This window comes from Melospiza georgiana, chromosome 3, assembly GCF_028018845.1.
Source record: "Melospiza georgiana isolate bMelGeo1 chromosome 3, bMelGeo1.pri, whole genome shotgun sequence".
NCBI classification, from domain to species: Eukaryota; Metazoa; Chordata; class Aves; order Passeriformes; family Passerellidae; genus Melospiza; species Melospiza georgiana.
In genome coordinates this window covers 88020341-88144715 of record NC_080432.1, presented here as the reverse complement: position 1 = coordinate 88144715, position 124375 = coordinate 88020341, and the positions used below count along the sequence as shown (strand labels likewise).

General features: G+C 40.5%; 5 protein-coding genes across 9 annotated transcripts in view; 3 read left to right on the top strand and 2 right to left on the bottom strand.

Moving 5' to 3' along the window:
* Window positions 1-3278: 3278 nt before the first annotated feature.
* SMC6 (structural maintenance of chromosomes 6) lies at window positions 3279-40861 on the bottom strand. Of its 5 annotated transcripts, none has more exons than XM_058020111.1 (27): window positions 40802-40861; window positions 35231-35379; window positions 33240-33357; window positions 31211-31316; window positions 27552-27688; window positions 26927-26988; window positions 25988-26068; window positions 23074-23175; window positions 22766-22885; window positions 22583-22678; window positions 21280-21426; window positions 20832-20920; window positions 20146-20310; window positions 19281-19459; window positions 18009-18210; window positions 17780-17894; window positions 16288-16448; window positions 15153-15288; window positions 14122-14202; window positions 13323-13493; window positions 11093-11230; window positions 10216-10361; window positions 9430-9555; window positions 8658-8763; window positions 6722-6874; window positions 4939-5036; window positions 3279-3721 (listed from the first exon to the last, which is right to left on the bottom strand). In XM_058020111.1, the coding sequence occupies exons 2-27, from the start codon at window positions 35372-35374 to the stop codon at window positions 3613-3615; spliced, it is 3288 nt and encodes a 1095-aa protein (XP_057876094.1). In that variant the 5' UTR covers window positions 35375-35379; window positions 40802-40861; the 3' UTR covers window positions 3279-3612. The 5 variants fall into 5 exon arrangements, with proteins under 5 accessions (XP_057876094.1, XP_057876095.1, XP_057876096.1 ...); XM_058020112.1 differs by lacking the exon at window positions 40802-40861 and adding an exon at window positions 38951-40515; XM_058020113.1 differs by lacking the exon at window positions 40802-40861 and adding an exon at window positions 39322-40515.
* Window positions 40862-41197: 336 nt separating this feature from the next.
* Window positions 41198-62238, top strand: GEN1 (GEN1 Holliday junction 5' flap endonuclease). Its single transcript, XM_058021519.1, has 14 exons — window positions 41198-41268; window positions 44118-44315; window positions 46200-46386; window positions 47825-48001; window positions 50613-50723; window positions 51772-51845; window positions 52333-52424; window positions 53229-53379; window positions 53480-53516; window positions 53618-53698; window positions 54478-54608; window positions 57466-57527; window positions 58058-58201; window positions 58404-62238. Exons 2-14 carry the CDS (start codon window positions 44155-44157, stop codon window positions 59807-59809), a joined length of 2814 nt encoding a protein of 937 aa, XP_057877502.1. The 5' UTR covers window positions 41198-41268; window positions 44118-44154; the 3' UTR covers window positions 59810-62238.
* A 14796-nt stretch (window positions 62239-77034) lies between these two features.
* On the top strand, window positions 77035-77556 carry MSGN1 (mesogenin 1). The gene has a single exon (XM_058021429.1). The coding sequence runs from the start codon at window positions 77035-77037 to the stop codon at window positions 77554-77556; it is 522 nt and encodes a 173-aa protein (XP_057877412.1).
* An 8120-nt stretch (window positions 77557-85676) lies between these two features.
* Window positions 85677-96250, bottom strand: LOC131081073 (zona pellucida sperm-binding protein 2-like). The gene is made up of 19 exons (XM_058019931.1): window positions 96163-96250; window positions 94811-94938; window positions 93986-94129; window positions 93307-93390; window positions 92551-92718; window positions 92385-92481; window positions 92070-92293; window positions 91421-91574; window positions 91133-91341; window positions 90928-91045; window positions 90575-90780; window positions 89987-90104; window positions 89265-89434; window positions 88415-88488; window positions 88209-88336; window positions 87222-87411; window positions 86668-86809; window positions 86003-86099; window positions 85677-85696 (listed from the first exon to the last, which is right to left on the bottom strand). The coding sequence occupies exons 1-19, from the start codon at window positions 96248-96250 to the stop codon at window positions 85677-85679; spliced, it is 2559 nt and encodes an 852-aa protein (XP_057875914.1).
* Window positions 96251-115941: 19691 nt separating this feature from the next.
* KCNS3 (potassium voltage-gated channel modifier subfamily S member 3) overlaps window positions 115942-124375 on the top strand; it is a 20705-nt gene continuing 12271 nt past the window's right edge. The window contains exon 1 of the mRNA XM_058020750.1: window positions 115942-115986. The gene's annotated coding sequence lies outside the window, so the exon portion shown is untranslated. The remainder of the gene's footprint in view (window positions 115987-124375) is intronic.

Here is a 124375-nt window from a genome sequence, read left to right as displayed (position 1 = left end):
GATGTCTTTCTGGAGCCTTCTCTGGACTCAATAGATGAAAATCTCATTTGTCTCCATAGCAGAGGTTCTCCAGCCCTCTGAGCATCTTTGTGGCCTCCTCTGATCCTGCTCCAACAGGTCCATGCTCTTCCAGAGCTGAGGACCCCAGACCTGGGGGCAGTACTCCATGCAGGATGTCACAACAGCAGAGCAGTAGAATCACCTCCCTCAACCTGCTGGTTCCAGACAAGTTTTGCCAAGCATGCACTTCACATAGTCCTAAAGGTGTAAGTACCTTGAATTATGGAATTATAGAATTGTTCAGATGGGCAAGGACCTTCATAGATCTCTTTCCCAGCTCCCTGCTTGAAGGAGATGCAGGAGTCTATTCAATAGACTCCAAAAACTTCCAAGGACAGAGATTTCACAGCCTGCTTGTGTAACATGCTCAAATGCCTCTTACCTTCATCATGAACAATCCCTCCTGGTTTGCTCAGGCAGAACCTCCCCACTTCAATCCATGGCTGCTGTCTCTTGCAGCATGCACATTAACAAAGCCTGGTCCTGTTTGTCAGTAACCTCCTCACAGTGCCGGGAGTCTGCCCATTACCCTGGGCTGTCTGAAGTCTGCCAGGAGAGGCAAACGGCCTCAGGGCCTGAAGAAGAGCACAGAAAGCTCCCTTCAGCCCCAGCTGTATCTGTGTAGCAGTGGAAGCTTCCCCAGTTATGGATGACGGTGTAGAGCTTGCTCCCCTGCAGCTGCTGGATCCCTGAAGCTGTGCCAGAGGCCTCTGGACAGCGGGGTGTGCTGAGGGCACAGGTGGCTGTGCAGGTCACAGGGGTGCCTGATGCCTCTCTGAGAGGCTGGGACTGACAAAAAGTTATTTTGGAGAGGGTGTGCTATGCTTGAGGAGCTGTTGCCAGGTGGAGGGGCTTCAGGAGGAAGTGAACAGGCTATGTGGTGTTCCAGTGAACAAGCACCAGGTAAGTTATTTACAGAGAGGTCACAGTATCAAGACTCCCAGGAGTCTCAACCCTCCATTGTAGTGGAGAAGCAGGTGGACTCAGAACCCTGCAGGGTAATTAGTCAAGGGTGTTTTAGTCAAGGGTCTGCTCAAGATGAAGGCTGGCAGCAGGTCACTCCACATACTGGGAGGAGGTTCCTCCTCCTCCTCCTCCTGAAAACAAGTAGGACTGGAACCTTCTACAACAGGTATGAGGCTCTGGAACAAGGCTAGACAATGAGGTGGGCGAAGGTTCTATTGGGACAGAGGGGCCTCCTAAAGCAACACCTCCTGTAGCCTGCATCAAGACCTCCTCTGATAAGAGCAAAAGGGCAGCAGTAATAGCAAACTCCCTTTAAGAGGAGGGACGTGAGGGAGGGCCTGACATGCATACCAGACCCACCTTATGGCGAATTCTGCTGGCTCCCAGGGGCATGCATAAGAGAAATTACTGGAAAACTCTCCAGTCTAGTAAGGCCCTCTGATTACTATCCACTATTGGTCGTTCAAGCCAGCAATGACGAAAAAACAAAGGGAATTCCAAGGACAATCAAAAGAGACTTCAGGGCTTGAGTTGAAGGCTGAAGGATCAGGAGCACACATAGTTTCCATAATTGTTTTGGTAACAAGGAATAATATTGACAGGAATAGGCAGATCCACCAGGTCAACACATGGCTCCAAGGCTGGTGTAAGCAAAAAAACCTTTTTTTTTTACCATGGGACGATCTATTGAACACCTGCTCTACTGACACCTGATGAGATTTACCTATCTCAGCAGGGGAAAGAGCTCTAGCACAGGAACCAGCAGGGCTCATTGACAGAAATTTAAACCAGCTTGGAAGGAGGAAGGACAAAACCAGGTTTGCCAGTGGGGAGTGATGGAATGGAGGGGTTTCTCAGAGAAAACTAATGGGATCCCTCCACCTCCTTCAGGTTTGTTGGCTGCAAAGCACCACAGCTGAATGTAATGCACATAGCATGAGGAACAAGACCATCTCAAGCCTTTGGCCCAATCGCAGACATTTGGTATCACTGGCATACGTGGAACTGTGGGCGTAGTCCTGTGACTGGAGTGCCCTGTTGGATTGTTACAGGCTTTTCAGGAGGGATGGGCAGGGCAGTAGTGGCCGGGGTGGCACTGTAAGTCAGGGATGGAGCCCATAGTTGGAAATGGCACAGTTGCAAGCCTCTAAGAAAGAATCAAGGGACATACAAACAAACAAGGGTCAAGTTGCCAGAAGTCAGCTGGTGGGTCCCTTACAAATCAGCATTTTTTATGGATCCATGATTCTCTAAGGTGGATTTCCTACCTAGCTTCTATATTTTAAAGAAACCTACAAGTTTAATACCGTGCTGCGACTGAAAACAAATTACGCTACCAAGTCAAGTTAAAACTTACACTGTAATAAGGTTTTATTGAGGAACTGCTATTCAGTAAGAAAGTGCAGAAACTGCTGATTGTTGTTCTCTGAGTAGTCTCAATGGCTCCTGTAACCATGTAACATCAACAACAAAAAATCCCCCAAAACAACAAAAAAGAAATGCAGCTGAACTCTAAAAAGTGGGGTTTTTTTTGAAGAGTTGCCAAAAATTTCAAGTTCCTGGAGAAAAAAAAGAACAGGACAAGAAAAACAGGTTAATTTGAATGAGTTTGAAAAATCTGCTTCTTCTTTCTTCCTCTTATCCCCAGTAAATGCTTGCAATATCTAAACAAATCAAGTTTAAGTACTCTGGTCCCAGGGAAATGTGGAAGGGGAGAGAGGGCAGGCAGACCCAACAAAACACAGCTCTACAATGCTGTAGAAAAGTTAAAGTATTACTTCCCAAAATTCTTATTCTACTTCATTCCTATATATTGGAAAGACTTGTGTCTCTGTAATGTATTATAATAAAATTAATATTTGGAGATTTATTCTGTACCTGGAAACTCAAGAGTGTGTAAGAACCAGTTCACTGGAATTAAGAATCTAGGTTTATAAAGACACAGCTTGCTGGGTTTTAGAAGCTCATGTCCAAAGACACTCAAACCCATTAAGAAAGGAATGAGAGAACTATTTTCCCACCAAGATAATATACTACATATAAAATATTCCTTTTTCTCTTTATGAAAGTGTAAATTCTAATAGTTGCTCATATTCAGCTACTGTGGGTGGTTTCACTGGAAAATAACTGAAACATATTTTACTGCACATATTAACGCACATTTAAGAAATAAAGCATAGCTAGGAAGAAAACAGTATTTGTAACTTAATGCTGATTTTAAGTGTGTAGAGACACTAAAACATTACCACAAGTAACAGTTCAAACAGTTTATTAAAATATTATTTAGTTATACAAAATATATTTCAATATTTTCAGAAGAAAAATGAGAACAACAGATAAAAAATTCTACAACTGGTAGCTAAAAATATCAACAGAACATTCAAAATTTTCTCCTTATCCAAACTGTGCTTATTCTTCTTCTGTGTACACACAGTAATCCTTTAAAAAATAATTAATAACAATACAGAAATATCTTCCTGAGAGTATCTAACAATTTAACATCTTTTTCAGAATCAGGAAGCAATACTTTTACATATATTATTACACATTTGTCCTCAATATAATACCATATTCATAAAGAGATACTTATTGATCTTCATCTCTGTCATTCCTATTTTGGAAAGTCAGTGCTCTTTGGTCTCTTGGAGGGTCTGGCATACGGAGGATGTGAATATGGGGACTCGTAGGCAGAGAACTAAAAATAAAGGATGCATCATTTAAACAGTGTTTCTTCTCCAAGAATTTTAGTACTTCCATTTGATTCTTTAAATTACGTATTTTCCTTTAAATAACTCCATCTTTTTTCTTTGACAGTTTTAAAAAACAGTAACATAAGGTGAAGTTTAGGGTTCACTGAACTGATCCTGGGCCCGAGTTGAATAAAATCTTGAGGTAAAGACAAACACTCATTTCAATCATGTGATTTCTAACAATTAAGACTGCCTTAACTAGAGAAGAGGTTCTTTTACCAAAACCTCCAAATGAACAAATGAAATACAAGTAAGGATTTGCCTTACAGATACTGAAGTAGCACACACTATACACATGTAATCAATCCCAACATACCAAGAATGAGCTAATTTACTAAACATAAATTCACACAGGCTTTTCTACTGATTATTCTAAATGGATTTTTCCTGAAGTTGCCCCCATATTTTTCTTAAATTTAACATTTGCTGAACATGAAACACGGAACAATGTAAACAGTGAGTATACAAAAAAATCCTGTGTGTTTACTAGTTTCAGAAAATCTCCACAAAAGCATTTCCACTGAAATAACAACAGATACCACTACTCTGCTTTTTATATACTTTAGTGAGGGAAGACAATTAGCAATAAATCAACTTCTTTTTGAAGACTGCTTTAATTACCCTCCCAGGCTTCACTAGTTACACTGGGTTAATAGAGAGCAGCTGGCTGCACCAGGTTAAAGACATGACTGTCCCCTTAAACTGGGAATGGCTCTACCTTTACACAGAGGTTTTGAAAGAATTCTGAACCACTAGATGACAAATTTAAAAGATGGTGTAAGCTATGACTCTCTAGATCAGCAACATTAAAACCCAGAAAATGAAATCAACTCAAATGACAAACCCCTTTAAAGTAGTATAGCACTAACTGAAAAATTCCTTCTTTTGCTATTTTTGGGACAGGAGAGGGACATACAAAGCTAGGCTAAGAAGAGCCTGTTTGACAAAATAAAACATTTCTAAAAGTTGTTATTTCAGATAAACTGTTCCAAGTCCCATTGAATTACCATTATGTTAAAAAAACCCTTTAAATTCACAGAACTGCTTCAATTTTTATGTTCTACTGTGACAAACAGCGAAATTTCTTTCTCCTCACATTCAATTTTTTCAACTTTCACTCCTTGCAATTTTTCTATCCTGAGATAAACCACAAGAGTATTACCTCATGCTCAGGGGGGTGAACAAAATGAACTGTCGATAGGGCTGAAAATCAGCCCTCTCCAGAATCATGTCGATGGCAATTCTTCTGTTAACCATATCCTAAAGACAAAAGATTTGTCATGTAGTGGTACTGACAGTAAAAAATACATTAGAAAGCATGATTCTAGAAAACCTAGCAGAATTAATTGCTATACAGTCAAGGCTAGCTAAAGAAAATATTTAAGTAAGACTAATAAAAACTAAGAAAACCTGGAGAAACATTTGGGTAAAAATCTAAAAGCCTGGGAAATTCTTAGACTGTACTTTTTAGCATACATGGGCAATGGAAAGCTTCTATTAGAAACAACACACATTCATCTAATTACAGTGTTTTTCTATTATCTTTGATGTACATACATACTTTGATGTACTTCTTACTTTATTGGTATGCTGAGATGAACTGTACTTTAGCTGAATAATGTTTCCTGTAAAATCCTGCCTGAAAAATCACCTGAAAGGATTTAAGGGTCCCATGAAACCTATGATATTATGGAGCTTGTTTTTATTAGGATTATTATTGTTAATATCACTATTACTATTTTGAATGGAACCTCATGCATTAGGCTTAGTGAAAAGGATGCACAATAGGAAGCTGTTACTAGGAGGGACCAACCAAGCTCTACTGCTGTGCCCTGCTCCTCTTGGAAGCACAGGTCTCCCATGAAAACACACCATGGAGTCCTCAAGTGGTGGGCCTCTGTGACTACACCAAGACTACAGAACGTGTGGACAGTAAGGCTGCATTACTGGCATTGGGGTGGAAAGACAAATTGTTTGCAATAATTTATGGAATAGATGACATGCAAGCTCTTTGCAAGGCCTACAGTTCTGAGTATCCATCCTTTTCTGAAAAGATGGACAAACTTCTCCACAACTAACTTTTACAAGAGAACCTAAGATTTGAAAGTTGTCTGAAAAACGACTGTTTCACTACCTTAGATGCGTACTGTCCTTTTTAAAATTCTTTAATAGAAACTGCATTATCTTTGCTCCCTCTAAGTGATTCCTAGTAAATAAATGATTGATGAGGAAGGGACACTGAGACAAAATTAAATAAGGCAGTATCAAATCTTTGTCTCACAGAAGTAAATATTTTCTCACTCATACCACCCTGCATATTTAATAAATAGGAAATAAATCTTAAAAAAAAAGAAAGTAAATTTCAAAATGGGTTAGTGGTCTGCCCACAGAAGTTGTGCACAAAAATACGATTTATCAGTTTTACCAACATTAGTATTTATTGTTCATTATTCTGCATTCCAGCATCTTGCAAGATGCTCCTAGCTGAAGTATGAGTTTCTATAAAATGAGTAGCAACAGTGAACCCAATTGCTACATTTGCTCTGAAAAAAACCCACTCTGACCTCAAAATTGGCAGAAATCAAAGCACATGTCAAGACCAGAATGTCCCAGCAATCTGCAGAGTCAACCTCTGACAACACAGTACCAGCTGATTTATTATTTTTGTGCTGAACAATGGTTTGAGCACGTAAATTAACAGAAAGGCTCATATTTCTGGATACCAACTTCAGAAACACAATAAGCTTCAAAACTCATCAAACAAAGTATACAAGATCACTAACAAATTTTGTTTTGGGGGATTTTGATTTTGGTATGGGAGCTTTTTATAATTTGCAGTCAACCATAGTGGTTTTAAATTTAATCAAGTACAAGTAACAACCCAACTATTTTACTAATTTACACAAATCAGAATGGAAGATATAGTTTAAGTTTAAACTATATACCATGTAGACATCAAATTCATCCATGCATCTGAAAGGAGATTCAGAAATGTTCCACAGAGAAAGAATGAAACAAACTGTGGAGAAGGAACGTTCACCTCCTGATAAGGATCTCAGATCACTACGGGCAGCTCTTTCTTCCTCTCGAGGCTGAACCTTGAAATAAAAATAGTGGACCAGTTTTTAAATCTGAGATGAAGACATACTAACAGAACCATAATTTTAACAGCAAACACATTATACATGAACAGAGATCACTTGAAAACACTTTTCTGCATTTCACTGCAACTGCCATTCTAGAATGGGATGGCCCCTAACCATTTAGTAACACATTTCTAAGAACACTGCAATTTCTTCAATCACAGTCATACACACTGAACAGATTAAATGACTCTGCCAGAGTTTTGTTATTCAAATCTCTATTTCTAATAGCTGTTACACGGTGTTGAATAAATGTCAACAATAAATGTTTACATAAGAGTAGACTCCCATGGTTACCAGATACAATAAAAGAACAGGTAATTGATTTACAGAAGAATTTTAAATGAGGAAGGGATTCTTTACATGGAATACAGGAAACATTGTGAACAGCCATTTGGTTACATTGATTATGATGACATCTTGTGGTGCTCCTTCTCTAAGATGAAACTTGGGCATTTTCTTGCCCTGCTAACTGCATTGCCTTTAACAAGTTAAGCAGGCAAATAAGGATTCTTTTGAAGTGGAATCTTTTTTTGCAGGGAATTGTTTGCTTTTTGCAACTTATATTCCTTGACTAAATACAGATCTCTTTTGTGAGATATGTGACACATCAGCCATTGAAAAAATATATTCTGATAAAGCCAAGTAAAGACCTCATATTTTATGGACTGATTTTAGTTCTTCAGATACATGTGCTTCACCTGTCTCATTAGGACTGTGACATATATTTATGTTGTCACTGCACATTTTTCCCCTTAATCCCTAAGTCTGAAGTTTGCCACAGAAACAAAAGTAAATAAATCCATGATAGAACTTTTTGGGATGTATGTTAAAAGATACACAGAAAAAAACCCACCAAAGTTTACCTGCATTAAGTTGTTTAAATAACAACCAGAGCCATTAAGAACCACACAAATACTGCTGAACTTCCTATCAATGATCCAGGAATGAGTTATTTGGAAAGACTGGATGACAAATTTACATTTATTCCTTGTGATCTAGCAACCATTTAAAATAGCAAAGTTTTCTGTCCTTGCTTGTTTTCAATAACATCCTACTGTCACCAAATGGGACTAAAGAAACTTACTCAACACCTATTTGTTGTGATTAAGCAGACACTTCTTCACTGAGGCTTTTGGAAACTCCTCCAACGTGTGTCCCGCTCCACAGACAAAATCCAGCCATTTTTACATGCTTTTTCTGCTCAATCATTGTTACATAAGTTCTTTTACATACTATGCATGCTTTATATGCCCACTCTTAAATTTAACCTTTGCAATGACTGGTTTTGTTAGTTATATAACTTCATCAGCATTCTTGTCCTAAAACAATCATTGGTCATCTCTACTGAGGCCTACTGACTGCAATATTCAAACCAAGATGGGAAGGGTAGGGGATTTCCAAGCAGCATAACTGGTATGCATGACAATCTCCATAGTTTCCTAACCAGAACATAAAAGTCCAGCAATTTCTTGCTGCATATTTCAAGCACAACACTCCTAACATTTCTACACCTTATACTTCACAATTTTCTACTTGTAATCATAACTACCTCTTTTATATGATTAAATTGATTACTTGATCAGAATATGTATAACATTACAACTTCGTGTATCACCTTTTGCAAAGGGAAAAACAATTTATGCTATCATTTGCAATGCATTTCTAGTATCTGAGACTAAAATAGATAATAATTCATTATATATTATAGTAACTGAAGAAATATAAAATAACTTACTGTTATGGAAAGTGTCTCATTCTTGTGATCAAACATTATATGTCCAGAGCAACCTCGAACACGTAATAAATGCTCAAAGTGGAGTTTGCATCGCATAGAAAGGCTCCTTAAATCAAGAAAACAAACATTAGGGGAGCAAGTTTTTAAATACATGAAAAGCGATTTTCATGTACAACAGATTTTCATCAACAGTTCCACATCATTAAGTATTAAGCCCTCCTCCAATAACAGTATTCCCCCAAAAATCAACTGCACTCTCAAGCGGGCAACATTAGACATACTGGAGAGAATCCTTTTGAAGAAAGGAAACAACAAAAATCCTCATGGATAGGCACAAGATATTAAGGGACTGAAGCAAAAAAGAAGAGGTGTACACAGATTAATGGAGAAAAAGCTGTCGAATTATAGAATCTGAATCAAGAGTTTCAAAATTTTCAGCACAGAGCAGAGGCGAATCATTTGGCCTAAAATGAAATTATAGGAGCTCAGCACTAGTGATTATAATCAATAAAAATGACTGACAGCCCAGATTATTTCAAGTCCTAGTATGTTGTTAACATTTTACAGACCACAACCAGCATTCAAACAGAACTGCCTTGGATGAAGTCATCACAGTTGAGGTCTTTGGGATGAAACAAAATACAGGCTCCACTATCTCACTGCCCTTCCAGCTGTCAGTCCAGGCTGCCTCTAAACTCTCAGGCACAATAAGCTTGAAAGTGGTAGCAATTACAGGTTAAAAAGATTGCTGTGAACACTGTCTCAATCTCACCTTAAGAACTGCCGATACACTTTGAGCCTCTCGGCCATCACTTCATCCAGCACCCCAATAAATCTCCGTAAGTTCTTTACTTTATTGCTGGCATCCTCGTACCTTTCCTTTGCATGCTGAAACTGCCTGTTAGGAGCAAGGTTTGGAGCAATATGCATTACATTAAAACTGAGCAATTGTTTTAAATGCTGAAAATAATTTTGATAACCAAAATATTCAAATGAAAACATTCTTGTGAGAATTTATGTGAAAGCTAAATGCATGTGATAAGTAAGACACTGTTCACAAGGAAATGTAGACAAAAATTAAATCTTAATTCTATTTTGAATTCTTCTGAAAATAAATTCTTTCACCAGGGAGAATGAATGACTGGTTTCTCCACGGTCAAGAATATCTGAGGGGAGTGCTTCCTTGAAATACACTCAAGGAGCTTCCCAGCTTGTGCATTAGTTACTCAAACTACAATTATGCTTAATCCTCAATGCATCACAAAACAATGTGGCGAGTTAAATTCGTGTTGTTGTAACCGGGATACTTCAAAACATTAAGAGAGTGTCTGATTATTGGTAACATCATATATGTAGCACACATGCTGCTGAAAAACCACTGGAAGGTGTTTCAGGACTCTTAAGCCTGGGAGAATGAGTACAAAACGTTTCTACAGCTTCATAGATGGCTTGAGTAGTAAAAACACACATAAACACATAGTGAGTCAGTAAGAAAACTCTTCTTTCCCCTTTCTTTTCCATCCCACCTGAACTGTTTTAGACAGTAAAGATGACTTACTGGATTATTTCTTCTCTGTTTCCACGGTGACTGCTTTCTAAATTTATCTTCTCTCTCAAGCGATTCATTTCTGCATCAAGACTTTTAACAGTTCTGCTGACCCTGATGGGCTCTGAGAAGATTTGCCTTGCTTTTGCTGTTTTTTCCTGAAGGAATGTTTGAAACTCAAACAATTGTCACATTTTTCAAAAATCTGTTTACCCTTCCCGACAAGTATTTTATGCTACAAACTCCAAGCAAGAACAATATTTTTGTGTTCTTTCTGTTTTCATTACAGCAAACCCAGTTAACAATTTTATTGACAACATTTATACATGAGTAGTTATTTCAGTGCCAAGAACTGTATCCAAGATTTTTAATACAATCACAGTTATTTAACTAATGCAGACAAATAAGGAACCAAAATCACCATATTTAAATAGGGCAGTCTTCCAAAAGTCTTTATGGATGTGATTTCAGAGTTATTTAATAAGGCTCGATTAGGTAAGACCAGATATGGGGCCTGTACAAGGAAAACCCTACCACCCAAGAAACCAAAACAGTATTATTCAATTTAACTTAAGCCACAAATTTTAAGTAATTTTAATCTTCTTATTGCAAAACATGGAAGAAATGTTCCTAGATGGATGAACTCTTAATTTCTCTGTCAAGAGAGAACTGGTGTCCTATCAGAAAAAAAAAGGTCTCAATTCACTTACACAAAATTCCTTTACTTGCTTTAGACAGTCAGTGTAGGACATAGCTGAGAGAATACTCAGTGCAGCTGAGTATATTAATATGGTCTGCATGTTATACAAGTAGAATGATTTATGATTAAATATTAGAAGAATCATGACCATCTGACTTCAATAGCTAAAAAAAACCCCACCACACATACCTCTAATTCCTTTTCTTTGGAAACTAGTAAATTTTTGTGCTTATTTATGCAAGCCACGTGTTCTCTCTGTTTCTCCTCATAGTGCTGCAAATGGCGTTTACTGTTTTCCACTTCTGACTCAGCCTGGTTTAATTCAGCCTGTTTGGAACAAATCACGATGTGAGCTGTTTGGGGTAGATTCCTGAGAATCTCTCTAGCGTTTACTGACTTCTCAGAGGTTGTTCTAACTTATTTTGGTTTCAGTAACACTGCTTCTAGAGTCTCGGAGCTCTAACAGGAGCTTATGAGAAAGTCTATGTTCAATTCCGACAAGGAACAAATACATGCAATGATTTTAGGAATTATATCTTGAGGTGATGTTTTAATCTTTAAAAAAAGCTACGCTTTCTCCTAAAGCTCAAAAAAATGCATTTATTTTTTACACTACATTCTATCTGGAACTTCAGATGCCTGTGTGATATCAGTCAGAACTGCATTTCTGTGTGGAAATTCAGTATCCTGCTATAGCTGTAATACACAATCATAGACTCATAGCATAGTTAAGGCTGGAACCTTTGAGAACATTAAGTACAACCATCAACCCAAAACCCCCACCATACACACCACTAAACCACATCCTGCAGTACAACAGCATACACTTCCAGGGATAGTGATTCCACCACTTGTCTGGGCAGTTTGTTCCAATGGGTTACAACCCTTTCCATCAAATTTTTTCTCCTCATGTCTAAACTAAACCTCCCCTGGGGTGCAATGTGAAGCCATTTCCTCTCCTTCTGTCACTTGTTACCCAGGAGAAGAGACTGAGCCCCACCCCACTACAACCTCCTTTTAGGTGGTTGTAGAGACTGCTAAGGTCCCCCTTGAAGCTCCTTTTCTCCAGGCTAAACAGCCAAAGCTCCCTCAGCTGCTCCTCACAGGAACTGTGCTCCAGACCCTTCACCAGAAACCTCTAGTCTATGTATGTACTGATACCATTGAAGTGACATATCTTTCCAGAGAAGCAAAGAGGTATAAAGAATGACATAAATTAGGACACATTTTCTTCTTCATCCCTGTCAACTAGATGGCTTGTCTTAACAAAAATAAAAACACCAAACCAAACAGAAAAAAACCAAGAAACAACTCAAAACTCCCAGAACAATAAACAAGAAAACCAACCATCAACAACAATATGTTCTTACTTTTTTCCAATTATATCTTAAAACCAAAACTTGCTACATATCAACAGTTAATTAAAGAACTGTAGAACACTTAACAACACATCTGATTTTAAAACCTCTTCAAGAATTTCACCGCTTCCCTCAACTGCATTCAGTACTCTAAATAACAAGAAATGTTTTCATATTCTGAATAAATCTCTTCTCTTTCCATACAGAGTGGTTCTTTTAAAATAGATAATATTCCATATTAGATACATTAGAACTAACACATTTATCTATTGCTTTGCTGCCCTGTTTTCTTACTCTTTTTGTTTGCTCTTTTAATTTGGGCTGACTATACAGCAATTTACAGTTTAAATGAAACACATAAGAGATTGCCATAGTGATCTTTTAAGTTTTTTTTATTTCATCCTTCTACAAGTTTACAGTACTATAAATGTCCTGAATTCTTATTTCTGTTTCCTATTTTCAAACCGTAAGTTCTTTTTGCCAAAGTGAGATTGCCTTCCATTTGCCAATATCAAATTTTGCATGTCACCATTCTGCTATTTGTCTTAAGTCTTGGTATTTTTCTGCTATTTCCAGGTGCCTTCTGTAGTCTTGAATAATTGAAACTATATGCTGGTACCTTCTGTGATTATGTAACTTCATAAAATAACAACCAATTCATATAGAACTTCAAATGATATTTTGAGAAATTAATAGCTATGAACATTCTTAGCCAAGGTTTCTTAGAAACAAAACAAAAAATGTGATGCACGAGAAAGGAAAGTCAAGGAAACTGGTTTTCCTGCCTTTTTACTCCATGACTAAAGATACCTGGAAATGAACTCTCTTTAAACATAAAACACTACAGTTTCTACACATAACAATCATCATCACTTTTAAAATACTGCCAAGCTCATTTCCCAACATGTTCCAGATGGAATGCTCCATTTCCATCTTCTAGGTAGACCTTAAGTATAACAGGCAACAACAAGTTCTCTTCTCCTGCCTCACCTCTTCTTAACCTCATTCCCCTTGACGCACAAATAGAACAAATCAAAAATACAATATAAAATTATTGTTACCTTAATTGGGCCAGCAATTTCTTCCACTTGAAGAATTTTTTCTTTCACCTCTTCTAATTTTTTTTCAGCTGCTTGGAGATTATTTTTCAGTTCTTCCATTTCTCTGCTTTGTAGCTGCATGTCTTGTTTCACAGATTCTATCCTACCCTTATTTTCTTCAGCTTCTTCTTGCTGTCAAAAGGTATTAAAGTTAAGAATAATAAAAAGAGACACATTTGTAAACTACTGTACCAGATTTTTTTAACTATCACTATCAGGGTACAGTATTACATGAAGTTCTCTGTAACCCTAATAAGAATAGGAGCAGCTCAATGTAAGTGTCATTAAAGCCCAAAGGAAGAGACTTACAGACCTTGTAGGAGACCACTAAATCAAAGTGCAAAATAAAAGTGGAACTTCACATTTATGTGACTGAAAATTAAGAGGATTTTATTCGGAGTTGTGATGAAAAGACTGAAAAGAACAAGGTAACTTCCCTCTGGATCTGTGGCCAATATACATCCAATACACAATGCAATGCAGGAAGAGTAAGTGAATTGTTGTTGTCTCCTAGAAAATAACATCATTCCTAAATTATCATCATAAATACTTTCTGATTCAAAAAGAAAAATATTGCAAAACCTGGGGAAAAAAACTAAATCACCAAAAATAAATAAAATCCCTCCATTTACAGAAATGTTTAGAATTATGGCAAGCATTCCATTCCTCACAATCCAGCTTTGCTTATTTCAAAGTACTGCCAACATTAAAAGACATTATCCATATGCTAATGAGACATAATTGCATAATCTGTTCTTACTAATATATGGATGTCCGCTGACTGGTGCTCTTCCACATTTTCAAGATCTGCTATCTCTGCATTTGCTGTTTTTATTTTTGCCTGGGAAGAAAAAGAAAATACATGTTCTGAAGCTTAACTAAAGAGAAAAGTTCACATTTGTTTACTTAAGTCATCACAGGAAAGAGGATACTTTTATTTTTTAGCTTTGTTAGTGACTAACAAGATACACAACTCTTCACACCCACCTGTGGAATTCATTTTCATGAGATATAACTTGTTCTGAAAGTCATGTGCTTTAATTCATTAAGTTACCATATTTCCATAATATGACAATTTAATAAAATACACTTTATTTTTTCTCCAAGAATTTATCTTCAGCATTTCAGACTGCATGCTAGGGTTTTTTCTGCTGCTTCTTACTTATTATTTACTGAATATAAACTTATATCATATGTATTAGCTTACACTGCCTACCAGGAGCACCATAGGCCACCAAAAATATATATCCTACCTAGAAGTACTAGAGACCACAGAAAGGAGGCTGACAGCTGTAAAATAGTTTATAAAGAAATTAAAATGAAGAGAACTTAAAGAAGAAATATTCAGCATGTCAAGATTGGTTAAGAATATACCAGAAGAGCATGAAGATAAGATTCTGGGAATGAAGAAGCAAGGCACAACAGAAATAAAGGAGAGAAAAGCATTATATGATGCAAGTGTCTTTTCTGTGCAACAACTTACTACTAGTGTCAAAAATAGCAGTATAAATTTGTAAGATTTAGCACAAGGTGGGGAAAGATACCAAACAGAAACAACAGCATGTGTAACGATTGATGTGGCCTCTATCATTCTGTCCTCAATTGTAAGAGCATATAACAAAAAAAAAAAAAAAAAAAAAGAAAAAAAAAAGAAAGAAAGCAAACAAGAAAAGTAGAAAAGTAAGGAGAAAAATTAAAAACTATCTGGCACTCCAGACAGATTGCAGAAGTCAAAATGAAATAGGAAAAGACTGAGGAGCTTCTAAAAACTAACACTGTACCCATTTTTACCTGTAGCTGTTTTTGGTGTCGCCGATGACCATAGAGATGATCTTCATTCTGCCTGATCTCATTTTCAATGGAATGTAAGCGTTGCTGAGAGGCTGTCAACTGTGCCCGTTTGTTTTCAATTTCCTTATTCAAGTGACTTTATGAACAAAGTGATATTGAGATGTTACATACTACACAGATATTATATGTGACACACATATACAGAAATACACAAAAAAAAAATTAAATGCATTACAAGACAAAGGGTAAAAATGCACTTCTTTTTAACTAGCCTACATCATTCCCCCATAGCAAAATTGGTGATGGAATGCCTGTAACACTTTGAAAGTTAAAATAATTTCTGAGTGAAATTCATTATATATTGACATGAACAAACTACAAGTAACTGACACATTTAAAACTTCTGAGTTTATAAAAATGAATTTCAACATTCAATTCAGTTTATACTATCAGCTATTAATACTAAAATTGCCTAATATGTCTCTAATATAATCTGAGCCTCAAAATGAAAGTATTCTATTGTCACAAATTTCCTTGGTGACAGCAAGAGTTTGTAATCGTTGAAGTATATTTTGCTTTTTCAACTACCATTTTGAAAGCAATGAGAGAAAAAACCCCTAAAAATATAAAAGGTGAGGGAATTCTCAGAGATACCTACCATGAATGAAGTCAAAAGCCTGAGGAAACACAGGTGCAAAGTTTGAAACCAACAGGAGGATGTGTGCTAACAACTTTGGTTTGAATAGTCAGGCCTCCCTTGCAGTAAACTACAACATCTCTGTTCAAGTATTATATCTTTAAGAAACAGCCTTGACTCCATACTCTTTTTGACCAAGAATACAAAAGAAGGTAGCTGAATTTCCTGGAGTACTAAGCAAAGAAAATCCCTGCTTGGTGGGTAAGATCTATCTACATGCCACAAGCTGAAAGACAACTAAATACAATGCAGGTTTGTTCCTATCACAAAAAGGCACTGAAATGAAGAGATTTTCTAGAATTCTCAGAAAGGAAGTATAAATATCAGAAAGAAAATGGAGGAGATTAGAGAGTAGTGTACATGCAAATAGACAAATATGCAATTCCACTGTTCATACCAACAAGTGCACTTTCTACAAATGTGTTAAAAGATACTAACCTGATTTCTGCCTCAACATCTTGACTTAGGAACTTGGGTCTGACAAAACTGGAAGAGTAATAGCGTCGTTCAAATACTTGATCACCTTCAGCAGTGAAAGCTTCTCTACAGTTTCTCGGGGGCCGATTGCACTGCATTATCTCACGAGCCCTACGGCTATCCTGAAAAACAAAATGCCCTTATAACACCAGCAGAAATGCAACCATAATTAAAGAGAAGAGTTTAAAAGTTGTCCAGATGTTTTCACCCAGAAATAATTTCAATTCTTAATGAAAAGAAATACATTAATGAAAGAATGTGAATATTATCTATAACATCAAGAATCTACTTTTCTTAGTTGAGTAAAACATTCTCAAGAACCCACTAAGTTTAATTGGTCATTTATTTGTGAATTCTGTAATCTAATCAGTCCCTTATAATTTGCCTTGGGGGAAAAAATCCCTATCCAGAAGGTCACTATGCACAGATATATTCAACTATCAAAAGTAAAAAAACATAGAGGAAAGAAGCTTCTAAAGCAAGGGATAAAGGACATCAAACAAGATTTGATTAAAGTTCAGGGAAAGATGTTGGTAAAAAATCCCAACATTGACAGTGCCAGACTAAGTGCCATTTTTCAAGGCAACCATGTTATCTATTCCAATGTATTAATTTTTCCACAGGATACTTCTTTCAGATTCAGTTGAAATTACTCAGGTAGGGCTCAAAGGTAATAATGTTATGAAAATCACTGATTAGTTCAGGCAGAGGGGGAAGAAGAGTCCCAATATTCCTGCCATGACAAAAGCCTACAAAATTCAGCTGTTATATAACCCACTCAGTGACAGCCATGCTTGGTAAACAGTCAGCTCTGCCTCAGACAGAGCATGAACCCCCTCTCCCCAGTAAGAACGTCAGAGGATAAACTGGGACAAAAGATTTTGGAGAAAAATAAAATTCACAAAAAGTAAGGATCATTAGTTTTGCTTACTTAGAGAATATCCTGCCTTCTCTAAATAAAAATATACGCCTTATTTTTTTATTTGAATACTTTATCTGTAATCTTATCTGCAGGAGCTGGTACCTTCAGTACTAACAGAGTATCAAAAATCAATTAAGATCAGAAATCAGATAGTGCCAGAAAACTTAGCTACCAGCTTCAAGGTACAACTGGTAGGGGCAGCTTGGAAATTTTGCTAACTCCCAGACTACCCAAAAGCGGCACATCCTGAACCCACCAAGTAACAGAGAGACATGAGACAGAGCCAGCACTTATGAGGCTGACTACCCACACGTGGACTATTTAGACTGGGAAATTACACCACTTAGAGGCCCAGAAAGGTAGTGGCAAACAACCCAGAAACAAACAGGGAAAGTCCTGAAACACATGGGGCTCCAGAGAGGGGAGCAGAACTTCCTCGACCTCTTTTATTCATTACAGACACTACCAGTGAAGACACCACAAATGCTCCATGCTCTTTCTTTAAAGATCAACAGGGAGCATAAAGCTTACTTTAATCAGCAGGACTGTTTCTATACCCCTCATATCAATCAAACAATTGGCAACCACTGGATTTTCTATTTCCAATGCTGTCAGAACTGTTGGGAATTCTGGATGATGAACAGCTCTGAAGAAAAGAAAAAAAAACATTCATAAAACTCCCATGAGATTCTTAAAAAAAAAATACAAATAGTTCTTTTCAACCATCAAGGCTAAGAAATAAAATTTACAACATACTTACCTCTGACTAGTATCATAAATTTTATTTTGAAATTTATTTACAATTATCTGAGGTCTATGTCCACATGGATAATATTTTGACATCAGTGACTGAAGAGTTCTTTCATCGCTGTGATTATCACAGCAAAATGCCTGAAGAGAGCTTTTTAAACAGCATTCAATAGCCAAGATCAGTTCAGGATCTTTTGGATGAATCAAAGCACCTAAATAAACATAAGAAGCAAGGCTTTAGGTGCTGTGTTCCATGAGAAAATGTTCAGTAGAGCATTTTTACCACTCAAGGTTCTTGTTTTGTTGTATTTCAGGTTTTTAAACGAGTCTAAAATAAACCTTTTTTACAGGTAGAAAAAAAAATTAAGAAGTTGGCTAAAAGTTAAAAGACTCTACAACAGACCTACCTTTTTTTAAGTCTAAAATAAACTTTTCTTATAGGTAGAAAAAAAAATTTAAGAGGTTGACTAAAAGTTAAAAGACTCAACAAACATATAATTTCTCTGCCTAGAGACACCTACACATAGTTGGAGGCCTGTATTTTCTTCCATTAGGGTACCAATTTTCTGAAAGCTTAGCAGAAATATATCAAGGCAAAGACAGCTAATCAACAATTTATCGCTTTAAGGATGATGGCAGTGGAACAGCTATACTGCAAATTAAACAAACACCAAGATTTCCATTATATCACCTGCCTTCAGTGGCACATATTCTCTTACCCTGCAGTAAATGCCACGTACTTTACATCCAGAATATGCTGAAACCTTTCCTCCCATTCACAAACTGAAAATAACAGCCATTGTCAGAGCTGGACAGAAGACAAATAAAAGCCAGCTTTCCAAGAGAATCTCATTTGTGTCTGTCTGACCTGTTCCTTCCAAACATCTTACGTTTGAGAAACCCACAAGTCAGCCACTGGACATTTTGAACAAAATCTGTCCATGATCTGGACAGTGCTATCCACTGAGGAACAAGCAGGCAAAGCACAGTTCTCTGATGCCTTAAGGATGTGGGGGAGTTGGAGGGATGCATTGGAAGTTTACCATTGTAAAATATCTCAACAAAAATGGCTGGAAAATGAGGAAAGCCAGTAGATGTATGTGAGTGCATAACAGAAGCAAAAGATAATCTACCAGGGTAAAACCTTTAGTCCAGGAAGTACAGAAGAAAAAGATATATCTGAAGTTCCATAAAGAATAAAGATTTCTAAAAGACCACTACTTAGATTAGCAGCCATACAAAAATATCCCATGAGAAAGTATGTTTCAGAAATTGTTCTCACCTAAAGGTCCAAGAGGTTTCTTTCTAAATTGTCCTTGTTTATGGGCTACTTCAACTGCTTCAAGAAATGCTGGTACATATGGTCCAAATCTTTTCAAAGCATTTGTTTTACTGTCTTTCAGGTCTCTCAGCTGTTTCTGGTGGGCATCCAGTGCTTGCTGCACTTCACTGCTTTCTCTCCTAAGAAAACAGATTTTTTTTCAGTAGTTATAGAACCTAAATTGCACTAAAATAATTATAAAGCCTTGTTTTTCAATTGCTAATAGGATTGTGTATCAAGGTATCAGTAGCTCAATGTAAAGCTAGGTACACACATGCTGTAAGATTTTTATAGTTTCAAGAAACGTGAGAAAAAAAAAAGCAAGAGAGAAAAATACTACTTTGCAACAGTTCTACAATACTTTTTTATTTCTAACTAATTATAATTAATTTATTTTATTTCTAATTATCTTTTTCAATTTCACTGTCTTCAAAGATCTTCAACAAAACATAGAGTAAGCCTTGGTTGCAATAATTGATAAGAGCCATTTACATTAATACACCAGGTGCAATAAGGAACAATTCTCAAATCCTTTAGGACAATAAAAGTTCATCTTTTCAAATCAAAGCCAGAGTGCTTTGTTTTTTCTATCTTGGGTATGGGCTAAATTCGTATTTGAACCTCTTTGCCTCAAAGCCTCTGTGAATTGCCTTAGCTATAGAAGCAGCAATTACTCCTATGTGTATCTATTCTCTTATAACGTGAAAAATAAACTGGAGTCTAATACCTCAGGGATCACAGGTACATTAGAAGGGATACATAGAAGAAGGGATTCCCTCTAACTTGAAACAGAGGCAAACGATTACATTCAAAAAGCGTAACTTACCTGAGTCTAGAATGATCTTCCCTACACTTAGATATAGCCTGCTGAAACTGATCCAACTGCTGACCAATCATTACTTCTTCATCATGGAATGCCTTCAACTGTTCCCTTAAGTATGCAATTCTCCTCTCTCTTTCCAATTTCTCAGGCTCTGAAACCTGATTAGCACTAGAAAAGAACATAGGTCCATATTTTAAAACCATATCGATGATTTAAAAGTGACATGAATTTCATTATTTGTAGTGTAGAGATGATTTACTCATCAGTTACATTTAAGATTCTGTTAAGCTGCAAGATATACATAGCAATAATGCCAATTTTAATTTTTTTTTTAGATTTCTAATCACATGTAACTCCCCCCAGTTACATTCCTATTGCAATTGGTTTAAGACATATTGGTTTTGCACTATCATGGAAAGGTAAGGAATATCTATTATCACCAAAACCAAACCAAACCAAGACAACCCCAAAACAAACAAAAACGCCACTTTTGCGACCCAGTTGCCTCTTCTTTTGACCTTTTAGTCAAAATCTTGGTATGTAAAGGAGCAGGATCAGAAATATTCAGGTATTTAACTGGACCCTGCTAAAGACTAAATAAATATTTTCTATTGCTGCAGGTTTTCTCAGTAATCAGAAAAGCTTACTTCTTTTCCAACTATATCTTAATAAATATACACCATATTTACCAGCTTTTCAGTTCTTCAATTTGCTTATGGAGCTGTTCCCTGTCTTTTTCCAGACGTTTTAACTCCGTTTTGGAGCGATTATAAATGATCTATCAAGGAAACAGGATACAGTGGTTTATGAAATAGAAGAAATAATTTCTGAAAGAAGTACAGTTTTGAGTAAATACAGAACTGCAGCAAATCAGACAAACATAACTTGATTTTCAGAAATTACATCTATTTATTTATTTTGACCTAAGCTTAACACTGTTTAGTAACTATGTAAAGGCATAAACACCAGAGCTCCTGAACAGACACTATTTGCCAGTCAGGCAGGAAATTGCACCTGTTCTGAATTCACCATGGACTTAAGAAGCCAAGATACAGGTGTAGAATTAGAGATGGGCAGAGCATGGATAAGTTTATTGCTTTAAATTGGTATGAACTTTGAAAGCGTTTTTTTGCCTACCTCAGCTTCATTGACTGCTTTTCTTTTTGCCTGCACTTCAGCCTTCAAAGAAATACACTGAGGATGAAGGCCTTGTGCTTCTTCACTTACTGTTATCAATTTGTCTTGTATTGCTTTGTACTTTTTTTCTGCTTCATTCACTTTTTCCTTTGGTGAAAAAAACAACAAAAGTCATAATGGAACAAAATTTTCTTCAAAACATCTTAATGTTACAAGACAAATATCTCTCAAAAGAATCCATCAGACACATTTCAATTGTTTAAATTCTGTTGGGTTTCAAAAAAAAGAGCAAGACATTGCCACCATGGATACGCTAAGATGAAAACTCAAAAATGTTCATTCTTGGGAAATCAACAGGCTACCAAATCTGTGACAGAGATAGCAAACTTTTTTCCTATCTCAATGTTTACTCAACCACAGGACTTTTAATACAATAAGGTCAAGTACCATGACACCCAAAAAAATGAAACCAGTGTCTAGACAGTGTTCCTTCATTGCTACATAGACATGCTGACCAGAAACCAAAAAATGTGAAATTGTGAAACACGTACTTTTTAAAATAAAGGAAAAAAACCATAAAAAACCATAAAATATTTTTTTTTTTTTTAAAGGAAAATAAGTGCTAACAAGGACAGTTTGGAGGACTTTTAATAGACTGAGAAGTTCTGGGGCTGTTCAGCCTGGAGAAGTGGAGGTCGCATGAAGACCTCATAGCAGCCTTTTGGTATCTGAAGGGTGGCGAAGGAAGCTGGAGAGGGATTCTTCATTTTCTGTATTGATATGACAAGGAATAATGGGTTTGAACTGAAAGAAAATTATTTAGACAAAAATTTAGATTAGCTATATGGAATTAATTCTTTATTGAGGGGGTGATGAGGCAATGTCACAGGCTGCCCAGAGAAGCTGTGGATGCCCCATACCTGGCAGTGCTCAGTGCCAGGTGGGATGGGGCTTTGACCAGCCTGATCCATTGGAAGGTGTCCCTGCCCGTGGCAGGGGGGTTGGAACTGGATGATCTTCATGGTCTCTTCCCACGCAAACTATTCTATGATTATAGATTCAAAATAATGATGCCAGATTCTCTGCACAAAATGTGTTTCATATGCAAATCAGAATGTATGACAAAATTATTTTATCTTGCTACCTACAGAAGTCTTAAGAACCATCCCAAAACTTCCAGATGTCTCCTGAAATCATTGCTCTTTTCTAAAGCCAATGATACCCACGAAAACCTTCACAACAGATCTCTGACTTGGGGGGTGACTACAGCTAGAGTGCTATACGGTTTAGACCATACACCTACCTGGCATTCTTCAACCTTCTGAAGGAGCTCTGTATTTCCTTCTTCAGCTCTGACACCTTCTTTGAGCAGCTCTACTTCTTTTTCCATCTCACTCACCTAAAGAAGCCCATATTAGCATATGCACAGGAGACTGGGAATGAAGCACATTTCACATGAACAAACATATTTTAGCAAGACATTTACCACTGCCCACGCCATTTGATGTTTCAAATCTTTGAGACGAGTTTGCATGTCACTCACAAACGTGATGCTTTTGAAAGATTCCTTCTTTTCCAAATAAAGCTGCTTAAGTTCTTCAAGACGCTTAAAAAAGAAAATAGGGGTTCAATCATGACTGTGAAAAGCTGTGATATAACATGAAATTTTGGAAATATTTGGGTTTTTGAAATTTAATGTCACTGAGATCTAATAAAACCAAACTACGCAGTTTAACTCCTGTACTTCCTTCACTGCTCAGATCTGTCCTAATAATTACTTTAACTTTTACATACCTCTTCTCCTTGTTCTATCTGAACACGGGTATTTTTTTTAGTTTTTCCAATAAATGAATAATCTTCTTTCATTTGTTCCAGCTGAGTTGCCTTCATAAAAAACTAAAAAGGAATAAAAAGATGCAGATGTGAGATCAGCACCCTATCTAAGTGGACCTTCAATAATTATGACAGAATGACCAGTCATCCCAAGATCCCTGCATGCTTAATGATATCCAAAGTGAAAAAACTGGTCAGGTTGTGGTGGTACAACTTCCACCCCTCCTCAGGCCACAATGTGGTATTTGAAATGTTTGTTAGCCCCAGCCCTGATGAACAGAAGCTAGGATCAGCCCCTCCTGAGTTTATTAGAAACACTCTCTACTCTCAGGAACTTACACTGTCTGACAAGCTCCTCTTTCTAAATGAAGAGCCTTTGAAACTTGTTTTTCTTGCCTGACGAAAAACCCAAATAGAACAACATTTTTGTTATTGAATTGTCACAGAAAGTTACTGACTTGGATTGTGGTCAGGGTGAAAAATTACTATGACTAAAGCCCACCCTCTTGTGACCCTATGAACAAAGGTCACAAGTGAGACCCCCTGAGCTCTCCTGGACCACAGTGGGCTGTGGCAGCACCTCTCTCTGAGTGAGACACCACTGTGAGCCAGAGAGCCCTCACGTTTATAGCACCTCTCTCTGAGTGAGACACCACTGTGAGCCAGAGAACCCTCACGTTTATAGCACCTCTCTCTGAGTGAGACACCACTGTGAGCCAGAGAACCCTCACGTTTATAGCATCTCTCTCTGAGTGAGACACCACTGTGAGCCAGAGAACCCTCACGTTTACTTGGAGAACAGCTGCCAGAAGCTGACAGAGCCTGGGCTGATACCCCCACTCCTCAAGGATCAGTCTTCATCCTCTGAGAAGATCCAAAGGCATTTGACATGAGTACTTTCTCTGAGTTGCAGGGGAATCTTTCACAGGTATACAACTTGTACACAGTCTTTAGGTCTGCATATGTAGACATGTGCATCTGGTATAGCAACTGTATTATGAATGTTTTTTAAGATTCTGAAGTACTCAGATTAGTAAGAAAATTAGGCCTATGAGTGAGTTACCACTGTAGTATTGTAAACTCTCTAAGAATCATCTGTCAAATTGTTTAAAACAGGCTACTAATTAAGTACTGTCAAATTAATGCAGTGTCAAAACCTTTAGGCCTGAAGCATGGTCAAGTCCAGAGCTAGGTTTGGCAAGGGGATCCATTCTGAACCTTGGGACTTAATGGGAAGGTCTCCTTTACTCCTTTTTATCCATACCTTTTTCCCATTCCAACCTCCATATAGATAATTTATGTTGATTTTGGTTTTAGATTTAGTAATTTCAGGTTTTAGTCCAATTTTCCTCTTGTGCATCTATGTAAGTAGGAGAGTGAACCTTGCCAACAAACCTAGCCACACTTTCACTTTAATATTAAACCTGCTTTTGCTGATACCTGTGCCAGTGGTTCTGCAGGTGACTTAGAACACTCATTTCCCATAGGGCTACTTCTGAATAATGAACTAACTCAGCAGAGCCCTAAAATTTAAATTTATCCATCTCTTTAGAGAGAAGGATCTTCAAAAACATTGTTTGTGCAAGTGGATAATTGGTGCAATCAGATAGTGCACTGGCTCTGGTTGGGGTGGACTTAAATTTCTTTACAGGAACTATTATGGTGTTTTGTTTTAGATATGTGATCAAAAAAAAATACTGATTACACACTCATATGTTAGCTGTTGCACAGAAGCCTCCTTTTTCTCACTCTGCCCTCTCAGTGAATAGACCAGCTGGGTGTGCAAGAAGTTGGGGAGGTATACAAACAGGCAAATGATTCCAAGCAGCCAACAAGATCTGCCACCTCAGAAAATGTCATTGTGATGGTTTAGCCCCAGCCACTTACTCACTTTCCCCTGGGGTGTGAGAGGGAAGAGAATCAGAAAAGTATAAGCAAGAAACACATGGGATAAGACAAAAATAGTTCAAACCAGCAAAAGCTGCACATGCAAGCCAAGCAAAACAAGGAATTCCTTCACCATTTCCTGGGGCAGGCAGGTGTTCAGCCATCCCCAGGAAAACAGGGCTCCATCATGCCTAATGGTGACTTGGAAGACAAATGCATCATTCAAAACATCCCCCAATTCCCCATTCTTCCCCAAGCTCTGTATGCTCAGCATGATGCCACATGGTCTGGGATATCCCTTTTGTCAGCTGGGGCCATCTGTCCTGGTGTGACCCCTCCCAAAGCCTTGTGCACCCCCAGCCTCCTTGCTGGTGGGGTGGAAAAAGAAGAGGAAAAAGCCTTGACTGTGTAAGGCTTGCTCAGCAGTTACCCAAACAGCAACAAGGAATACCTCTCCCCATTATAAACTCACAAACCCACTAAGTAGCCCTGTACAAGCTGCCATGAAGAAAATTAATCCTAACCCAGCCCAAACCAGCACAGCCATGCTCAGTAATGAAAACAGGTAAGAGAGGGTTTAGGGGGAGTAGCCGTCTTTTGCTTGGGCACTGGCTGGGCCTCAGTCTACCAATAGGAGGTGGTGAATGATTCCCTTTGCATCTTTTATTTTGCTTCACTTTCTTTCTCTCTCTCTCTCCTTCCAGCTTTCACTTCAGTTATCACACAAATTTTATCTCATCCCTCTCTTTTTTTTTTTTTTTTTTTTTTTTTTTAATTTTACTCTTAATTTCCCATTCCCCCAGCCCAAGCTTGGGGGCAGCACAGAAGGGAAGTGAGCAAGTGGTTGTGTGTTATTTAGCTACCTACCTGAATTAGCCCAAAACAGGTGACTGAAATCGAGGAATTTGATTTTTTTTTTTTCCAAATGCTCTAAAAATTTGCAATTGGTATTTTAACGTTTTATGACTATGCTACATTTTTTTCTTACCTTGTACTTGTCCCCTTCATTTTTGGTCTGTAAAAACTGTTTACTCATCTCTTGGGTTAAAACAGACACAGGATTATCTACCTGCAAAAATAAATAATTTTCATTTTATTTTAATTACAAGTTACCATGTAACTGCAAATCCATGGAAGTGAGAACCCTGTTTTAGTCCTGCAGCTTATTACTAAGCTAATGTGGTAAAATCAAGCTTGCTAATCCTCTCACATCTTCAAAAAAACCCAAAACACAACAAACAAAACCAATAATAAACAGAAAATTAAAAATCCCAACTATATCTAATATAAAATAGAACCACAGCAAGGACAACTAAGGAACTGCTTCCAAGAGGATATGTGACTTCTATAAAAACAGTACCTGTAAGTTCCATTTATTTAACAAAATCAGCATTAGAAATTCTTGTTGTGTCAAAGTATGGCAATAAATGCAATTAATTGACTCATATATTCTTACAGATGTTGCCACAAAATAAAATCAATACATACTAACTGCAACTCCTATTATTTGAAATTCTCAGTTGAATATTTTAAACTTCATATGCACTACGTGATCTTTTATTAATCAATTAGGCAGAAAAATCACATTCAAATTTCTGAAACAGCTAGAACTGAAATAATCAGCAGAAAAAACCTCTCCAGATACAAAAGAAACCTACATATGTCAAGACTTTTATCAAGAGGACACATGACTCACAGCTCACAAATGACAGCAAATACTTATCTGTCTGGGACAGAATCCTATTCTGCATTGCATGAGGCATATATTTCAATTTTCCTTTGCTGATGAATTTGATCTTTAAATGATATGGAAGACGTGCAACTCTCTCCTTTAAGGAATAGTACATTTCTTTTTAATTGAAGAATTACAATATCACATACCAATGTCTTCCTAAATTGCACAGAATTTAAACACTACAACAACTACCTGTATATTAAAGTGATCCAGTATTCCTATGAGTTCCTCTTTCTTTGAAGAAATTATGGTCCCTAGTGGTAAAAAAAAGAAAGGAAAAATATCAGTAGGTACAATGCCCTGGAGTACTTTCTTCACTGTAGAGAATCTAAGAAATGAATTCCATCTCTTTGTCACACATACTTAGTCCTGAACTAGAAACATCAGGGTTTTTTTTAATTATTATTTTTTCAATACATTTTCATTTGCACAGAAAGACTTCTACTTGAAGTCCCTCTTTACCTCATAAACCCTCTTTGACAGAATTTAGATAAATCAGCAAATTCAGTAAAACTTCAAAAAAGACTAAAAACTATGTTCAGCCTCATCACACAAGCAGATTTTTGTGAAAACAAATACATAATGTTACATCTGACATACTAAATAATACATATCAATAAATACATAATTGCTTTTGACATGCTAAAATATTTTTAGTTTGGGATAAAAACAAGAAAAATGGACATTGTCATCATCCTTGAGTGGTTTTATGAACAGAGAAACAACGTCCTTTACTAACATCAAGGCATTCAAATCATCAAACATGAACAAGTTTAGAGAACTTCTAAGACTGAGAACAAAGCAAACTACCACTAACCAGATTTGCTTTTCAGTTTGCAAGTTCTGCTTCCATCCTGATTAATGTGCTGATTCACAGTAATAGAGGTACCATACAATTCTGGTTTAAAAGCATCTCTTCCTTGGTTTCGCAAAGTTATGGAAATATCTGCAGAGCTAAAAAAAATAACAAAAATAATTTTAAAACCCTGAAATTAATTTCAAATCTAAAAACAACAAAAAAAGTCAGAACATTTTAATTTTCCATACAAACTGTCATGTATACTACAGGTCACAACTGCAAGTCAGTCACAGTACCAGTCAGAAAAACATATATTTATTTGGTTTGACCCATAACACCATTAGAAGCATTGCTGGTTTAAAACTCAGGAGTAAAGTAAAGGGAAAGTAAAGGGAAAAGCAGTACCCAGCATTAAAATAAAAGTAAATTAAAGGGAAAAGTAAACTCACTCAAGCTGTCCCCTTTCCTCCACCCCCTTCCCACAGTGGAGGAAACAACAGCAGAGATTATAAAACGAAATCCCAATTTACTGCAAAATCTCAAAACCACAACAGTATTAGTAAGACTGTGCAAAATAGAGAGTGTTTCACCCACAGAAGGGTATTCAAGACTAAACAAAAATGCGTCCCCGAGACAGCACCAGGGATGGTTTCTCAGACAAAGGCAAAATGGCAACTGGCCTTGTGCTGGGCCGTGTAGTGTATGATAAATCAAAGATACTGTGTCAGGGATGCTCATGGCTTAACTTCCCCTTTCCCCAGCCTGAAAACAACAGGAAAACAGGGACAAGACAAAACCTGGTGGGATCTGACAGGGCTCTCAATCAGGTCAGAGGACGCTTTTCCTGGCCTAGACTGTGCATGAGCGGGACTGGAGTGCTCCGTGGTTCTGGCAGCAGTGGTGCTGCAGTGCTGCAGTCACGGTGGCTAGGGCTCCACACAGCTTGGCTGGGCTCTGCCCCGCGCTGCTGCTGTTCCCTCCCTTCTCTTTTTCTCTGAGTGGCATCTGGGCTTGTCGGCGCTGTCTTTCAGCACCAAACCAGAAAAGCCGTGGCTCGGAGGAAGGGGAAAAGGGCCCAGTCTTGGGGTGATTTCATGATGATGCTCTATTCCTGATTGTCTGCTTTATGCCCAGAAATGGCTGCTGTGGCTTTAAGGTGGGCCAGAGGAGGGGCACGAGCCTTTGGGGGGCTCCTGCACAGACTTCATGTTCAAGACTCGCTCCCCAGCATGCTGGGTGCTGCAGAGAGCAGCAGTTGCTCTGTTGCTTAGCTAACTCGACTTTTTAGTAGCTAAGCAGTAAGTTTCCTTTTTCCCCCGACCCCACCACCTTTCCCCTGGACAGCAGCTGCAATCCTTCTGCAGGTGGTTTTTTTTTTAGTTTTTCTTGAACTTTTTCAGCTTGGTTTTGGTCCAAGATCAGACACTTGCCAAGACCAGCAGTGGGGGCCACTCCAGCCAGCCTGAAACCTCAGGCAAAGATGGACCAGCAAGAGAAAGGACACCAAAATCCATCAGCTTCATCTGCTCTGAGGAGGGGACCAATGCCAGTCAATAGGCTCCATCTGTTTTGCCTAAGCCGCTGCGTGAATTTTTCCTCTTCCCTGAGACAAAAGCCAGCCACCATTTTGTCCCCCCTCTGCCATTGCAGCCAGTCTGTTTATTTCTTCCCCTGGCATTCTGAGGTTTTCTTGTTGTGGAGTGGGTGGGGAGGCAAGGTTCTGGAATTTCAATATCTAGCATTTGTTCATTTTTTTTTCATGCTGTGCAGGCACTTTGCTGGTTAATAAACGGGTTTTTTTACTTTCACTCGCTGGTATTCATTTTCCTATTGGCAAAAAGAATTACTGAAGCCATTCTCTTCAGAGAAGACACTCATTCCAGAGTGTTTTTTCCTAAATCTGTCCCTAAACCAAGACAGACTGCCAGTGGCAGAGATGGGCAAAGTCTGCTGGGCTGATCCTGACACCTACACGCCCCCTCCCTCGAACCTGGGGACAGCAGAAGCTTCTTCCAGCCCCGGCCTCCTCGTGCTGACAGCACAGCCCTGCCATGACATCGGTGGTATGGAATCAAACACCGCCACAAAGTCCAGCCCTCTGCTCCATAACCACGACACACTGCTGCCATACACTGACTGCTTGCACCTCCTATGCTTCACCTAAATAAAGAGCCAAAAGCAGTATTTGTGAGAGAAGATTTCTTCCATCTTCCCTCCTCATCTTGAGTACCCTCATTTTACATTGCAGAATCAAGCTGCTTTTTGGTAGTTCTCCTTTTTTCAAATTGGCTTCTGTATGAAACAGTTGTCTGGCTTCTACAGCCTAAGCAAAGTAATATACAGCAGAATGCTTAAGCCATTCTTCTAGAAAACATGAGATGTGATTTCAGTTCCAAATTCCTATTTCCCATTTCTCAAGTGAGTGCTGAAACATTAACTTAATACATACAAAGCAAGTACTACCAAAATTTTAGTCTTAAGCATCTCTGAAAAGACTGGGATATCTGACTCTGAATAAGAGCTTCACGTAAATGTAAACTCATAAGCCTCCTATCTTTTTATTGGTTTTTCTGAACACATTACCCCCAATCTCACAGCAGATATAAATCCACTTCTTACATGTTCAAATATCCAGCTGTAAGTCAAGGTCTTTACATTCACTCACATCACCAGAAAGACTGAAAAATAATTAACCTCACTGCTTGCAAAATAATGATAACTAGTCACCTATGAATTTTTCTAGTGGACTCCCATTTTTCTGTAGGATATTCAATGACAGAGTGGAAGTAATACACAAGAGCAGGGAATATAGAGAACACATCACTATGTTAGCTAGTTCAGTGTGCTAGCCTCAGGTAGGACAGAGGTAATTTTCTTGCCATTACTGTGAAGGGCAGAGCCCAGAGCCATGTGAGTGCTGTTGTTCTATACCTCACACATCATCCCTGGGGACACAGTTTCAGCTGGAAGAGGAGAACACAAAGTGGAACTGCTACCATTTTGTTCCTTTATTCCAGGGAAAGTGGATGGTCAGTGAAGCAGTGGAGTGGCTCCAGTCCTACAATGGGGTTGGTATGTCATTGTTTTTCTCATCTTGGGCTTGGGGAGGCAGTGTGGGTGCAGACATTTGTCCACCATTGTTTCTTTTTTTCACAACATGGGCACAAACACTTCCACTTGCCATTTTCTTCTTTGTCTCAGAAGATGCCTGACTTGGGCTGTGCTGCAGTCACTTTGCATCAGACTCAGTGAGTATTTTTGCTTGCAATCACCCTCTTTTATACACTGTTGTTATTAGTATTGTTACTGTTTGTTTTCCTTATCTCGTTGATAGCTTTATTCAATACATTTTTATTTCAACACGTAATCTCCACCTTTATCCCTCTCTCACTGGAGGAGACAGAGACCAACTGTTTGGAGTTTAATTTCCAGTTGGTTTCAAAATACAACATTCAGGAATAATGATATTCAAGTGGTAAAACTTCTGAAGTTTTTTGTTTTCAGGGTTTGGGGTTTTTGTGCGAGGGGAGTGTTGTTTAAATGTTATGCTTTTTATTCAAGTCTGATGGATCCCATAAGAAGATGCAGAAAATTATCATAAACAGAAAACTAGTAAGCTAACCTCAATGACAATCAGCAAACTACAAATGCAACTTTCAGATTAAAGTTTAACTTACGTCTCTCCTTTTTGAATAAACATTTTTAATGAGGAACCTCTGTTAGTTGCAGTGGCTTTTCCACCAAGTCCAACAATTAGTGCTGTTAATACAGAACTTTTTCCACCTGAAATTGAAGCATTGAACTTGTTTTAAAGAGAAGATATTGTAATTTCTACGCCACCCATATTACAGTTTTTGACTTGTTATATATTCATGCATTAGAAGTCCAAATTCTGTCCTTATTGAACATATAAAATAACAATAATGCTAGTAAATGCCGTTTTCAAGAGTCTCCCTAAAAAAATCCCAACATGCTGACCCAAACTTGTGTTACTTCTGTTTAGCAATTTGCATCCACCACGTCATAAGTCAGAAGGAAGGAACCTCCTCTTTCTTAAAAGCATACTGAAAAGACATACATTACAAAAGAAATCAAACACACATTACCATTTATCTAACTACCTGAAAGGTTTTAAGCTCTCTTTCAAAATTTATGTTTATTTTTAAATATTATTTCTCCAGAAGAAACAGGATTGTATCAATAGGTATCACTTCCTTTTCCTATAATAGTTTCTATGTCCTGGGTTAGCTGGGATAGAGCTCCTTTTCTGCCCAGTAGCTTGTACAGTGCCATGTTTTGGGTTCAGCATGACAATAATGCTGATAACATGCTCATGTTTTGGCTGTTGTTAAGTAGCAAAGTTGAGGACACTTCAAGGTCTCACACTCTGCCACTGAGGAGGTGCACAAGGAGGCAGGAGGGAGCCTGGCCAGGAGAAATGATCTGAACTGACCAAAGGATATTCCATACAATATCATTCCCAGTGCATAAACTGGGGAATGCTGCCCAGGAGCCACTGATTGCTGCTCACGGATGGGCTGGTTGTGAGCAACTGCATTACACATAACTTGTTTCTCTTGGGTTTTATTCCTCTCTTTCTTTCTGTTTGTCATTACAGTCATTACTGTATTTTATTTTATTTCAGTTATTAAGCTGTTCTTATTCCAAACCACATGTTTTACCTTTTTCCAATTCTCCTTCCTATCTCACTGGAGGACATGGGGAAGTGAGTGGCTGCATCATATTTAGTTGCTAAAAGGGATTAAATGACAACAGTCCTTTCTAGCACCCACTGTGGGGCTCAAAGGGTTGATATAACTGACCAGAGTATGTTAAAACAAATTTGCTCTAAGCATTCATGATATTAGCTTAATAGCTGCTGATCACAATGCTGATTTATTTGCTCTCAGAGCTGTTGTGCTGGCTCTCAGAGCTGCATTATGTAACACCTTTCTCACAGCAGGCACTCCCTGCTTTGGTGTTTATCACCCTTGGCGCCTGGGCTAAGGCAATAATTTTGAAGTACTGTGCAATGCTGGCTGATAAGATATGACACGGTAAATGACCTGATGTAATAAATGACAGGACGGACCCGCGGCCGCGGAACTCGCCGGCTCCGTGCGCTCGGCACCCTCACCCCGGGCTGCGGGAGCCACCCAGCGGCACAGGCTCACAATTGCACCTTCCGCCCTGCCGAGAGCCAGCCGGGAGAGGACACACCTCCTCCTCCTCCTTCTCCAGGCCAACCCCAACAGCTTTTCAAAACGCTGGACGTCCTCGGGAAGCAGCATGTTGCTGAATGTGCTTTAGGTCTAGTTTAGCATTATGCAACTATCAGCAGTACTTCAACCCCCATTACAACCACCGTGGTTCCTCCAAACTCAGCGATGGGCACTGCAGGTACTTGGACAATTATAGTGCATTTAATAATAAACATATAAGTACATTTAGTTCAAATAAAAATGTATGCATTATTTAGCTACTAAAATATTTATATTCACATTATCTTTTGCAAAAATCTCCAATTTTAAGACCTAATTCACCAGCCTTTAACTACTGGGATAGATCTGTGTGGTACCTCATTTCAAAAGTGAATCTTTGTCCACAACTAAAAGATGGCCAGAAATTCTTTTTCAAATAAAATCTACATCTTCTACAATATTAAGATGTGTTCTTTGAAAAAGATTCTATGCAATTAATACTTACTTCCATTGGTTCCAACAACAAAATTGAGATTTGATCCGAACTGAAAAGGCCCCAGATTTGAATGGCACATGAAGTTCTTCAGCTGGATACTTTCAATTATCCCAACCTCACCGTCAGACTAAAGAATGAACAATTAAAACTCAAGTTATATATGCATTTTAATGAGATTAAGTTTGTATATTTTAAAGACAATGAGAATTAAAATGACAGTATGATATAAAACATTGGTTGATACAAGCCACAAGGAAACAGAAGGGTTTCACGACACTGTGTAAAGTCACTTGCTATAGAGCAACTATTTATTAAAATAAAAAGCTATCAAAGCTGATCTCACACACAGTAACTTACAGTTCTCCCTATTACTAACTTAGCATCAATACAACATAAAATATTAAGGCAAAAGGTCCAAAATAGTTGGCTGACCAAGTTAAAGCATGTTATTAAGGGCATTGCCTAAATGTCTTGTAAATACTGACAGACTTGGGGCACCAACCACCTCTCTGGGAAGCTGTATTGGTTTTGGGTTGTGGTAGCAGGGACAGGAAGCTACAGGGGTGGCTTCTGTGAGAACCTGCCAGAAGCTTTCCCATGTCTGACAGAGCCATTGCCATTCCCCAGCCACCCCCAAGACAGACCCACTGCTGGCCAGGGCTGAGCTCATCAGCAACAGTGGAAGTGCCTCCAGGCTAAGAGCCAGGAAAGGAAAATTGCAATTACAGCAACTGCAGCCAGAGAAGAGAGGAGTGAGAACATGTGAGAGGAATGGCTCTGCAGACACCAAGGAGGGGCAGGAGGTCTTCCAGGCATCAGAGCAGAGATCCACCTGCAGCCCATGGAGAGCCCTGTGCTGGAGCAGGAGGATTCCCAAAGGAGGCTGTGACTCTATGGGAAGTCTACACTGGAGGAGGTTTGCTGGTAGGACTTGTGAGCCCATGGGAGACCCAGAGTGGAGCAGGCTGTTCCTGAGGGACTGCATCCTCTGGAAGGGGTCCACACTGGAGAATGAGTGTGAGTGCTCCCTCTGAAGAGGAATGAGTGGCAGAGACAACATGTAAAGAACTGACCAAAGCCCTGCCATTCCCTGTGCTGTTGGGCTGAGGGAAGAAGAAAATTGGGACTGAAGAAGAGCCAAGGAGGGAGGGTGTTTCAAGATTTGGGTTCATTTCTCATTATCTCTCAAATACTGATTTGATTGTAAATAAATTCATTTATTTTCCCCAGGCTGAGGCTGTTTTGCCCATGACAGTCTCTGGGGAGTGATCTCTCCCTGCCCTTATCTCAACCACAAGCATTTTGTTGTATTTTCTCTCCCCTGTCCAGGAAAGGAGGGCAGTGAAAGTGGTTTTGGCGCACACCTGGCACCCAGACAGGTTCAACCCTCCCAGAGAAGCCTGGTCCAGTGTCCTACCACTGGTAAACAGATGTTTCCTAATGTTCAATCAAAATACACAGGACAGTATTTGCAATCTCAAAAATATTTTTTTTTAAGTCTTCCATCAAGCTAAAGTTCAACTACTAAAAGAAAAGCAGAAAATAATAATATTCCCATTCTCGAGTTTCTTTTCCATCAAAATTTGCATTTCAAACACTAGATCTTTTTCAGATATCTGTAAGTGTGAGCAATGCAAAACAAACATATATTTGGCACTTCTTTTAGTAAATAAATAGTTTTCCAAATATTTTTTTCTGCGTTTACAACAACCATAAATGAAACATTCCATAGTTCTATCCAAATCCATTTCCTTCATTTACTTCACAACTGCAGTAGTATTCCTTCTATTAAATCAGAATATTGTTATGTTATGATTGACTCTTATAACTAGATGACCCAAAAGAAATAAGGTAAGAACAGCCTCATGCAGAAGTCCTCACCACAGACATATCCCTAGTTTCTTTTATCTTTGTTGTACTGATGCCTACATCCAAGACATTTATTTCAACAGGCACAGAACTTTTCTTGTATCTTCATCTCTATGACTTTTTGTACTTACCGCCTGTGAAAGGGCACCGCTACTAGCTGAGAACTCTAAAGTTTCTTCTTCATCAGACTCATCACTATGTATAGCTGTGTGTTCTTTTCTCTGCCTTTTCTGGGACCCAGGAGTTAGAACACTTTCTTCCTTTCTCTTACCCATGAGTACTGAAAAATTAAAGTAATGAAATATTATAGGTTTCAGTTTTCTAGGTGACAACATACCCACAGGTGATAACACAGAAATACCAAATTATTTACTTCAGTAAAACAAATATTAAAATCACAGCAAACACTGCAACAAATATTTTCCCAGAACTGAAACCTCAGTAATTTAAGGCTATGCTTGCTATGAAGGATTTGCATCAAAACAAAAGAAACACAGCTTCATTATTCTAATCAAGCTGAATAAATAAAATCAACCTCAAAGTAGAATAACAGGAAATTTAGATTCATAGCACTGTTCCTGAGCTGTTTCTTACACTACAAGGTAGTATAACATGATCACAGTAAACAAAATGCTCCTAATAAAGGGTAACTAACTATTCTCTCTATAAAGAGGACACATGTATAAATTTCCTCTATAAATCAATAAATAATGCACAGACTTCTAGCACTAATAGGACTGCTCTGAAACAAATCTTGCAAAAGTAACAAGCTTTACTAAAACATACAAAAATCTCAGATTTTCTGTAATCATATGCTTATGGCATTGTTTTTATTCCCTCAAAGTACATATTACATTGTTCATACCTACAGACCCAAAGACCTACACAAAATACAGAAGTTGACATACCTGCCCTAAGCAGAAGCAAGGTGCTATTTGCACAAATGCAACACACAATCTTTTTATTTGTCAGCAGTTAAGTCAGCTACGCTAAGTACCTAAAACAGGCCAAAACTAATACCAGCTGCACAATTTTCTGACATCAAAACTTTTCTGAAATGGATTATGTTCTCCTACTCAGCTTTGTTTGCTGGAATTTCATCTAGAGCTCCCCTGTAAGAAAGATGACAACCAACTCTAATGCTCAGCACCAGTTCGAGGAAAATTCTGAGGCAATAAATGTACTTAACATTCCCTCCTATAGAAAGATCACTGAATGACACATGGCCTAAGAATGAGCTGCTTATTTATAAAAACAAATTAATAAAAATACTGGTTTTGGTGTAGGAAAGAATGACCAGCATTAGAGACCTAGCATGCCCAAAGTTGGTAACACACTGGGGACTTGGAGGCCAGAAGACTTCTCATCATGAATACAGGTGATGACAACAAGCAAGCACTTCCTTGTCCCTCAGGACAGATGGGATAACCCAGGAGAGAAGTCATACAGGTCAGCCTGAGAGTCCCTACCACGATCTCCTGAGGGAGGTGGCACATTCTGTGAGAAAGCTGGGTGGGTCAGCACAGCAGGTCCAGCTGTGCAGCGCTCAGCCTCAGGATCCCCAGGGGCCCCCTTGTCAAAGCTCTCCCAGAGCTTCTCAGCAGTCTTGCTCCACATCCTCTCTGTTTTAAGATTAGTTACTTGGAGAATCTACAGAGAACTGAATTAAATAAAGACTGCTGAAGTACAACTTTAGTCACAAGAACTTGTATTACAATGGAGGGGAGCAGTCTTTCTTCCCTCCTCTCATTCTGTCTCATCCCTCTGAGTGCAAGCAGTTCTTTACACAACAAAATAATAAATCGCCTCAAGTCTTTGATTCTACCCAAAAGTAACGCAGGAAAGAACTTCTTTCTTTTAACATTAGTTAGGTGAGCTCCTAACCACCTCAGCATGAAGCTCTGTATTTGTGGGTCACTGTGGAGAACAAGTGGCTTCTCTGAGCAGTTTCCTTGTGTCAGCCTCATGTTCTGGTCAAACTATTGCCTGAATTCAACTGATGAGAGGTCTGAAAGCTTATACTACCATGTACCACAGAGAACAGCATTTATTGTAAGAGACACACAAGACATCAAAATTTTCTACATCATTAGAAAGACCTTCTAATTTCTAGTCTACATATTTGTTGGCTGCTTTATAAAATACAGTGCCTTATGATCCCCTCATTAATTTTTATGACACAGCATCTAAAAGATAAAGAAAAAAACAGTATCAATCCCTTTCCATTGTGTGGAATGAACAAAATTCAAAGCAAATGCAGAAATGCAATAAACTTGCCATCTGACACTCCTGCAATAGCTTTGTATGGTAGGGATTTCTTTATCAAATATTAGAAGAGCAAGAGAAGAAGGGAAGTCCTCACCTTTGTACTTTGAGGGAATAAAAACGATGCCATAAGCGTTTATAACTGATGATGATTATTATTACAATTATTGTTATAATGATGATGCCCACGAAGTATTTACAGCAAAACTATCATATCCACTTTATGTTATGTAGTTTAATACAACACACAAGGAAATCAAGGAGCAAATACACTTCATGATTCAGCTTACATACCTTTTGTTATGCTACTCTGGCTTTACTACAAAAACATGCCTTCATGCCAAATTACTGAGACCAGGAATCAGTCACTTGGAAGCTCTTGGCATCCATCACCCAAACATGAAGACATAAACATAAGCTTTAAATGTTTTAATTAATAACATCCAAACTAAAGATGAGGGCTATGAGTTCCATTGCTATACAATTTGAACATTTAAGGAAAAGAGAGTATAAGAGCGAAACACAGAAAAAAATAATCTCATGTAATTTAACTTTGATGAAAGCAAAAGCCAGAACCATCTGCACCTCAAAACTGTTAAAGAGCTAGTACTGAAAACAAAACTTAACTGGAACTACAAGCAAACTCAGCCCCAGAAATTATGACAAATATCAGTGGATGCAGAACCTTCCCTGAGTAGAAAAAACCCAAAAGGAGCAAGAAACTGACCGCAACCACAATGAACCCATTAATAAGATTTTACAAGAAACAAGGTTTTAAAAGGCACAGGAAGAAATAATCAACATTTTAAAAAATAAATAAACGGAAAATGACATGTTTGAATTTTTTCTTCATGTCATCTTGATATTTTTGACAAGAAAAGAATGTTTTTAACTTTAATTGCTCCCAAAACTCCTGCACCAAGGCACCCCTACATTAAGTTTTTAATTGGAAAAAATGTTGCTTTCAGTCTCTGCACTACTTAGCCTAACTTTAACAACAGTTTGGGAATAACTATTCAAGGCAAAGGAAAAGCAGCTGATCCAAGCTTTTTGAAGGTTATTAAAGTATGCAATGCTATACTGGAAACAAACTGGCAAAAAAAATACATCAATACATTTTAAAATATATAATATACTACTGAGAAGCCAACAAAGGACATTGTTAACAAATGTTAACAAAAGGATTTTTTAGTGGAACAAGTATCATACCTAAAATCTAAAGTATAAAATATACTTTAGTATATTACAATATAAAGTAAGAATATGTTAATGGAAACTTGTGATGACAAAGTCAAGTTAATAATTCAAACAAGAATCCAACAGTCATTCAGGAAGAGAAATCAAGAGTACTGATTCAATAAAAATAAACTTCACTATCATGGAATGTAAAGAGTATACAGTTAGGTATAAAAACTGGATCTATAATTGGGAGCAAATTGGGAGCAAGACAGCTTCAATTATAAAATCAAAGGATCACTCCAAATTACAACAAGCAATTGTTATGCATATAATGAAAGCACAAAAGTAAAATGCAAGCCCCAAATGCCCTCTATAAAATGACTGCTACATGTTAGAAAAGTACTTACCCTGTACACATCAAAGGATAAGAAGGCAGAGGCTGCATCCACTGATATTCACCCATGTTTCAACTTAATCAATGGCCTATCTTTCCAAAGTATTCACTGCTATGGAGTTCCACAACTGTTTCCCTTTTCCCTGCCTGGCTGCTCACAGCTTGGCTCATCCAGGGCTGGCACAACCAACCTGCTGTCACCAAACCCACACGAGTGCCTTTCCAGCAGCCCTCACTGGCCTGGTGTCCACCTAAGGTAGCAAAGTATCCCACGTGTCTTGTGGGACATCCACTTTAAACACTCTGGACACAGCTGTGTCCAGGCTAACCCTGCCTCCCACCCAGCTGGCAAAACAGAGGTAAAGCAAAGAAATCAGAACAGACCTACTGCAGGATGAACACAAGTTATGGTAAGGAGAGGAAGAAAACAGTTGAGGTCTTTAGCTGATGTATAGCACACTACATTTAACAGTCACAAAAATACCAATGAAATTACAAATTAATATCCAGGTCATAGAACCAGTGAGGGGGATGCTGAGGGGAGGAGGTTTCTAAGGGAATTTCAGTAACATTAACTTCGGGAGTGACAACTTGGTTTACAGCAGACAAACAGAAGTTAAAGGGAGGTATGACAGAGGGCTGAAGTCAGAAGCCCAGTCTCAAGACACAAGACTGGAGCACTCTACATTTCTGGGACTATCTGAGCTAGATGTTCTATGTTAGACTGTATGTCTGACGTTGACAACTCCTCTCCTAACACATTTGCAGCCAGTACATAAGAAGCCTATACCATCCCATCAAACACTGGAGAAGCACTGCCTGACCCAGAGGATGACAGAAAGGGTAAGGCTGGAAGTGAACATAGCGTTCATAGGTTCATAGTGTTCACAGGTTGAACATCTGGTCCAACCTCCCTGCTTAGGCAGGGTGCTCCCACAGCACATAGCACAGCATTGTGTCCGGGCAGTTTCTGAATATCTCCAGTAAGAAAGACTCCACAGCCTCTCCGGGAAATCTGTTCCAGCTTGTGTTCACCTGCACAGCAAAGATATTTCTCCTCGTGTTCGGGTGGAACATCCTGAACATCAGTTTCTGCCCGTTGCTTCCAGTCTTACTGCTCGGCACCACCAACGCGAGCCTGGTCCAGCCTCTTGACACCCTCCCTTTAAACATTTACGCAGACTGAGGTCCCCTTTCAGCAGTCTTTTCCCGAAGTTGAACAGGTCCAACTCCCTCAGCCTTCTCCTCATAAGAGAGATGTTTCAGTCCAATAATCATCTTTCACAGCCCTCCACTGGACCTCTACCTCTCTCTTGTGCTGAGGAGCCCAGAGCTGCACTGCGGCACACAGGGCAGCTCTGCCTCCTCTACGGACAGCGAAAACGAAAGCGGGGCACAAATCCCCTCAAGTCCACCATTACCTGTTGCTCTTCTCAACATGGCACGACCCGGAAGGCTCCCCCACCCCCCAGAAAAGAGACACGGGTCCCTTGGCGGCCGGAACGCCCGCCCGTGCGGCCGCCGCTCCTGCTCTCCGCCGTCGGAGATGGGCACCCGAGGGAGCGCTTACACCCGGCGGGCGCCCACGCTGGGCAGCGGGTGACAAACGCCAGCTCCGACCGCTAACGGGCCCCGCAGAGCGCCCTGCGCCAGGAGCGCGGCGCCAGGCCGGGGGCAGCGGAGGCAGCGGGAGGAGCGGCTGGCAGCGGTTGCCCCGCCTTGCGGCCGCCAGGCCGCCCTCCCTCCCAGCCGTCCAGAGAGCGCGGCGCGCCCGAACAGCGCCCGCCGGCATCTTCGCCCGGCATGGGTCGCCCGTCCCTCGTCTGCCCTCCCTCCGCCCCTCGCCCGCTCCGCGCCCCGTTACCTGGGACAGCTCCCGATGCCCACACGGCGGGGCGGACGGGGCGGGACGGGCCGGAGCGGGCGGAAGAGCCGCCTCCGCGAGTGCGGCGCCTGCGCGCTCCGTATCCCGCGGGGCGCGTTTCCGTGCGCGCGCCATTTTCGGGTGTGGGGGGCGGAGCGCCCGCCGCTCCGGAGCCGCTCCGAGCGGGCCCGGCGGGGCTCTCACGGGGCCGTCACGGGTTCGGGCGGTCCCGCTGCTCCCCGCGGAGGCGGGCCCGCTCCCGGGCCGAGGCCGGGCAGCCCGGGGCAGCTCGGGCACGCCTGTTCCTGTGGGCGCGGCGGGGCGGGAGTTTCAAACGCTGCGTGCGGGGAGCCCGCGCTCGGCTCGCCGGCAGCGCTCGGGGCTGTTTGTGCTCGTCCCGCCGCAAGGATCCGCCGGCGCTGAGGAGGAATCGGCAAATGCTGGAGCGCGCCGCTGCTATCCTTCGGGTGCGCAGGTTTATTGGCAAAGCTGGGCTGGGGTAACGCAGAGAGAGGGAAAGTTGTTATAAACGTCAGGGCTTTCGTGTTTCCTCTGCCGTGTCTTTCCTCCTTTTTAAAGGGTGAGACATAAAATATATGCTTAGCTGTCTTTGCAAGTTACCTTGGTCATGTGTGAAAGTATCTCTGTATGAATTGAATTTCAGCGCTAAATGCTTTCTGTGGTTATTTTTAAGTAACTGGCATTTTCTGGCAGTGTAAAAAAACTTAGTAGTCTTAAAGCACTATATACGGCATAAAAGCTTCATAAGTTTACCACATTCTGGCCTGAAGAGACATTGAGAAGGTTTTGTAGGTGAGTGGTTATTTTTACTGTTAACCATCTTCAGTGATTTCTAAGTATAAGCAAATAAATCAAGTTCGGTCTTGCTTCTCTGGAAGTTGCCATCTCTCTAGGGTCGGAGGCTCGTGATGAACGAAGCTGTTAAATAAAATCCGAGTAGACAGATCATTCATGTTAAGAGTAGTTGAGCTATTTGCACACTGAATTCAGATTTAAATATTTTATTAAATACACTCAAAAAAACCAAAGACTGCTACCAGTCTTGCAGGCTTTCATAACTCACTGTTAGATATATATTCAATGTGATGTGAAAAACTTAAGTCCTTAAATAGCTATACTTTATTACAATGAAAAAGTTGACTTTTTTCTTTAGTTTTCAATTTTTATGCTTTTTTATTATTATTTGTAATCTAGCCAGATGTAGGGTGTTTGCAGTGTATTTGTCTTTCCCATTAATTAAGTGCTATGTGACACTCCATAATAATATTTAGAAACTAACAGGTGTTTTTTTAAGAAATTGTATTGATGCAGACTAGCAGAAACCAAATTATAACACCAAAAAGACATCTCCCTTCTTTGTTAGGTGTTCTCTCACTGAAAGTGAATTATTGTGCTTGTCTTTTGGGAAGGTTTGGATACTTCCCCTGTGCATCAGAGAAACTGATTATCCTGGACTTCAAGAAATTGCACTTTGTAGCCGTATGCTTGATTTGTATTTTTAACTATTTTTTATGTGCTTGACATACAACAACAATAGCGATACTCTGTCTGCATGCAACTAAAATGAGGTTCAGTCACTGTAGTAGTTAAAGAAATGGATTAGAGGCCTGGATTCTGTTGAAATTAAATCTTAATATGACAACTTGGTTTAAAAACAACCTGGAATTGAATAGCTGCCTTGCTTTAAAACAGAATTAGAGTATGAAAGAATACACCCTCCAAAGGCAGGCTTGCTGTCCTGACAGACTCTGGTGTTAATTGTGAGACCACACAGTGGCTTAGCTCCTCATGTGTCTTAAGCAGATCTCTGAGCACTGCTAGGTCATCTAGTCTGATTTATTCAAAGGAGCATTTTAATTTATCTGATTGTACCGTAGTGTCAAAAGAAGAAAGAAATACAAAACATTCCACGTTGCATTTGATTTTTATATTCTAATATTTGGAGAGAAGAGAGAAAGTAAATAAACATGAGACAAACTTTGTACCATAAGACAGTGCAGGAATAAATTGGTATTGTGAGGGTGGAAAGCAGAGTATGTGCTCGAGGCCTTGTACAAAACTGGCAAGATGTGAAAACCAGAAGAATAATGAAAACAAGAAAATGAGTGTGGTAATGGGGTACCACGGAGAGTGCAGGTGTGTAAGTAAAGTTACATAAGACAAAGAGATACACCTCCTAGTGGGTGTATGTTTTCCACTGGTGTGCATTATAGGCAGTGCTAGTCCCGCAGTACCAAAGTTGGCACAGTGAAACACACTGGTGTGTTCCTGCAGTCACAGTGTTAGAAATGCCAGGACATTTGTTTGGAAGGCAAATTCAGAAGTCATCATGTTGCACTGAGAGCTTAGTACAAGTTGACCCAGTCCTTTTTAAGGGCTCTGTGATTGCCTGAAGTGATAAGTTTAGACTCTGTGCCCTAAGTAAGCGGTTCAGAAAAGTAACAATTTTCTGATGAACGTGGATATCCTGGCCAAGAAAGAGGTGCACCATCCTGAGCCAGGTGTGCATGTTGCACACAGCTATTCCCCAGGCATCCAGGGCCAGAATAAAGTACTGCCCCCTTAATACTGCATTGGAGGTCTCTTCACAAATTTCAGTCACTGCTGATTCCCTGCTCAGACAGGCTTCCATCAGCCCTGGATTGAAAGTAGGACAGTATGGCAGCTGGATGTTAAGAATGTCTGCAACCTGTGAGCAGCCACAGCAGCAATACCATCTTTTTTTCCTGAACTCCAACCTGAATTTCCTAAGCCAGAATCTCTGGGTGTTGACCCCTCTTGTATCATCTTGGAATGCAAGGAAAGTTTACATTCTGTTGTCATTGTAAATATTCCTTAAATAGCTTTAAGCTACTTCTATTTTAACAGATAATTTTAATGTGAATCCTACCTCAAATCAGGATGTAAGTTCCTTAAGAATTCTGTGGTTTGTTTTTTTAATAAAACTTGGATTGTGTTTGTGTAAGGGACACATAAGACTTGGAAATGAATAATTGTTTATTTTTTTTCTTTTCCCTGAGTTTGGTTTTATTTATGTTCAGCTTATTATTATATTTATTTATTATTCAGCTTATTCAGTAATGCAACTGTTCCATCCAAAGATGATAATAAACCATCTGTGAACTGGAGTCACTATACTTAGAAGATTTGGAAATGGACTTGGACTTGCCAGTGTTCTTGCCTCAAAAGAGTAGAACTTTTAGTGGCAAATATATTTATCTTCTGAACCTCACAGTCATAATGCTTCACTTCATGCCATATGCTGAAACTGTTTTATTTTCTTTGGTCTCCACAGTTAAAATCTACCTTCTGACAACAAGGAAGCGAAAACAATGGGAGTGACTTACCTGTGGCAAATCCTTGAGCCTGTGAGGCAGCCTGTCAACATAAGCAGTCTCAGAGGGAAAACACTTGCTGTTGATTTAAGTTTGTGGGTTTGTGAAGCACAGACTGTTAAAAAGATGGTTGGAGTAGTTACCAAGCCACATCTCAGGTATCCGTATAAATTATTTGAGCCAAATGTCTTCAAGCTGTATAATTTAAATATGGTACTTATTCAATAGAATTCTAAGAGTAGCTCTGATGTGACTGGTGTTGTGATTCAGTTATCACTTATGCTACATATGTAAAGGGTTTTAAGTTAGTTCTAAGTAGACCCCCCATGTTGAATTAAATATGTTTAAATCATTCTTCAGGCATTTGAACAAACTTAAGGAAAATGGATATATTTTTAATTTAAATGAGTTATCTAAGGAATGAGCATGTATAAGCATCTGTAACTTCAAAGCACTATTGTCTGCAAACAGTGCTAATAATAATGAAGACACACACAAATTTTCATAAGTGCTTGTTGTTAATTACCAGTGTAGAATACTGAGTTACTAGATGGTGTTATACACTCCTGTGACTTCTGTTGAATTCAGCACGATGTAAAATATCAGCATGATACAAAATCTCAGAATTTTCTGAGAATAATATCTTAAAATGTTTTATACTTACAGACTCAGATGGATAACTAACTATAAAACTGGCAGGATTACCAAAGTCATTACATTAGTCTGGTAGGATGTCCTGTGTGCAATGGAATGGAAGCATCAGTCCAGAGCTCCAAAGCAAGACAAGGAGTTGAACAGATTGCTACCAAAAAAATTATTTCAGACAGTTGAAAATATTATTTTTTGAGAAGTTTTATTTTCTAGTAACTTATTGTTTACATTGATTTTTTTATATCATTTGTGAAAATAGAACTAACCTCAAAAGACCAGCTTACTGGTTTTTGCTAGTAGTAAAATTAAATCTACAAAATTAAATCTAGTGTCATGGTCTCTCCATGTCTGTCAAAGAGATATAAATGTTTGATCTACTCCTTTTGAAAGATTGATAGTGGAATTACTGGTTAAAGCATATGCTGTTTGATATGACTGCTGTTAATTTTACTGTTACAGTCCAAGTATTTATTACTGCAGCCTTGTAAAACTCCACCCCTCAGTGGTGCTGGTTTGCATATGAAAAATTGGCTTTGTAATGGTATCTAGAAGTCTGTCCAATACTACAGCATTCAGTCACTTGGGGTGTACCTGTATTGATAGATCTGGGGTTAATATTTGATATAAAATAATCAATGTAAATATGTGTTTGGAGGCAGATTTTGGGCAGTGAATATATTTTTATTAAGCCTTTTAAGTTTGCTTACATCTTTACACCCAAAAAAACATCCTTTCTGTCCTTATATGGTATTTTCTTGGGAGTTTTGTAAAGCTGCTACAATTTCATAGTATGACAATTTCAGCCTGTTTTGCGGAGGAAAGAAGAAACCTCACAACTTTATAAAAGTTGTAAAGCTTGGTATGTTTATTACGGCGTCGGACACGTGGGGAGAATGCTCTCCTTAAAAGGCACTCGTACCTCTGAGGATTTCAGCTCTCCTTTTATCTCCCCTTCCAAATGCATATGCATACAGTTTCACAATAGGGTCATATATATTTATTCTGCGTGACATTTATCGCCAGTTCTTCTTTATCAAGAGAATTTGTAGGTCAGGGCAGATCGACCTTGTGGTCTTTCTGGTTTTTTCTCTCTGTCTCCTCACTATCTCTGTCCTGCAGTTTTTCCCTTCAGCTTTGGCCTCACAGACTTTTCACCTCTCCTAGACATTTTACCTAATTCAAAATGGATTTTTACTCTGTCTCAAGCCAAAGACAGGAATATAGATCAGAGGTTTGTTTAGATTGGGGTCGAGAGTATCATTAGAGGTAAAGGCAATGCTAGGATTTTTCCAGTGGTAGGGTCAGGAAAATATAAAAGAAATAAGGAAAATGTCTGAAGAAATCAGTCTTCACAAATAGTTCAGCTTATGGAACACTTTGCTTTATTGCAGAAACCTATTTTTTCGGTTCTCTTTCTTTACATCAATGGGAATTAAACTCGTGTTTGTCATGGAGGGAGAGGCCCCCAGGCTGAAAGCAGACACCATGAGCAAGAGGAATGAGATGCGCTATGGGCCTTCGAAGAAAGCTGGAGCTGTAAGAACAGGGAGATCTTTATTTACAGCCATGTTAAAAGAGGTGGGTAACTGAGTGTTGAAGTATTTTTAATGTGATAGACAGAATTCTTAACCAAATTAAATACAGGAGCTTGAAATAATTGATAGCTTTTGCTACAACCCACTCCTGAAAGCCAGGTAACTGAGGTTCTTGTTAAGAGATTGCTTCAGGGCAGATTAGGGTGGAATGGCACTGAATGACTGGTGTGTACATTTTTTACATCTGAGCCAGTTGTGTAAAGGAGGAAATTGGCAAGATTAAAAAAGGCATTATCCCACCTCACAGGATCTGGTTATTGTTGGCCTCACCCAGCTCAAAAACCAGCTTGTTGCTAAACAAAGGCTGGTTTATTGTTGGCATCCTCCCGTGGTGGGTGTGCACCCCCTGTGTCATCCTGCATCAGAGGTTTCACCATCACACACCCAAAAATTCTCCTGCTCTTTGGCTGGGGGTGCAAACATGGCCTCAGCAAAGCACCTGCTGCTTTTTCAAGTGACCAGTTGTTGAGTTATTAATATAATTATTATTAACAATAATAATTGAATTATTAATTAATAATAATTATTAATAATTATTAAATTAATTATTAATATTTCAGTGTCTCCCAGCTTTATACACAACAAATGTAAACAATGTTTTGAAGGAATGTGCACCTTTGAAGTCAGGCCTTTACAGCATCTGTTAAGTGTTATAGAAGACAAACAGTGTCAGAATAATTTTCTTATTGATATGTTCCTGTGCATGTTGTGCTGTTGTGATTGACAACCATAACAGGATTTATTGCAAAATTTAACTTTGCTGTTCTTTTACGGTGTTAGTATCCATACTTCTTCATATACTCCCACCCCCATTAACCATTTTTGTCTATTCAAAATTCTATGAAGTAGAATTTATGGGCGTTCAGGGCTTCACTGGACTGTACATACCAATTCATGTTTTGTTCTAAAATCCTAAAATAAAGTATTTTCTCTGAAATTTGTATGTATATATCGGTGTGTCTTGCACAGTGGTCTAGTCTTGGTAGGATGACAGCATTGTACTTTTCTGCTTGATACTCTTGGGAAGTTTGGCACCTGTTGGAAGATGTTTGTTCTGGCTCAGCATTACTGCTTGAGTAAACAGCATTACTTCTCAAAGATAAATACTCCTTTGATACTACTCTTCTGAAAACATCCTAAATATCTATTTAATAAAGTGTAAAGATTTTTGTGAAGGAGTGGCCATTAATCATGCTGTGTTCAAGTCCTCTAATTAATACTTCGCCCTTTGTAGATATCTACTATTTCACTGTTACAGGAAATTATTTTTTGCTGAAGTAGTGCTTTCATTGATGACGTGTTACATAAGCAGAACAACAGCAGCAGTTTTTAGAGGCACTTGTGTCTGAGAAAATGCATGCTAATAAGTGAATTTAATAGCTCAACTTTCAACCTCTTTCCTTTTGTGTTCCTTCTTTTAGTGTCTTGAACTGCTGGAGTGTTTAGGTGTCCCTTGGGTTCAAGCAGCTGGAGAGGCAGAGGCAATGTGTGCCTACCTAAATGCTAAAGGACTTGTTGATGGCTGCATTACCAATGATGGAGATGTTTTCTTGTATGGAGCTCAAACAGTTTATAGAAACTTTGCCATGAATGCTAAGGTAATGTAGCTCACCCTGTTCCCACCCTTTCTATAGACCCTTTACAAAAATGTAAATAGAAGGAAAGGACTTGAAAAAATATTTATATGTTATTAAACTTGCCTTGTAGTAGTTGGGTTTGTTTAAAATAGTGTATATAAGACAGGAACATTTTATTTGATTCACTGGTAATTGTTGTATTGGCTGTGAGAGGAAAACTACTGAGAACAGGGTAATATTACCTGTGTTTGTAGTACCCTGTGGTGTTTCGTATAAAGTTCAATTGCAATTTTTTTTCCTATTTCCTTCTTTATTGTGGAGAAGTTGAGCGAAGTAATTACTTCCCATAAATTTTACCCTTAAGTCACATGAGAGTGATCAGCCTCCTGGGTCTAATAAGTGTTCACATACTTGCATCTTACAGGATCATTTTATTATTAATATACTTGCAATTAATGCTGTTTGCCCCAATTGGATGTGAATAGTGTAGGGATTGTATATCTGTATGACAATCAATTTTTGTGATCGTTCAAAAACCAAATAATTTATGGCCTTAAACTGAAGTGTTCATTTGTTAAGAATACAATTTTCCAGAAATAGGGAAAGGCTGCTCCAGATTGCTGTAATTTATAATGTTCATCTGAAAGACTTGTTGAAAAAATACATTGGAGATATGAGAAAATCAATAGAACAAAAGAAGCGCACTACAAATAATTAACTCTGAAAAAATAATTAGGGTTGATGGAAGGTTATTTGCTTTGGTGACACCATGTTTGAGTTTTTCCTTGACATGGTTCTTCCATTCAGCTTCCTTGTCATTTATCACCAACAGTGAAGGAGGCAAGCTCAATCTTTCAGGTGTACTTAGGTGCATATATAGTTCAGCATAAAGAATAATTTGTGAATGTGCAGGGGCCACACTGTCAGGGGCAGCTGTTCCAGCAAAATGGATCACTTTGGTTTGTTGGCTTCTGGGGGGACTTTTTTGTCATGACTGAGGAAGGAGATAGCGGCCTATGTTTTAATTCATGTTAATCTTGATTCCATTTTGTATTCGAGTCCCTTTACCTTTCAAATATTCCTTTAGCTTATGCCTAATATGTTAGATAACATTTTTATTCTTTTCTTTTACTTAAGTAGTACATTGAAATGTTTACATGCATTTTAATATTTAGGATTACATGCATTCCTGAAACGACTTGGCACAGCCACTAGGATTTGATAATGTTAGTTTTGCCACATTTTTTCTACAGGGAAGAAACAATAAAAACACCTAGAGTCATAGAATATACTGAGTTGGAAGGGACCCATCAGGATCATTGAGTCCAACTCCTGTCTCTCTGCACAGGACAGCCCAAGAGTCACCATGTGCCTGAGAGCCTTGTCCAAACCCTTTCTGAACTCTGTCAGGTGTATCTTGGTGCTGTGACCACTTCCCTGGGGAGCCTGTTCCAGTGCCCAACCACGCTTTGGGTGAAACACATTTTCCTGATGCTTGACCCAAATCTCCCCTGACTCAGCTTCATGCTGCTTCTTCGAGTCCTGTCACTGTCACCAGAGTGAAAAGATCAGAGATCAGTGTCTGCCCCTCTCCTTCCCCTTGTGAGGATGTTGAAGGCTGCAGTGAGGTCTCTCCTCAGTGTCCTCCAGGCTGAACAGACCAAATTATTTCAGTCACTCCTACAGCTTCCCCTCAAGGCCTTTCACTATCTTTGTTGCCTCCTTTGGATTCTCTCTAATGAATTCTTAATGAATTTTTCATACTGTGGCATCCAAAACTGCCCCCAGCACAGGAGGTGAGGCTGCCCCAGTGCAGAGCAGAGCAGGACAATCCCCTCCCGTGCCCAGCTGGCCATGTTGTCCCTGGTGCCCCAGGACAGGGTTGGCCCTCCTGGCTGCCAGGGCACTGCTGGCTCGTGTTCTGCTTTGTATCAACCAGGACCCCCAGGTCCCTTTCCCCAGCACTGCTCTCCAGGCTCTCATTGCCCACTCTGTGCACACAGCCAGGGTTACCCCGTGCCAGGTGCAGAATCCAGCACCTCCCCTTGTGAAACTCCATAGGATTGGTGAATGCTCATCTCTCCAGTTTGTCTCTCTGCCCTTCTGGGAGTCAACAACTTCTCCCAATTTAGTGTTGTTGGTAAACTTGTTTAGTATTCCTTCCAGTCCTGAAATTGAGTTAACCCTTTTGGTATCAAGTTCAGGATGATAATGAAGATGTTGAGAAGTGGGCTGAGGATAAGACCCCTGTGGAACTGCTCTCGTAGAGGTTGCCAGTTTGATTTAGCCCTGTCCACTGTGGCTCTTTGTGCCTGACCGGTGAGGCAGGTGCTCACCCCTCGTGTAACATGGTTATCCAGCTGTGTGCTGAACCTCTTGGCTTATTTTAGTTTCTTTCAACAATTGATGCCCATACTTGAAGTTCCAGAACTGTAGTTGTTCATGTGGTATCCATGTACTACATTATAAATTTTAATGGCAATTTATTTTTTTTTCTATTTACCCTCTTATGGGGTAGAACCCTTTGCTCTGGATGTGCGTGAATAGGGGTGAGTAAGCATCCCAACTGAATGTGACTCAGGGCAGTTCCTTCCCTGTAACAGAAATAATATGTAATAAATTTCTCTTGCAGGATCCACATCTTGACAGTTACACAATGTCCTCTATTAAAGAGAAACTCGGTTGTGACAGAGAGTCTTTGATTGGGCTAGCAGTTCTTCTGGGCTGTGATTATCTTCCAAAGGTAAGGAATATAATTATTTTTTATTTGGTGCTTACACTGTCTTGAAAAACAAAATTTATCAAGGGAGATATGCATGCTGGGAAAGCTTATGCAATGCATGATTACTGAGATCCAGCAGAAGTGTAGGAAGTCACTGTAAATTCTATTTGTAAATTCTATTCTTTAGCCTTCTAAAAGGCTAAAGATATTCAAAATGGTTCATGAACATCAGTCGAAGAGTGTTTTGTCTTGTTCCAAACCTTTTCTATAATGGAGGGGAAGGCAGAAGTTTAGATGCTGATTACATTGAGGCAAGGTGTGAGAACTCCATTGTTTATGAGGATGCTTTGTAACAAGTTACATAAAAGTACATCCCTGGCAGAGGAGCTGTGGAAAATGAGAAGAAAGGGCTTCGTCTGTGCTCTTTGGAAGACTTAGTAGTGATGGTATTGAGCTGTAGTTATTAGTAAAAGCAGTTCTGGATGCAGTACACTCAATACAATCTTCAAAATCAGGTGTATTGGTTCTTTGCAAAAAAGGGTGAAGATGGAAAGAGCTGGAAAGCAATATGTGTGTGTTTTAATAAACTCATACAGTAGTTTGGGTCAGAAGGGACCTCTGAAGTTCACTTAATTCAATCCCCCTGCAGTGAGGGACATCTTCAATTAAAACAGGTCCTTCAGAGCCCCATTCCAACCTGACCCTGAATATTTCCAGAATGGAGCATCCACCACTTCCGTGGGAAACCTGTGCCAGTGTTCTCTGCTTCATTGTAACTTCTCTTTTTTTGAATTGAACTTCTTTTAGTTTATTATTGCTTTCTACTTCCTTTGCCTTGTTTTATCTCAGGTGCTGTTCAGCATAAGAACAGCTTGTGTGTTACACTGGCAATACAGCTGTAATCTGTCACCTTCTCTGCCCTTAAACTTGGTCAAAAATTTTTTTCTCAATTTATTTTCAACATCTGGAATCACTTGTTGTCATTCCTCTGCACTATGTAATAAAGATGTTTTTGTGAGAATATTAATATTTTGTTTGTAATTAAATAATATTTCATATTTCACTATAGGGGGTTCCAGGAGTTGGGAAGGAGCAAGCTTTAAAGTTAATTGAGACTCTGCAAAGTCAAAACTTATTGCAAAGGTAAAATGGAAATTTCCCTAAGTGTTTTTTATTCAAAGACTTAAGAGTATGTACTTCAACTCCAAGATAAAGTTTGTAGTACTTTAAGTTAGGGAGGATATTACCACATTCCATACCTTTTGTTTGCTAAAGGAATTGTTTTGCTAGGCAAGTCTCATATTTGTTTTAAACATGAGCTGGCTCCTAAATCTTGATATAGCAGGTATAAGTTGATACATTGGAGTGGAAGTTGTAGGGACTGATGAGACTTGCTGATTTTTAGTTGGGTTGTGGATTAGGATTTGAGATACCAAGTGCTTTCTATGTTATCATAATGTGTGTGTCACTGCTAGAAATCCAACATGAAATGCTGTAAAAGACCCCTGTTTCATAAGATGAAACACTGTCTCTTGGATAAATGCTTGACAAGTATAAAGAAATTATTTCTCAGTGGTTTAAGTGTGAAAGCCAAAAATATTTCTTGATCCTTTTAACATCATCCTTTCAGGTTTGAGCAGTGGAAGGAACAATTTCGGCATGATGATAATCCACCTTTGGTTGTTAAAAGGGTAATTCACTGTTCAGAGTGCCATCATCCAGGTCAGTGTGAAAAGTGCTGAGCTGTACTTTTAGCCTCATTGTTTACTTTTATTTTGGGATGATGGATTTTGTTTTACTGGGTTTTGGGGTATTTTCTGCTAGCATTAAAAGCGCTTTTCAGCTTCCATCTTCACGTTTTCGATATTGTGTATATGTGCCCTTATATAAACACTTTCAAGGCTTGGGACTAATTTTCTTCAAATGTGAAACTAGTTGAGAGCAGATGTAATGTTATCATAATGCTGTTGTGAGATACCAGATATTTGCCTTTTTAACATGATCAGTAAAGACAGCATGCTGTACTCTATATTGCCTAGCAAATATTTTTTTAGTTGCTTGAACTGGTCCTGCATCAAGAGGACCAAATCTCATCATTGATGAGGTATGTGGCAGTGTTTTTTCAAGAAGAAATTAATCCCAAGTACCCTGATTTTGGTATTATCTTTAATCAGTGAACTCATTCAAATCCATCATTTGGTGAAGAAGAAGCCTGATTCAAATATATTACTTATGTGTGTTTTACAGGTTATCACACATTCCTTCTGTAGTTTTTTGATAATAAGTTTCCAGCTTAAGAGCTGGAACTGTTGAGGGAAAAAGTCTTCAGAAAAATGGAAGCCTGCATGTCTTTTTCAGTTTTTACTATAGATTCATAAATGCAACTAATGCACTCAGATCTGCTTACAGCTGCCATTCACATCACATTCATACTTGTTCTGAGTGTTGTATTTGTAATACTGCCTTTATATGTTTGGAGATTTTGAGAACCCCTTTTCTCCTCACTTTGTGTGTCTGTTGCTATAGGATCTCACAAGGAACATGAGCACAATGGATGTAAATTCTGTGCAAGTGTGAGATGCTGCAAACCCAGTGACTCCAAACACTGCTGCCCCTGTGCATGGCATCAGTGGGAGCGAGTGAAACAAGCAAATGCGTTGGAGGACAGTATCAGAAAGTAGGAATGGCCTGAAAATTTAACTGCTTTTCCCTGCATTTAGATGCATCATTTTTTTCTATTTTTCCTCAGTTCCTAACACATTTGTTTTTACCTCCAGAAAAGCCATGAGCTGTGAGGGCTTTCCATTTTCTGAGGTAACAAACAAGCCTGCTTAATATCAATTGCCTTAATCAATTAGTTTAAATTTCAGCTTTTTGTCCTCTCTTAAACTGTTTCTTTTATGTTTTATCTCAAGGTTATCCAAGAGTTTCTTGTAAACAAGAATAAATTGATCAAGATCATGGAATGTCGAAGGCCAAATTTATTGTCCTTTCAGGTATGTAACAAAATATTGAATATTCAGCTTTTTAGTCTTTTATTTATTCCTAAGTAAGTGATCATAGTGATCTTCATTGGTAATTTTACTTGAAATAAGAATTAAAGAATCTTGCTACAACATCCTAGTATACCTCACTGTTTTGAAAGCCTAAAGTTGAAGACTTCGGAAAAAATCAGTTGCTGTAAATAACTAAATAGAAAAGAAGAAGAAAGAGAAAGCTCACCTGTCATTGCTTTGTTTTTCATTGTCCAATAATGCTAGGTGGGGGTGAGTGAGTTAATATATGCACATTAGCATTGTTTTCTAGGAAAGCTTTTTACTTATTTTTTATTGGCAAAATCAGATCTCTTACAATGTTTCATTTTTTTGGTTTGATGACAGTGTAAGAATTACGGATAGTAGAGTAGATCAGTTAAACACTGTGGCTTTAATGAAAATCCACGTTCATTGTCTCACATGTGAAATCCGTAACTTTCACAGCTCCTGGTAGAGCTGATGTGAACCTGAGAAGGTGTTTAACAACTGTCTTATCCCCGCTGCTGCCACCACACAACTGTTCCCTTGGCTTGTCACTGACAGCTGATGAATGTGCCCTGCTAGGGATGGCTGTTCCCTCCCTTGGCAGTGAGGTGTTGGTGGCCATTACACCAATATACAAAAGTACTGTAGATGTTTTAAGTATTTAACCCAGTGTCCCAACTACATAACTATCTAAGTATGTTATCTAATAGAATAAAGTAAGTTTTAAAGTTTGTGGGTTTTTTTTATACAAACAGCTATTTGCTTCAGAGAAGATGGAATGGACCAAGCATTATGCTTGTAAGAAGCTGTTAGCACTTTTGACACGTTATGATATGATCCAGAGAAAATCTGGAAACATTGATTCAAAACAACTGCAGGCAATACGGTAATGTGGCTTGATTTCTTGAACTTAAAATGTTTACTTCTGATGCCAGATAAAAACCACAAAGCTTTTCTGAAAAAAAAATAATGGTTTTCTTCCATCTTTGTTTCAGGCTTTGTGCTTGTTTTGAATAGAGGTAAAAATTCAGATCAGTGCACCAATTCTACTACTACTGCACAAATACATAGAGCAGTTTCTTTCGAACTGGCAGTGCTTGTGTTCTCCTATGCTTGCTCTTTGTTCCTTTTCCTTACATCTGTCTCAGTCCTCTTCTCAGGTTTTTAGCATACATTTGATTGAATTCTGTGTCTCAGAATAAGAGTTCAGGCTTAGAAATGCACATCTGCAAAATTAGTCATAGTCTCTGATTGCTTATCAGACCTACCAGCTGTCATTGTATTATGTGTCAACGCTACTTTTCATTCAGGACTGCTACACTGAGGAATGGAAAAATGGCCAAGTATACAGTTAGTAAAAATGGACATGCAGGGAAGAAAAAGCAAGATAAGCATGCAGTTACTTTCTCCCAGAATACTTTCCCACCATCCAGATTTCTGTTACTTAGGAATTTACTGTGCCAGAATTAGCAGTTTCTTATTCTGTCAGCCCTCAATGTAATTGATTTTTTTAATGATCTAATCTCTTCCTAAACTTAAGTCCACTTCTAGAATCTACAGTGTCTGTTGGCAAATCTGAACTTCACTTTGTGAAGGGAATTGTGACTTATTTTAACTTTGTCTGATGATTTTGTTTCCCAAATGAAACCCAAATTCTCCCTGCCTCCCTAATTCTTTTATTGGAAGAAGGTTAGTAATTTTTCCATGCTAGTCGCATTTTTTAGACATTAATTTTGGGGCACAGGAGAACAGTCAATAGCAGTGTGATAGTATCACTTCTGGGTTGATGTGTCATAGTCTTGAATTAGTACTTTTAGAAATGCTGATGTATTCAGTGTTACCTTTCAAAAGATTGGGGAGATTGGTTGGAGAATGCTTTTAAAATAGATTGGCAAGATAAGTTACTAGTATTTACCTTTATGAATGAATTCATTGACATTCTCTGTTTATAACACTTTCTGGTGTTTCAAGAGTTTAAAAGAGAGATGGTGCATGCACTGGAAGATTTCTTTTGTTAACAAGTGTTTAAAAATGCAGTAATGGTTCAGCAGGATCAGCATGATCCTACTCTTCATGCACAGGAAGCTACTAAACTGGGGTTTAGATAGACTTTTTAGAAAAACCTCAGTGACTGACTGTCCCCTGCTCAGTTCAAGTTGTCTCTATCTTTTGCATGAGAGCATGAGGATAAATGACCCTGTCTGATCATTCAGAACATTACTGTCCAGGGCAGCAGCCTTCTCTGGCATTAGTAGCTTAAAATCAAAGAATCACTTGGTTTGGAGAAGTCCAACCATTAACCTGACACTGACATGTCCACCACTAAACCGTGTCCCTCAGTTCCACACCTACACATCTTTTAAATTAAATATCTCCAGGGATGGTGGCTCAACAAGTTCTCTGGGCAGTTTGTTCCAATGGTTGACAACCCCTTCTATGAAAAAATTGTTTCTAATATCTAATCTATTTCTCTCCTGGTACTGCTTGAGGCTGTTTCGTTTCCTTTCTTATCACTTGTTACTTGGGAGAAGAGACTGACCGCACCTGGCTGCAGCCTCCTTCAGGCAGTTGCAGAGAGCCATGAGGTTTTCCCAGGACTAAACACCCCCAGCTTCTTCAGCTGCTCCTTTCACACTTGTGTTCCAGACCCTGCATCAGCCCCACTGCCCTTCTCTGGGCGTGCTCCAGCACATCCAGTACCACCCCTTGTGGTGAGGCCCAGAAATAGACACAGGATTTGAGATGTGGCCTCACCAGTGCAGGTGGATGGATGATCACTGCCCTGGTCCTGCTGGCCACTCTATTGCTGATCCAGACCAGGATGCCACTGGCCTTCATGGCCACCTGAACACACTCTGGCTCATGCTCAGCTGCTGTTGACCAGCACCTCTAGATCCTTTTGTTCTTGACAACTTTCCAGCCACGCTTCTCCAGCCTGTAGCACTGCAGGGGTTGTTATGACCCAGGGGGCAGCACTTGGCCTTGTTGAACCTCACACCATTGGCCTCAGCCTCAGTCCAGCCTGTCCAGATCCCCCTGTAGAGCCTTCCTGCCCTCCAGCAGGTCAGCACTCCTGCCCAGTTTGGTGTTGTCTGTGGACTGACAGAGAGTGCACTTGATCCCCTCATCCAGGTCACTGACAAAGACATTAGACAGGAGTGGCCCCAGCAGTGAGCCCTGGGAGCCCCATGGGTGACTGATGTCCAGCTGGATTTAACTCCACTCACCACCCCTCTGGGCTTGACTATCCAAACCATTTTTAATCCAGTGCACTTATCCCAGCCATAAGCAGCCAGTTTCCCCAGGAGAAAGCTGAGGGAAATGGCATCAAGGGTTTACTGAAGTCTAGGCAGACAACATCCACAGCCTTTCCCTCATCCCCTAAACGGGTCACCCTGTCAAAGAAGGAGATCAGGTTGGCAAGCAGGACATGCATTTCGGGCAGGTCAGCTGAAGATACCAAACTGATGTTTGTAGGAGACTGCATTATGTTTGTATCTTACAGAAAAACTTTTTTATTTTGTGTGAATGCTTTCCGAGTGTCAAATAAAAATGTTTCAGTGGTCAAATCTATACTCCAGATTTTGCTGTATACAGAGTAGTGTATTTTATTTAAAGATGGAGTAATTTCAATTTCATGAGAAGATTTTTTATTTCTCTCAATCATTCCAAATTAGAATATTGAAATATTTTTAGATTTAAGTCTAGATTTCAGTCTTTTAATGGACTTCCTCTTCTTACAGGATTGTTAAGACACGTGTTAAAAATGGAATTCCTTGTTTTGAAATTGAATGGCAAAAACCAGGTGGGTCTGGTTTCTATGTACATTATGGAACAAAACAGTTCATAGAAAAAATCAAGCTTTAAAGAGGACAAGAGTTTGGCAACACTCTAAGGCAATGGAATGTGGGTGAGATTGCAAACTGTTCTGTGGAAATAACAGGAAATAAGCATCAAATTTCACATATCCTGAAAGAAAAAGCAGTGCTTTAAAGAAAACAAATTTACTTAGAAAGGAGGGGACTCAGTCTTCAGCTACTTGTTCTGGTACTTGTAAATAAGACCTAAACTGTGTGTTTCATACCTTATTTCACTATGTACCTGAAGCTGTCACTGTTTACTAGCCACAAAATTTTCTGTGCTGCCAGACTCCTCCGTGTAGTGTGTCCATTTGTGCCAGAAGACTGTCAGGAAGAGAAAGACCTCACTTGTACATAAATATACTGTTGACTTTTTATGTGTCTTCTTTGTATTCGAGTCTTTGCTGTTTGGTTTTTCATTCCCTACTTTGACATGTGTATATTCATATCAAAAGTACATTCATTATTTTTTCAGAACATTATGTTGATCCAGAAGATGAGCCTGTGAAGTTGTTTGTAGTCACAGTAGAAGAAGAGTCTTTGTTTCAGGCTGCTTATCCTGATGTTGTTGCCCTCTACCAAGTGGAAAAGTCAGACATTGTTCAGAAGAAACAGAAAAGTAAGTCCAGAAGCTTATTTCATGTGAATCTATGTGTCTTGCCAGAATGCAAAAAACATTTCTTCCACTCTTGAACAATATAATGCCAAAGCAAGATGAGTGGACTGGGTTTAATCTTAGTATTCTGTACTTTTGCACTAAGAAATATGAACTGTGATTTATATGCCATTCAAAGTGCACTTTTTATTATTTTTCTTTTCAGAAAAGAAAGACAGATCAGAAGAAAAGGAATTGCCAGATTCTTATGCTGAAATTACCAGTCTTCTGTCTCAAATTAATTTAAAGCCTACACACAGAATTCTTCCTGTGCAATACTCCATGTCAGATACAAAATCTCCTCCAGAAGACCAGACGCAGCAGAGAAGTACTGCATCAAAAGATGTAGCATTACCTTCAGCTTCCTGCATAACATCAGTTCATGTGTCAACATCAGCAGCTGCTCTTGCTGGCTCATCTGTGCCCTCACAGTGCACTAAGTATTCAGGGATGTCATCCTCTTCCTTTGTGCCTGGTCTGCAACTGAGCAGTTCTGGTGGGAAAGGACCCTCCTTCAGCACCACACCAGCCCATGGAGGTGATGACCATGATCCAGCAGCTGACTTAGCCACATGCATTAAACACTCACATCCACTAAGTCATGAAACAGTAAGAAACAGCTCAGAGTATTCTGATGTTACACAGTCTGATGTGCATTCTGATAGTGAAGATGATTTGTTCACAAATTACGCTGTGGGACAAATTGAGGAGTGGTCTTTAAGTGAGAGAATACGTAAGAAAGCTCCCATTCCATCACAGCCTTTGTCTGAAGATGCAGTGCAACTGGAGTCTTTGAATTGTTTTAAACAAACAAAAGAAACATTGAATCTTGATAGAAATCATGTCTCTTCCTCATGTCAGTTAAATAATCCAGTGCAGGAAAATGAAAATGTTCTATCAGAAAACTCTGCTAGTGAATCCAGCCTACATATCTATCAAGATGCATACAAAAAAGCTGACATTCTGGCTGAAATGGTGCAAAAAGACCCTTCCAGAAGTGGTTCAGCATCTCTAGCCTGCAGCAGGAAAACAACAGAGACACTTCATCCTGGGTGGGAAATGCTTCCAGCATCTCAAAAGCCAGCAGATGCAACTGGCTGTCACATTAAAGAAGCTTGTATTGAAACTACTTGGAAAGTTTCTTCTAAGAAGAGTGTCTGTCAGAACAGATGCTCTTCCAGCGAAGACAGTGATGATGGGCACGTGGATAAAATCCTGGTTTATGAGCAGCAGAAAAGGCAACTGAACCCTGGCCAGTTTAAGAAATGTTTTACAAAGAAAAAGGGTAGCATTGTTACTAGCAAAAGGACAAACAGTGACTCAGCCCTTACAATTAAGGGGAAGAATAAAATTACCAATTTAGAGAAAGCTGCCAATGGTTTCTCAGTGCAAGTAGCTCCAAAACCATCCTCTTTAGAGGAAGTTAATTGTTCCCAAAGTCCAGAGAGACCAATTGAAAGATTGGGTTCTGATCCCACACAGCAAGAGACAAGCGCTGCTCTGACTTCTGCGTGGGCAGACAGTCCCCTACCCCTGTCTGAAAGACTGAAAAGAAGAATCAAAATGAATTAGGTTCTCCATAAAATAGATTATGATAGCAATTAACTGTCAGTTCTCGAAGAGTTCTTTCTCAGAGTTTCTGCAGTATGTTCTATCAATCTTATGTGGACACAGTTTTAATGAATGGGAAGTGCTGGCACTGGAGCTGAAGTTTGAAACAAAAATGTTAACAAAAGTGCCAAACGGTTGATTGTAGGCAAGTATCAGTCATTCTGTGTGTGTTTACATTCTGAACTTAATACATAAGCATCAGGATACAGTATGCAAGGATGAGGGAGATTTATTTAAGAAAAAGGGGTTTTTTTCCCAATCAGTTGTGCAGGTTTTGTCTTGCTTACAAAAACACTTACTAGAACAGTGCCTGCAGTGCTGTTGGACTTTCCTAATGAGACAAAATGATGCAGCATTTTTTAACTGAAATTCTCCATTCTCCTCTACTAATTTAATTCTGCAAGTTTTGAAATGGGTTTTGAAATCCTGTGTTTCTGGTTGTATTGACCATCTCTGAAGGACCAGATAGAGACACACAGCAGATGGACCTCAGAGAGTAGCTGAATTTATATCTGCCATGTGCCATAATAAGCTGTTCTTCGGAGGTGCACCTCTTCCAAAGAGTGGGATAAGCCATGTAAGGATATTCTGGTGTTGTAGCTGTCATATCTAATATTTAAGGAAATTTGATGACTAATTTAATTAAATTTACTTAGGGCATTTTTTCTTAAAGAAGGTTGAAATCTCATCTAAAATTCACTTCCATTCATAACAGAGTGAAAGTTAAGTTACAGACAATCTAGTCATCATATTGCAAGTCCTTTAAATATCATGTTTGGGTGTTTTTTAAAAGGGGAAACTTGAGTACAGTTTTGAAAGTGCTCTTCCTACCTCTTTACTGCAGAAGCAGTCTCTGTTCATACACCAAAAAGAGTTGTTCTCAACAGTTGCCTGTTGGAGGAATACCTCCTTGTCTGTATTAGGTGTTTGTAACTTCTTCTGTGCACCAGCCAAAAGGAAAACAATTCTTGCCAAGACATATTGTTAACAAGAGAAATTAGAATATCTGTGCCTTAGTAAAAATGTCAGTTCTTCATCATGGTCAAGGACCAAGTTTGGAAGTTGAATTCCAGATGTGTATAAGGAATACATAGGTAGCCTATAGCCAATACAGTCTGTAATTAGACAAAATGGTACTTTCTTAGTTTACTCTGTGGGAAGATGGAAAAGTTTTATTTATAATCGATTTTCCAAATGCGAGATGTATTCTGGAAATGAGAAAAAAAATCGAAAATAATGGAAACTTAGTTTTGAAGATGGTCTTTGACTTCTGGAGCCTCTTAAGCACCCAGCTGATGTGAGAAGGTAGCTGGAAGAACAGAGTTGTGAAGGAGAGTAAGAGTCACCTGGGAATTTTAAAGGGAGAGATTCATAGCATGACAGAATGATTTGGGTTGGGGCAGATCTTAAAAACATCCAGTTCCAGCCCCTGTACTATGGGCAGGGAACAATTCCTTATGCAGTGGTCAGTAATGGAGAGATCTGAGTGGGGGTTTTTTGTAGAAACACACTGGCTTTGGTTATGTATGGGTTTTTTTTTTCTTGCTGATGGTTTTGAATACTGAAACTTGAAATCAAGTGTTTAAATTTTGATTAATAAAAATGTCAACATCATGTGAACACACACTCACTTTTGTTCCCTCCCAGGCTATGAGAATGTGCTCTTTTGTTGGGGGGATTATTCAATTTCATCCACAATGTGTGGATTTCTGTGATTTAGAGCTTTCTTTAGAATCGAGGGGCCAGAGTGGATTTTGGAGGGAATTTTCTTTGTTTTCCAAGTCTGCTTGAGATGACTGCTTCAGTGGATGAATAGGTGAAAATACTGTCAGAATTGTGTGAATTATGAAAGTCAGAAATTAGATATATTAAGAACTGCAGAGGAAAAAATATTATGTTGCTGATTTTTCCTGCTAATTAATAGGATTTCACAAGTATGGGTCAAGCATGAAAAGCATAAAATTTTCCATTTTTTCATATGTAATGCATCCAGATTTTGTGCCAATTTTCTACCACTGCTGTAGAAGCAGCGATAGATGTAGGGAAAAAAAAAACTGTGTAGAATGTTCCCTCTATTTATGCTGTAGCTGCTCATTACAGTAAATAAAAACATTTATCATTGAGGATGACTGTTGCTTGAATTAAACTTGTGATTCATTACAGAAGGGTAATTACAGTTTTTAAATTGTTTTGGTTTCTCATCTTTATGTAATTTACTCAATCTAAAGATTAGGAATGGTTTTTCTTTGGAGCTTTTTACTGTGCTGACTGCTTTGCAACCTCTCACACTTGTGAGAATGATGTTTAAGTAAATTGAGGGGGTGTAACATAACTTTCTTCTGCAGAGAATGTTTCTCCAGGATTATGTTAAACTGCCTGTAAGAATAAATCAGTTGATGCATCAACCTCATGAGCCTGAACAGATTTTCATTTATCATCTGTCCTGATCTGTGTGAATTGGCTCTACCAGGGTGCTTCATACAAAGTAATAAAAATGTACCTACCATGGAGGTGGGGCAGGTAAGGGGCTCATCCTTCTTAAAGTCATTTTCTGAAAGGTTTTCTGCACAACTGCTGTCCCAGCCTGAGTACTTTGCTCTTGCTGGCATCCCTCTAGCTTGAATGATGCTCACAGAGATTCCGTCTTAGCAGGGTAAATATTTCCACTTACAAACAGTATTAAACACTAAATGCAGCTCATTTGTTCAGCACATCTTGACAAAGGGAAGCACTAACTTGGCATTCCTCAGGATTGTAACTTATTATTTCTGGTCCACAATCAACAAGGAAGGAAAATAAATGCTGCTTACATAGACTTTATACATAGAGAACTAGAAAAAAATATAATTTAAAAGATCACTTCTCAGTGTCTCTGTATCCCATTGTCATTTTTCCACAGGTGGAGATTACTGAAATACTTACCCACATGTGAGCCTACCTAACAAACACAAAAATTTGATGAATATAATAAATGTTTTGATAGTCAACCAAGAAATTTCCTAATTTGAGAAGGGATTTATTTAACTTTACACGGCATTGGCTCTGTGTTCTTGTGTCAAGGGAGATCCTTGGAAATGGAGTGGCAAAAGCGACTAATGGCAGCTGTTACTTGAGACAAGATAGTCTTTTCATGTCTAAAAAGGTGTCAGACCCTGCCATATTATAACAGCAGATAAAAGGAAACTGCAGTTAGAATATTACTGGGAGTTGTTGTAAACCCAAGTGCTACTGACGAAACCGTAAACTCGGCGCTAGATTTGGCGCTTTTTCCTTCAGGAAACAAAACACTTTAACTGTTTCAAGAAAACAAAATTACAATCGGTGACGGCACCACTCTGCACAGTTCTCCTGCTCGTGTATCCTGCATTACAGCTACCATCAGTACTGAATTTAATTTCATCACATAAGAAACTTTAAAATTCTTTAGGCCCAAGCCTTGTGTCCACCCCTGCCCCAATTTCCCTTGACCAAGTTGTAGAGGTTTTGCCACTTCAGACTGAGCACAACTGGAGAAAGGGACATACCTTTGAAAATCTTCTCCATTAAAAACAGCTAGCCCTACTAAAATTCCTGATGGATATTTATTTTTCAGTAGCTGCCTGAATAAAAATCAATTAAGGAAAAGAATCAGGAATATTTTAAATGCCAATGTAGTGTAGAAGTAGCTCTACATTAGCATTTGTTATTTGAATATCTTATTTTAAAATGCGACTTGCTCTGCTGGAGCACCTCTGCAGCCAGCTTGAAGCTCAGCTAGTTGTCTCACCAAATATTTTTCACAAACGTTGGATCTGTGGTGAGTTTTGGGTATTATTTGGTACATGGTAGAAGGAATTGTGAGTGTGGTCTGTTTTGGATCATTTCATGGGCAAACTAGATGAGCCCTTGCATGCTTAGTTGTCCATGCCAAGATCCCAGTGTTGCCCTGGCAGTGACACCACATAACAACAGATGAGATAGGCACAACTCTAGAGACTCTCCAAGTTTTAACTGTCTCAAAACCCTAGAAACAGTCCAAGTTTTAACTGCCTCAAAACCATGAAATTTGTGGCCCCCTTTGAAGCTGAATTCAGGCTATCTTTCAGCCCAACATGACTGCCACGTCCCAGAGCAGATTTAGCCTTTAAGCTTCTGTCTCTCAGCCCACTGCAGTATACTGTGGACATTTGCTTTGAAGCTTTTGCAGTGGAGAGTTAAATTTGCTGCTTGATCTGCAGCTGCATGGGAAAGAGCCCTGAACTAAGTCTCAGAATCCCCAAAACCTGGAGTTTAACGGAACAAACTGGAAAAATGGACATCCACATGCATACCTAATGTACAGGGGCTTCATAGGACTTTATCTCCAGAATAATGTGGTACTTGTTTTTCTAATTATTGAATGGCTTTTTACCAAATCAGACCTGCCAGTTAGAAATGTGGAGTAGAGTCTGATTTCTGCTAATTAGGGCCATGCCTTCCTGATGGAAAGAAATCAGCAGTGGTTCTGCTGACAGTCTGCTGGGCAGCCAGCTCACATGTGCTGCCCTAAGCTGGGATGTGGGCTGTCTCTGGGCTGTCTTGTCACATACAGAGGGTACAGCAGGGGTACATGAGGATGCAAAGGATTTGCCTTGAGGAGTAATCAAAAAACTGAAAAAGAGGGTGCTGATATTAGAGAGAAGTTTAGGAAATCCAATAGAAAAGCAGGAAATAGTACAGTGGGGTGGCATAGGGCATATATGAATCCTGCAGCCCCAAGCACTTGTGTTGCCAGATTTGGTATAACCTCCCGGCAAAGCCCAAGGCATGCAGATCAGCAGCTCTGTACTCCTTTGTACAAACCCAGCCAGACTGTTGTCGTCACTGTCTATGGCTCCTACAATGATTTTTAGTGAGTCGTGCACAGCCCAGCATCGACCCCTGCTTTTCTATTACCTTTTAACCTGAAAAATACAAGCTTTTACGGCATGGTTTCAGATAGTGATTTGTGTTCTCTGTGTTTATTATTTATTATGAGATGTGTGGGATTTGTAGGTGTTCTTCCTATCAGTCAGGTCCAAGGGAAGGTGATGGCTTTGTGCTCATGCATCTCCAAGCAGAAATACAACATTGTTCTGGTGCCTACTGAAATGCCATCATCAAAGGGGATGTTACTTTGTTTCCCTCTCTAAAAATCCTTTTTCTTCTTGCAGATTTCTTAGAATTTGCAAGAAAGATATCTGGGAAAAGTTGTAGCCTCATGATTTTTGTTTGTGATTTCTAAAGAAATACTGTTTTCAGTTGATGGCATTTTGTTGTTTTTCCCCCCTATTACAGTCAGTTGCTGCCTGCTATGGTTTCTAGGATAGTAATGGTAAAACTCATAGAACATGTTATTCTGCTGTTCTAAGAATATTGTTTTTAGCAATACCAGAAGAAAATGCTACAATAATCAGATAGATAAGGAGTTCTGAGATACAATAATGAAACCAAGCAGGATGAACAGTGATATTTTCTATTTGGGGTTCATGGTGGCTTTTTCAACTTCAAAGGCCAAGTTTCTATTTACCAAACAAACCTTTATCCAGAACCTTCTAATCCAGCACCTTCCACACTGTAATCTCTGGTGTTAGTGGTTTGGAAACTGGGCTGAAAAATATCTTGTGATAACCTATTGGTTTCTGTATAACAACCCAGCATATTTAATAAAAAATATTAAAAGGCCAGTAATTCTTTGCTTGTTCTGTTCTCAACAGCTCACCACTGAGGTTTTACTGAGAGAACATTCCTCTCCCCACAGTGATAATCTGAAGAATAACTGTGTAAAATGGATGTGTGGCTCTGGCATTGAAAATGTTGGAATTTTTACAGAGAACTGAACAAATCCACCAAGATTATATTCCTACCAATAACAGAGGTGTTATCTTGCAAAAACTTCTTTGTGATAGTATGTTTACCTTGTAAGATACCAGTAATTTAAGTGGTTTTTTTTTTTTTCTTTTCTACTACAACACAAACTGTGCTGGGAAGCTCTAAGTTACAGATTCAGGAAAAATCACTATCAACAATCATTGGTGTCTTCCAATGGCGAGGCCACTCTCACCACAAAAGCCAAAGACTTGAGCTGCTCTGACATGACAGGGAACAAGAAGATTTCAAAATTGTGGGGTCCTCATCCATATGATCTGGTATAGCCCTCTTGTATGAACATCTTAGAACCTTGTTACTCCTGCCTGGGGAAAAGACCCGAGTTGGAATATTGTGATTAACTGTATTGATAACTTGAAATACAACCCAAGCAAGTGACTGTTGTGGGATGAATGTTTCAGGGAGGGAATATATTAAAAATCTGACCAACAGAAGAGCCAGTGAGGTACAAAGTGTCCATGGTGCAGGCAGAATTTACCAGAAAGATATTCTGGGAAGTCTCACCAGACCCACCCAAGGACACCTTGTGAAGAAGCTTGTGGAGCTCAGGGTCCCCAGCCAGCTCCTCCCAGACATTGCCTTGTCCCACCCAACCATGAGCTTTCTCACAGCAGTCTCTCCTCTTTCAAGCTCCAAATAAAGTTCACTTAACAAAACTTCTCTCCAGTTCATTTAACAAAATACAGTGCTAGGACTTTCCCTAATAAAGTACAGTGTGATTGTGGGGGGTTATAACTCCTGCTCTTTTAGTCAGTTAAATTGATCAAATATTCTATTACATCACTAAAACTATTCATAAAAACCCCAAGACATAGTACCTCTTAGAAAAATAATTATGTTTGCAGAATGACAGCCAATAGTAAAGATGAGTGCAGCATCTGTCTGGAGAACACACAATTTAGGAAGTGCACATTAAAAAATTCCTCTAAATGTGATTCAAACTAAGAAGCCAGTTGATAATTGCTATTATATCAATCACAGTAGCTCATAGTTTGGCAATTAAAAGGAGTGGCTTATTTTAAGTGCTCTTTTATTAATTTATTATCACAGATCTCACTTTAATAACAACATTATGTGATCGTGTATTTTATTTATGGATTATTTGAAGAATTGGTTATGCAGATATTCGGATTAGTGGGCTATCAAACCATTAGCCAAATAAATCTAAAGGTAATAAAACTCACAGGAAGATAGATGGCTTTCTTTTTCTTGTTCTTTTCAGCTAATTCAGGCTAATTTAAGCCTTTCACAGAATGGTGATAATGAAGGATTTGTTCTCAGCAGTTATGGCAGGTGATTTGCATTTGAAAGTTTGACACATTTATAGGCTTTGATCTTTTCCCCTCAGTGCTTGTGCCCCTGGCCGGACACCTACGATCACGTTTTACCAGGTGGAAGACCTAAGAGCAAAAGTAGCTCTGAGAGTCACCCTGAAGACCTAAACTAGAAAAAATAATTAAACTATTTGTGTCCAGAAAATACTTTATTGCTGAATTTGAGTGGCCTTTATATAATACTAAAAATAAAAGACATTGAGACTTCTGTTATTAGAGTTTATTTTAAATTAGAGAAAGTCCTCATGGAAAATTTTAAAGAATACAATCTGGTGGTCCACTAGCTATTAAGATTGGCTCCTTCCACAGGTTTGAATTTATCACTGAAAAGAACTTCTTGCTGCAGAACACTTGAAGAATTTTGACACCAAGTGAGAAAAGACTGTGGCAGCCATGGAGCCACTTATTAAATATTATTTAAATTTTCGCTTTGCAAAAAAAAAAAAAAAAAAAAAGAAAACAAAAAATTAACTCTCTGGACAAGAGCTATCTTTGGGCTAGAAGAGGAAGCGTTTAAATAAAAAATCAGGGTGCTCCTGGCACCATGAGCATAATCTAACACACAACTCTAGGATATATAAAAGATGTTCTTAGTATTTACTATCTGACCCCAATGTAAGTAGGTGGTCTAAGGATTTAGTAGGAACTTAGCTTAGAATTTGAAACTGGAACATTGTATCCCTCACGATCTTTTAAAATTTCACATAACTAGCTGTTTCCTTCGCTGGATCGTAATGATGAATTCCAAGTGTGTGAGCCAGTGCTCCATTTCATTCTCATCTTATTTGATTCCTATAGTAGTCTTTTCATTAATTAAAAATTCCCTGGATCAAATTCCTTCCTGTTCCATTAGCAAATGATATCTCTACAAATTGATCTTTTCCTCTGAAAGAATACAGGGCTTGGTAGGTTCCTTGGAGGAGGACAGCCAGTCTGATCTCAGGAAAGCTCCAAGGACGGAGGTGTGCGGCCAAATAGCCTCAGGCTCCAGGTTTTATTTGGGAGGATGCAGGTCACCACCCCAGAATACTCGGCCTTTTTAAAGCTGTGTAATGAGTACTGATTAGCCATTGTCTGGAGCACACTGAAGGTAGCAGGGACTATGTAAATGTTAGCTTACTTTGGTGCACATCAATAGGGAAACCCCAAATGCCCTTCTGAGTTCCTGGTTGGTTTTGGTTTTGTTTTTTCCCTGCCTCTCCTTTAAAAGATGCTCCTTCAATCTAAGAGTTAACTTCAAGTTGAATGTACTTGAAAATTCAGTTCTCGGTACATTTTGTTCTTCAAAAGAGAACGCCATCCATCTGTGTTACTTTGCTTTCAACTGATCACAGAATGTCAGATACCAGATAAGAGCGAGACACTGATGAATGCGCATCCCAGCCTGACAGGGCAGGTCAATGTCAGGGAAATCAACGTTCTCCTTTTTTTTTTTTTTTTTCCCTTTGTTTTTATTTTTGCTACAACCCATTTGCCAATATTTACTATAGAAAATCACTTCTCTGGACGCTCAACTGGCTTAAAGCAGTATCAAACGGAGAATTTAGATTTAATTATTTCTGTCTCCATTTTATAGTCTTTTAAGCTGACCGCTGTGGTGGGCACTGTGGAGATCTCTGCAGAGGCAATCCCTCCCCTGGCACAGCCTCCATCCAAGGAAGGGAGAGATTTGGGGAGCAAGAGCAGAAGACAGGGCCTCTTTGTGATCATGCAGGTCAGTGGCAGGGCGGAGAACGGGACACTGGTGACCTGATTTCCCATCCTGGTTGTGACCTGGTTGTGCTGCCTCCACAGAAAGTGCTTTACTGTTTTTCCTGGATTGCAGCAAAGTGGATGCTCAGGGAGTGGAGTGGTAGCCAGGACCAGCTGCCTCCCGGATTTGCATACCTGCTGTTGTGAGATCTACCTGCTTATTCATGCATGCACCACTTTAACACATCCAATTACCATTAACTAAGCAGGAACTCAGGCGGGGTGCAAACCAGATGTCTGTGTCTCCTCAGAGTGATGGGGACAGCAGCACACAGCTAAATGGGCTCTCGGAATGAAGGCAAGCTGAGGGTTTGATTGGTAATGCTTTTTTCCCTCTAGTTCTACATTTTACCTTCTGTTTGACCTGATGATAGATTCCTAAGTTTAACTTATTGGCCCATACTTAAGTATTCTTGGTTGGAGTTTAGTGTTTTAAAACAGAAATTAAAAAATATTTTTCTAAACAACAGTGACCTAAAGAAATTTTATTTTCAACTTTACAACATTAACTGAGTCCCTATCTGTAACTATATGCTAAAACAATACACCTCTTTGATAAGCTGTGCTTAGAACTGCCTTAAAAACTTGTTTCAAGTGGATAATTACATATTTCCTGCTTCTAAGTTAACTTTATCCATGCAACTGAGTAGATAAAGAGAGATGTGTGATTATATGAGCAGATGTCAAGAAAAGGCATAATTTTCTACTGTCAGTACCAAGAAGAACCAAAGAGAGTGAGACACAGAAAATCAAGTAGACGAAATCTTAAAGAGAGAGAGAGTAAACGACAAACAAAGAGGAAAAGGAATAATATTTAGTGATAGATGGAACAAACTAAAAGTAGAAAAATTGAGAAAGGGTAGAAAATAAAAGCTGATTATGAAGTAAAGAAAATGAGCAGGGTCTTCAGTGGTAGAGAACACAGACCTCTGCACTATGGTCTTGTTCAAAAAAATAATCTGTTCAAAAATATAATCAGGCAGGAAAAATATCTGTATCTTCTATCACCAGCAGCAAACCCATACTGCATCACTGAAAGGTCAAGGGCTTTTAAGACTCAGAAATGCTGTTTGTTGCCTCTTTCCTGCAGTGTGCAAAGAGCTTGGCTGCTCTTCTTTTCCCCTCCCACCAGGTAGCTGCAATTGCAGGCAGAGGTAAGGCTTGCCCTGAGCACCTCTGTCCACACACCACATTCCCTTGGTGAACTTTTTCTGGAGTTGCTCCAGTGTTTCAACCCACCAGGCTTTCCAAGTCTTCCAAGAAGCTGCTCCTGGCTCGTCTCCCTGAGCCTGTGCTGCTGCATGGGGTTATCCCAGCCAGCACAGGGATTTGCTTTTGCTTTCTCTGCACATCCCAAGGCTGCTCCCAGATAATTTTCTCCAGTCCCTCTGAGGGAAGCTCTGCTCTCCAAGACATTAAGCACCACCTACACTTCAATATCATTTAGAAACTTCTGCACACACAGCATTACCTACAAAAATGCAAACAATTTTACTCAAATGGATTCATGGGACTCTTCTAAGACTGAGTTTAATTCAGTAAGCAAAACTCATGGAAGCACTCTGAGGAAATGCCAAAAAAAAAAAAAACCAACCCAAATTAACATATTAACATCCTATTTAGATTCATCAATAGCCTGAAAGACAGACTTGGGGGCTTTTTGGTGAGATTGAATGTGACTAAACTTAAGATTTAGCAAGTTGTCAAGAAATCTATTATTGCAGTTTGAAATAAATGGTCCTCACCCAGGGCTAACCATGCGCTCTGAAAGGTGCTCAAACAGACACACAACATTTTATTTCAGAATGTGAAATATGTAAATGCTAAATAAAATTTGTAATCTAACACTTGTATGTTGTCTCTTATCCAGACTAGTGATCCATTTTATAATTATTGAACTGAGACTTTGCCCAGAGCATAACTTCATTTAGCATGGAGATGAAACATGGTTTCTGTTAGCAGCACACAGCAATTCTGCCCATCACTGCTGAGATGTGGGGGAGGAAGAAATGAGCAGACACTGATGAGGAGGTTCAGTGGACAAAAAGGAACAGCCTGAGCTGAAATGTAATCACAGAAATTGAAAAAGAGCTCCCTTCACAAACACACAGCTCTGCAGCTCAACTACAGCCACAACTGAGCTTTCAATACAATTTTCTTGGCTATTGGAATTTCTTGTAATATTTACCTAGTTCTGCAAAATTCATCAGGTTGCAAAATGAATGTATGAAAGCCCATATTAATAGCAGGAAAACAAGAGTGCAAACCCTTAGGTGCTATCCCAGTTTTTAATAAGGCCTGTGAAACCACTGTTACACATACCAAAGGCAATCATCCCACTGTTCATGGGACAGCAGAGAAACACTTGGGGATAAAATATATTGTACTTCACAATTTATTAAATTTGAATGTATGCTTTTGGGTAGGAAAGGAGGTATAGCTGATCTTGAAATACTCTCAACAGGTAACCCTCCACCTCTCCCATGAAAAATTGAGATACATCTCCTCCATTACAGCACACAACAGTTTTTAAAACTAAATATGAAAACTGACATAATTAGCTGCACTAAGTGCTAACAGAGTTTTCCCGCAGAAACGGCTTTGATTATTTTGATAGTATCTGTTACTTCTCATTTCTGAGCAAAATTAATCTTATTAGGCTCTCCTTCCTCCCCCAGCTTTGCCCCTTCCTTCTGGCAGAAGTAGCCAGTGGACATTAAAGACCAACCACATAGTCGAAACTCCTTTCAACTTCTGTTAACAGGGGTATTAAAAAGACATTCCTAAATATCAGCTGAAAACCACTAGGTAATAAACTCTCTACTTAAAAGGTGGGTAGGTGTAAATTCCACACGTAGGGCTTTTCATCTGGGGAGCCAGTTGCTTGGAGATCAGATGTTTTAAATGAATTGCGGAGCTGATGTCACTTGTCAGTCGATGGGGACTGACACTATTTGGAGGATCAAATACTTACATTCGAGGATGTAAAGCAAATAGATAAATTCTGCTCCTGCCAACCCAGCACCAGAGAGATGCTTGTTCACTATGCAAAGCCCTGGAGAAATCAGTGATCACTCACTTGACTGTTTCTTCTCCATGAGCAGGGTCCAGTCTGGGTATTTTGGAGTTGCACCCTTGAGAACATTAAATGCTTTAAATCTTTATGGCATAATTTTTTAACAGCATTAGAACATTTTTAACAGCATTCTGATCTTACTACAAATTAATAACAACAGTTTCTTTTGTGCTAGCCCAGATTTGCGTGACCAAAGACGGTCTAGTTGTCTATTAACAGTTAGATATCTAATTTACATATTATTTTCATTGATTATAGGAAAGGTTTTGGCCTCCCTGTTATACGACTGGACTTAGAATTGGTCCTTGTACTCTTACTGCCTTTTTTCTCTTTGGGAACTGTAAGTGGCTATGCATCTGCATTCTTCAGCATACTGACCTTAAAAAAGCCCCAAATATATGGATTTGTTGACCAGCTTGCTTATTCAGAAGTCTTATTTGTTTCAGTTGAGGCTGGACCCAGATTAAACCTTCTTCCACAACTAGGAAGGGAGCTTCAAGGTCTAAAAATTCTAAAAAAAAAATAATTTATTCTACCCAAACAGAGGCAAAGTCTTAAAAAGGAGAGAAGCATTGTCTGGTGGCTAATGGTGAGTCTGGATAACAAATGTGATGGATCCTTTCCTTCCTTTATTGCCAGCTTGGATGTAAACAGAGGTGTTCAAGACTGTTTTTCAGAAGTGTTGAACACCTGCTGCGTCTGCTGAAGTTGGTGAGACCTGCAGCTGCTTGCCCCACAGTTTATATGTGGCGATTGACTCCTTGTGCAGGAAGGCCACAGACACCTCCACAGCGAGCGGGCAGCGCTGCAGCCAATGCTTGGGGAGCCCTTTGGAAAAGAGGAGGCAAAGTGACTTTAAAAGCTTTTGGGAGATGGTTTTTTTTTTTTTTTCACCTTACAAACTGCAAGATGAGACTGTATCATCTAAGGATGACATACGAGGATGTCATCCTAACATACAAGGCTGTTAGTATGATCTACTTCTTGTGAATAATAAGCCTAGACTTCTGTCCTGATTGTGAAGGAGGCTGACTGTGATGAGATTAGTGTTATTTAAACATCTTTATCCATGTTAACTCAGTTTCAGCCTGCATTCTTCCCAGCCACTATAGTTTTTTACTCACTATATGTTTCTCCTATCAAAATCACAGAATGGTGGAAATACATTCTAATATAGAAAAAATATATCAGTTGTAAAATACTGCACAAAAAAATGCATTTTTTTTACTATACATAATCATGCCATATTACCTTGACTTCTTATTTTAAATGTAAAACCTGAAGGTCTAGAAATTTTCTATGCCATTGGTGGTTTGGGTTTTTTAAATGAAAAAATTTTTGCTCCTTCATGCATCCATTTTCTTGTGATGAATTCAAAAATATGAGCAAGGAACATTTCATTTTAAAGGAGATGAAGATTGAGATGTTAGCCTTTGTACTGCAGAATAGATTATTGAAATGAAAATCCAAACTACCAGTCAAGAAGAAAATGCCTTATTGTTTTTTTGTCAGTTCATATTTCACTGGTGTTAGCCTAGTATCTCACTTTCCTTCAATGTTTTGACATTATTAATGGATAAAAAGGAAATTCCTAAAATTTTGAGGAGGCAGAATAAAATAAAGATTGCAAAACTTTGTTTTTTTCCTTTTTCTGTGTATTTAATGTCTAGGAAGAGGCCACCTGAAATACTAGACTTTCTTAGTACTTCAATGAGAGCAGCCAGTTGTCATAGGGTTTAGAAAAATAAACCTGGTGTCCAGCCTGTAGCCTTACCTTCCTCTGTATAATACTTTTTAAAGTGTTATAAATAACACTGAGAACTGCTCTACCATTCCCATCGATTTTTGTGTGTTATAATTTTCTTATATATTTTGCAAGGTAATTTCCTAAGTGAGAATTCTCATTCTCGTGGGTGCAAATGTAGAATTGTCCAAAAAGAACAGTCACATGCCACGAGACTCTGCTGACTTATCCAGGCTGTGGATCACACCAAGATCATGGAGAGGTGTTACACAACTTCCCAATCCAGCCTAAACTGAGGCACGCTTCATTTGAGTCTTTGTAGGGAACAGGGGGGCTGTGGCCAGAAATGGGTGGCTGGTTTTCCAAGCAGAACCTCTGTCTGCATCTCCACCAGCAGAGCAAACAGGGCACAGCCCCTCCTTTGGCTCTGAAGATGTGTTGTGGCAAGGCTTGCTTTAGTCTGGGGAAGCCCTTTGCTGACCCCTGTGCCCTTGGTGGCCTCTCCTGGACCATAGCCAGGCAGCCTTTGGGACACAAACAGGTGTGCCCAAGCTAAAACCGTGTCAGGGAGCACAATGGTCATAAAAAGGATGCACAGCAACTGCAAGGCATTAGCCCCATAATATCTATTAATATAGAAAAGCCTGTAAACTTTCTTGCATGCGTAACAGTTCACAGGAGCATAAACTTACAAGATCCAGTGATTTTTCATGCAATTATTAGAATAACCATCTACATACTCTCATATCCTGCCTTGGTTGCTTTAAACATTTACTCATAAGACATAAGAAAACATATAGCTATTGCTATAATTTGCATTCCTCTTCCCTGCCTAATCTCATCTGAATCCCAATATATAACAGAGAGATGAAATCAGAATGAGTTAATCTCTCATTCACAGCAAAAATCTGTACAAAATCTTAGATGTGCACAAAATCCTTTCCCCCCCTTGGTGTCTGACCAACACTTTCTATGATTAACCCACAAATTAACTGATGAGGTACATTATTTATAGTCAGCAAACAAGTGACTGGTTGATGTTTTTGCTTCTAAATTTGACTGCTTTAATTGCTATTTGGTTCCAAAATGAAACTGCTGTACAGAACAGTCTATACATGTGCTCACTATGTGTATTCATAATAAATTTATATATTCCATAAGTATATATTATGCACATGTAGACATGTATATATACATATATGAACACATACATTGGGAAGCTTCTTTTCCTTTTCACACCCTGACAAAAGTGCCTCCTTTTCCACCTCCCCCTCCTTATATTTCTGTATCTGTAGTCTTTTAATTGCTGTGTTGAGAGGGGAAAAAAAGACATGAAATAAGAGCAGGGGCCCTATCAAATGAAAAAGACACTATAAACACAAATACAGAGAGGAAGAAGGAAAAAGAGTGGGAAAGAACAAGTTCCCTATTTATGTAAAATTAGATCCTATGTCTAAATTGTGACATTGTGACCATTGTCTGGATACTCGGTGAAATCATTCAGATCACTGAAGTTACAGAAAATACATGTCATCCTGTCTTAATTTTATTTTTTAGCAGTTTTAGCATCTCTGTACTTCTTAGGGACTGTTTAATGTCATTTTCCTTAAAGAAGGACCAGAGAAGAGCTCAGAATATGATGAGGTACCCAGAAAACACAAAGCAATCCTGTCTGCAGGAGCTGTGCTGTGAGTTCTTGTGTGGGGTAGATGTCACAACAGTCAAACTTTCTCAGCCCTACTTGAAATGCAAAAATCCCTCACTTTTTGGTACTTTCTTACTCATCTCAGGATAAACCCAGTAAGTTTTAAACCATAAGATGCCTCCTAACATTTTGATACGTAACTCAGAAAAACTCACAAAAGCCTTCCCAGTGACTACGCTGAGTATTGGATTGGGTTTTTTCTAGGTGGTTGCAGTGAGGATTCCACAGAAAGATGTGGCATGTTCCAGAAAACCTCAGCAGGCTATGTTCAATTCTGAGGCATTGCCTGCCTTTGTCTGGAGTGGATTACGGAGCATACAGAGATCACTACACAGAAGGAAACTCTAAAATAAATCCTACTTTTATTTTTCCTCCAGGTTGACACTCCTTCTCCCCTTCTTTTCATCAAATATTACATTTTGCTTCCACTGTGTGCCAACACAAAGTCATGGCTGGCAACCAAGCTGCTCAACAGCTGCAGAGCTCAGGAGTTTTGGACAGTTTTCCTGGCTCTCCTAATGCTTTGCTGTGTGATTTGGGGAAAGCTCCTCCTTGCCTCCACTTATCCATTTCCCCAGAGTAATAGAGACCATTAATCATCACTGGAAGCTGTACTGAAGCCTAGAGATGAAAAGTGCTTGTTATTAATGATATTAATTTATAGGTTATACATTTTCACTTGAACTGTGTAACATATAACTACTGTTGCATTGAACAGGGGCTGCAAAAGGGCTTTTTTTGCCAGAAGAACAGATTCCTACAGGTAGAAAATTTTACAGAAGTAGCTTCTACTCTTCTCTAACACACATATAGCCTGTATATTACTTTGAATTAAATTTCCATGGAAAACATTTGTCTGGACCCAAAGTTTATACATCGTATATTTTGCTTCCTAGATCTTTCTTTTTAATTACATTTTCCTATTTTTTAATGGGACTTTGACCTTGTTTACAATTATGCATTTCCTTTTTGATTTCCCAGTCATGTATTAAAATAGCATATAAAGCTACAAACTGCAGGGGAATGTACTGCAGTTCTTTCCTCCTTTCTCATATTGAAAACCAGAGTGATTGGTTTCTCGTGAGTTGCAATCTCATGAGAGGAAAAATCCACAGAAAGCCATAACACACACAAATCCAAACAAGCCATCTTTGACTTTCACAATTAACATGCAGATAAGAGATAGCCCAGCAGCAGTCAGCATGGGTCACATATCACTGCTGCAGTGCCATCACCTTCAGTCACCCAGAAATCAGGGCTCTACGGCCTAAATTTAGGGTCTGTGTTAGCGACCAATAAATTCTAGATCTGTAAACTGTTTTGCAAAATGATTAAATTTCTTTTTCCTCTCTCAGCACTTTTCCCCCTAGCCTAACGCTCAATGTAGATGCGCAGCCTTAATCGGTTTACTTGCGAGAAGATAATCTTTTTTTCTCCCTTTCTGGCTGTTGCCTGTTAGCTTAAAGGCTTTTTAGCTGAAGGTTGATAATTATCACTGAGAAGAAACTAGCACATCAGGAGTTCATTTTCTATCTTAGCACTTCTGGCGCTCCTTTGAACTCCTCGCGCCAAGCCCGTGTTCCCACTCTGTCACTTTCCTCCCTCCATCATAAAAAGCTCTCGGCGGCCGGCGGCTCCAGCCTTTGCTGCTGGGCCGAGGGCACCGCTTCTCCCGAGCGCTCCTCCAGCATGGACAAGCTGCACGAGACATTGATCAACATGGAAGATGCTCTGGCTTCGGAACACCCCGCCTGCTTGTCGGCCTGGGACTGGAAAAGCTCCGCCGGGCCTTTCGAGCTGCACCCCATCTCGCCCCCGCACAGCCTGTCCCCGACGCCCTCCTTCGAATCCTACTCCTCGTCCCCGTGCCCGCCGGCGGCCGAGACGCCCTACAGCAGCGGCGGCGGCGGCAGCGGCCTGGCGGGCTACGGCCTGGTGGAGTTCCCCGCCGCCTACCTGCCCAGCCCCGGGCAGGCCCGGCTGCCCAAGGGCACCAAGGTGCGGATGTCGGCCCAGCGGCGCAGGAAGGCCAGCGAGCGGGAGAAGCTGCGCATGAGGACCTTGGCGGACGCGCTGCACACGCTGCGCAATTACCTGCCCCCCATCTACAGCCAGCGCGGCCAGCCCCTCACCAAGATCCAGACCCTGAAGTACACCATCAAGTACATCGGCGAGCTCACCGAGCTCCTCAACAGCGTCAAGCGGGCGTAGAGCCGGCCGGGAGCGCCTGCCCCGGCACGCTCAGGGTCTTTACAAACAGAAAACATCGAAACTTCTTCCTCGCCAGAGAACGGCGGGGCCCGGTGCGGGAGGAGGACGGTGCGAGGGACGGGGAAGCGCCGCTGTTCCTGGGACGCGAGGCTGGAAGGTGATGTAGGATTGCCTGAAAACCTGAGCTGCAGGTTGCTGAGACAGAACTCTTGCTCTCTGCCTTTTTGTTTGGTTTTTGTTTTGTTTTTTCAATTTGTTTGTTTGTTTTAATAAGCGTTTGAGAAACATTAAACCTAGTCTGATACAAAAGTAAAAAAAAAAAAAGAGGCAGCTGATCTTCCTAGGATTTACGTATCACTCTTCTGACTGAGCCTGTTTTATAAGGACAATAGTAAATCCACAGGTGTTACACTGAATTTTAAAATATGACAACAGCTTCATAAGAATACTAAGTGTATTGATTTGTAGGCACTTTAATCATAGGATGAGGAAAAACATGTGTTTAGTTCATGTATTGTTAATTTATCCACCTGCCCACTGTACCTAAAAATGAAGTAACTGAGAACATCTCTGCATGTAAACAAATAAATATGTCATAGTCTGTATCCTGTATTATAAATCTGATTGATAGATAAATAAAATCTAGTGATGACTGCTAAATATTGAAAATTAAATATAAGCAAACTGACATTTTGTATAGATAAACTGCTAAGTCCTCTCTTCTTTATTAATATATACAGAAGTATATAATTTTTCTGTATTTAATGTGTAAAAAAACCCTTATTCAATGCCAATAAATGATGGAAGACTTTTACATCAAATTTCTTAAACAAGTAAGATTATATTGAGATATCTTTCTCTCTGACATGAAATAAATTGATTTAGGTTTCACAAAGATGTGAAGTTTTATTTTCAAAGTGTCCTGAAAGCTAGGAGGGCTCTGGTAACCATGTAATTTTATTAAAAGCCAATCAAAGATCAGCTGTTTCCTACAGCCAGTCACAGTCCTGTAACACATGCACACAAAGGATTAAAAAACCCCAAAGAAACGAAACAACTGGGGATGTAGTTTTAATTTTAATGACTTTGACTTCCAGGTGATGGGCACCACACCGCTGAAAGTATGTGCTGCTCTGTAAATCTCATTGCCTGGCTCAGCCATAAGACTTGGCCTATGAAAGAAGCCAGAGAGGAGCAAACCCCAGTTGTGGGGAGCTAATTACTCATATAGGTAATATGAACTTTTTCTGCTGGGGGAGATGTAAGGCATAGAGCACACAGCAGCTGGAAGGTAACAGGTTTCTCTCTCCACAGATCAGCCTGCCTCTGTGGGACAGCTGGTTTAGATTTGTGGATAAATCCTGTAGCAGAGAACCACAAAGCTAAAACTTCATTCCCCTTTCTTTCCCCTCTGTTTGTTTAGAAGGAATTACAATTATCTTTGTGCATTTTTTCTTCCAAGGAGCAGCCTAGGTTAATTCAGTCCTCTTCTCACATAGTATGTGCATATTGGGGCAATCAGAATGAAACCCAGCACTATCACAAATAAGCAACTACCCTCAAATTTATTCAGGTACTACTCTCACTCAGATGTAACCACATTTAAGCACATCCCATATGCTTCTGTTTGTAACTAACCCATGTTAGATTTGTTACAGGCTTTAGTGAACCAGCAAGAGTATAAGTGGAATAATTTTTTAAAGCCATATAAAATTGTCAAATTAGAAATATGAGGTGGCAACACCGATGTCAGGAGAGCATTTCTCAGTATAAATCTGTGCAGCTTATCCAGATTTCAGCAGATTTGCCACATAGGGAAAGTCAATCTGAATATTTTGCAAAGGATTGAAACTGCATGATAACTTGCACAGAACTATAACTGAAAGTCTGGTCACAGATTCTTTCTTAAAGACATATTTGTAAGAAGACTTCTAACCTTGTCCTTTAAATGTTCTACACCTGAAACTACAGGTAGGGATTATTCCAGCTATGGAAGCCTATAAGGTCATGGTTAAAACAGAGAAACAAGGAGTTAGAATGCTCTGCTTTAATTGTTATTTTATTAATGACCTTGGCTGGTCATTCAGCATTGCTGCCTCAGTTTACCTATCTGCAAACAAAGACTAATGGCCTCAAAGTGCTGCTCACAAGCTGGGTGATGCTGTATGGAGAAAGGCCCAGGAGGAGGTACCCTGCGCCTTGGAGAAGTGGCTCAGTCAGCATTCCCCACCACCCCAGTGAAATGGGGAGGTAAGGGCCCTAAGCAGCTGAGCTGTAACCTTTTACATGCCCAAGAAGTTCCTCTCCTTGCAAGTGCAAGGTGGAGCAGCAGCTCTAGGTAAGCCACGAGGCAAGGCTGTGAGTCCCAGAAGGACATGGCTCTGTGTCAGTGAGCCAGACCTTGGCTGTGTCTACTCCCATGGCCCCAGCAGGACAGGGCTGCATCTGAGCTGACCTTGGGGAAGGAGCTGCACTGAATCACTCCCTGTGCCTCAGTGGGGCCAAAGCCCACATCCACAATGCAGAGAGTTAATTAGAATAGGTTCTGCTCCTGCACAATTTAATTTGTTTGATCCTCTCTCAGGGGATCTCTCCTTTCACCTGTGGGGATAGTGGGACCAACTTAGGTGTGGGAATAGGAAGAAGTAGGTTTAGTACTGCCCATGGATGTGACAGATTTGTTCCTCCCCTTCAGAAAGGCAGAGGAAGAATTAATTTCTAACATGCAACATCTCTATAAGCCCCACTTTTTGTAACTCTTCCCCTTGACACACATTTCACTGATCCAGAGAAAATCATCTGAATTACTGTATTCACAGTACAAGATGGTACAAGGCTTGCTGCTATTAAATGTTGGATTTTGTTATTCTCAATAAAATTGAATACAGTTCAGGTTCATCTTCTTTTTCCTTTAGGCCCAGGAGTTTAGGATATCCAAGTGATGGGAAAGGGATCAAGAGATTCCCCACCTATGGTTATGAGATCTAACTTTCAGGAGAGTAAGGTCCATAAGCTGTATTTAATTCTAACAGCAATAATCTGAAGAAAAGAGGCAAAAATGTGAACCTCAGTCTGAAAAAGTCACAGAAGTAGAGAACATCTCTCACATACAAGCACCTTCTCTCAACACCATGTGTTAAAAATATACATGGAAATAAAGCTAAAATAGCTGAAAGACCATGGCTGAAAAATTAATTTATACTCTGTCTGATAGAGTTCAGCATGCTGCAAAGACACAGGAGAGGCAACTGGGGTTAGTTCTACACAATTAAGTTAACTCTTCTGTCCCCAAGAGCTCAGTCTTTTGCAGGTTAGCATGTCATTAAAATCCCTTAGTGACTTGGAGAGCAGAATGTGGATCCTAAAGAAGAAACCATCAGTACTAAATATAGTTTTCTACTGTATCAAATCTTCTCAGGTACATGAAATCATACTTCTTAAGTGATACTAGCCATAAAAATGAAAGGACAGCAGGACAATCCTTAAGTGCTAAAGAGAAAATGGATAAAGTCCATTATAAGATCTTTTACAGAAATTAATTAATTGAAGTGGATTTTAGAACCTCAGGAGAAGCCTTCAGATACAGGCAGCCTTGCAATTTGGTTGAACTACCAGTCCATTACTCTCAGTTTACTGAGGAGGTGATTACCATCAGTTGCTGAACATAAGTACCTTTTTCTGCCTTTTAAACAAGTATTTCCACACTTTAAAATACACACTTCTCACTGAGCCAGAGACCAGCCCAGAAGCAGGCTGAGGGCAAGAGAAATGAGCAAGTGGCACCAAATCGGGTGAGAAAACTGGACCCCAGCAGCTGAGTCCTGAGCTGTTCTTCATGCTGAGAGTTGTGCCCTTGCCTCCTCTCTGGCTGAATCACTGAGGGGGGACCAGGTGTAACCACAGAGTGCTAAAGTTTCAAAAGCCATGGAAAAAAGGGATTGCAGCCCCACATCCTTCCTAAACCTTTTATTAGGGAAGAAAAAGGGCAGAACAGGCAGATGCATATAATGGATTTTATACCAGTTAACTGCTTTGGTGCCGTGAGCCAGCTGTTGCTGCTGGAAGGAGCAGTTGCTGGTACCAAGGATATGACAATAGACTCTGGGTTCATTTCCTACCTCAGGGACCAGGGGCTGTTCTGTTCTGGGGCAGCTGGAAGGAGAAGATACTGCTCTATTTAGCAGGGGGCACAGCAGTGCAAAGGAGGAGGCCTTGCAGGCAGGATTAGCCCAGGATTCAGGAGGCTTGCACAGCCTCACTCGGCAGGACAGGCTTTCCACCTGAACCCACAGCTTCTCTGCCCACTCTGTGCAAAGGACTGTACAGCAGTGTTGGCTGCCAGCAGCAGCAACACCTAGACATAGACCCTGAGGGGGGCAAGGAGGTCAAATCACCTCTTGAGGACAAGAATAAGTGCCTTGGAGAGAATATTCCCCAGTGGTTAAGGGCTCACAGTGGAAGAAGCTCCCCAGGCAAGCCCCAGCTCTGTGATCCACGGAACTCACCCCCCACCCCCCAAAGCAGAGGCGAGCCCGGGGCCGCCCGCACACACACAGGGCTTTGAAATTCTATGCTGAGGAGCACCATGTAGGTGCCAAGAGGTTTTATGGTGACACATTTGGGCTGCACATAGGTGTGCTTGGGACAAAGAAAACCTCCTGCAAATGGGCTTCAGCCAGTTCCTTAGGAGAGCTGCTTCTCTGGGAGCTGCCATATCCTCTCCGACCAGGGAAGCCAGAAGCTATGCTTCCAGCTCTGCCTAGCAGTAGCTAAAAAATACTCCACAACAACATAAATACACCTCCAGCTTCTAAGGGCCCAGTGACTGAGTTTTGCTCCCCAACTTATCTGCCATGCAACCACAAATCCTCTTATTGCCTTTAACAGGCAGGAAACTGGAAAGACAATTCACAGATCCCAATAAATCTGTCTGTTTCTAAGAAGCTGGATCCTTCTGAGCCCCCATCCCTGATCAAGCCCCTGACTTTTTGTTTCTTTATACACCAACATCGGCCTAGGCTTGCACTCTTACAGTGCTTGATGTTATGATAAGGAGGAAAACTCAGCTTATTTATGCTTTAAAGCATTTCTCTCCAAGCACGTCCTTCCAGCATTCTCGCCAATACTGTAGGTGTTTCTAGGCTCACAGGCACAAATAAAAGAAGAAATGATGTACAAGTGGCTAAAAACTCAAAAAGATTTGTGGCAGAAGCCAGGAGCTAAACTTCCTTAAGCTTTCCAAATCATTAGAGCATTGTTAGAACATGTTTTCCTCTGGATGGAAGTGCATAGCATTTACCGAAGAGTTTGGCATGTAAAAGAAAAAGTAAAGGAATATACCAGGGAGAGAAAATTAATTGGGACAAAAAAGTAGATGGCACTTTTCTTAGTTTTTCAATATTAAGTGGTTGCTACTTTAAGTCACCAAAAGAGTAAAGTTTTAAAGTACTGGCTGTCATTGAATACAGACTATATAAAAGATGAGATTTCTGCCCATCAGTGACCAGATATGAGGTTACTTATTAGCAGTGATTTATCAACATTTATGTGAAATGGAAATAACTATCTGCAGTATATTTCTGTTATTGTTCCTATTTTCCTATAAAAACAAATCACACCAGACTTGTCTTTTCCCTTACCACTTTTGTCATTCACCTGTTGAATTGCAGAGGACTTTAAGCATAAACAAAGAAGATTGATCTGCTTTCAACTTGTGTTAACAGGGATATAAAAATAACATCCCAAATACCAGGGGAAAAGCATGTGGTCATAAAATATCCACTTAAAAGGCAAAGAGGTGTTGATAAAACACTTGAAGATTTTTTTTCTTTTTTATATATATAATCAGGAAGGCAGCTCCTGAATTTTAGTATAAACAGACACCTCTGAGGTAGAGAGAGTACTACTGTCATGTCTTTAAAAGATTTTACTGATATTCAAATAGATTTTGTGTGTCTCACAGGCTGTTGGAACATCTGACAAGAAACTTTATATAAATCCTTGTCCAGCCACAGAGGGAAATGTCCTTGAGTTTTCCCACATATCAGAAAGGTTAATAGAAAAGATGATTCTTTACATAATTCATCCTTCAAAATGGCACTAAACAGTGCTTTTAGAAGAGCTGAAGAGTAGAGCCACAATGTACCTGGGCATCACCTTGCTTTTCTACAACTCCTGAAAGCATCAACAGATAAAGCATGTCAAGGTGTTGACTAAGCTAGGAAAATAAATGAACATGTTTTAGACAAGATTGTAATTACCAGATTTCTATGCCTGATTATGTCCTTGAGTCTTGGTTTGAAGAAAAAACCTGAAAACCCAGGAAGCCATAACAAAGAGTTAACAGAACTGAACTGGGCTGCCCAACTGCAGGCTTGGGTTCTCACAGCAGTCTCTAAAAGTTACACTTTTCCCCCACACAAATATAAGAAAGTGGCTCAGGCTCCTCAAGGCAGCCTGTGCTGTGCTGGTGAAGGCAGATGAAGGTTGTCATTCACTCAGCTGGAGAAAACACTGCTTAACAGTCTAATTTCTTGGGGAGACACAGGGTTTCTCATTTGTTGTCAGCACGAGGTAAGACACAGGGAAGGCACCACACCACCTAAAGCTCCCATGGCTGTGCTCTTGTAGGTGCACAGTAGAGGCGTTCTCCCTTGATTTCCTAATGGGTTTTCCCTGCAGACGGAGCATTACCCAGTCCTCAGACCAGTGGGCTGACACAGGGGAAAGCACTGGGCACCAAGTCATTGATTTGTAAAATCTGCTGTCAGGCTTATGTGTTCTGCATTTTCCCACTATTCCCATGTTGATATTCCTCAATATCACAACTCTGTGGCTTTAGTCTTCACCTACAACAGGGGTAGCAAAATGAATCCTTCATCACAATAGCCTTCTCTGCTGGAAAACAGTTGTGACATGTTTCTCATCACAAAGCCCACAGAGATTTCTCCAGAAATGACAGTAAGACATCTACTATAGATATGCTTAGCAGGCAACTAAAAGACAAGACTTAAATGAGCTGCAATTACAGCACAAACTGTTTAGTGGGGTCTCTGTACAGGTAGCAACAGAGATACATTTTTTCCTACTCCATGCTGTCTCACAAAGTGCTAATAGAGTCAGAAAACATGTTCTTGCTCGTTACCTTTCCCAGAAAGTTTCTCTTGTATAATTCTTCCTAATCTAAAGTTAAAAAGCAGACATCCATTATTGTGTATTTCCTTCTAAGGGATCAAGATTCATGCTAAGCAGTAACTTTCATTAGAACAGGAAAAATGTAATATTGAATCCAAACTCTTTTCACACCACTGTTCAGAGGCAAAGAGGAAACCAAGAAATTTTTTATCCATTAAAAAAACCAAAACAAAACACACAGAGGAAAATCTGACAGGAGCCCCTAAGCATCACATTCTCTAGGAAGGAAAAATCCTTAACACTTTGCAGATAGAGTCCATGTACTATCATTATTACTGTCACAAGTCTTTGCTAAAATTTTTTTCCTCAGCTAATCCTCAGTGAGGATACTGAGCTAAGCAGTCACTGATGTTACCTGAGTTGTTTGACCCACCTAGGGAAGGCAACTTGACATTGCAGAGCCACAACACTCCTGCAAGAATTTCAGTTTAGAGCCTTCCTGTCAACAGCCACTACAGGATCAAGGATGTTCATCCCATCTTACTCCAAAAAACCCCACATTCTTTTACTGACATTAAGCTCTCCCAGTCCTTTGTTCATACAGAAGCTTAAAAAAAAAAAGCTTGAAGTAATTTACAATTAAGTTCACACTTGTTGCCATCTTCCTCCCCTATTCCAAAACAGATGCTTCCAACTACAAAGCAACACAAGTTTCAGACATATTAGCTGAGCAGACTAGGTCAGATGAACACACAAAAGACTAAGAATTTAATGTTGTAGAGGAACAGAAAAGAACAATACAATAATTTAACTTAGAGTTACACCCAATATGGGTTAACTGACCCTTTTCTCCATAGACTCTGATAATCTATTTTCCCAGTAGATACCACAGAAACAATTTTACTTGTGAATCTGGGCAGCACGCTGTGGTTGCTTAGGCCACCTAACTGTGACTTCATAAAATGAAGTAGTTCTTGTTCAATGTGTCAGAAGTTGGTGCATTCACCTGCAGGGAGAAGAGACGTACACACAAATCTGTTACCTTGCAGCAGCAGTACACTCGGTGTTCCAATAGTGAAATTTAAGACTGACACCAACCTGTCCTTATTGTTTTACTTCCTAAGAAGCACTGGTCCAGATGACACTTGCCCATGTGGATGTGCACTGTGGGCTGTAAGACATTTCAGCTTTTAATTCCCTGGACAACATAACCTAGGACTAGAAGTCTGCAACCTGGCATGATTAGTGAGAGCACATGCCAAATTGCTGAGCAAAAACACAGGAGAGAGTAGAGACATGTCTGTTTTCTTACCAAATCTGTGTTTCCCAGGATTGCATCTCCTTGGACAAAAGAGGTCTAAAGGCTGTTGCTTAGTATTGCAGATCACCACACTGCAGTGGAAGTACAACTACAAGACAAGAATATTTAGATTATTTAGGGAAGTCTTATTTGGAATCCAACGTGTACTGATCCCAAAGGATATGAAGGTTGTGTCAAGGTGGGGGGTGGCCTCTTCTCCCAGGCAACTAGCGACAGGACAAGGGGAAAATGGCCTCATATTGCACTAGGAGCAGTTCAGCTAGGGTATTAGGTAAAAGTTTTTCACTGAAAAAGTGACAAAGCATTGGAACAGCCTCCCAGGAAAAGTGGTGGAGTCACTATACTTGGAAATGTTCAAAAATGAATTGATGTGGCACTTCATAATATTTATTTAGTAGACATGATGGTCAAAGATTGGACTTGAGAATCTTGGAGGTCTGTTCCAACCTGAATGAGTCTATAATTTTGTTTTGTGAACCGAACAAAAGTGGATGGCCTTTATTCATCCCTGGGAGGGTGTTATGCCTTCAAGGAGGTGTCCAGCAGCCCCAGGCAGCACTGGCCAGCTGAACCCTTACACAGCATGGCTGCATGCATCACCCTGGGCTCACCCGTCTGGACTGCCAACAGCTCATGACAGAACAGAGACATCTGACCTGCTCTTGTGACAGAGATGTGCCCTGGACAAAGGTGAACATCCTCACTTCAAATCTCTTGAGGTGCTGGGGAAATTTTACTCTGAGGCTGTAATTAACTTCGTGGAAGACAGTTCTGTAGGAGTCTTTGTTGTTTTCACACCTGTTTGGGAAATACATGAGAGGAAATGTATTTGATCTAAACCTTCAACCAGATCTTCAAACACAGCAAAGAGATGAAATACAGCAGAGCTTCCCTCTCCATTTTCCTTGGGCTGTAGGGGAATGAATAGGATCTCCCCAGTTCATGATCCCTGCCTTTGCCCACAGTCAGGGTTGCTTCTTGCTCTTTATTTCCAGCCAGAACTGTTAGCTAGAAGCACTTCTGGCCACCCACATGACCTTCTGGCCCCAGAAGGCACAGCCACTGTGCTGACACCAACACATGCCCCACAGATTAGCAGTAATTGCCTCCAAAGTGACCTCTGCCACTTGCACCTCTGCCTTTTCCTCCCACCTGAGGTCAGCACCCTGTGCTGAGCAGTTACCAAACAGAGGAGGGAAGCCTTCCTCACCCATGTATAAGGATGTGCCACTGGGGGAGGCTGTCCTGGCTTTGGGAATTGGTAGCCCAACAGTCATCCAGGTTTAGGTCCAGTCTTGCATCTTTAGGCTGGAGCAGTTCAACTTCAAAATACAGAGCCTCCCTCAGGTATTTTACCACAGGATATTCTGATTCCTGGTAGGGCTCTGAATAGGATTTCTCTGCAAGAGAGTATTGATATTAGGAGCTTCCTTTTTGTGGAGGAAATATTCACAACCTTTCTGCTTCACTCTTTTTTTCCACTACCATTTACTCTGGTACAGTAATACTAAAACCTGGGACAGCATACAAATGTCAAGAATTGGGGATAGAATGGCAAGAGAGCAAGATCAGCCATGAAAGGAAAAATCTCAAACATAGTCCCCAGCTCTGAGGATTCAAAAATTAAACACTCCTTCTGCAAAAAGCCATTAATATTGTTATTAAAAATTGTCTCAAAGGTAGTGAGAAGGAAAAATTAATTTAAAAAAAAATCATAATGGCCATTCCAGTAATCGTGAGTGTTTGGTTCAGGCTTCAGTTAACCCTTTATGCTGGCATAGGTACCACTTTAAAGCAGTATCTTTGACACAGGTTACAGCCATTGCAGGGAGTTGCTGAACCTGCTCAGCAACACTTCAGGAGCTCATAGGACAGAGAAGCTGGCATCACATTCACTACACAAAACTTACATCATGCCCAGACAAAGGAGGAAAACCATACGTGTGTCAGTGATGCTGTCTGCTCCTTTACTGATATTTGACCATTTGTGTCAAATTTTGGAAGAGGAAAGTCCCGTCAGAGGCCTTAAAAATTTTCTTCTTCATCCTTTGATACAATTAAAAGTCATCTGAACATGGTGCTGGGGAACATTTTCTACACTGCCCTGCTTGAGCAGAGTGGATGAGCAAGATTAATCTCAGGTCCTTTCTGGCCTCAGCCATTCAGTGATTTTATAGAGTCTAATCATAGTTGTTACCTTTGAAAAGCTTCAATGAAAGGGCGAGACAGCCAGACCCTGGCTGAATACTGGGTGGTGGGTTCTTCTTGGATTCATATGGAGCATCAGCAGTCTGCTCGAGTGGATACAAGCAGAGAAATTTCAGTCTGAAAGAAAGGGTTCAGCATTAGATGTTTTGCAGCCAAAATAACACATACAACATTTTGTTAGGGAGTGACACTTACTGGTATATGGGAATATCATCGCCAGGTCTGAAATAGAGTACCTCGTTCTCATATGTCACAGTTGTGCTGTTGAACTGAAGGATGTACATCATTACAAACAGGACAGTCACATTAGAGTCTGATTTGTGTTTGGCACATTGTCTACATCCCTCTGCTTGACTGCCAGATTGCACTAAGCAGAGTATGCTTACAAATAGGCAGAAATTACAAGCCAAAAGCCCAATGCCCACTGAACTAAAGCTGACCATAGGTGACAGCTGTGCCATAGTCAAGAAGAAAGTTTATTAGCTTGAATGTGACAGAGCACCCTAGAAAGGGAGTGCATGGGTCCTGAGAAAAAGAACAGTTAAGCTTATTTATTGAATCAGCGAGTAGAAGGAAATACAACAATGCAGAAACAAACTGCTTTTATGATGATCTGAATTTAGGCACATTCTGATTATTTGCTATTTCCTTTGTTTTATATTTTTACAGTATTTGGTGGTAGGAATAGTACCCACTCTAGTCTTTGGGCATGTAGTCGTTAGCAATACCCAAAGAGCTTCTGCAAGGCACACAAGTACATCTGATCAGCATAAACTCCCATTCAAGCCAACCATGAAACAATTCAGAGGTGTCAAACTGAAGGCAAGTTTCAGAAAGCACCTCTGATCTTGAAAAAACATTTTTACCACTCAGTAAGAAATTCTGCTCAACTGAATTTAGTAAGCTCAGAAAGAGCATAGATGTACTACTGTGCTAGTTTCAGCTGTGACTTCCACGCAGCTTTGAGCTCATCTCTGAAATTCTGCCAGGTCCAGCAATAACCCTACCCCAATGCAGAGTAAACTTGATGTGACCAAGTCCTTACCTTTCTACTTGTTCCACAAGTGTTGACATTGAACTTGAAGGTTGCAGTCCTCTCTGTCACTAGACTGGGCTTGCACTGTCTGTCCCTCAAGACAAGCAGAGCAGTGTCCAGATCTTCACCACCTACCAGTTTGATTGCAGTAATAATCACAGTGCCATTGGGCAGGCACTCTGAAAGAGAAATATACATTTTCACACAAATCAGGATTCAACCTCCTCTTGTAGCCTAACAACAAAGTTCCGAATGGATTTGCTGGCAAATTCTTTTGGCAGCCCACAAGGAGCTCTCACTCTCTTCAAAAGGATTTTTCTAGCCAAGATATTCCATACATTTTAATACTGATGAGTTGTTAAAACTCTAAGTATCTGGGGTTCTAACATCTTTAGAATGACTGTTTTATATGCTGATTCTCCCCACATTCCACCAAACCCCTCCCCACCTCATTCAACTCTCAAAACAACCACAAAAACCCTTTACATAGCTTCTTGATTCTGGAGGTGTGTGGGGAAGTAGACTTTCCCACTTCCTTCCCCCATTCCTGTACTAGGCAGGATAGCCACTCCAACGTTTAATTATACCTGCCTTGTGGCATAGTAACTGGTAGGAAATCTGACAAGCAGACAGAGTGCCACACAACTCTAAAACCTAGAAACATTTCAGACTGTATGGCTTAGTTTTGCAACTCAAATAGCATTAACAGCTAATCTCCAACATGCTATTACGTATTAGCTCTGAAGGTGAAAATAAGCAGGAAACTGAGAAATCTCTCCTCTGAGCCAAGGTGATGTCATCCTTCAAGTTTAAGTAGAATGAAGCCTTTACTGCAGAGGTATGAAAGCCCTAGAGATGACAATCACAGGTTAAACAAGAGAATACACACTGTTCAACTAAAGCATTCAAAAACTAAAGAGGGCAGGTTATCACAAGCCAAAGATAATGGTGCTTGAGCAAAGTCAGATCCACGGGATGTATTTAAACAGGATGTTTTTAATCCAGAAGCTCACAGGGTGAGCTTTTTCAGTTGTTTTGCAGAAGAATGCAATACAAACTCCACTGCATGTGTAGTTGTCCTTAAAAATGCTCAGCCATACAGTAAATGCAGAACACGTTTCTTTTTTTCTTGCCCATTTCTGCCAACATTAACTACGGGAAATTAAAGTTTTCTTACAAGGGCAGAAAATAATCCTCCATTATACCTTAGGAGACTATTTCAAAGAGAAGTTTTATTTTGCTTTCAACAATATACTGTGTCTTGTTGATATCTCATAGCTAGAACATGCCTTTCAATTGCTACATGTTGGCAGCCTTACCTCATAGCTCACATGGGGAGAAAGGAAAGGGACAGAGATTGCCAGGTGAGTGCCATTGTCCCTCAGAATGTAATTGTACTTCTGTGCAGCCTCTTGGGTCAGGTGCCAGTCTGAGATGAAAGGGAGCCAGTTTTGGTCCACATTCCCACGAGTGATAATGAGATGAAGGTTCCTCCCATCACAAAACCCTGTGGCACTGGGCAGTACTGCAAAACAACCAAGAGTCAGCCAGCTGCCATCAGTTTAGTGCAGCTCCCTGGGCCTGGCAGCATCCCTGGCTGAAATCAGCCCAGCTCACAGCCAGAGTTCACAGCCAGGTTGGTGCAGTTTTGTCTAAGTTCCACAAAGTTTACCTGCATCTTTCACAGCTGACAGTGCAACTACTGGGACAACAAAGGTCTCACTTGATGGATAGGTGATGAATGTGAGTGTGACATTCAGGGTGTAGGCTCTCATGTCCTCTCCCATGTACTAGGAAAATCATATTTAGACATGAAAAATCACCAAATGATACCATCATTTCTATACCATGGGATTCTGCAGTGCCTTAGTACACACCTCTTTTTTAACACTTGGTGCATCAAGTGAGACTTGTAGTACATATGCTTTGCTTCCATTAGCATAGCTGGTCCTGTGTATTAGGTAGCCATGCTGAACAGCTTCAGGTACAGCCACAACAACCCCTTCAATGGTTAAGTTCAAAAGCTCTGCATCTGGGAGGAATGTTCCCACTGTAACATTCATTAGTCCTGCACTCAGATTTAAATCTGAAAAGGAAAAAATAGCATTTAAGCTCTTAACCTTATGTACTAAAACCTTTGGTAAATTCAATGTTCAGCTACTTACTATTGGTTATAGCAACTTCTGCTTGTTCAAATGGTGTTTCTATTTCCTTGATGATAGTATATTTAGTTAGTCCCCATTTGTTGTCTTCCCACTGCTGTTCCAAGAGCAGGTTGATGGTGTATTTTACTCCAAACTCTCCATTGCTCACAGAAGTCTAGAATTCAAATCAGTACCCTTTAGTATGGCTTGATTTTGCATTAAAGTTATGTTGGAGCATCTCAAGGTCAGCTAACCAATTGCCCTTTTTGCTCAGGAATCCTGAACTCTGGTATCCCTGTTTAGATCATCTCAGAATACTCAGAAGACTTCCTTTAGAAAATTATCTCCCACTCCCCAAGATTCTAAGCAGAGGAGTACGACATCAGGAATAGGTGAAAGCTCCATGTTAACCTGAGTAATTAATGAATCAATAGTTCTGTGTAGGGTTCTGTCTACCTGCGCTTGCAAGAAAAGAAATTCTTCATAAAGTGGTGATTACAAACACTATCTTTGGTCAGGGCTTCTGGAGTTTTTAACAAATCCTTTGTTCTCCCTCACTCCCATCTTGCATTTGAAAGGCACAAGATGAAGAATTATTCCTTATCAGAAAACAAACATACATCCCAGAATATTGCTTGCATATTGCAGGCACCTAATATAAGTAACCAACCTTGTAATAACCACCTTCTGCACCCATTGGAATCTTCATTGTAATTGTTGTTAACTCATTCAATAACACGTATTTCCTGGAAGCCATTTCCTTGGCAGAGAGCCTGTGTAGATCCACACCAGCTTCCACAAGCACATCCTTAAAGCCAGTCATTCCAGCAGACAGTGGTGGAATATACTTTGGAACAGTCCAGGTGATTGTTTTGTTTGTGTAGTCCACACCATCTTAGGGACAAGAGATGAAAGCTTTCAGCTCACTGGTTGTGATTCTGTCCCTGTACATTTTGGCATTGGAGCATGGTACCACACTCCTTACCTACAGGACATGCCACAGCAGTATCCACCATCAGGATCACCCACTGGTATTTGTAAAACGTACTTGATCTCAGCACAGAAAAGGTAATTCCTTGATCCTGTAAGGAAGGAATCTGGTTAGACCTGCACAGCCTGGCAGGTTGTTGGGCCAGAAGGAGCACACCAACCTCGAGCAGCTGAACTTGGGCAGCAGTGTATGGCACTCGCAGCAGAACCCTGGAGTCTGAGGCATTGAGTCCATAGCCTGCACTCCAAGCATTGCTCACGAGCAGAGCCCTTTTTTCTTCTGGCTGATGAAATACTATTTGCCATAGTGAGGCTTCTTCTGCCTTTGCCTACCCAGAGAAACGTATCAATAGTTTAAACATAATGTTAAAAATAACATATTTATAGCATTGAATTATTTACTGCGTTGATTTGCCCAGCAGTTTTGTTGCCTTACTTTGAACTTTACTAGTGGGATATCCCTCCAGCTTTCCCCACCTCATGCGTACAGAAAACTTTCCATATTAAGAGCAACAGAGAATAACCAATGGCACTAACTGCACTGCTGAACTCTGCACATACAAGAATCCAAGAAGAAAAAAGCCTCTTCACAGTTTTATGGGCCATGGGATTTTAGTTTGGTTTTTTTTTTTTTGTGCAAAAGACAAGATAAAACCAAAAACAATCTCTTAGTTTTAGTTTTCGCTAAAACTAAAACCAAAACAATCTCTTGCCTGCGGAAGACTTGATTTTTTCCTTTGAGACATAGCCTACAACTGTACTTCTACTCTATAAAAATATACTAAAATCACTTGATACAGAAGTTCTGTTATTGTTACTTAAGTACTTTTTGAAAGTACTGCCTGGTTAATGAAAAGAAAGATAGTTGTGCCAGAGATAGCACTAGCTTTTGCTAGAAAGAAAACCTGTAGTTTTACTTCTGGAAATACAAGAGCCCAGTCCTCAGGTTCATCTTGAACAAAGTCTTTTATGGTCTGTGGAACCTCCCTCCTGACAGAAACCTGAGGAGAAAAAAACATCTGTAAGGGGTTTGATGATAGCACTTATTTCCTTGTCTTCAACACCCTACAAGCCCTTTTCAAGGGAAACCAGAATTTCCTAGACAGAGATGCCACCATGCCTGGTGATTCACCTATAATCTGCTTAGGTGGAAAAATAAAAAGAAAAGTGGAAATAGAAAGTAGAAGATAGTTTAATTAAGACCAGAGTTTGTTCTTGACTCCAACATCCTCTTCCAAGAGGAGTCCATTTCCCCTTCTGCATTCCTCCCCAGCAGGCAAACTTCCTTCAGGAGGTATACGTTCTCTGTCGTCTCAAATAAGATTTATTGGGGCAACACTCAAGGAGTTCAATCTACAAGCTTAACCTTTTTGATGTGATTTTACAGCTTTATTAACTATTACTGCTAATATAACTTACGCAACCAAAATATAAATGTGTCAGTTAAGATGCATATTGTGCACTCACTAACAAGCTGCTCATGATGAGGCATTCTGAAGCTGACAAAATTCTAGGAATATGCATTGGAAACACAATCCAAGAGAGCATCTTGCAGTACCTACCTCTTTACTTCTAGCACTTCCCATAAGTACTTACCTCCATGTAGTTATTTTCACATTTTATCTCTCTGGGACTCCACAGACCATAATGGCAACTTGCACTTTTCAGATGAGTTGTAGCATTGCTCATATCAGGAGTGTGAGATGCTTTGATTTGTACAGTTACTGTGAACACATCTTTCTGTGTGGGCAAATGGAACATTTGCCTGTTAGACTGCTTTTCCCTAGCTGGGCACCACCCATCCTAGTGACTTTAAATTAAATTACAAAATACACCCACCAGTCTCTGCACAAAAGAGGAAGGCCATACTGAAGCATTATCACTTGCAATTTCATTAACTGCACAAGATATATGCACATAGGTGTATTGCTACACAGCAACATAAATATTTTGGGTAGCAGGTTTCTTCCTTTTGCACAGTCCCAGAACTGAACAATAAGAAAATAAACAAACAAACCTAAGAGATAGCTGATTTTGTGGTTTATGACATAGTTGAAGTGAGCCAGCAACCAGAGTTTTAGTTTTTACTGTGAAGTGCCTCAAGACATTAAATATTGTTAGGGCAGAGTGCAACACAGCTGCCAGATGCAATTCCATATTGTAATCCACAGGAAAATAGTTGCCCTTTAAGGACACATGTGATATACTTCATGTGTTCTTCTGTACATGGTACTCCAAATGGCAGTACCATGGAATATTCTCAGACCTCTGGATACATTTGAAGAAAATGATATTATTCTCTGCTAACAGATACTCAACACATTATGACGCCTCATTTAATGTCCATTATTAATTCAGTAATTTCTCACATAAAGTTAGCGTGCAAGAGCACTGCAGTCAAAGTGTCTGTAACAGACTCACCTCTAAGTGAGAGTGGCAGCTCAGTGCAGAGGCACGGAGCTGAATGCTCCTGCCGGTGGTGTGAGTTACTGTATAGCCACACTGGGCTGCCATGGCCTCATCCAGCTCCCAGGCTGTGCCAGGCTGATCTACAGGCAAACAGAGAGCAAAGAACTGTGTTAACTGTACTAACAAGTACAACTCCTGCTCTGCTAACTCCTTGAGAAACCTGCTCTGGCATAAGGATTCAGCTGAACTTGCTGTGATACAGCCCAGCTGTATTTCCTGGGCTCAGAGGATTGCAAAGTGGGGAAAGAGCTGTGGCTAAGTGTAAAGAAAAAAAGAGTGGTAAAATTACAGGCACACTGAGACAAGAAACACTTGCAGCTGAAGCACTGGAGATGGAAAAAAACCCCAAACCACCAATATGGTGACCGATGACAACAGCAACATCAGGACCCAGACCTGTGGCCGGTGCAGCTCATATTTCTCTGATGCCTGCCCAGCACAGTCTCTTCAGGAGACACACCACCAGGATGTTGAACACACTAAAGATTAGCTTGGATGTTTTGAGTATACAAACCATTTTTATGATTTTGAGCTTTTTAGTGTTTTAGTTGTTTTGGGTTTTTCCTTAAAAAAAAATCTCGTTATGGTTTAAGATATATGTATCCCAGCTACAGAGCGTTTTTGTGTGTGATGTCTGAACAAAGAGCACGTTTTAAGTGGATTTTGACACAAAACCCACTTCTAGAAAAATGGATGGCATGGAGAGCTTTTTCAAGGCCAAATTTACATTTATACATGTAATCTTAAAGCCGGTGTTTATATCCCAAAAGCATCATCACTGTGCCCTTCCAGGGCATTCTGTGGTGCTTTTCACAGAAATGTACCACTTGCTGACTACTAAGTCCATAGCTAGAGGCCCCAGCTAATTTTTCTTAAAACTTCATTAAGTATACGACTCCACCAAGCTGAAGCCACTAGTACAAAAATAAATAATGTTGTGCCAGCTTCAGCTAGTGAATTTTCAGAACAGTATGTGTGCTGTTAACAAAAAACATTCTTATAACAAAGAAAACCCATGAGATCCAGCTTTAACATGCCTAGAAACTACCATGTGCATTTCAATTTGAGCCCAAAATCAAGTCTGATCATGGCTAAGGTATCAAAAAACAAGTCAACAACATAGATTACTCAGAAATCAAGGTAGCAGTTGGGTTTACTTACAATGAGATCCAGCCTACTAAGCTCTATAACAATAGAATAATCTAGCATTGTATCTAGGGAATTCTAGTATAGAAGCACCTCAGAGTATTTGAAACATTTTACCATATGTAATTCTCTCACCAAGTTCTTCTACATCAACTTACCAACAACAAAAAGAGATAAGTATTTGTCTTCAAAGTATTCTGCACTCAGTGTTATCCTCAGGAAGTCCCCCAAGCACTCTGAACTCATGGGTCCTGTGTTGGATGTATTGAAAAGCTGGTAAGATGGGGATTACAAAATAAAATACAAACAAATCTGCTATTTCCCAGATTGCTTTGTAAAGTCAGTGTTGTGACAGTCATACATCTCTGGTCAGGAGAGGTGAGAGGTTGTGTTTATACTGGCAGTAATTCCAGGAGAAAAGCCAGCTCCAAAATTAGTATCCTATGGCATTCAATGATTTGGCAATGCCACCTGCAACAGCCGGTCATGGAAATAGAATTTTGGAACATGGTCAAAAAGGTACTACATTGGCTGCCCCAATCTGAACACCTCAGATGAAGTAAAACAAAATGTCAAAGTCCCACGCACTCCTGAAAAGAGAAAAAAAACCCAACCTGTAAACCAAAAAAATTCCAACCAACAAAACACTACAAACCAACCACAAAATAATCAGAAACTTCCACCTGTACCCCTCTATTCAGAAGAGCCAAAAGTCAGTTTTGGTGGAGAGCAGCCACATAAGCTGTGCCCTTCCATCAGCCTACTCTGGTCACTTGCCCAAGTACCAGGACCAGAAACCAGCTGGCTCAAACTGGGAAAGGACCACACAGGAACAGAGAAAATGGCTTGAACAGCTCCAGTCCCAAGCTATCACCACAGCATAAACCAGGCCATGGCTCCCAAACCTCTTCCAGGCAGGAGGCAGGAACACAGTGTCCTAAGTGCAGGACTAGAGAAGGCCTCTTGTTTGACATGCACATCTGATAAATGGGGATTTGTTGCCTCAACGGGAGTTTCTATGGCATCATGAGCTAACACTAGGTAGACCTTTTATGATAATGGCGCATTTTAGGAGCTGAGAGGATTCTTTTTCCTAGAGGGTTCAGCACCATAGGCTGACATTTACTAGTGCTGCAATGCCTATGTCAGAGATGGTCACTCTGAGGAGCACAGACAGATGCTGGTGAACATGACCCTATTCCACCCACACTCCAAGCTACCAACTGGATTCAGGGCAGAAGCTAGATAATTGCTCCAAGTGGGATAAAACCTTCTCCAGTACCTATTTACTTTGATCTTTGGGGACAGCCAATGCATTTTATACAGGACCCACAGTGAGTGCATCTGCTGCTCCAGGACCAGCTCTGTTTTGTAAGGAAAGACTTTTGGCTAGGAAAACTGTTTCCTCTGAGATGAATCACTGCTATCTTTATAATATTTTGTTCTGATTTTGGCTGAGATAGAGTTCATTTTCTTCCTAGTAGCTGGTACAGAGCTGTATTTTGGATTCAGTGCAAGAATTATGCTGATAACACACTGAAGTTTTGGTTGCTGCTGAGCAGTGCTTAGCACCAAGCCAAAGACCTTTTAAATGGCTCATGCTCTGTCAGGGAGGAGCTGCACAAGAAGCCAGGAAGTAGCACTGCCAGGGCAACTGACCCGAACTAGACAAATGTATATTCTATACAATAGACTGTCATGACCTGTATATAAACTGGGGGAAATTGGCTGGAGGCACCAATCACTGTTTGGGGACAGACTGGGCGTCAGTTGTAATGAGTGACTATTGTGCATCACAAATTTTTCCTAGGCTTTATAACATTAAAAAATAAAATTATAATTAGTATTGTTATATTTTACTTGGTTGCAATTATTAAAATATTGTTCTCAGTCCTTGAGGCTTTTCCTGAGTCTCCTCCCCATTCTGCTGGAGTGGGAGGGGATGAGGAATGAGCAAACAGCTGCCTTGAACTTAGCTAGATTAAATTATGATAAAAGACCTTAGATACTGTATGGAGACTAACAACAACTACACTCAAGAGAATAAAAATAAATTCCTTATTAATTCATCAGTACTTGTTACCAGAGTGAGGAAAGGTAGAAACATTTGCTTAATATAGTGACACATTAAATTAAAAAATGCAGTTTCCATCAAATCCTTTCATGTTAAAAATATCACAGAAAAACATGCAAGTAAGGCTGCCACAAGAGCTTCAGACTCTTCTAAAGCACATACATAAGCCTAGATAACACTTATGGAAAAGCCTGCAAACTGATGCGAAATCAGTTTGCAGCAACATTACCTTGTGTCTCTTGAGTCCATACCCCAGAAAAAAATATCACTATTAGTGATAACCTATAAGAGAAAACAGGGATTAGCAGCCGTTTCAGCTGTGACAAGTTGATAACAAATTTCTTGCTCAGAAAGTTCTCCTCAGAATATTAAATTAGCCTTGAGTTTAGGCCAATAGTTCTAGACTAGGCAATTGGAAAAATGAATTTTCCTTAGTAATCATTAGAAAATTAGGGAAGATAAACCAGAAAAGTGAATACATTTAATGCCTTAAGTAAGATCATTTATATTAAGTAGTCATAGAGCTCTCACCTCTGCACCAAGTTCAGCTTCATCATTCATTTGCTCAGCCTCTATCTGTGGTGCTTTTTCCTTTATAGTACCACACACACAAAAAAAAAATCTCCTTTCACAGTTTTGCATAGAAATGAAAGCCCTTCTGAGTTTTCAGTCTTGGGTTAAATAGAAAGGCTGCCACATTTATATTGATGAGACCCTTTTTCAGCTGTTTATCCTCCTAGTTATGAACCTGTAATTCACATCACCTGCTTATTTGTTTCACTGATTGAATCTGCTCCTACTTGGTTCCCAGGTCTCTCTATTTTTATGTCTGTCAGCTCCTAACTATCAAGTTCTCAAGACTCATTTGGTTAGAGCAGGTTGCTAATAATGCCAAAGTTGTGGGTTTGATTCCCCCTATGGGAAATTCACCTAAGAGTTGGACTTGGTGATCCTTGTGGTGCTCTTCCTACTCAGAGGTATTCTGTGATTCTGTGAAATTGGTGCTGTTCTGATAAAGCACAAGGTAATCCATCATTTTGCAGCTACTGTGCTCTTGTGTGCTGGGCTGACCCTAGCTGGATGCCAAGTGTCCTCCTCAGCTAGACAAGGGAGAGAAAATATAAGGAAAGACTCTCGGGCTGGGATAAGGACAGGGAGAGATCAGTTAACAGTGACTGTCTTGGGAAAAAAAATTAGACTTGGGGTAATTAGTCTAATTTACTGCCGATCAAATCAATGTGTGATAACAAAAAATTAAAACTAGATCTTAAAAGTACTTTCCCCTTACCTATGCCTTCTTTCTGCACTCCATTTCCAATTTTTCTCCCTCTTCCCCACCAGCAGCACAGGACAACAGAGAATGGTGGTTGTGGCCACTCCCTTCTCCTCAGGGGAGGATTCAGAATCCCAGAATCACCAGGGTGGAAGAGACCTTTAAGATCATTGAGTCCAACCCAGCCCTAACACCTCAACTAAACCATGGCACTGAGTGCCACATCCGATCTTATTTAAACACATCCAGAGATGGTGACTCCACCACCTCCCTGGGCAAACTGTTCCAGTACTTTATCACCCTTTCTGTAAAAACTTTTTCCTAATATCCAACTTGAATTTCCCTTGGCACAGCTTAAAATGGTGTTCTCTGGTTCTGTCAGTTGCTGCTGGGAGAAAGAGACCAACCCCACCTGACTACAGCCACCTTTCAAGAAGCTGTAGAGAGTGATAAGGTCACCCCTGAGTCTCCTTTTCCCCAGGCTGAACACCTCCAGCTCCCTCAGTCGTTCCTCACAGGGCTTGTGTTCCCCTCATCAGCCTCGTTGCCCTCCTCTGGATGCACTCAAGTGTCTCAATGTCCTTCCTAAACTGGACTTCTCACAATCTTCCCCTCTGCCACTCCCATAGAAATCTGTCCTGTGTGAACTTTTCTGACATGAGTCCTTCCCACAGGCTGCAGTTCTTTGCAAACAGCTCCAATGTGGTCCCTCCCATGGGATGCAGTCCTTCAGGAAGAGACTATCCCCCACAGTGCCAGTCAAAAAATCTTCTCCAGTGCGGGCTCCTCTCTCCATAGGCCACAGGTCCTGCCAGGAGCCTGCTCCAGCAGGGGCTTCCCACAGGGTCACAGCCTCCTCTTCAGGCACCCACAGCTCAGGTGGGATCCTCCTGCAGGTGAATCTCCCTGATCCCAAGGACCTCTGGGGGCACAGCTGCCTCACCATGGGCTGCACCAGGGGCTGCAGGGAAATCCCTGCTCTGGCACCTGGAGCACCTCCTGCCCCTCCAGGGTCTACAGGGCTGCTGCTCTCACATGTTCTCACTCCTCCTTCCTGGCTGCAGTGGCATAGGGCTTTCTTTCCCCTTCCTAACTTTGTTATGCTAGAGATGCTCTCATCATCCCTGATGGGCTCAGCCTTGGCCAGCACATGTGTCCTGGAGCTGGCTGGAATTGGATGTTGGACATGAGGGAAACTTCTGGCAACTTCTCACAGAAGGCACCCCTGTCGTCCTCCTGCTAGGAAAATGTTGTTACCCAGAGACAATTTGTCCTGTCTCCTCTGTGGAGGATTTTGCATAGCCTTCTCTGGACAGCTGAAGTCTGCCAGAAGCAAATGAATAAAATGCAGTTTTAAGGCAATTGGGTTAACAAAATAGGAAGAAACAGTTGACCTTTAAAATAAGAGGTCAAAACTAACAGTAAAAGGGAACATAGCTAGAGACTGATGAAGAACTAAATGAAGAAACTATCTTACTGGGGGATGTGTAGAACACCTAGAGTGGAAATGATCCTCAAATTTGGAGAAAATTAACCCAATGGAGAAGTGAATCTGAACACAAACAGATATGAGAAAAGGACCCTGGCTTTGCTGCATGCTGAAGGCAGGGAAGTTACACCTTGGGCCCTGAGTCCAGGAGAGTGACAGTATCCCACCGTGTGAGCAGGAGTGCACTCTGGTGACCTGACGGGACCAGTGACGTGTGTGACCAGGATGCTCCCGGGGCTGCTGATGCTCAGAGCATGGCCAGGTCACACAGTGAACAAGGGGGTTATTGTGGTGTCTGTTCACATTGTCTGTGAGTGCTGAGCACTGCAGGTGCTCGGCAGTGTTTCCTAGGGAGTGCTCAGAATTGCCTGCATCCCTCTCACTGCGTTTCGGATCGAAATGAACCTTATACTGGGGATACTCCTGTCCTGGGCTTATGCCTGTGACATTCGGGGTCTGCTCCTCCCCTTGCCCATGAGAAGGCTGCGGGAGCCGCAGAGCCGGGGGGTTTATTTGTAATGAAGCGCGATGTCCTGGAGGGGGAGCCGCAGGATCGCCCGGCCGCTCCCTCCGCTCCCGGCGCCTTCCCGGCAGCGCGGCCCGGGCGGCGGGAGCTGCTCTGGGCTCGCTCTCGGTCCCGACAAACATCGCACAGCGTCGTTTCAAACTGCCCTGTATTTGTGCTGCTATCAAGGTAACCTCACTGAACCTCTCGCACATCTTCCAGAGTATAAAAAAATTAATTGAATGTGAAACCAAAGTTTGATGTGCTACAGAAACGAGTGTTATTCCCAACTGGTTTGTGTCGCAGTGGTTTCCTTCTGAAATTCCCTATGTGATAGATTTTTAACTTTAGAAGGTGTTTTCCTCAGAAGCACTATCCACCAAGGGTAGTATATAAATAATGAGTTCTAATAATAAACAAGCCCATGATTAGGCAGGCAGGTCTTAAATATTGGACAGCATGGCCCTGTTTAATATTGTTAGAGCTGAGACCATTTGAGCTGTGGATTTGTTTCACTGTGCAGTGTGCTTTTACAATATTAAAAAAGAGTTACTCAGTTTTTCCCAAATTTGATCTTAGGTACCATCAAGGAACTGCCTGAGATTTTGCCTAGTTTGCAAGAACTCCACTGGACATTTTAAGATCTGCACTGTTGACATGCACATCACAAGTCATGGCAGCCTTGGCTCAGGGCAGTGTCAAGGTTGCTCATGCTTTTCCATCCCAAACAGATTCCAGCCAGGTTTCCTTTAATTCTTCAACCAGCCTTCAATTCTTCAATTCTTCACATGTAGGCCGAGGTTATACAGCAAAATGGCATTCTAGAGGTGTCCTATTCACTCCTTGCAGTTTAAACAGCATCACAATAATTAACAACCATTTACCAGAATGGAAGAATTGCAGTAGTCTGCTACAGCACAGCCTCATCACAGAGTTACTGAAAACATCACACAGCTAGTTTACCCACACAGTCACTCTCAGTCAGTCTTTGTTTCCTTATTTTTCTTTTTTACCTATCAACTGTAGATTAATTTCTGTACACTGTTATGTTTGTGAGTTGTGGAAGAAAGCAAGAAGTCTTGTCTGTCACAGTTTTAGCTGCTAAAGATCAAGTGAAATCTAAAAGGCTTTACTCAAACTGTATGGTCAAAATGTCCAGTATAACAGAAAAGGAATTCCTTTCGGCCTTTCAATCTGTATCAGGACAAGAAGAGGGAGAAAGGATGTGGTGTTATGCACACTCTCAGTGCTAACAACAAGTATGTACAGGGTATCTTAAAATTACCAGCCTTTCAGCTGATACCTGGCAGCTCTCCCACAGCAAGCAGGTGAGCAAGAAGGAAAAAAGGCAGTCCATACAATCTAATATGGCTGTTAAATAGACCTTGAAAGTTATTCTGACTGCATGCCAAAATGCATGCTAAATTAACAACAAAGAAAATTCTGTGTTAATAGGAATAGTAAAAGTGAGAGAGATTTTGCAATCTCACCCTTATAAAGTGACCCTTGTAAAATGCGCACCAGGAAATGCATGACTTATTTTCTTCACAGGGTTGCAGTGCAAAGTAATATACTCAAACTACTACTCCATCTGTCTCTCTCTGTTAACTCCTCCTCCCACAATTCTGTTCCTAGACAGTGTGTTTATGTGCTAGCCTAATTCAAATGTTTTCCATGTAAAAAAAAATGGGGAGACAGAAAACACACAGTTCATCTGTAAGTGAAATCTCTAAGAGCAGACACATTAGATAGACTCAGGCCATTAACTAAAACTCAGCAACTTATGCTGGGCTGTCTCTGCTGCAAGATATGCCTCCTCTGGGGATACAAATTATTTCCTAAATCATCACTGACTTGATTTGCAGTGAAGCACAGTCCTGCTGTGGGAGTGCAGTAGTTCTAAGACCTCAGAGAGTCAGGAAAGTGCCTGTCTCAGAGTTATGAGTGGTTTTCTTAGAGCTCCCCTGTAGCCCAGGGCAGTAGGTATGATGATTGACAGAATTTAAAAGGACAGAGGTTCTGAGTTAAAGCTTTAGAAGGCAGGCTATGGCAGTCCTTTCTTCTCTGAACAGGGAACAGCAGGACCTTTGAAGCAAGCTTCCCCCAGGAGTGTTGGTCACGACCATGCAGTTCACACAAAGCACACAAGAAGCCATGGCATCACCCCTCCTCCTTCCTGCTTGTGCTTTCATGCCCTCCAACATGGAGCAGTGGATGCCCTCCCCAGAGCCAGCACCACAACCTAAGTTATGGACAACATCTCCTGTAACTGAGAACACCAGGCTAACGTTTGTCTGCATCAATAAAACTGAGGCAAATTAAGCCAAAGAGTTACACCAGGAAGTAATTTGGTCCTTGAAGCCTAGATGGGATTTGAGAATAGGAATTTATGTGTGGTGGAGAGCCGAGTGTGGAAATGCCTGGAACCGAATGCAAAGCAATTTAGATTACTGTGATAGCACAAAAGCGCTTTGTGTAGACGATTTAAGACATCTGCCCATGGTCCAGACATCTGTGTGCAATGAATACCAGCTCTGAGCTAGCTCTTTATTTGTCATTCAGTAATGTCCATTAATAATTGCTGCCCCCACACAACCCTCTCTTTGTCTATATGTAGTTATATATGGTTACTTGATGAGTGTAATAAACAAGGAAAGAATGGCTCGTTCTTAAATTGAAAATACAATCTATGATCTAGCTCCATTTCAATTATAGACAAACATATTTTACTCTTCCCTTCCATTCTCTCTCTTTGTCTATATTTAAAGATGCTATTGCACATTTATATCCCTCAAACTAACAGACACACAAAGTAGCTCCTGTCATACAGATGGGTCACACAGACAGAACCTTTCAGTATTTTTAGCTCATCTTCAATCCTCCTCCTCTTCAGACAGATTTCATTGGTGACTATCAATACTTCTCTGGATTTATACTCATATTTCACTGATTTGGAAACTTGTCTTTATTTATGTAGAGTCTTGGAGACCTTGTAATATCTTTTCGTTCTCCAGTAAGTCTTTGGTGCTGTAAGAAGGTAGGAAATTTTCTCTGGTGTACAACCATACACCAGTACTAATTAGACTTTGTAGCAATAGAAGTAGCAAGTGAAAATAGTGTGTAATCACCTGCAAATAAACAAATTTGATCCATCTGTTCCAGTAATTCCATTTCTTCTTAGCAATTCAAATGAAAACATACATAAGCAAGTGAAGAGTAATCCTCCCAGAGTGTCTTCATAAAATGTAACTTGTAAGTCTAACTGTAATTTATTTAAATACACTTTTGTGCTTATTTATTGAAGTCTTATGTTTGATACTACAGTCTTGAATAAAAAACAATCTGATCCTCTTTGATTCTGGTGACTTTCAGATTAGGGTCCCAAAATATGGAGGATGTTTTCCTAGCACACTGTAATCAGTGAAAAACTTGGGTTCAATGGTTGATTTCTTTTGAAAATTTGAATAATTTGAATAACTGTCTTCAATGTCATCAGTGTTTATCTGTATTGCATTGCTTACAGAGCTCCATATTGCTTGTGGGGAGAGCAGAAGTCTAAATTCAGATGATGCATCTCCTGTTCCTGGAACTGGCACCTGTTCAGGGTTAATTTAAAGGTTTCACTGCATTTTCTCATGATGGTTAGGAAACAATTCTGTATTTTTGCCAGATTTCCTTCTTCTGTGGAAAGAGACTTTAATAATAAAAACCAAATGATGAATGACCTTTATGCAGGACCATGAAACACATGGATAAGGTGTGGGAATATCCCCATCTTGTCCAATGGAAAATGTAAGGAACCAGCCTCATATATGAAGATCAACTTATGAATAAGGCCAGAATGGTAAAATGCTCTTAACCTCCAACTGAACTCTACAGAATGTGGGAAATACTGTGCTTGTTGGGTCTTCCAAACTCTTCTTCCATTTTTTCCCCCTCTTCATCTTGAGCAGTAAGACAAATCAGGGATCATTGTACTGAACTAGAACATTATACTGAGATTTGGGCATTCTGTTTCAGATTTTCTAAGTGATCCTGGAAGTGTCATTAGACACCAGTATCTACATTTCCCATTTATAAGACAGGGGTAATAATGGTTCACAGTACTGCTAAGTAAGATACAAAAAGTTTGTGAACTGCTCTTACACTACAGACTACATGCACCAAAATGTCCAGGGGTGACAATGGGAGATCATTTGTGATCTACAACAACATCATTATTTTAAATTGAATCAATCTAGATTTACACTGTATTTGGGTGAATACAGGGGAAAAGTGCTCTAGATTATGTATTCCACAGGAAAAATTTGTGGCCTAATGAGATACTGGCCACATCTGTTCTGTGTTTCATATACTCTATGGATTCCACAATAAATGTCATTGAATGTTCATTAGTTTCAGTCAAAAAATGGCATTATGTCCTGGTAATAAGTTTGACATTGGTTCTACTCCAAAACAGAGATAGAGAGAAAAAAAATAATGAAATACTTAGTAGAAGAGAAAGTTCAAAAGAGCTGAACTTCAGTCTAGAGAGAAAAAGAATTCAGAAGAAATTCAATTCAAGGGATTTTTCTTCAGGTTGCTTCGATGTTGGGCAAAAGTCTCTTTGAGATCCTGGATATCATTTGGAGATTACAGACTAAATGTCTTTAGGATTGGACTTGCTGATCGTAAAGGTCTTTTCCAATCTAAATGATTCTATGTTTCTGTGATCTCACATCTCTCCAGAGCAGGCCAAATTCCCTTGCCAGACTTCCCCAGCTGCAGTGAGCTCTGATGTCTTGATGAGTCTGTCCTGCATCCTGGAAGATTTTGCATGGTGTAAGACTCCTTTCCATGGAGAGAAACTGAAGATAATTCAGCAACTGAACCACAGCTCCCACAGGGTACCATGATGGATGATGATAGAATGCCAATACCAATAATTTCAGAATTCCATGGACACTTAGTAGTTTTGCAGTGTCCTGGTTCTGGCCATGACTGAGCTAATTTTTGCAGTAGCCAGGAGGGAGCATGGCCAGGACTTGGAGGTTATTCTACCATCTCAGGTCATTTCTGGGAGCATGGAAAGGGAGTCTCTTCTGGGGAGAAGGGGTTCCTTCGGGTAGAACAAATGTGGCAGGGGAAGCTGTGGGGTAACGCTGGTTCTGAGGTGGAGGGAGCAGCTGGGCTGGCATGGCTGCAGCTGAGTCAGACTGCAGGGAAAGGGGGAGGCTCCAGAACACTTGCAGTGAATTGACCACACCATCGTATGGGACAACACTACAAAAGAAGTTTTTGAGAAAGAGGAGAAGATAATCCAGAGTCTCCCAAAGGCTGGTATTGCCATAAAGCAGAATAAGGTCAAAGGACCTCCCCAGGTGATTCAGTTTTTAGGAGTAAAATGGCAAGATGGATGTTGCCAGACTCTAAAGGACATGATCTATGAAATAGCAACTATGCCCTCACCAAACAGAAAACAGGAAAGACAAACTTTCCTAGGCAGTGAGGGTTTTTGGAGGATGCATACTCCAGAGTCAGATTGTAAACCTTCTCTATCATGTGGAATGGGAGAAAAATTTAAAGTGGGGTTCTGAACAACAACAAACTTTTGAACAAATTAAACAGGAGCTTGTTCATGCAGTAGCCCTGCTGGGGTTTCACCCCAGCCAGCAAATAAGCCCCTTGCAGCTGCTTGCTCACTCCCCCATCAGTGAGATTGGGGAATCAGAAGGGTAAAAGCTGGAAAACTTGTGGATTGAGATAAAACCAGTTTGATAGGGAAGGCAAAAGCAACATCCACAAACAAAGCAAAATAAGGAATTAATTCACTTCTTCCCATGGTTGGGCAAGTGTTTGGCCATCTCCAGGGGAGCAAGGCCCCATCAAGGTAACAGTGACTTGGGAAGACAAACTCCATCACTTCAAACATCCCTCCCTTTCCTCCTTCTTCCCCCACTTTATATACTGAACATGATGCCACATGGTCTGGAATATCCCTTTGGTCATTTTGGGTCACCTGTCCTGAGTGTGTCTCCTCCCACCCTCCCACGTACTCCTCACCCCCTTGACAGCATGGCAGTACAAGAAGCAGGAAAGGCCTTGGGTCTGTGTAAGCCCTGCTCAGCAACAACAAAAGCAGATTTGTTATCAACCCTGTGTTCAGCAGGAATCCAAAACACAGCCCCACACCAGGGATTGTGAGGAAAATTAACTCTACTCCAGCCCAAACCAGCACATTCCACTCCTTATTCCATACTATTTGCATCATGCCCAGGTCCCACACTGTTCCATAAAACTTCATTACACATCCCCATCTCATCCTTTGAGTGTCACAGTCTCCTTCAGGCATCCACCTGCTCTGGTGGGGGACTCTCCACAGAGTGCAGGTGGATATCTCTGCTCCATCATGGGCTCATTCATGCCACAGTCCCTTCAGATCAAGTTCCCACTGGAGTTCTAGCCTGCTCAGTACAGCAGAACTAAAGAGCAGCAATGCCCTGGCCAGGGAGGGCTCCAGCTGGGGAGTATTGGCTTGATGTTTTTATGGTACCATTGCCATGCCCTGAACAACATACAAGTATGCTATTCTAGATTTTATACATATTAGAGACGAGACTACTACAATAAAACAAAATCATGTTACAGTTTGTAATATGACTTAATTTTACATAAGGTGAAATCCCATCCAGTACCATAGTTAAATTAAACAGCAGCACTCTGACATCTGCATCAGAGTAAGGATGGAGCTTTCAAAACTATCCATCATCCTGATAATATTGCATGTTAATCCAGATGATGTCCCAGATTTTAGAATTTCTGTGCGTAGCAACTGAATCCTGTGTTTGCAAAGCAGTTTGCTTTAAACTCCCTTGCTGCCTCTTTATAGCTCAGCATTGGGAAGCAGCACTGATGTTTACTTTCTTTCAATGTGCTTTGAATATCTTCATCCCCTTAAGGTGATAGGTGGCTTTTTTTTTTTTAATCTCATGCAGTCAATGAGCAGTGGCTGGTGTTCAAGTAAGTATTAATAAAATAACAGATTCTGCTGCAACTACTTTAACTCAGACAGCTGGAAAAATCCAAATATTATAGGGAAAATATTTTTCACACACTTGAAGGGTATGAAAGCTCATGTTTTGGTACTGTGTTAGAACCTTCATAATTCATTCAGATAAATATTTTACTGAGTTCTGTACTATTTATTGCATTTGTACAGGAGGGTGCTACAGTGCCATTAAACCCAAGCTCACTGTGGGATTCATCTATCTTTCCATTAAGGAATCAGGTTGCTCTATACCTGATTTATTGTTGGCCTGCCTGTTTTGACTTTGGTAAGACCAGTCTCATCAGATGTATTGCTTGCATCTATGTTTATCTAGTGCTTTCACACTCAAACTGGGCATATAAATAGATGCTTGTTGCTGAAGGAAGCAGTTCTTAAAGTACCTGATTTTTACCAGGACAAGAAATTGGATATAGCATTAAAAGCACTTTTGATCATGTTGACAAATCACAGCTTCCTTTGTGCAAATGTTTTATGGTGCTACTTTAAATTGGAGGTTTTCTACATTTGCTTGCAGTGGAATCCTTAAAAATCTCAGAAGTTTGTGAGTGCATAAATCCCTCTACTTAGTACCCCAATATTATAGGCAATCCTCTAGACAACCATTTTCACGACGTTCAAAAAATCCACTCAAAAAACCATTAAAGTTTTTTCCTCCCCCAAATTCTCTAATGAAAGAATTTTCCAGACCTTTATTTCATTGGCATTTGGAAATGTTGTAATTTTTATCTAGACTGGGTTCTTGAGCAGTTTATATTGATTCATTCTTGTACCAATACAGCTTGTGAGTCCAATTTACTCCTATTCACCTCCTGATTTTTGCCTCATTTTCAATAGGAGAACTCACACTGCTACTCTTCATTTTGTGGACTGAAGCACCTTAATTTTTCATATCCTGTTTTACACTTGATTCTCCATTCATCTGAGCATCCTAGTAGCATGTTTCTCTGTAACAGAGTTCACTAGAGCACAGATGAGGTTTTACCAGAACAGTGCATAACGATAGGAAAGTTTCTCTCTGCTGAAGATACCTTGGGATTTTTATGGTCATGTTCTGTTCATGGCTCATAGCCATGGGGTGACCAGTTACCTTAATGACACCTTTCTCTACTCTTTCAAGTCTAAACTCTGAGCAGATGGGTTCCTTAAAAGGCCTTTCCACTCATTGCATTTGAATTGCTGCATGCAAAATTGTTCCCACCTTCAAGCAGCACAAAACTGTAACAAACATTTTATATGCTGTGCTAAACATAAAGCTGTATGAAATGTAGCTTTTTTACACAAGAAGGGACAGAGAGGTTCCACAAAAAAATCATGTGAACTATGAAAAGCAAGCCAGTTATAAGTCCCTTTGACCATCAGACTGTGTCCTGCTTAGTCATTCTTTGCTGGGAATTCGACCTGACACGAGTTTAAAGCTGGGGTTTCAGAGATGTTCATGTCCTGGGTTCAGGGAGATTTCTGGGGAGACTGTAAAGCATAATGCAACAGATTATACTGCTGTTTGATGGAAAATTAGATAGCAGCCAAAGGAGACTTTGGCAAAGCAGAGTAAGACACCTCATTTAATCCACTTTCTCCACTCAACATCTACATTTTAACCCTGTTTGTAGATACAGTGATGAGGATGGTTATCAATTCTTTTGAGGGCAGAACAAGCATTCCTTCTTGAATGTCAGTGTTTCTTCTTTTGTCATCAAGAACATGTTACTGTCTCATCTGCAACGAGCTGTGCAGTCATTTTGTTGATGCTGCCTTTTTTGGTGAGTGCTTCTTGTGCAACTGCTTCATTACAAAAACAAAGTCATGTAAATATCCTTTGTCTTAATCAGAAAAAGATTTCCCTGTTTTTTAATCACATAGAACGTGATTTCTTCTACATTACTTTTAATCCTTTGATTTTAAGTTCCTAGCCCAAGACATTAGGCTAAAGCTTGTCCTGTACTCAATCACATGAAGATGAGCATCCCCCCAAAAAAACAATTCTTCTTATCAGGGGCATGTTTAAGATACATAGAATACATAAACCACTTATCACTGATAAAAATAAGGTCCTGTTTATCTTAGGTTGAAGACCTAGCCTTTGAAGGGATGCAAATAGGAGAACTTCTTATCATTTCACTAAAATGCAGCGTCTCTAGAACTGAAAGACTTCTTCTTCAAACCTCTTTGGAATTTCTGTAGTCATGGTGTCAATGGTCTGCATCCATAGATTCTTCAGAATATAGACTTTCCAAAATGGGGACAAAATTCTTACCTTTTAGTGTTCTATTTTTTTTTCCCAGAACACAATAAGTGAACAAAGGATGGAAATGAAAATGTAGTAGTCCCTTCATGTTCTCCAAAGATTTTTTTTGGCTAGCCCAGCCCCACAAGAATGCCATGATTTCTTTCATTATTCATGAGAAGAGCAAGGTAGAATGCTTTCAGATGTAAATACCCTTACTATGCCAGTATAGCAATATTGATTCTTGGCCCATTTTTCTCTGAAGTACTGAAGATAATCTTTGCAATCCTATTTTTCACCTACACAGGTGGTGACAGAAAGTCAGAGAAATGGACATGTCAAGGACTTTGGAGCTGAGCATAAATGCAAAATAATGAAAAATCTCCACAAGGAATGAAAAGAAACTAGAACTAGAAGAAAAAGTATTATAGATTTGAAGAGAAATAAAAGAAAATAATTAAGGAAAATTGAAACACTGCTGTAGCTTTACTATTGTTCTATTCATTTTAGTATTATCTTGCCTTCCAAACCCTGATCTTTAGTTTCTTATATAGCCCTGTCTTATTCAATCTTCAGAATTTCTTCCTTTGTACTTGACTGTATCCCAAGTATCCAAATGAAATTATGTGCCTGGACTGAGGTTCCTGTGGGACTACCTTAGTAATGCCAAATAGTAATGGAGTTGAAAATGGACAAGAAAGACAGCAAAGGAGAAAAGAAAAGTAAGAGAAAAGAGGTTGACAAAAGAAGCCCCCACCTTCTACTGCAGCTTCCTAAGCACACACACCCACTCCTTCCCCTGCCATAAATGTGTAAATAGGAATTAAAAGATTACATACAAGCCATTTTCACCATTCTTTATAGACATTCTTTTCCCACTGAAAGACCTTTTCATCTTTTACCTTAGGAACTGTGTTTTCCCATTATTTTTGAAAAAGGCACAGCTCTGTAAACCCCAGTGTATTTGTTGTAAACAAGAATTCAGCTGTGACAGGCAAGTCAGGTTACACATCTGAAGTGTAATTACTGTACTGGTAGCCTGTGTAATGACAGCTGCTGCATTCAACATTTCCACAGGAGTTGTTTATACATTGTGCTCACTTTAGACACATCCTGCTACAGGTCACATTGTAATTTGAGATTGCTTTGAGTTAGAAAATGTACCAGGAATTTCCTACCTACTTTGCTGAGTAGTGATTCAGTAATTTACTGTTCATCTTTTGTTAAACAAGGTTCTGTGTTAATATGTTTTCATAATTAATGGAAAAAATATTTTTCAGAAATGCAATATGTTTAATGCACATGTACATTTGACTTATCTTTCTAAGAACTGTGTCAATAGCCTGGTAACCAGGGAGCTGACACTGATAAATTTCTTACCTTCTGCTTAATTGAAGATCTGTTATGGTTCACATATTCCTAGCAACACTTGCAGATGCTTTTAACTTCAAATGCAGTGTTGTCCTCTGACTATTCATACTTTACCAACAATTTCAGCATTAAAAAATAGTAAAAAAAACCCCAGAGCTCTAAGTTCTGTTCCTGGCTCTGCAGCAGATGCAGGTTTTCCTCAAGTTACTGGATCATGCTGCCGCACAAACCATTTAAACCCCTTTGACTTTCTTCTGGTAATACTTCTTTTATTATTAGAAATATTCTATTTAATGAATTGAAGGCACTATGTTGTATTATATGAAGTTATTTTCTCAGGATAATTAAGGAGAGGCCCTGCCATTCACAGATAAAGTTTTATCTTCTTGAACTGAATAAAATGAATTGAAAATTCCCACTGACTTTCTTAAATCAAAACAGCATAAGACAGCCCCCGGGTCTGGAATACAAAAGCAAGTACAAGAGGGCTCAGTTTACCTCTGTTTACCTGTGGTCAGTTTACCTGTGACAATGCAAAAACAAAATACTGCAACAGCAGTTCCTCTGATTTGTATGAGAGGCAGGACTGAGCTTTTGGAGGTAGTGCAAACCCCATGTAAAACTCCATTGAATGAGATAGTTTTCATCCAGAGAGGGTGCAAATGAAAGCCAGAGTCCTGCACTGGGGCACAGGTAAGTCAGTGGGAAGGTGAAAAGCTGTGATTTGTATCTGTTTCTGTGCAGCAAGTAGAAATCCCCGTGCTGGCTGCTGTGGTGGCTGTGGATGGTCACTGCAGGGGCTGCAAGTGGTGCTGCAGTCCCTGTCCCATGTGTCCCTGGCAGGCTGGAAAGGTGGGATTGCAGCAGGCAGAGTGGAGCAGATTCAGCTCACTGTCAGGAGGGTTGCCATTCTAATCACCTTTTTTTTCCTTTTCCCTCCAAGAAAGTACCTAAGGCAGAGTTACTCTAAATTTGTCCCACAGCTGTGCAGCTTAAATTATGAGTATTTCTTCAGGAAGAACATTGAGTCCATTTGTCTTTAATAGAGTCCCCCTGGTGTAACTGCTGACATATTTTGGTTGGATGAAGGCAATTCAGGGAAGAAAACAAATGGGGGGGGGGGATAATGGCCAGTCCCTAGGGATGGAAATGTTACACAAACACAACAAACACAGGCACAACAGTGCTCAGGCAGGGCACTGCTGTTTCCAGTTTAGATTAGCCAGTGGCAGCTTCACTTTGGATAGGCCCACTGCGTGCTTTAAAGAGCCATAAAAAGGATGTAAGCTATTTTATGGGGGGTCACAATCCCTTCCCATGCAGCCATATGTTCACTCCTCACTCCATTCACTCCACTGGTGAAAAGCTTCTTAAGAGAAATTTAAAGCAACAGTTTTGTCTTGAATTAACTTCTTACAGCAACTTTGAAGGAGTTAATATTTTTAAAGACTAATCTGGACATTTTGTAATTATTTGTTCCTGAATAATATTTCTGGTTGACCCTTGGCTAGAGCACAAGATGAGCCATCCTTATGCATGCCACTTTCCTTAACAGCCTTTGTCTTACAGTCCTTTTAAGCTGGTGAGCAACAGTTAACACCATTTTGCAATATTATAAACCACTGCAGGGCAATGAAGATGATGGTGTTATAGCTTAGATTTCCCTTCAGTTCTTTTTCTCACTGCCAGGAACTAGGCTCATGCCCACCATAAACAGCTGCCAATAAGTTTTTCTGCATCAGGAAGATAGAAATCTCTCCTTCTCCAGATGATTGAGTCAAGCAAATTCCAGGGCATATTTTAAAATGAAGTTGCTAGAACTTGCCAGAACCCCACAAGTCAGCCCTCCATGTAAAAGCATGATCACAGCTCAGAGGAGCTGCTGTGTTTTAGAGAAAGCATGTGAAAAACTGCTTTAAAAGGGAAGATATTTCCTCAGACATCTCAGTGCTCATACACTGCTTATGTAAAAAGAAACCATGATGCATCAAATACAAAAATAAATGCAATCCCGATGTTTTGTGGTATTTCTTGATGCAGATAAAATAGAGAAGATGCCTGGGTCTGCAGAACACTGGGAGGAAAGAACTGGCTTTTCTAAATGTGCTGCCCTCAGGGGACTGGGTCTGTTGTTTAGAAAAGAGCAGTGCAGGATGATGCTGATGTAAGGAGCTCTAAGTTATGATAATGCAGATTGCAGCTCGACAGGCTTGATGAGCAGCCAAGACAGCATGTTCTGCCCTCCCTGCCAGGCAGAGCAGCACCATGGGACACATCCAGTGCCCACAACAGGCTCTGAGGACAGTCACCAGTGTCACCAGGCGTGTTGACACAGGCAATAAACCTACCTTTTGCCCCTCTGTCACTACAGATGTCCCTGTGTGTTAGAAACATGTGTGTCCTTGCTGCCCAGGCAGCTGCAGCTCTCACCTTCCTGGGCAATTTCCAGCATCTCACATTCTTGCCTGTGATGACTTGAGGTTGTGTAACCATCTGATGGGCTGCAGTGCTGCAGTGTCATTTCCAAGAGTCAGTAACAATATTTCTGCAGGATCTTTCAAATGTTATGCTGAAATCTCCAAATGACCCACTAAGATGACCTCATTCGTCTTCAGGAAGTATTCTGTTCACATTCTTGTATTTGAACAGTTCTGAGGAACTCACTTTGCACTCAGGGCATGGCTTTCTCACGAACTTTCTGTAACTAAATGTCATTCTGTACTCCTGCTTAATTATGGTTTTTGAAAAAGATGTGTAGCATAAATGCACATTGCAGTGCACAACATTGAAGGGTTGATGTAATATCTGGACAAGACATATTCTGCAGTGATTAAAACTTCTGTGATTAATGAAAGAGAAATGATATAAATTTTTTAATTTATTAATGCTATTATACGCCATAACATGTAATAAAATGAATTCTCTCTGCAGAGCAATAGTATCTTAAGGGAACAACAGTAAACACAGAGAGAAATGTATTCTCTTAGGATCCTCCCTCTCCTCCGTCTTCTGAGGACTGAGGACAGCTAAGGACTCTTATAAGACTAAAAAATTATTACCGCAACAAGAACACATCAGCATAGTAAGTATTTGTGTTGCTTCTGAAAAACAGGTTGTTGGATTATTCTCCTTAAAATATGTAATGAATTCTAAAAACAATCACTACAACAAAATCTCCCCCTAATATAGAGGAGAATTTTATGCAATATTTGTGCAAGATTTTTTTTCAAGCTAAAAGCGATTAGAAAAATAACTGACAGAAATAGTTATGAAACAGATTTTTTCCCCCCTAATCCTGCAGTTAGTGATGATGATGATGATGATGATGATGATGATGATGATGATGATGATGATGTTTTAGAGTTTCTTAGAGAAAAGTTTTGAAAAGTTTGGCAAAAGTGCAGAAATTGTAATGAAGGAATAAACCATCCCGTTCATTATCGGCAATTTTCGAAACGACACCACTGAAACAGACAAAGTGTTTAATCGTGGAACGCTGTCGCAGCTGTGCTTTCGAGTTACGCTGGGAGCTGGCCTGGCTTCCCATTGCCCTCTGACTTTAACTCGGGCAGAACGGAGCCCCGACACAAGCAGGCAACTACTCTGGGGCATAACACGGAGCACAAACCATAAAGCGGAGCGCCCTGCAGCGTGCGGAGGGCACTCCGCATCTCAGGCTGCACCGCCAGCTAATCAAGCCGCGTGTGCCACTTCAGCACAGCGCCTGGGAATCGATGGCAGATCAATCCCCCGGCGCTGACAGCTCAGCGCGCAGCGCCGGCCCCGCCGCCGCACAAAAGCGGGACGGGGCGAGCCCCGCGGCCAGAGCGCGGCACGGCCGGCACTGCGGGCACTGCGGGCACAGCTACCGCAGCCCCGGGCGGGAGGCGGCCGGCCCGGCCCAGCCCTGCCCTGCCCCTCCGCCTCGGCAGCATCGCCCCTCGGCACCGGCTGCCCCCTCTGAGCCGCGGGGAAACGGGGCCGCCTGGGCGTGCCTGGTAGGTGGCGACGCCGGCTCGGGCACGGGCTCCGGGCGGCTGCGGGACTGCCCCGGGGAACCGAGCGGGACGGCCCCGGGAGCGGGGGAGACGCCAGGGGTGCTGTGCGGGACCGACGGGCGAAGTGCGGGAACGCTCCGGGAGAGAAGAGGAAACCGTGGGGGTGGGACTCCGCCAGAGAGCGGGATCCCCGGGGCGTGGAGCGGGACTTGGGGGGGAACACCGACCGGCAGGGTGGCATCGCTCGGGCGCGGTGCGGAACCACGGGGAGCGGAGCGGGGCCCCCGAGGGCGCTGCGGGACGGGAGCGGGCCCGGGGGATGCCCGGGCCGGGGAGGGGACTCGGCTGAGCCCGCCTGCCGCCGCCGGCGTTCCCCTCCCGCGTCGGGCGGCCCCGCGGAGCTGGCGGAGCGCGGCGGGGCGGCGGCGGCCGCGGCCCCAGGTAGGCAGCGCTGCCCCGGGAGCGGCTGCGGCTCGGAGGGGACAGCGCGGAGTGCGGCGCCGTGTCTTCTCCTCGCGTTTCGCGGGGCAAGCAGGCGGGGGAGGAGGAGGAAGAAGAGGGGTGCACAGGAAGCCACCTGGGGAGGGGGAGCCTCGGCGCGTTCGCTGCCCCGGCGATGTCCTGCCCTGCCCCGTCCTGCTCGGGACTCCCTCCGCAGGGAGGCGGCTGCGGAGCGGGGGCGCGGGCACCGCTCTGGCCCTCGCAGGGGACGCGTCCTGCCGGGGTCTCCGCCGCTGCTCTGTAATGGCCTGCGCGGGAGAGGGTCAATAGCGATGCCTCTGACTCCTTTCGCATGGCACGGCTCTGCCTTCTCTTTTAGAAACTCGTTTAGGTTAAAAAGTAAACTAGATTTAAGCCGCCGTGAACGGCTACAGTAGCCTCTGTGGGTAAGGAAACGTGGAAGAAGTTTGTTAACTGTGCACGTCCTGTTTAAAGCAGACTTTACTAAGTTTGGGATAGTTAACGAGATTTTGGAACTAAGTGGACTTTGAAGGAACTTTCTCTTTTTATGAATGACTTTTTAAATGTTCATGTGTAGGACAGTGAAATTTCTCTCTGCTTATTTTTGGATTTTCTGGATTTTCTTGCCTGCGAGATCGCTGTGTACCATTTTTCATTTGCCTAATGCAAAGCCCAGCTGCTGGTTATTCTGGGAGCTGAGCTCAGTGTGTCTGCTAGGCAAGGTAGATCTCAAGATCTGAGCAGCGGCAGTGTATTGATTCCATTAGCGGGATTTACAGATCTGCCGACAGATTCCTTTTAACACAGTCGCTTTCCCAGAATCAAAGTTCTCCGAGCGCCTGTCACTGGTCTAGGCCAATAGATGGCATAAGGCACTCAGGCTACCGTCCTGAGGGGACAGAGGGAGGAGAGAGATGCCTTTTGTAGGGAGCCAGGAGTTCCAGAGGGGATGTATGAGTCAAGTTCTAGGTGTCTGACTTGGGATACCTGGGGCAGACCTCATTTTCAGAAACATGTCCTGGACCACTCATTCTTGCTTTCCTCAGTCAAAATTGCAGCCTTTCCCATAGTCTTTCTCTCCTCTAATCAGTTAGGGTTAAATAATGTAGAATTTTGGTAGTAATTGATCGGAGTTCATATCCTAAGCCATGAAGTAGAGGTGGCTTTTCAACTTTGCATGATGTATTTAATATCTACTACTGGGGGGAAGCTGCCCATTGCAGTAGTGTTGAAACCAGTAGTCATTTGGGGGAATGAAAGACAATTATAAGGCTTGTAAGGAAGAAACTTTTTAGCTTCTGTATCTAAATCTCTGCTGAGATAGCACTGTGGGTAGACAAAAATGATTTTATGTTCTGAAATTGTGTAAGTTATTTAAATACAGGTAGGTAGCTAAATGATGATAAAAGAACTTTAATTGACAGTAGTCATACCTAGCTTTTACGAGAGTGTTTCTTAGCTGTAGATTTCAAAATGGTTTTCTTTAAAAAGAAGCACAGTATCATTAGATTTTTATTTCAATTTCAGGAATTAAAGTATGGGCAAGGTCCAGAAGTAATATCAGATTTCCTAAATTACGGTTCTTTACTTGTCTATTAGATGTACTTTATACTGTCTGGGCAGATTTAAGTGGATCTTGCAATTAAAAAAAGAGTAAATCTATATGTATTCATTGCAGAGGACATTAAAGCTCTTTTTTGAGAGACCTTTTTCCTTGTCTATAAATGTCTGTGTCTTGTTACCTGTGTCAGCACTAAGGCAACCCACAGAAGTTGTAGCAGCCTTTCAACTTCCTATTTGCGAGTGTGGGCAAAAGAAAATCAATAATCAGCTTTCAGCTGAGCTGATACAAACTGCAGTGTGACCCCTGGAATTGTTCCTGGGACAGGTGAGGTCGGATGTTTTACTAGAATGCCCTTTGTAGAAACAGAGAGGTCCTGAAGGAGGAGCAGGTCTTTCCTCACCCTCTCTAGCACTTAGCAACTTGCCCAGTGCAAGAATAAAACCACCTTAAACCTGAAAATATGGTAAATGGGTGTCTGGCCACCAGTATCACCTTAGCTGTGCAATTACACCCACAGGTAGGATAAAATCAACTACTCACACTCAGTGCCAAGGCCATCCAGCCTCAGTGCAGAACAAGGTTCTGCAGTGACTGAGCTGCTGAGGCACCTTAAACCTGCCTGAGGAGTGAGGCAGCTGAGCTTTCTGCTCTCAGCACTGCTGCCTCTGCCGGAGGTGAGCTTTTTGCTCTGGCTGGGCCCTGGCCAGGCTGGTGCTGGACACGTGTCCTGCCGTGTCCTGCCGTGTCCTGCCTCGCTGCTGGGATGGCTCCAGAGACGGCTGCCATGGCTGCCTGTGCTGGCATCCCTGTCCTGCCAGCTGGGCAGGCTCAGCCTGCGCCTCTCAGGTGAAAAAGTGCTGCTTAACAGGGAGGGTGTGACAGGCGGGGTCTGCTGTGAGTTTGTCAGAGCAGTCTGTATCCTGATAGGCAATATCTGTATGAGCAGCCTGACCTTCAGCTTGGTTACTTGAAAACAGGTCGAGACCGTGCTTTTGGTCTTACCTCCTGGAGTCCCCGTCTCAGCCCATTTGTTTGCAGCGTGTCTCCTGTCCAAAGACTCTTGATTTAAGGAACTTGTTTACTTCCTATTGGGGCACATCTATTAAAGAGATCTGCCCAAGGCTAATGACTAGAAACAAGGCTCAAGTCTCTAAACTCGCATCAATATCTGCCTTGCAAATTTTCAGTTGTGGGACATCTGCCAAGGACACATAATAAAACAGAGATCATGAATAAATAAAATGTACTCCACTAATCTGTGGATATTTTCTTTTTATCTTGCCTTTCCCCCATCCCTTTGTTTTTATTCTTGTTCTTCATATATTTTTTTATTTCTGTTAAGCCTTGCCTTTTAATTTATGGCATCATCTTATTTTCTTCCTGCCTTGTCTCTTCATTTTCTGAGGGGGAACGCATCCCAAGGAAACCAGGCAGGATGCTGTTATTGCCATTGCCTGGTTCTGTGTGGAGGACCAAATGCTCAGCTGACAGAAACTGTCCTTGACCTGTTTCAGACCATGGTTCTGCACCAGTTAATGCTAGAGGGTCATCTGCTTCAATATGCTACCTCAGTATGTTGCTCCATTCTTTACCATTTTTTCTTTTTTATACCTCATTTCCTTCTGGTCCTTTTCATTTTCCCATATTTTACTGATGCTTCTTTCCTTATTACTGTACTTTCCATTTTATGGGAATGTGTTCTGCTCATCTTGCCTCATTCATATTATACCTGACGATCTAACTGCAGTGTGTTAAACTGCTGTCATCTGTCATTTGTGGATAACTGGCTCATTTCTCTTGCAAGGGTGTTCTGCATGTGACACTTGCTTGTAATGGTTTTCTTTTGCTTTTTCATTCTATTTTAAAGGAGATGACTTCTAGAATATTTATCTCTATTGCAGAGGAAGATGATGTTGACTGTGTTGGTCCTTAGTTTCTGAGGGAGCTCATTCCACAGTAATTTTCAAGAGACATCTGTCTTCTGGCAAGATGAGCTTTATGATTTGTATTAGAAGGTCCCATTGTGGTCACTGTTCTTGTTCTGCTTACTTTGCTGCACATTTGGGGCCATTTGCTGTGTTACAGGTAAAGGCTGAGACCTTGATTTTCTTGCACTCTTCAGCAAGGAGCTCAGGTAAGTCTGGAGTAAACATATTGGTCTCTGTGTGCTGGTTAGGTTGATATAAAGGTGTGGAAGGGTTCAGTCGTTTTGCCCTCTCTAAATTGTTTATGTCACTGCTGTCTGTCTGCTGGATATTCCTGATGTCCCTTGTCATAGCATAAATTTCCGTTCTCCTTTCTTTTGTCCACAAACTCTCCAACTCATCTTCTTGCCCTTCACACTAAGGTGTCTTACCCATTTTGCCTTCCCATCCCTGACAGGTGAGTGGGGACTGAGGTGAGGGGTCTTGGTGTACCAGCTCTCATAGCTGCTGAGGAATTTCTGGGAGGGGGCTCCAGGAGAGGCCACTGCAGCTCAGCCATTCAGACTCCCTTTTGTTCAGAGCAGCCACCTGCCCTGGCTGCAGAGATCAGCCTGACTTTGGCCTGCAGTGTCTGTTGCCATCTCCTCCAGGCAGGTTTATGTCTTAAAGGTTGATATTGGACATGCAGAGCTGCTGGACTGTGAATCCAGAATCAATCCACGGGCAGACGGTGGCAGATGGGCAGCCTGGCACCATCCTTGTTGGGATCTCTAGATGCTCAGAGTGACCCTGAGAAAAGTTAGAATTATAAAAGTTATATTACTCTTTCCCAGCCCGGCACTTGCCGAAAGAGTCGGGGCTCTTCATTTCTCAGTCTCAAGGTTGTTTATTGTATGTTATCTATAAAATTCTTTCTCCTGGCCTGCCGAGGTCCGTTCAGCAAGACAGTCCGAGGCATCCTGTCTGCCCCCAGGGCGGTGTTATGTCTTTATACTAAAAACTACATATACAGTGTTTACAATTACTTTCCAATATCTATCACCTATGTTAGACAGTGGGCTTCTACTCTAAACCAATCTAAAAGTGCCAACATCACAGCAGAAGATGGAGGCCAGGAAGAAGAAGAAGAAGAAAGGCTGGACATGCCCAGATCCCTCCATCTTGCCCCTCTGGAGCCCCATTCTAAAAACCCCAAAATCTACTTTTTCACCTTGAGTTAAATTCACTATCATTCTATTTAATTTGTCATGGCTTGCAGATCTTCATCAAAGGTTGGTAACTTGCTCCACGGGTCATAATCAAAACCACAGGTATTTTGAGCCCCGTGCCAGGGTCTCTGAGCCCCGTGGCAGGGTCTTGGCTACTCAGGATAGCCAGAGGGGATGTCCTGGGTCCTGACTCATCCTCACCTGTGCCAGCAGCAGCAAGAGATGCTGTTGTCCCTTCTTGTCCTGTGAGGTGTTGTGCTGTGTGGGTTCTCTGGAGGTGCATCTGTGCAGCTGGAGCTGTGTATGCTCTGAACAGGGTAAAGGCTAAGAAATTAACTTCTCTTTTTTCCATTTTTTGGAATTTTTTGGTCTTACCAGCCTGTCAGTAAAAACCAGCAAAGGCCACATGGACAAAATGGAGTGTGGGTGGTTTAAGGAGGACAGGTTATTTATGATCTGAGGCAGAATGTTGCTTCCTCCTTTTTCTTCCTTTTTTACGTTTTTCTCCTTTGTTCATCGGCTTGGACAAGCAGTTCAGATGCCAACTGATGTCTTAAAAACTGGTTGATTCTTCCACATGTTTAGTCATTCTAGCCCAGTGCTGCTCTAATGACAGGCTCAGAGCTCAACTTGTGCAGAGGATTGCTTGTCTTCTCCTCAAAGCAATGGCAGACTTCATAGACTTAGCAATGTTGAAGTAGAACATGTTGACCTGCTACATGACATCGAGAAGGTCACATCTCAAGTCTCAGGGGCAGCTTCCAAAGCATGGAGCCCAAGGCATCTGCCTCACAGTTCTTAATAAAGTGCTATGAGATTTATGGACAAAAACTGTCTTGTACATCAATCTTGTAAAACTTAGTATTGGCAATTTTGTGCCCCATATAGAGTTTCATATTTCTCTGTTTTTTTGTTGTTTGAGCCTAACAAATTGACTGTTGATGTTCATATAAGTACAGGCAGGTTACCTGTGGGAGGCAGATAACCATCTCAGGAAGAATCTATAACAGCTTTGATTTGCATGGAGGAGTTACAACACAGCCTGGGTAGTTTCATAAAAATTGGAAGCACTTCTGATTGCTCTGCCATGCTTCTTGCTTCTCTTCTACCTCCTCTCCTTCAGCAGACAGGAGCTGTTGCTGCTTCCAGTGGTGTTAACTGCTGTGGAGGCTTCAGCTCTAAAACCTTTTTGGTACCATGGTGGTGTGTGTTACAGGGAGCAAGAGGGTTCTCACTCCTGGCCTCAGTGAGAGAAGAATCACCCTCATAGTTTGTGAGATGCAATTATAAATATACAATATTTATTTTGTGGACAATTGTTGTCAATCAGTATGTTTAAAACCGGGCTGGTGGAAGACTGGGTATGTCCCAAAGAAGACTCCTTTTTATTGAAGGCTTTATCTTTTTTATATATATATATAATTCTTCAGTTATTTCAATCAGTTACTGCTGATTTAATTGGGTTACCATTCCAAAGCTGCTTGGTAATTTTATGAACTCCTTTTATTGCCCGTTGAGAGAAGAGCAAATAGAACCATAAGTTAGGTTTTCATTTTGTAAACAGCTCACTCATTACTGCAGCACAAATGTAAATCAGCCCTCCATGGTTTAGCTGTAGCTAGTGACAAGCATTGAATGATGGTTTCAGCATCACATTTTAGGGGCAGACACCTTTTCCCTTGAATAAGCTGCTGAAAATGATGCTGCCTTGTATATTCTTCTTAAGCTAAGAAGATCTGTGTGTCTTCCTGTCCAGTGCAATGTTTGCTCTGAAAAGGGCAGCCAGCATAGATCAATACTGCTCTTTTAATTCGCCCATGAAATTGGTAAAAGCTTGAGCTGGACAAGGGGGATAGAATGAGTTCTTGGTGGTATTTTAGCTCAGTGCTATTAGTCTGGAAACAGCAATGGTGTTTATGTTTTCATTGTAAGCTGTTCTTTTTAGGGAGTCATGATTTTGTTTTACAGTTTGCTGGATGTTAGGCCAGGCAGAAAGAAGTTTTTCCCACTTACTTTGATTAATTTGTTACGATGACAGAAAAGAACAAAACAAAGGGAAAATTAGCTCATGGCATGTTTGGTGGTCAAATAAGAGTTATTGTGGATTCACATTGAAACCTGTGAATCTTGAAAGTGAGAAAGGCTTAATCTGCAAGCAGTTGCTGGTAGGCAAAGTGCTTGGTCCTGGCTCTCTGGGATGCTCCGTCCATTTCCTGACCATGAAGCCAGTCTTTCCTGAGGTCTTCTGTAACTGCTAGAGGCAGGGGATGTGTTTCAGTCTTCTTAGGCTATCACTTATCCTTGGAGCTGAGCAAAAGCCCTGGCTTGAGGCAATACTCAGGCACAGACTTGTAAGAAGTCCAACGTGACTTGAAGAATCTCCTTTTGCTTGTGTGTATTCAACTCTATTTGAAAACTGTGGACCAATTCTCTGGAAAATTTGGACTGAGTCTCAGCTGGCATCTTTAAAAGCTCCTGGCCTCGTGACTTGGGTTTTAGGCAATCAGACATGTTCTCTTAGATGAGTATTACTGATTTCAGATGATATCAAGGGTTTATATATTCAGATAGTAAGTCTGAGGGCTGTGGTAAAACTGCCTCACAAATGAAGTGAGAAGCAGAAGTTGTTATTTTTCTCTCCATAGTTTTACTGAGCACATACTGTAGTGAATGTACCTCATTGAATTTGAATGAAGTACCTCATTCAAACGTAGACAGAAAGCTGAAATTATACTTTTTTCTATCTTCTTTTTCTTCTAGAGAGTTTTAGATTAGCACTGCCCTTAAGGCTAAACAAGTTTTTCCTTACACTGATGTTCAGTGGTGCTTTGCTTCCATCAGCAGCATATTAAGGGGAACTACCAACAACTCCCAAATCTATTTTGCTCTTAGTTCTTCTAATGCACTGCATATATGCTTAATAAACTCTTAATTCTTTCTTGGAAGACATGTAGTTAGGATCTCAAATCTTCCTCTGGACCTCTTGGTGTGTGGTGCCTTCAAAATCTTGGGGGCCTTTTGTGGGAGTTTATGAATCTATCTGTTGATGTTTAGCCCAGGCAAAAACCTAAGAAATCCCTTGTCCTGGTAAAGTCTTCCACAAAACATCTGCTAATTTTGTGGGATTAGGATTTATGCAGCCACACACCATCAGTTTTCCCTCTCTGGACATTTGTGTGGGTCATTTTAAAAGTTAGAAAAATATATTTGCAAAAAAAAAAAGTTGGGAG

Bases quoted from the DNA above. Each gene is read 5' to 3' on its own strand.
- SMC6 (XM_058020109.1), bottom strand. From the start codon at position 35,434: ATGTTGTCACCTAGAAAACTGAAACCTATAATATTTCATTACTTTAAT. The intron at 18,211-19,280 runs GTGAGAACAATT...ATGTTTATTTAG, and splicing joins GAAACCTCTTGGACCTTTAG to GTGCTTTGATTCATCCAAAA. The intron at 10,362-11,092 runs GTATGTGTGGTG...ACATTCCTTCAG, and splicing joins CCAAAGAAAAGGAATTAGAG to GAAAAAACAGCAAAAGCAAG.
- GEN1 (XM_058021519.1), top strand. From the start codon at position 44,155: ATGGGAGTGACTTACCTGTGGCAAATCCTTGAGCCTGTGAGGCAGCCT. The intron at 50,724-51,771 runs GTAAGGAATATA...ATTTCACTATAG, and splicing joins GCTGTGATTATCTTCCAAAG to GGGGTTCCAGGAGTTGGGAA. The intron at 53,380-53,479 runs GTAGGAATGGCC...TTTTACCTCCAG, and splicing joins TTGGAGGACAGTATCAGAAA to AAAAGCCATGAGCTGTGAGG.
- MSGN1 (XM_058021429.1), top strand. From the start codon at position 77,035: ATGGACAAGCTGCACGAGACATTGATCAACATGGAAGATGCTCTGGCT.
- LOC131081073 (XM_058019931.1), bottom strand. From the start codon at position 96,250: ATGAGTTCAGAGTGCTTGGGGGACTTCCTGAGGATAACACTGAGTGCA. The intron at 94,130-94,810 runs GTGAGTCTGTTA...TTGCCCACACAG, and splicing joins GCTGCCACTCTCACTTAGAG to AAAGATGTGTTCACAGTAAC. The intron at 90,781-90,927 runs GTAAACTTTGTG...GTTGTTTTGCAG, and splicing joins GTCAGCTGTGAAAGATGCAG to TACTGCCCAGTGCCACAGGG.